The following is a 130000-nucleotide window of genomic DNA, read 5'->3' as shown; positions in this document are numbered from 1 at the left end:
ACTCAGTCACAGGCTTCTGCAGTCTCTCACACGAATCAGCCACCAGCGTTGTATCATCATCGAACAACTACTGACTCACTTCCTAAGCTCTTTCATCCAAAACAGACTGCATACTTGCCCCTCTTTCCAAAACTCTTGCATTCACCTCCTTAACAACCCCATCCATAAACAAATTAAACAGCAATGGACACATCACACACCCCTGCTGCAAACCTACATTCACTGAAAACCAATCACTTTCCCCTCTTCCTACATGTACACATGCCTTACATCCTCGATAAGAGCTTTTCGCTGATTCCTCCAACTTCCCTCTCACACCATATATTCTTAATCCCTTCAACAGTGCATCTCTATTAACTCTATAATATGCCTTCTCCAGATCCATAAATGCTACATACAAATCCATTTGCTTTTCTAAGTATTACTCACACACATTCTTCAAAGCAAACACCTGATCCACACATCCTCTTCCACTTCTGAAACCACACTGCTCTTCCCCAATCTAATGCTCTGTATATGCCTTCACCCTCTCAATCAATAACCTCACATATATTTTACCAGGAATACTCAACAAACTTATACCTCTGTAATTTGAGCACTCACTTTTTTCCCTTTGACATTGTACAATGGCACCATGCAAGCATTCCACCAATCCTCAGGCACCTCACCATGAGTCATACATATATTGAATAACCTTACCAACCATTCAACAATACTGTCACCCCCTTTTTTAATAAATTCCACTGCAATACCATCCAAACCCGCTGCCTTGCCGATTTTCATCTTACGCAAAACTTTTACTACCTCTTCTCTGTTCACCAAATCATTTTCCCTAACCCTCTCTCTCTACACACCACCTCGACCAAAACACCCTATATCTGCCAATCTAGCATCAAACAGATTCAAGAAATCTTCAAAATACTCCTTCCAGCTCCTTCTCACATCACCACTACTTGTTATCACCTCCCCATTAGCCCCATTCACTGAAGTTGCCATTTGTTCCCCTGTCGTACGAACTTTATTTACCTCCTTCAAAAACAACTTTTTATTCTTCCTAAAATTTAATGATACTCTCTCACCCCAACTCTCATTTGCCCTCTTTTTCACCTCTTCCACCTTTCTCTTGACCTCCTATCTCTTTCGTTTATACATCTCCCACTCATTTGCATTATTTTCCTGCAGAAATCGTCTAAATGCCTCTCTCTACTCTTTCACAAATACTCTTACTTTTTCATCCCACCACTCACTACCCTTTCTAATCTGCCCACCTCCCAAACTTCTCATGCCACAAGCATCTTTTGCTCAAGCCATCACTACTTCCCTAAAGAAATTCCATTCCTCCTCCACTCCCCTTACGTCCTTTGTTCTCACCTTTTTCTTATCTTTACTTAGTCTCTCCTGGTACTTTCTTACACAAGTCTCTTTTCCAAACTCACTTACTCTCACCACTCTCTTTCCCCAACATTCTTTCTTTTTTCTGAAAACCACGACAAATCTTCACCTTTGCCTCCAGAAGATAATGATCAGACATCCCTACAGTTGCACCTCTCAGACACATTAACATCCAAAATCTCTCATTCACTCGCCTATCAATCAACATGTAATCCAATAACGCTCTCTCGGCATTTCTCCTGATTACATATGTATACTGATATGCATCTCTATTTCTAAACCAGGCATTCCCAACCACCAGTCCTTTTTCAGTACATATATCTACACACTCTTCGCCATTTCCATTTACAACACGGAACACCCCATGTTCACCAATTATTCCGACAACTGCCACATTACTCACCTTTGCATTCAAGTCAACCATCACGATAACTCGGTCTCGTGCCAAGGTGTGAAAAAAGGAGAGATAGGTAGTATGTTTGAGGAAAGGAACCTGGATGTTTTGGCTCTGAGTGAAACGAAGCTCAAGAATAAAGGGGAAGAGTGGTTTGGGAATGTCTTGGGAGTAAAGTCAGGGGTTAGTGAGAGGACAAGAGCAAGAGAAGGAGTAGCAGTACTAATGAAACAGGAGTTGTGGGAGTATGTGATAGAATGTAAGAAAGTAAATTCTCGATTAATATGGGTAAAACTGAAAGTTGATGGAGAGAGATGGGTGATTATTGGTGCATATGCACCTGGGCATGAGAAGAAAGATCATGAGAGGCAAGTGTTTTGGGAGCAGCTGAATGAGTGTGTTAGTGGTTTTGATGCACGAGACCGGGTTATAGTGATGGGTGATTTGAATGCAAAGGTGAGTAATGTGGCAGTTGAAGGAATAATTGGTATACATGGGGTGTTCAGTGTTGTAAATGGAAATGGTGAAGCGATTGTAGATTTATGTGCTGAAAAAGGACTGGTGATTGGGAATAGCTGGTTTAAAAAGCGAGATATACATAAGTATACGTATGTAAGTAGGAGAGATGGCCAAAGAGCGTTATTGGATTACGTGTTAATTGAGAGGCGCGCGAAAGAGAGACTTTTGGATGTTAATGTGCTGAGAGGTGCAACTGGAGGGATGTCTGATCATTATTTTGTGGAGGCTAAGGTGAAGATTTGTATGGGTTTTCAGAAAAGAAGAGTGAATGTTGTGGTGAAGAGGGTGGTGAGAGTAAGTGAGCTTGGGAAGGAGACATGTGTGAGGAAGTGCCAGGAGAGACTGAGTACAGAATGGAAAAAGGTGAGAACAATGGAAGTAAGGGGAGTGGGGGAGGAATGGGATGTATTTAGGGAATCAGTGATGGATTGCGCAAAAGATGCTTGTGGCATGAGAAGAGTGGGAGGTGGGTTGATTAGAAAGGGTAGTGAGTGGTGGGATGAAGAAGTAAGATTATTAGGGAAAGAGAAGAGAGAGGCATTTGGACGAGTTTTGCAGGGAAAAAATGCAATTGAGTGTGAGATGTATAAAAGTATGAGACAGGAGATCAAAAGAAAGGTGCAAGAGGTGAAAAAGAGCGCAAATGAGAGTTGGGGTGAGAGAGTATCATTAAATTTTAGGGAGAATAAAAGGATGTTCTGGAAGCAGGTAAATAAAGTGCGTAAGACAAGGGAGCAAATGGGGACTTCAGTGAAGGGCGCAAATGGTGAGGTGATAACAAGTAGTGGTGATGTGAGAAGGAGATGGAGTGAGTATATTGAAGGTTAGTTGAATGTGTTTGATGATAGAGTGGCAGATATAAGGTGTTTTGGTCGAGGTGGTGTGCAAAGTGAGAGGGTTAGGGAAAATGATTTGGTAAACAGAGAAGAGTTAGTAAAAGCTTTGCGGAAGATGAAAGCCGGCAAGCAGCAGGTTTGTATGGTATTGCAGTGGAATTTATTAAAAAGGGGGTGACTGTATTGTTGACTGGTTGGTAAGGTTATTTAATGTATGTATGACTCATGGTGAGGCGCCTGAGGATTGGCGGAATGCGTGCATAGTGCTATTGTACAAAGGCAAAGGGGAGAAGAGTGAGTGCTCAAATTACAGAGGGATAAGTTTGTTGAGTATTCCTGGCAAATTATATGGGAGGGTATTGATTGAGAGGGTGAAGGCATGTACAGAGCACCAGATTGGGGAAGAGCAGTGTGGTTTCAGAAGTGGTAGAGGATGTGTGGATCAGGTGTTTGCTTTGAAGAATGTATGTGAGAAATACTTAGAAAAGCAAATGGATTTGTATGTAGCATTTATGGATCTGGAGAAGGCATATGATAGAGTTGATAGAGATGCTCTGTGGAAGGTATTAAGAATATATGGTGTGGGAGGCAAGTTGTTAGAAGCAGTGAAAAGTTTTTATCGAGGATGTAAGGCATGTGTACGTGTAGGAAGAGAGGAAAGTGATTGGTTCTCAGTGAATGTAGGTTTGCGGCAGGGGTGTGTGATGTCTCCGTGGTTGTCTAATTTGTTTATGGATGGGGTTGTTAGGGAGGTGAATGCAAGAGTTTTGGAAAGAGGGGCAAGTATGAAGTATGTTCTGGATGAGAGAGCTTGGGAAGTGAGTCAGTTGTTGTTCGCTGATGATACAGCGCTGGTGGCTGATTCATGTGAGAAACTGCAGAAGCTGGTGACTGAGTTTGGTAAAGTGTCTGAAAGAAGAGAGTTAAGGGTAAATGTGAATAAGAGCAAGGTTATTAGGTACGGTAGGGTTGAGGGTCAAGTCAATTGGGAGGTCAGTTTGAATGGAGAAAAACTGGAGGAAGTAAAGTGTTTTAGATATCTGGGAGTGGATCTGGAAGCGGATAGAACCATGGAAGCGGAAGTGGATCATAGGGTGGAGGAGGGGGCGAAAATCCTGGGAGGCTTGAAGAATGTGTGGAAGTCGAGAACATTATCTCGGAAAGCAAAAATGGGTATGTTTGAAGGAATAGTGGTTCCAAACATGTTGTATGGTTGCGAGGCGTGGGCTATAGATAGAGTTGGTCGCAGGAGGGTGGATGTGCTGGAAATGAGATGTTTGAGTACAATGTGTGGTGTGAGGTGGTTTGATCGATTAAGTAATGTAAGGGTAAGAGAGATTTGTGGAAATAAAAAGAGCGTGGTTGAGAGAGCAGAAGAGGGAGTTTTCAAATTGTTTGGGCACATGGAGAGAATGAGTGAGGGAAGATTGACCAAGAGGATATATGTGTCGGAGGTGGAGGGAACGAGAAGTGGGAGACCAAATTGGAGGTGGAAAGATGGAGTGAAAAAGAGATTTTGTGATCGGGGCCTGAACATGCAGGAGGGTGACAGGCGGGCAAGGAATAGAGTGAATTGGATCGATGTGGTATACCGGGGTTGACGTGCTGTCAGTGGATTGAATCAGCGCATGTGAAGCGTCTGGGGTAAAGCATTGAAAGTTGTGTGGGTCCTTGATGTGGAAAGGGAGCTGTGGTTTCGGGCATTATTGCGTGACAGCTGGAGACTGAGTGTGAACGAATGGGGCCTTTGTTGTCTTTTCCTAGTGCTACCTCGCACACATGAGGGGGGAGGGGGATGGTATTCCATGTGTGGCGAGGTGGCGATGGGAATGAATAGGGGCAGACAGTGTGAATTGTGTGCATGGGTATATATGTATGTGTCTGTGTGTGTATATATATGTGTACATTGAGATGTATAGGTATGTATATTTGCGTGTGTGGGTGTGTGTGTGTGTACATTGTGTATGGGGGTGGGTTGGGCCATTTCTTTCGTCTGTTTCCTTGCGCTACCTCGGAAACGCGGGAGACAGCGACAAAGCAAAATGAATGAATATAAATAAATAGATAAATATATATATAAATGTGTGTGGATGTAACCAAGAAGTGAAAAAAGGAGGGATAGGTAGTATGTTTGAGGAAAGGAAACTGGATGAAGGAGTAGCGCTACTCCTGAAACAGGAGTTGTGAGAGTATATGATAGAGTGTAGGAAAGTCAATTATAGATTGATATGGGTAAAACTGAAAGTTGATGGAGAGAGATGGTTGATTATTGGTGCATATGCACCTGGGTATGGGAGGGAAGGTTATGAGAGGCAAGTGTTTTGGGAGCTGCTGAATGAGTGTGTTAGTGGTTTTGATGCACAAGACCAGGTTATAGTGATGGGTGATTTGAATGCAAAGGTGCAAAAGAGAGACTTTTTGATGTTAATGTGCTGAGAAGTGCAACTGGAGCGATGTCTGATCATTACCTTGTGGAGGCGAAGGTGGAGATTTGTAGGGGTTTTCATAAAAGAAGAGAGAATGTTGGGTGAAGAGAGTGGTGAGAGTAAGTGAGTTTGGGAAGGAGATTTGTGTGAGGAAGTACCAGGAGACACTGAGTACAGAATGGAAAAAGGTGAGAACAAAGGAAGTAAGCGGAGTGGGGGAGGAATGGGATGTATTTAGGGAAACAGTGATGGCTTGCGCAAAAGATGCTTGTGGCATGAGAAGCGGAGGAGTGTTGTTGATTAGAACGAGTAGTGAGTGTTGGGATGAAGACGTAAGATTACTAGTGAAAGAGAAGAGAGAGGCATTTGGACGATTTTTGCAAGGAAAAAATGCAAATGAGTGGGAGATGTATAAAAGAAAGAGGCAGGAGGTCAAGATAAAGGTGTAAGAGGTGAAATAGAGGGCAAATGGTAGGTTGGGGTGAGAGAGTATCGTTAAATTTTAGGGAGAATAAAAAGATGTTTTGGAAGGAGGTAAATAAAAATCGTAAGACAAGGGAGCAAATGGGAACTTCAGTGAAGGGGGATAATGGGAACTTCAGTGAAGGGGGATAATGGGGAGGTGATAACAAGTATTGGTGATGTGAGAAGGAGATGGAGTGAGTATTTTGAATATTTGTTGAATGTGTTTGATGATAGAGTGGCAGATATATGGTGTTTTGGTGGAGTTGGTGTGCAAAGTTAGAGGGTAAGGGAAAATGATTTGGTAAACAGAGAAGAGGTAGTAAAATCTTTGAGGAAGATGAAAGCCGGCAAGGCAGCAGGTTTGGATGGTGTTGCAGTGGAATCTATTAAAAAAGGAGGTGACTGTATTGTTGATTGGTTGGTAAGGTTATTTAATGTATGTGTGATTCAATGTGAGGTGCCTGAGGATTGGCGGAATGCTTGCATAGTACCATTGTACAAAGGCAAAGGGGATAAGAGTGAGTGATCAAATTACAGAGGTGTAAGTTTGTTGAGTATTCCTGGTAAATTATATGGGAGGGTATTGTTTGAGAGGGTGAAGGCATGTATAGAGCATCAGATTGGGGAAGAACAGTGTGGTTTCAGAAGTGGTAGAGGATGTATGTATCAGGTGTTTGCTTTGAAGAATGTATGTGAGAAATACTTAGTAAAGCAAATGGATTTGTATGTAGCTTTTATGGATCTGGAGAAGGCTTATGATAGAGTTGATAGAGATGCTCTGTGGAAGGTATTAAGAATATATGGTGTGGGAGGCAAGTTGTTAGAAGCAGTGAAAAGTTTTTATTGACGATGTAAGGTATGTGTACGTGTAGGAAGAGAGGAAAGTGATTGGTTCTCAGTGAATGTAGGTTTTACGGCAGGGGTGTGTGATGTCGCCATGGTTGTTTAATTTGTTTATGGATGGGGCTGTTAGGGAGGTGAATGCAAGAGTTTTGGAAAGAGGGGCAAGTATGAAGTATGTTCTGGATGAGAGAGCTTGGGAAGTGAGTCAGTTGTTGTTCGCTGGTGATAGAGCGCTGGTGGCTGATTCATGTGAGAAACTGCAGAAGCTGGTGACTGAGTTTGGTAAAGTGTGAGAAAGAAGAAAGTTAAGAGTAAATGTAAATAAGAGCACGGTTATTAGGTACAGTAGGGTTGAGGATCAAGTCAATTGGGAGATAAGTTTGAATGGAGAAAAACTGGAGGAAGTAAAGTGTTTTAGATATCTGGGAGTGGATCTGGCAGCGGATGGAACCATGGAAGCGGAAGTGAATCATAGGGTGGGGGAGGGGGCGAAAATTTTGGGAGCCTTGAAGAATGTTTGGAAGTCGAGAACAGTATCTCGGAAAGCAAAAATGAGTATATTTGAAGGAATAGTGATTTAAGAATGTTGTATGGCTGCGAGGTGTGGGCAATGGATAAAGCTGTTCGCAGGAGGGTGGATGTGCTGGAAATGAGATGTTTGAGGACAATATGTGGTGTGAGGTGGTTTGATCGAGTAAGTAATGTAAGGGTAATAGAGATGTGTGGAAATAAGAAGAGTGTGGTTGAGAGAGCAAAAGAGGGTGTTTTAAATGGTTTGGTCACACAGAGAGAGTGACTGAGGAAAGATTGACCAAGAGGATATATGTGTCAGAGGCTGAGGGAACGAGGAGAAGTGGGAGACCAAATTGGAGGTGGAAAGATTGAGTGAAAAAGAATTTGAGTGATCGGGGCCTGAACATGCAGGAGGGTGAAAGGCGTGTAAGGAATAGAGTGAATTGGAACGAAGTGGAATACTGGGTTCAATCTATTGACGTGCTGTCAATGGATTGAACCAGTGCATGTGAAGCGTCGGGCGTAAACCATGGAACGTTGTGTGGGGCCTGGATGTGGAAAGGGTGTTGTGGTTTCAATGCATTATTACATCACAGCTGGAGACTGAGTGTGAACGAATGGGGCGTTTGTTGTCTTTTCCTAGCGCTACCTCGTACCCGTGAGGGGGGAGGGGGTTATTATTTTATGTGTGGCGAGGTGGCGATGGGAATAAATAAAGGCAGACAGTATGAAGTATGTACATGTGTATATAGGTTTGTATGTTATATGTTTGTGTGTGTATATATATGTGTACATTGAGATGTATAGGTATGTATATGTGTGGACGTGTATGTATATAATTGTGTATGTGGGTGGGTTGGGCAATTCCTTCGTCTGTTTACTTGCGCTACCTCGCTAACGCGGGAGACAGCGACAAAGCAAGATAAAATAAAAAAAAAGAATATGTATATATATATATATATATATATATATATATATATATATATATATATATATATATATATATATATATATATATATATATATATATATATATATATATATGTGTGTGTGTGTGTGTGTGTGTGTGTGTGGTTGTGTGTGCGTGTATGGAAAGAATCAAAATTTTGCGCGTGATTAAGATATTCGTATGAGTCCACGGGGAAAATGATAAACGATAAGTTCCCAACTGCTCTTTTGTGTAATAATCACATCATCAGGGGAGACACAAGAGAGGAATAGAAGTCAGTTCATATTCATCGAAGAGAAGAAGCTAGGACGCCATTTGGTAAACATGTGATTGTCCAAGACATATAACGAACTTTCATAAACTTAGCATTCTACAATTTTCATCAACAATAATGTTATCTAATTTGTACAGACCATCACTAATATTCAGATTATAATTCTTTGTCTATTCAGTAATAGAAGATTCAATGATATTTCTTGTGGTAATAGAGTTAGAGGTAATAACTGAGATAGCATACTCCACTCAATACAATGATCATGGTTTTTAACGTGATTAAATAAGGCCTTTGATTCTTGTCCCGTTCTTATACTATATTTATGTTGCTTAAGGCTAACAGAGACGTCCTATTTAGTCTGCCCAACATAATATTTATCACAATTTCCACATGGCATTTTATAGATGCATCCAAGAGAATTTTCTGGTGAATTCCTGATTAAGATATTCCTTATAGTATCATTATTGCTGAAAGCAACATTTACATTAAATGGTTTAAGCAACATGGGAAGTAAAGTAAAATGATTATTAAAAGGGAGAACTAAAAGGTTCTTGGTATCATTGGGAGGTTTGGGCTGAGCTCTATGTAATGATTGCTAATCTAAAGCATTTATCAATGAGAGATTTAGGGTACTTTATCTTAGATCCAATAGAATATATCTTCTCAAACTCGTCATTAATAACCTCTGGACTGCAAATACGATATGCCCTAAGGAACATAGATTGAAATGATAATAATTTAACTCTGTCATATTGAGATGAGTAATAATGGATAAATGAGCATTTTTTGGTAGGTTTTTCTGTATATACTAAACTTAAATTTGTTACCTTGCTTATTGATCATGCAGTCTAAAAATGGCAGTATACTATTATTTTCACTTTCTACAGTAAACTCGATGGAAGGTACTAAATTGTTAAATAAGGGGAGAAATATTTGTAGATTTTCATTTGTTGGCCAAAGTGAGGAAACATCGAAGCTAACTAGATTGAAATCAAACTTAACATTGATGTTTTTAAGCTTGTTGAAGAAATCTATATTGTTCATGATATCAGAATTTGATACCTTACCCACTGAATCGCTTAATAAAGAAACTAACCATTTAGGTATGTAGATGATGTTCTTTGTCTTTAACCAACAAATGAAAATTTACAAATATTTCTCCGCTTACTTCGTCTCACCAACGTGAGACGAGGGGTATTCGAGAACATAGTATTCGAATAGTCATTTCCTTTAGCCAGGCCTAGGGCCTAGCAGTAACATTCCCACCTGTTACACAGGGGTCCCGGGTTTGATCGTGGCTATTGAAGATTTGTATGTTCTATGAAGGTGCGCGTTCCTATGAACTTTGTTCATATTCATATACAGTCAGGATCGGTAAAATGCTATCTACTGGCTATGTGAGCCTGTTGGGATATGACTGGTGTAGACCCCGTTGCTCAGCAAAGTGAGACGAAGGGTATTCGAGTACATAGTATTCGAATAGTTATATCCTATTAGCTAGGCCCATAGCCTAGTGGTAGCGTTCCTGCGTGTTACACAAGGGTCCCGGGTTCGATCCTGGCAGTTGGAGGTTTGTATATTCTATAAAGGTGCGCGTTGATATGCACTTTCTTCGTATATTTATATATATATATATATATATATATATATATATATATATATATATATATATATATATATATATATATATATATATATATATATATATATATATATTGAAAGAGAAGAAAGAAGTTTTTGGATGATTTTTGCACAGGAATACTGGAAATGCCTGGGAGATTTATGAAAGAAAGAGGCAGGAGGTCAAGAGAAAAGTGCAAGAGGTGAAAAAAGTTCATATGAGAGTTGGGGTGAGAGAGTATCGTTAGAATCTAGGGAGAATAAAAAGATGTTTAAAAAGGAGGTATATAGAGTGCGTACATATATAAGTTTCAGAACATTTTGTTACACATTTTGTCTCTTAATACACATATTTCTTTGACTTGAAATAAGTGGTGATAAGCAATGATATACATTGAACATAAACTATATATTATGCATGTTACTTTGACCAGTTCTTATGACACTGTATATTGAAAAACTGTTAATAATGAAATAAGTTAAAGTAAAAAAAATCATATTTACTTCAATTAGGATTGGAATGCATTTAATGTACTGAGAAGCATAAAAGGTTTCATCAACTTGTCTTTTACATTTTGTGTTACAAGGTTTTGAAAAATAAATATCATGTATTATTATCAAATTCTATCCCTGGGGATATGGGAGAAAGACTATGGGAGAAATACTTCCCACGTATTCCATGCGATTCACATCACATGTTTACCAAATGGCGTCCTAGCACACTGCAGGTTCATCAATCACTCTAAAGCACTAGGATTCCCTCCCTCAACATTCTGTCCTTGAACAGATCAAATTTGTCATTGTGACGTCACAGATTTTTTGATGCATGCCCACTAACATCAGGAATAATTTCATCCTCCTCATTTTCTACTCTTCCAGTGGAAACTCTTTCCTCCATTTCAGAGATCTCTATCTGCACCGAAATATTTGCATGCTCCTTCACAAAGACTGCCAACATTACCGTGCGTTTTATCCATATTCATAAAAATCACTTAGATATCACTCTCTTTCGCACACTAATTCCTGAAATTGATACCTTGATAACACACCCTCTATCTCTCCTAACGCAACGTTAATCATTCCATGTCAGATACTGTGTGCTGGTAATCATCCTCCACTTACCATTCACCCGTACACTTTGCCTCACGTGACATTTCAGAAATAATAACATTTTACAAACCCATTTGTCAAAGGATGATAAAACTCTTGTACTCCCTTAAGCAGCTGTCATATGATAGCAAAGAAATTTCAATGCAGCAAATTATCTTTCATTATATTCACCTTCTTGGTTGTTACAAATATCAAATGCATTTCTACATAACATTGTACACAGAGTTAAGTGTATGGAATCTTGTCATTTTTCTCTTTTATCGTTGAATTTTTTCACATTTCTCTCTTTGTGCATTGTACCATCTGCTCATCTTGTTTTGTGCTATACGTCTCTTACCTCCCTGTACGAAATATCCACCATACTAGAACGTATCATCATGTTAAGTGATCAACAACTCTAACCTCCCTGCTCACCATGCACACCATATCATCATGTTCAATGATCCACTACACTTACCTCCCTGCTCACCATACCCACTACATCATCATGTTTAGTGATCCACTACACTTACCTCCCTGCTCACCATGCTCACCATATCATCATGATTAGTGATCCATAACTCTTACCTTCCACCTCACCATACCCACCATATCATCATGTTAAGTGATCCACTACACTTACCTCCCTGCTCACCATACCCATCATGCCGGACCATGATCCGTCGTCATTCTTGGTTCCCCAAGTTCCATCAGAAGGCCGTACGTACGTGTACCTGATAAGTAAATCGATCGTCGTAAAATCACTTTTCACTCAAGTACTTCTTCCTTTCTTATTACTTCTCTAATCACCTTAGCCTTATATATGCTTCTCTAACTTGATCACGAAAATGATAATAATCATAAATGCAAATGGGTTTCCCATGAATATTTCCCCAATGTAAAGTAAAACCGGAAATTTTTGCAGTAAGCATCACTTCAATCACCATAGTCACTGAGCATACACCGTAGGTTTTGAAAGCAAACAGTACGAATGACAATACCATAGAAACAAAATAAAGTAACCTTGTTTGGACTTTTGTGTAATGCTCATGAACAGGTGCCTAAACAATGGCGATATCAGTCCTTTAAACATGATTACTAATCAGACAGTTTACAGAAGTGTGAATCATTTTTCAATTTATACGAACGGTTGTAAGACGATAAATAAGGGGGGAAATGCACGTAGATACTGAAGATGTTATGTGAGTAGGACCAGGGGACGAATTAAATGTATATGTGACGTGACATTGATCTGCTGGGTGTTCCCAAAAATATACTCATATATGTACTCATATATATATATATATATATATATATATATATATATATATATATATATATATATATATATATATATATATATATATATATATATATATATATATATATATATATATATATATATATATATATATATATATATATATTATCCCTGGGGATAGGGGAGAAAGAATACTGACCCACGTATTCCCTGTGTGTCGTAGAAGGCGACTAAAAGGGGAGGGAACTGGGGGCTGGAAATCCTCCCCTCTCTTTTTTTTTTTAATTTTCCAAAAGAAGGAACAGAGAAGGGGGCCAGGTGAGGATATTCCCTCAAAGGCCCAGTCCTCGTTTCTTAATGCTACCTTGCAAACGCGGGAAATGTCGAATAGTTTGAAAGAAAAAGAAAATAAGTTGTTAGAAGAAAGTTGTTAGAAGCAATGAAAAGTTTTTATCGAGGATGTAAGGCATGTGTACGTGCAGGAAGAGAGGGAAGTGATTGGTTCTCAGTGAATGTAGGTTTGCGGCAGGGGTGTGTGATGTCTCCATGGTTGTTTAATTTGTTTATGGATGGGGTTGTTAGGGAGGTGAATGCAAGAGTTTTGGAAAGAGGGGCAAGTATGAAGTCTATTGGGGATGAGAGAGCTTGGGAAGTGAGTCAGTTGTTGTTTGCTGATGATACAGCGCTGGTGGTTGATTCATGTGAGAAACTGCAGAAGCAGGTGACTGAGTTTGGTAAAGTGTGTGAAAGAAAAAAGTTAAGAGTAAATGTAAATAAGAGCAACGTTATTAGGTACAGTAGGGTTGAGGGTCAAGTCAATTTGGAGGTAGGTTTGAATGGAGGAAAACTGGAGGAAATAAAGTGCTTTTGATACCTGGGAGTGGATCTGGCAACGGATGGAACCATGGAAGCGGAAGTGAGTCATAGGGTGGGGGAGGGGGCGAAAATCCGGTGAGCCTTGAAGAATGTGTGGAAGTCGAGAACATTATCTCGGAAAGCAAAAATAGGTATGTTTGAAGGAATAGTGGTTCCAACAATGTTTTATGGTTGCGAGGCGTGGGCTATGGATAGTGTTGTGCGCAGGAGGGTGGATGTGCTGGAAATGAGATGTTTGAGGACAATATGTGGTGTGCGGTGGTTTGATCGAGTAAGTAATGTAAGGGTAAGAGAGATGTGTGGGAATAGAAAAAGCGTGGTTGAGAGAGCAGAAGAGGGTGTTTTGAAATGGTTTGGGCATATGGAGAGAATGAGTGAGGAAAGATTGACCAAGAGGATATATGTGTCGGAGGTGGAGGGAATGAGGAGAAGTGGGAGACCAAATTGGAGGTGGAAATATGGTGTGAAAAAGATTTTGAGTGATCGGGGCCTGAATATTCAGGAGGGTGAAAGGAGGGCAAGGAATAGAGTGAATTGGATCGATGTGGTATACCGGGGTTGACGCGCTGTCAGTGGTATGAATCAGGGCATGTGAAGCGTCTGGGGTAAACGATGGAAAGTTCTGTGGGGTCTGGATGTGGAAAGGGAGTTGTGGTTTCGGGCATTATTGCATGACAGCTAGAGACTGAGTGTGAACGAATGGGGCCTTTGTTGTCTTTTCCTAGCGCTACCTTGCACACATGAGGGGGGAGGGGGATGTTATTCCATGTGTGGCGAGGTGGCGATGGAAATGAATAGAGGCTGACAGTGGGAACTGTGTGCATGTGTATAATGTGTATATATGTATGTGTCTGTGTGTGTATATATATGTGTACATTGAGATGTATGGGTATGTATATTTCCGTGTGTGGACGTATATATATATACATGGGTATAGGGGTGGTTTGGGCCATTTCTTTCGTCTGTTTCCTTGCGTTACCTCGCAAACGCGGGAGACAGCGACAAAGGAAAATAAATAAACAAATATAAATAATACATATATCTCTCTTTTTCTTTCAAAAAGAAAGATTGGGGCCTGAACATGCAGGAGGGTGAAAGGCGTGCAAGGAATAGAGTGAAAAGGAACAATATGGTATACCGGGGTCGACGTGCTGTCAATGAATTCAACCAGGGCATGTGAAGCGTCTGGGGTAGACCATGGAAAGTTCTCTGGGGCCTGGATGTGGAAAGGGAGCTGTTGTTTCGGTGCATTATTACATGACAGCTAGAGACTTAGTGTGAACGAATGTGGCCTTCATTGTCTTTTCCTAGCGCTACCTCGCACACATTAGGGGGGAGGGGGTTGTTATTTCATGTGAGGCGGGGTGGCAATGGGAATCAATATGGGCAGACAGTATGAATTATGTACATATGTATATATGAATATGTCTGTGTATGCATATATATATGTATACGTTGAGATTATAGTTATGTATATTTGCGTGTGTGGACGTGTATGCTAAAGCTCTAAACATTCGGTAATCTAACACTAAAAGAAAAAACACAAACGTAAAAGAACTCACATAATGGCAATAAGTTGTCCAGCAGGTAAGCTATTTCATGAGACTTCAGGTTAGTGTTGTACCAAGTCAAACTCTTCTACGTGACCCGTGATGCCTAGTCTGTTCCAAGTACTCACAGCGACTGGTAGGTGACTTCAGAACACCCTCTTTGCCTAGAACTTAAATTACCCACTGTCTGAAGCTACTGGCGATATCTACTCATGTTCTTCTCTGCACTTCTCATCATTACCTCAGATTTGGTTCTTCAACTAATCACACCCCTACCCAAATTCCTAAACAGTCATTCAGCTCTCTGCCCTTGAAATATTGCTCCACACATGAGTACATGCACAAATTCATTCTCTCGATATCGAAAAAACTGCTTAATCGATGGTTCAACTAACGTCGTTTTCTGTTTACATGCCTTGCAGCAAACACTGACATTCCATGTAATATACTACGTCACATTTCGAACAAGATTACATTCCTAAGTGTCAGTGTTACTACCAAGGCGCTCCTGTGCTAGGGTATAAAAAGTAGATGTAATAGTTATATTTGTTCATACGTATTATACATTGTCGCTGTTTCCCGCGTTTGCGGAGGAGCGCAAAGAAACAGACGAAAGAATGGGCCAACCCAATCACATAAACATGTATAGACATAAACGCCCAAACACGCACATATACATACCTATACATTGCAGCGTATACATACATATACATACACAGACATACACATATATACACATGCACATATTCATACATGCTGCCTTCATCCATACCCGCCGGCACCCCGCCACACATGAAATAACACCCTCCCTCCCCCCGCGTGCACGCGAGGTAGCGCAAGGAAAAGAACAACAAAGGCCACATTCGTCCACACTCAGACTCTAGCTATCAAGTGTAATGCACCGAAACCACAGCTCTCTTTCCACATCCAGGCCCCACTAAACTTTCCATGGTTTACCCCAGACGCTTCACATGCCCTGGTTCAATCCATTGACAGCACTTCGACCCCGGTATAATACATCGTTCCAAATTACTCTATTGCTTGCACGCCTTTTACCCTCCTGTATGTTCAGGCCGCAATCGTTCAAAATCTTTTTCACTCCATCCTTCCATCTCCAATCTGGTCTCCCACTTCTCCTCGTTCCCTCCACCTCTGACACATATATCCTCTTGGTCAATCTTTCCTCACTCACTCTCCCCATGTGACCCAACCATTTCAATATACCCTCTTCTGCTCTCTCAACCACACTCTTTTTATTACCACATATCTCTCTCACCTTTTCATTACTTACTCGATCAATCCACTTCACTCCACATATTGTCCTCAAGCATCTCATTTTTAACACATCCATCCTCCCCCGCACAGCCCCATCTATCGCCCATGCCCCACAACCATAAAACTTTGTTGAAACCACTATTCCTTCAATCATACCCATTTTTGATTTCCGAGATAACGTTCTAGCCTTCCACACATTCTTCAACGCTCCCAGAACCTTCGCCCCCTAACCTACCCACCCACCAACCCACCCTGTAACTCACTTCCGCTTCCATGGTTCCATCCGCTGTCAAATCCACTCACAGATATCTAAAACACTTCACTTTCTGCAGGTCTTCTCCATTCAGACTTACCTCCCAGTTTACTTGTCCCGCAAACCTACTGAACCATACAGCCTTGCCCTTATTGACATTCACTCTCAGCTTTCTTCTTTCACACACTTTATCAAACTCAGCCTCCAACTTCTGCAGTTTCTTACCCGAATCAGCCAACATCTTTGTATCATCAGCGAACAACAACTGACTCACTTCCCAAGCCCTCTCAACCCCAACAGAGTGCGTACTTGCCCTTCTCTCTAAAATTCTTGCATTCACCTCCCTAACAACTCCATTCATAGACAATTTAAACGACACTGGAGACATCACGCACCCCTGCCGCAAACCGACATTCACTGGAAACCAATCACTTTCTTCTCTTCCTACTCGCACACATGCCTTACATCCTCGATAAAAGCTTTTCACTGCTTCTAACAACTTACCTCACATACCATTAACTCTTAATACCTTCCAGAGATCATCTCTATCAACCTTATCATATGCCTTCTCCAGATCCATAAATTCTACATACAAATCCATTTCAAGCTAAAAGTTTGTTTCTAAATTGTTTCTTACATTTTTCATATGTATATATATGTATGTGTGTGTGTGTGTGGGTATGTGCGTATGTGTGTGTATGTGTGTGTGTGTGTATATGTATATATATATGTATATTATCCCTGGGGATAGGGGTGAAAGAATACTTCCCACGTATTCCTCGCGTGTCGTAGAAAGCGACTAGAGGGGACGGGAGCGGGGGGCCGGAAATCCTCCCCTCCTTGTATTAACTTTCTAAAATGGGAAACAGAAGAAGGAGTCACGCGGGGAGTGATCATCCTCCTCGAAGGCTCAGAGTGGGGTGCCTAAATGTGTGTGGATGTAACCAAGATGTGAAAAAAGGAGAGATAGGTAGTATGTTTGAGGAAAGGAACCTGGATGTTTTGGCTCTGAGTGAAACGAAGCTCAAGGGTAAAGGGGAAGAGTGGTTTGGAAATGTCTGGGGAGTGAAGTCAGGGGTTAGTGAGAGGACAAGAGCAAGGGAAGGAGTAGCAATACTCCTTAAACAGGAGTTGTGGGAGTATGTGATAGAATGTAAGAAAGTAAATTCTCGATTAATATGGGTAAAATTGAAAGTTGATGGAGAGAGGTGGGTGATTATTGGTGCATATGCACCTGGGCATGAGAAGAAAGATCATGAGAGGCAAGTGTTTTGGGAGCAGCTGAATGAGTGTGTTAGCGGTTTTGATGCACGAGACCGGGTTATAGTGATGGGTGATTTGAATGCAAAGGTGAGTAATGTGGCAGTTGAGGGAATAATTGGTATGCATGGGGTGTTCAGTGTTGTAAATGGAAATGGTGAAGAGCTTGTAGATTTATGTGCTGAAAAAGGACTGATGATTGGGAATACCTGGTTTAAAAAGCGAGATATACATAAGTATACTTATGTAAGTAGGAGAGATGGCCAGAGAGCGTTATTGGATTACGTGTTAATTGACAGGCGTGCGAAAGAGAGACTTTTGGATGTTAATGTGCTGAGAGGTGCAACTGGAGGGTTGTCTGATCATTATCTTGTGGAGGCTAAGGTGAAGATTAGTATGGGTTTTCAGAAAAGAGGAGTGAATGTTGGGGTGAAGAAGGTGGTGAGAATAAGTGAGCTTGGGAAGGAGACCTGTGTGGGGAAGTACCAGGAGAGACTGTGTACAGAATGGAAAAAGGTGAGAACAATGGAAGTAAGGGGAGTGGGGGAGGAATGGGATGTATTTAGGGAATCAGTGATGGATTGCGCAAAAGATGCTTGTGGCATGAGAAGAGTGGGAGGTGGGCTGTTTAGAAAGGGTAGTGAGTGGTGGGATGAAGAAGTAAGAGTATTAGTGAAAGAGAAGAGAGAGGCATTTGGACGATTTTTGCAAGGAAAAAATGCAATTGAGTGGGAGAAGTATAAAAGAAAGAGACAGGAGGTCAAGAGAAAGGTGCAAGAGGTGAAAAAAAGGGCAAATGAGAGTTGGGGTGAGAGACTATCAGTAAATTTTAGGGAGAATAAAAAGATGTTCTGGAAGGAGGTAAATAGGGTGCGTAAGACAAGGGAGCAAATGGGAACTTCAGTGAAGGGCGTAAATGGGGAGGTGATAACAAGTAGTGGTGATGTGAGAAGGAGATGGAATGAGTATTTTGAAGGTTTGTTGAATGTGTCTGATGACAGAGTGGCAGATATAGGGTGTTTTGGTCGAGGTGGTGTGCAAAGTGAGAGGGTTAGGGAAAATGATTTGGTAAACAGAGAAGAGGTAGTAAAAGCTTTGCGGAAGATGAAAGCCGGCAAGGCAGCAGGTTTGGATGGTATTGCAGTGGAATTTATTAAAAAAGGGGGTGACTGTATTGTTGACTGGTTGGTAAGGTTATTTAATGTATGTATGACTCATGGTGAGGTGCCTGAGGATTGGCGGAATGCGTGCATAGTGCCATTGTACAAAGGCAAAGGGGATAAGAGTGAGTGCTCAAATTACAGAGGTATAAGTTTGTTGAGTATTCCTGGTAAATTATATGGGAGGGTATTGATTGAGAGGGTGAAGGCATGTACAGAGCATCAGATTGGGGAAGAGCAGTGCGGTTTCAGAAGTGGTAGAGGATGTGTGGATCAGGTGTTTGCTTTGAAGAATGTATGTGAGAAATACTTAGAAAAGCAAATGGATTTGTATGTAGCATTTATGGATCTGGAGAAGGCATATGATAGAGTTGATAGAGATGCTCTGTGGAACGTATTAAGAATATATGGTGTGGGAGGCAAGTTGTTAGAAGCAGTGAAAAGTTTTTATCGAGGATGTAAGGCATGTGTACGTGTAGGAAGAGAGGAAAGTGATTGGTTCTCAGTGAATGTAGGTCTGCGGCAGGGGTGTGTGATGTCTCCATGGTTGTTTAATTTGTTTATGGATGGGGTTGTTAGGGAGGTGAATGCAAGAGTCCTGGAAAGAGGGGCAAGTATGAAGTCTGTTGGGGATGAGAGAGCCTGGGAAGTGAGTCAGTTGTTGTTCGCTGATGATACAGCGCTGGTGGCTGATTCATGTGAGAAACTGCAGAAGCTGGTGACTGAGTTTGGTAAAGTGTGTGGAAGAAGAAAGTTAAGAGTAAATGTGAATAAGAGCAAGGTTATTAGGTACAGTAGGGTTGAGGGTCAAGTCAATTGGGAGGTAAGTTTGAATGGAGAAAAACTGGAGGAAGTGAAGTGTTTTAGATATCTGGGAGTGGATCTGTCAGCGGATGGAACCATGGAAGCGGAAGTGGATCATAGGGTGGGGGAGGGGGCGAAAATTTTGGGAGCCTTGAAGAATGTGTGGAAGTCGAGAACATTATCTCGGAAAGCAAAAATGGGTATGTTTGAAGGAATAGTGGTTCCAACAATGTTGTATGGTTGCGAGGCGTGGGCTATGGATAGAGTTGTGCGCAGGAGGATGGATGTGCTGGAAATGAGATGTTTGAGGACAATGTGTGGTGTGAGGTGGTTTGATCGAGTAAGTAACGTAAGGGTAAGAGAGATGTGTGGAAATAAAAAGAGCGTGGTTGAGAGAGCAGAAGAGGGTGTTTTGAAATGGTTTGGGCACATGGAGAGAATGAGTGAGGAAAGATTGACCAAGAGGATATATGTGTCGGAGGTGGAGGGAACGAGGAGAAGAGGGAGACCAAATTGGAGGTGGAAAGATGGAGTGAAAAAGATTTTGTGTGATCGGGGCCTGAACATGCAGGAGGGTGTAAGGAGGGCAAGGAATAGAGTGAATTGGAGCGATGTGGTATACAGGGGTTGACGTGCTGTCAGTGGAGTGAATCAAGGCATGTGAGGCGTCTGGGGTGGACCATGGAAAGCTGTGTAGGTATGTATACACGTGTGTGGACATGTGTATGTACATGTGTATGGGGGGGGGGGGGTTGGGCCATTTCTTTCGTCTGTTTCCTTGCGCTACCTCGCAGACGCGGGAGACAGCGACAAAGTATAAAAAAAAAAAAAAAAAAAAAAAAAAAATCCATTTGCTTTTCTAAGTATTTCTCACCTGATCCACACATCCTCTACCACATCAGAAACCACACTGCTCCTCAACAGTCTGATGCTCTGTACATGCCTTGACCCTCACAATCAATACTCTGCCATATAATTTCCCAGGAATTCTCAACAAACATATACCTCTGTAATTTGAACTCTCACCTCTATCCCCTTTGCCTTTGCACAATGGCAGGACAGATGCATTCCGCCAACATTGTTATATTGCTACAAACCAGTTTCATTATGTTATTCTGTTATTATGTTTCATTATGTTATTCTATATATACTCAATACTGTTCCTTTCATTGCACATTGTGTCAGCTAAGTTGCTTGTCTCAAGTGCATAGGAAAACAAGCCAATCTATCATTCCCGTTTAGAGAATGATTGTATATCATGGATGAGTGAAGAACACCCAGAAAAGCGATACACTCGCCTTTATATTTCCGTGGGAGGGTGGTAAGTCTGTGTTATCCTGGGTAGTGCCACAAATCCTCCTTATCTATGAAGTTATCTTCGTGGGTGGAGTAGGGTCGGGTGAGGTTGGGTGGGGGCTGGGGGTTGAGGCTGACTGCGACGCCCAGGGTTCGGACCCATGTGGAACCCGGGCAATCCCATACATGGTCAGTAAGGCTGAGCACTTCACCATGGAGGCCCGTGCACGCGCTTGCGTGTGTGTGTGTGTGTGTGTGTGTGTGTGTGTGTGTGTGTGTGTGTGTGTGTGTGTGTGTGTAGGTGTATTCGTGTGTTTGTAAACTTAGTAGATTAGTAAGAATTGGTTTATTGACTTTACGCAGCCATTCGGATGATAATACACAGATGAAGTATCACAGATATCACAGAACTGTAGGTAATTATGATAACCAGTTAGCTAATCATAGAAAGCTTAAAATCGAGGTAAGCCGATATTTCCATGCTTTGGGTACGCATGGGAGTGAGTTACGTCAGGATAATCAGGGTTGCAGATGTACAGGAATGTTCACAGAATAAAGAGTATTGTTTATACATGAAGAATTCAGCTGAACATTGAATGATGAATAGTTGCAGTAACACATTAGCTGACGTGCCTCATAACCTGACAGAAACTGAACTGTTTACGTCTCCATGGATTGTCTATAAAGTTCACAAGGTAGAGATGCGTGTGTCTTTCTGTGTGTGTGTGTGTGTGTGTGTGTGTGTGTGTGTTTGTTTCTGTGCGTGTGTGTGTGTGTGTGTGTTTCTGTGTGTGTGTGTGTGTGTGTGTGTGTGTGTGTGTGTGTGCGCGTGTAAAAGGAAATTTAAGTGTATTCACTTTTTCCATATCCTTCTGGAAAGGTGCCATTTGTAACGATTGCACTACCTTTGTACTTATTTAAACTGTCCGTTAAAACAATACTTTCAAGCAGATTTCTAAAGGATTTGGAATTAATCTACTGAAAAAGATAGACTCATTGATTTGATCTGAAAAGAACACATGTTTCTGCTTTAATGATTGAATTTTGCTCTATGCTGTAATTAATTCCTGAGATACGATTATCGTTTACTTGTTGCATTCACTCCGATATAGTCATTTCTAAACACCCACTCATAGCTTTTTATCCAAATATGATAACTAAATCTCTAGATGTATCCTAAGCTCAGAGCAGGATTACGAAACAGCTGGATTATTGAAAAAGTTGTTACACCTAAGAATGACGAACGATGACCTTATACTTACGTAAAATTGACTCCCTTGGAGAGATAGTTGATGAATTTCTCCATCAGTCCCACGAAGGTGAGGCGCATCCCACCAGGAGCCTTGGGATCCTTTGTCATGACTGCTCTGTGGGAGACAAACCCCACAGACGCCACCACCAAATTTGGACTTTGAAGGAATCTGCCAAAACATTTGAACAACAGAGGTCAAGAACTCTGTATATCTCTTAAGCAGTGATGAATTTTTTATTGAATAACATCCTTTTTAGAATATTCTTCATACATACCTACATATTAACAACTAAACACAATAAATCTTCATTATGATACCCCATGACACATTTCGTAGTACTCTTTTAAATTCGATTTTACGCTTCTTTCAGAAGCAGTGAAAATATGGGTCCTTCATAAGCCTATATTCCGTTCTCTCAACAAACAATGATACAACAATACCCAGTGTAACTTCTTATTCCATGTGAAAACAATACAAGGCAGAGTCAGGTAAATCTCTCTCTCTCTCTCTCTCTCTTTATATATACATACATAAATATATATATATATATATATATATATATATATATATATATATATATATATATATATATATATATATATATATATATATATATATATATATATATATATATCTATCTATCTATATATATATATATATATATATATATATATATATATATATATATATATATATATATATATATATATATATATATATATATATATATATATATATATATATATATATATATATATATATATATATGTATATATATATATATATATATATATATATATATATATATATATATAACAAGAAGTGGTGATGTGAGAAGGAGATGGAATGAATATTTTGAAGGTCTGTTGAATGTGTTTGATGATAGAGTGGCAGATATAGGGTGTTTTGGTCGAGGTGGTGTACAAAGTGAGAGGGTTAGGGAAAATAATTTGGTAAACAGAGAAGAGGTAGTAAAAGCTTTGCGGAAGATGAAAGCCGGCAAGGCAGCAGGTTTGGATGGTATTGCAGTGGAATCTATTAAAAAAGGGGGAATGCGTGCATAGTGCCATTGTACAAAGGCAGAGGGGATAAGAGTGAGTGCTCAAATTACAGAGGTATAAGTTTGTTGAGTATTCCTAGTAAATTATATGGGAGGGTATTGATTGAGAGGGTGAATGCATGTACAGAGCATCAGATTGGGGAAGAGCAGTGTGGTTTCAGAAGTGGTAGAGGATGTGTGGATCAGGTGTTTGCTTTGAAGAATGTATGTGAGAAATACTTAGAAAAGCAAATGGATTTGTATGTAGCATTCATGGATCTGGAGAAGGCATATGATAGAGTTGATAGAGATGCTCTGTGGAAGGTATTAAGAATATATGGTGTGGGAGGCAAGTTGTTAGAAGCAGTGAAAAGTTTTTACCGAGGATGTAAGGCATGTGTACGTGTAGGAAGAGAGGAAAGTGATTGGTTCTCAGTGAATGTAGGTTTGCGGCAGAGGTGTGTGATGTCCCCATGGTTGTTTAATTTGTTTATGGATGGGGTTGTTAGGGAGGTGAATGCAAGAGTTTTGGAAAGTGGGGCAAGTATGAAGTCTGTTGGGGATGAGAGAGCTTGGGAAGTGAGTTAGTTGTTGTTCGCTGATGATACAGCGCTGGTGGCTGATTCATGTGAGAAACTGCAGAAGCTGGTGACTGAGTTTGGTAAAGTGTGTGAAAGAAGAAAGTTAAGAGTAAATGTAAATAAGAGCAAGGTTATTAGGTACAGTAGGGTTGAGGGTCAAGTCAATTGGGAGGTAAGTTTGAATGGAGAAAAACTGGAGGAAGTAAAGTGTTTTAGATATCTGGGAGTGGATCTGGCAGCGGATGAAACCATGGAAGCGGAAGTGGATCATAGGGTGGGGGAGGGGGCGAAAATCCTGGGAGCCTTGAAGAATGTGTGGAAGTCGAGAACATTATCTCGGAAAGCAAAAATGGTTATGTTTGAAGGAATAGTGGTTCCAACAATGTTGTATGGTTACGAGGCGTGGGCTATGGATAGCGTTGTGCGCAGGAGGGTGGATGTGCTGGAAATGAGATGTTTGAGGACAATGTGTGGTGTGAGGTGGTTTGATCGAGTAAGTAATGTAAGGGTAAGAGAGATGTGTGGAAATAAAAAGAGCGTGGTTGAGAGAGCAGAAGAGGGTGTTTTGAAATGGTTTGGGCACATGGAGAGAATGAGTGAGGAAAGATTGACCAAGAGGATATATGTGTCGGAGGTGGAGGGAACGAGGAGAAGTGGGAGACCAAATTGGAGGTGGAAAGATGGAGTGAAAAACATTTTGTGCGATCGGGGCCTGAACATGCAGGAGGGTGAAAGGAGGGCAAGGATTAGAGTGAAGTGGATCGATGTGGTATACCGGGGTTGACGTGCTGTCAGTGGATTGAATCAGGGCATGTGAAGCGTCTGGGGTTAACCATGGAAAGCTAAGTAGGTATGTCTATTTGCGTGTGTGGACGTGTATGTATATACATGTGTATGGGGGTGGGTTGGGCCATTTCTTTCTTCTGTCTCCTTGCGCTACCTCGCAAACGCGGGAGACAGAAAAAAAAAAAAAAAAATATATATATATATATATATATATATATATATATATTTTTTTTTTTTTCTTTTTTGCTTTGTCGCTGTCTCCCGCGTTTGCGAGGTAGCGCAAGGAAACAGACGAAAGAAATGGCCCAACCCACCCCCATACACATGTATATACATACGTCCACACACGCAAATACACATACCTACACAGCTTTCCATGGTTTACCCCAGACGCTTCACACGCCCTGATTCAATCCACTGACAGCACGTCAACCCCGGTACACCACATCGCTCCAGTTCACTCCATTCCTTGCCCTCCTTTCACCCTCCTGCATGTTCAGGCCCCGATCACACAAAATCTTCTTCACTCCATCTTTCCACCTCCAATTTGGTCTCCCTCTTCTCCTCGTTCCCTCCATCTCCGACACATATATCCTCTTGGTCAATCTTTCCTCACTCATTCTCTTCATGTGCCCAAACCATTTCAAAACACCCTCTTCTGCTCTCTCAACCACGCTCTTTTTATATATATATATATGTTTATATATATATATATATATATATATATATATATATATATATATATATATATATATATATATATATATATATATATATGTATATATATATATAAATATATATATATATATATATATATATATATATATATATATATATATATATATATATATATATATATATATATATATATATATATATATATATATGTGTGTGTGTGTGTGTGTGTGTGTGTGTGTGTTTATGTGTGTGTGTGTGTGTGTGTGTGTGTGTGTGTGTGTGTGTTTGTGCGAAGTTAGAGGGTCAGGGAGGATAGACTGGTAAAATGAGAAGAGGTAGTGAAAGCTTTGCAGCGGATGAAAGCCGGCAAGGCGGTGGCTTTGGATGGTATTGAAGTGGAATTATCTAAAAAGCGGGTGACTGTATTGTTGACTGGTTTCTGAGAATATTTAATGTATGTATGGCTCACAGTGAAGATTCTGATGATTTGCGTAATTCTTGCATAATAAAGGTAAAGGGGATAATGGTGAGTGCTCAAATATCAGAAATATAAGTTTGTTGAGTATTCTTGGGAATTGGGAAGGGTATTGAATGAGAGGGTGAAGGCATGTACAGAGCATTAGATTGGGATATAGCAGTGTAGTTTCAGAAGTGGTGGAAGATGTGTGGATCATGGTGTTTGCATTGAGGAATGTATGTGACAAATACTTAGAAACTAGTGTGCGTGTGTGTTTGTGTGTGTGTGTGTTTGTGCGAAATTAGAGAATGGATTTTTAAAAAGAGAAGAGGTAGTGAAAGCTTTGTAGCGGATGAAAGCCGGCAAGGCGGTGGCTTTGGATGGTATTGCAGTAGAATTTGCTTTGAGGAATTTATGTGATAAATACTTAGAAACTAGAATTGGATTTGTATGTAGCATTTATAGATCTGGAGGAGGCATATGATAGAGTTGATAGAGATGCTCTGTGAAGGGTCTTAAGAGTATTTGGATTGTGAGGCAACTTGCTAGAAGCACTGAAAAGTTTTTATCGAGGATGTCTGGCATATGTATAAGTGGGAAGTGAAGAAAGTGATTGGTTCCCAGTGAATGTCGGTTTGTGGCACTGGTGCACGTTGTCTCCATGGTTGTTTTATTTGATTATGCAGGGGGTTGTTAGGTAGGTGAATGCAAGAGTTTTGGAAGGAGGGGCAAGTATGTAGTTTGTTGTAGATGAGAGGGCTTGGGAAACGAGTTAGTTTGGCGGCTTATTCGGGTGAGAAACTGCAGAAGCTGGTGACTTTGTTTGGTATAGTGTGTGAAAGAAGAAAGCTGAGAGTAAATATGAATAAGAGCAAGGTTATTAGGTGCAGTAGCGTTTAATGACAAATGAACTGGAAGGTAGGTTTGAATGGAGAAATACTGTGGGAAGTGAGGTGTTTTGGATAACTGGAAGTGGAATTGACAGCGGATGGAACTACGGAAGCGGAAGTGAGTAACGGGGTGGGGAAGGGGGCGAAGGTTCTGGGAGCGTTGAAGAATGTTAGGAAGGCTAGAACATTATCTCGGATAGCAAAAATTGGTATGTTTGAAGGAATAGTGGTTCCAACAATGTTATATGGTAGCAAGGCGTGGGCTATAGATAGAGTTATGCGGAAGAGGGTGGATATGCTGGAAATAAGATTTTTGAGGAAAATGTATGGATGGTGTTGGTGGTTTGATCGGTTAAGTAATAAAAGGGTAAGAGGGATTTGTGGTAATAAAAAGAGTGTGATTGAGAGAGCAGAAGGGAGTATATTGAAATGGTTTGGTCATATAGAGAGAATTAGTGAAGAAAGATTGACAAAGAGGATATATGTGTCAGCGGTGGAGGGAACGAGAAGCACTAAAGAATAATTCCGGAATACCAATGCCTTTTTCCTCACCTTTGTTTTATCTTTTAGGTTCATGAGTAAGGACAGAATGAAATATACTCTGATGTGATTTTACTTAACCTTTAAACGTTTTTGCAGGTTAATACTGAAATTCCTTTTGTTGCTGCTTCTAATGTAGGTTTTTCCCTCTCTGGAGTGAGACATGAACAGAATTCACGATAAACTTCGTCCAGACGGCAAAACTATAAAGTTTATTTCATATTTGTAGATAATTTAAGGATAAAATGGAATATCATGTTTCAAAACACAAAGAACAGTATTATTAGAAATCCATATGATGTTATCTCCTTACCAGAAAAGAAAGAAAAAAATGGAATACGTGCTGTATGCTGCATGATTGTTCAAAGTTCTAACGTGTTGAACCTCTTAATGATTTTCTATCATGAAAATAGTTGAGTTCTTTTCTCACCATTCTCAAATTGTATGATTATAATGAACTTGGTATTTCTTTACAGAAAGATACATGAATACCAAATATCTATATTTCAAGCCATGTGACCTCCTATGATATGTTTGTGCTTAGCAGTACAATTTCTATGCGATTCACTTATAAAATATTGTTTCACTGACTTGTGTCCATCGTACATAATCATTCCTCACTTGGAAAACTTGTCTGGGAAGAGCGGGAGGTGAGTGGTGAGAGCGAGGCCCCGGTGGGGTGTCCAGGAAGCAACTAGCAGCGGCTGAGACCCCGGAAGGTTGTACGGTAGGTGTAGGTACATACTGCATCTGTTGATGTTTGAACTTTGTATCACATTTTTCCCTACAGTTTTTAGTAATAAAGTGCATGAAAAATATATTCATATATACTTTGCCTCATGGACACATTCCAGGTACGTTGAAGAACCACATGAATGACCTATGACTGGCCGGGGTGTCATCTACGATGATTAGTAGTGCATTCCTCTGAGCAAAGGTTCTGTGGAGGTCATGCAAGGCCAGGATGGGTAAACGAGTGACAATCAAGAGCCTCGCAGGCCACGACAGGAGTTGGCTATTGAAGGACCGTCTGGCTACAGCAGCGAGGAAGGCTGGATCTTCGCTTACCATCACCACCGTCACACACCATGACAGCCACCGAACCTATTGGAAATACTCTAATGTTTTACTAAGAGTACATGGAATTGAAAAATTAACTGGGTGCTGGGTCTATTGGAGCCTATTTACGTTAGTGGAGGAGAGCAGAAACTCATAGATTAGTGAGGTAAAAATGAAAAGGTATACAAATATTTCAAAAAGCGAAACCTACAAAACATTCATTTGACTGAATAGCAAATAATCACAGTCGTGGAACTGAAGCAAAATATTTTTTTCAAGTTTGTTCTTAAGCGTATTACATTGATGCTTTCACACACTAACCTTTTCTTTTCGAATGTAAATGTAAATTTCTCACTCCAAGAATCATTTGGCAGCTCGAAACTGTGCTCTTTCTATGCATTTATCTTTATCAAATTGTCTGAAAAGACTAAAGACTACGTGTATTCAAGATGGGAAGAACTAATAAATTCTAAGAATGAAGTTTGAATTCCTTACACTTAAATTCGAAAGCCCTGTTTATGAAGCCAAGAATTTTGTTTACTCTTTTTACTGCATGTGTGAATTGTTCACTTGGCTTTAGATTACCAGAAATGTTTGCACCCGTCTTATTCCTATTCAACATTTGTAGCTCAACGTATTCACATTGTAGCTTGCTCTCTAGTTTATGCTACCGTTATGTGAAACTGCTCTTGTCGATGTTAAGATACATCTACCATTTGTTAGATCAGTCTAACACCTTGTCTTTACTAGCTTAAAGCTGCAGACGTTTAGTTTTAGGAGTAAATTTAATTTTCAGCCTAGATTCATCTGCGAATTTCAGTATCTTACAATGCAGCCCATTATCAGTATCATTAATATATATATATATATATATATATATATATATATATATATATATATATATATATATATATATATATATATATATATATATATATATATATATATATATATATATATATATATGTGAAAGAGAAATGGTCCCAGTACTGATCCCTGTGGCACACCACTTGTTCCTTAAAACTATTCAGAGGCTTGACCATTATGACCTGCTTTTTACGCCAGTCAACTACTTTCCTAACCAATGAAGTACGCATCCTTCTATACTTTGTTACTTAACTTTCACAAGTAATCGTTGATACAGCATTTTATAGAATTCTGGTCTTAAATCTGAATACAGATCAACTGTTTCATAAGCAAACTTGTCAGACGTGAGAGAGAGAGAGAGAGAGAGAGAGAGAGAGAGAGAGAGAGAGAGAGAGAGAGAGAGAGAGAGAGAGAGAGAGAGAGAGAGAGAGAGAGAGAGAGAGAGAGAGAGAGAGAGAGAGAGAGAGAGAGAGAGAGAGAGAGAGAGAGAGAGAGAGAGAGAGAGAGAGAGAGAGAGAGAGAGAGAGAGAGAGAGAATTTTTTTCACTTCATCAATAACAGAGAAAGTGACTCATCTTTACAGTAATAGGAGAGGAACTAACCTTCTGAGCCGTGTCGACCATGTAGGATATCTTCGCCTGAGTCATGTTATCATCCAGGACACCAGTTTCAACATCGAATATCCCAAACTCACAAGGCGTCTGCAGCCCTCGTAACACCTATGGCGCAGAAGGCAGAAGCTGTAGTATTAGGCTTTATCAAGAAGACTACAGCAATATCCCTCTACAGTAGCTAAAGCTGTATTAACTCACCTCATAAATACTTATAGCTGATGCACGTCTATCAGTAAGGAGGAGGACGGAACATCGGAAGGGACACGCTGCTGACAGTACATCGTCCACTGCCACCGACGCTAATACTAGGGTATTGCTATCATCTGTTGACGCAAACGAAAACTATGTATCAGATGTCAATTTTTTAGGCAACTTTCATATCACAGATATTGCCAACACAGACTCACCATTAAACAATATGACACTGAACACATAATCATTGGTTGCGCCTGGTGGACGAGGCCGGTTTTATGAGCGCTGCTAAAACTCCAAAGAAGAAAATCTTGAGGAAAGGAGAAGCTGAGGTGTATTTGCACATAATTGTTTTATTGATTTTTTCTCATATCATTTCTTCTCCATTTCCCTCAATAGAAAGACACTGCCAGCAACAGACAACAACGGTCTCATTTCTTCACATCCAGTCTTCAGTTGTCTAGTCACGTTGGACCAATAGTCACTCTCACTGAACAAAGCGCCAACTATTTCAGGGATAAAACACGAAACAAATATGGCAATCACTTCACTCGCTAACAATATAAGCTCAAAAGAAACACACATCTCAATGCCCTCAAAACAGTAAGTGTAATAGAAAAAAAAATATCATCTTAAACAAATAATCCATCTGTTCGTCTCCAAACTACACCTCGCCTGCCTGGTCTTCCAACCTCTTAAACGCAAATGTGAGAAATCATTAACCAAATTAAGTAGTGCAATCAGAATAATAATTGTCTACCTAGCAACCACAAGTATTCAACAATAAAACATAGATCTTTCCAGGACATTCACTTCTCAAAATGCTTAACATTCACTTCCATACAACAGAACCAGACCCATCCTAGCTCTCCCACGTAGTCTTAGATTCCAACCCACTAGACATATACCCATCAGAAACCACACTATTCAGACAAACGCGAACCATTCTCTCCCTCCTACGCTCTGGACGTCATCACTTCATACACCACTACAAACACAGTGTTATTATATCACAACAGAAACTTTCAAAAATCAGCCAATAAAAACAAGACACCGAACACTTACTATAAGATATCTTCACACTCTTCACATAAACACACACACATCACCGCACTTTACGACCTGTGGTCATGACTGGTGGACGTAGCTAGCTTTCTGAGAATAACCGGAGGCTCATAATTATACAAGGGACTTCCTAGGGAGAATATGGACGTAGCTAGCTTTCTGAGAATAACCGGAGGCTCATAATTATACAAGGGACTTCCTAGGGAGAATATGGACGTAGCTAGCTTTCTGAGAATAACCGGAGGCTCATAATTATACAAGGGACTTCCTAGGGAGAATAATACGGTATTTCTTTTTCTATTGTTTTCCAATTTCCCGGATTAGCAGATTAGCACCAGGAACACACAAAGTGAAGGTCATTCCCTCACATCCATTCAGTAGCTGTCATATATAATCAATAGACAACGCAATACCCAAATGACTTTAAAACATGGCTTAATAGATTCTTCCGTGGCTTTTCCGGCAGCTTCATAAGCTCGTGTTCAGTCCAGTGAAATCAAGTTGCTATATTTTCATCACATTTTCCATTTAATTCTACCCCGTGCAGGATTTTCGCCCTGCTGGACACCTATGACCCAAACACTCAAAATCTTATCCACTTCATTGTTTTATCAGCAATTTGGGATCGTTAACGAAGTAGCGCAAGAAAGCAGACGAAAAAATGGCCCAAACCACCCAAATACACATGTATATATATAAACGCCCACAACCAGACACACACACACACACACACACACACACACACACACACACACACACACACATATAGACACCTATACATTTCAACGTTTTTTTTTTTTTTTTTTTTTTTTTTTTTTTTTTTTATACTTTGTCGCTGTCTCCCGCGTTTGCGAGGTAGCGCAAGGAAACAGACGAAAGAAATGGCCCAACCCCCCCCCCCCCCCATACACATGTACATACACACGTCCACACACGCAAATATACATACCTACACAGCTTTCCATGGTTTACCCCAGACGCTTCACATGCCTTGATTCAATCCACTGACAGCACGTCAACCCCTGTATACCACATGGCTCCAATTCACTCTATTCCTTGCCCTCCTTTCACCCTCCTGCATGTTCAGGCCCCGATCACACAAAATCTTTTTCACTCCATCTTTCCACCTCCAATTTGGTCTCCCTCTTCTCCTCGTTCCCTCCACCTCCGACACATATATCCTCTTGGTCAATCTTTCCTCACTCATTCTCTCCATGTGCCCAAACCATTTCAAAACACCCTCTTCTGCTCTCTCAACCACGCTCTTTTTATTTCCACACATCTCTCTTACCCTTACGTTACTTACTCGATCAAACCACCTCACACCACACATTGTCCTCAAACATCTCATTTCCAGCACATCCATCCTCCTGCGCACATCTCTATCCATAGCCCACGCCTCGCAACCATACAACATTGTTGGAACCACTATTCCTTCAAACATACCCATTTTTGCTTTCCGAGATAATGTTCTCGACTTCCACACATTTTTCAAGGCTCCCAAAATTTTCGCCCCCTCCCCCACCCTATGATCCACTTCCGCTTCCATGGTTCCATCCGCTGCCAGATCCACTCCCAGATATCTAAAACACTTCACTTCCTCCAGTTTTTCTCCATTCAAACTCACCTCCCAATTGACTTGACCCTCACCCCTACTGTACCTAATAACCTTGCTCTTATTCCCATTTACTCTTAACTTTCTTCTTCCACACACTTTACCAAACTCAGTCACCAGCTTCTGCAGTTTCTCACATGAATCAGCCACCAGTGCTGTATCATCAGCGAACAACAACTGACTCACTTCCCAAGCTCTCTCATCCCCAACAGACTTCATACTTGCCCCTCTTTCCAGGACTCTTGCATTTACCTCCCTAACAACCCCATCCATAAACAAATTAAACAACCATGGAGACATCACACACCCCTGCCGCAAACCTACATTCACTGAGAACCAATCACTTTCCTCTCTTCCTACACGTACACATGCCTTACATCCTCGATAAAAACTTTTCACTGCTTCTAACAACTTGCCTCCCACACCATATATTCTTAATACCTTCCACAGAGCATCTCTATCAACTCTATCATATGCCTTCTCCAGATCCATAAATGCTACATACAAATCCATTTGCTTTTCTAAGTATTTCTCACATACATTCTTCAAAGCAAACACCTGATCCACACATCCTCTACCACTTCTGAAACCGCACTGCTCTTCCCCAATCTGATGCTCTGTACATGCCTTCACCCTCTCAATCAATACCCTCCCATATAATTTACCAGGAATACTCAACAAACTTATACCTCTGTAATTTGAGCACTCACTCTTATCCCCTTTGCCTTTGTACAATGGCACTATGCACGCATTCCGCCAATCCTCAGGCACCTCACCATGAGTCATACATACATTAAATAAATCTTCTGTTTCCCATTTTAGAAAGTTAATACAAGGAGGGGAGGATTTCCGGCCCCCCGCTCCCGTCCCCTCTAGTCGCTTTCTACGACACGCGAGGAATACGTGGGAAGTATTCTTTCACCCCTGTCCCCAGGGATAATATACATATATATATACACACACACACACACACACACACACACACATACGCACATACACACACACACACATACATATATATACATATGAAAAATGTATATATATATATATATATATATATAATTTTCTTTGTTGGCAATTTGACTATATAATTTTCTTTGTTGGCAATTTGACATTTCAACGTATACATAAATATACATTACTTATTTTCATTTATTTTGTTTTGTCGCTGTCTCCCGCGTTATTGAGGTGCCGCAAGGAAACGGACGAAAGAATGGCCCAACCAACCCACATACACATCTATATACATACACGTCCACACAAGCAAATATACATACCTATACATCTCAACGTATACATATATATACACACAGACATATATACATATATACATATGTACATAATTCATACTGGCTACCTTCATTCATTCTCATCCCCACCCCGAAACACACGAAATAACAATCCCCCCCCTCATGTGTGCGAGGTAGCGCTAGGAAAAGACAACAAAGGCCACATTCGTTCACACTCAGTCTCTAGCTGTCATGAAATAATGCACGGAAAACACAGCTCCCTTTCCACATCCAGGTCCCACAGAACTTTCCATGGTTTACCCCAGACGCTTCACATGCCCTAGTTCAATCCGCTGACAGCACGTCGACTCAGGTATACCACGACATTCCAATTCAATCTACTCCTTGCACGCCTTTCACCCTCCTGCATGTTCAAGCTCCGAACACTCAAAATCTTTTTCACTCCATCTTTCCACCTCCAATTTGGTCTCCCACTTCTCCTCGTCCCCTCCACCTCTGACACATATATCCTCTTGGTCAATCTTTCCTCACTCATTCTCTCCATGTGACCAAACCATTTCAAAACACCCTCTTCTACTCTCTCAACCACACTCTTTATTACCACACATCTCTCTTACCTTACTATTACTTACTCGATCAAACCACCTTACACCACATATTGTCCTCAAACATCTCATTTCCAGCACATCCATCCTCCGCACAACTCTATCTATAGCCCACGCCTCGCAACCATATAACATTGCTGGAACCACTATTCCTTCAAACATACTCATTTTTGCTTTCCGAGATAATGTCCTCGACTTCCACACATTCTTCAACGCTCCTAGAACTTTTGCCCCCTCCCCCATCCTATGATTCACTTCCGTTTCCATGGTTCCATCCGCTGCCAAATCAACTCCCAGGTATCTGAAACACTTCACTTCCTCTAGTTTTTCTCCATTCAAACTTACCTCCCTCATTGACTTGACTCTCAACCATCCTGTACCTAATAACCTTGCTCTTATTCACATTTACTCTCAACTTTCTTCTTTCACACACTTTACCAAACTCAGTTACCAGCTTCTGCAGTTTTTCACACGAATTAGCCACCAGCGCTGTATCATCAGCGAACAACAACTGGCTCACTTCCCAAGCTCTCTCATCCAGAACAGACTGCATACTTGCCCCTCTTTCCAAAACTCTTGCATGCACCTCCCTGACAACCCCATTCATAAACAAATTAAACAGCCATGGAGACATTACATACCCCTGCCGCAAACCTACATTCACTGAGAACCAATCACTTCCCTCTCTTCCTACACGTACAAATGCCTTACATCCTCGATGGCATATTCATACATGCGGCCTTCATCCATTCCCACCGCCACCCCGCCACACATGAAATGGTAACCCTTCCGCCTCCGTGCGCGGAAGGTAGCGCTAGAAAAACACAAAGTCTCTAGCTGTCATGTATAATGCAACGAAACCACAGCTCCTTTTCCACATCGAGACCCCAAAAAACTTTCCATGGTAAACCCAAGACACTTCACATGACCTACTTCAATCCATTGACAGCATGTCGACTGAGTATACAACAACGTTACAATTCATTCTATTCCGTGCAAGTCTTTCAACCTCCTACATGTTCAGACCCCCGATCGTTTCAATTTTTTTCACTCCATCCTTCCACCTCCAATTTGGTCTCCCACTTCTCCTCGCTCCCTCCACCTCTGACAAGTATATCTCTTTGCCAATCTTTCCTCACTCATTCTCTCCATGTCACCAAACCATTTAATAACACCATCTTCTGTACTCTCAACTACAATCTCTTTATTACCACACATCTCTCTTACCATTTCATTACACACCCGGTTAAAGCACCTCACATCACATATTGTCCTCAAAAAACTCATTTCCAACACATCCACCCTCCTCCGCACAGCCCTATCTATGGACCAGGTCACGAAACATACCAGTTTTTCCTTTACAAGATAATGTTCTCGCCTTCCACAAATTCGCCCCGTCACCCCATCCTGTAACTCACTTCCGCTTCCATGGTTCCATCCGCTGCCAAATCCATTCCCAGATGTGTAAAACACTTCACTTCCTGCAGGTTTTCTCCGTTCAAACTTACCTCCCAATTGACTTGTCCTCAACCCTACCGTACCTAATAACCTTGCTCTTATTCACATTTACTCTCAGCTTTTTTTTTTCACACACTTTACCAGACTCAGTCACCAGCTTTTGCAGTTTCTCATCCAACTCACCCACCAGCGCTGTATCATCACCAAACAATAACTGACTCACTTCCCAAGCTCTATCATCAACAACAGACGGCATACTTGCCCCTCTCTGCAAAACTCTTGAATTTACAGCCCTATCAACCCCATCCATAAATAAATTAAACAACCATGGAGACATCACCCACCCCTGCCAGAAACCGATATTCACTGAAAACCAATGACTTTCCTCTTATCCCACTCGCACACATGCCTTATATCCTCGATAAAAACTTTTCACTGCCTCTAACAACTTGCCTCCCACACCATATATTCTTAATACCTTCCGCAGAGCATCTCTATCAACTCAATCATAAGACTTCTCCAGATCCATAGATACTACATACAAATCCATTTGCTTTTCTAAGGATACACCTCATCCACACATCCTACACCACTTCTGAAACCACACTGCTCTTCCCCAATCTGATGCTCTGTACATGCCTTCACCCTTCAATCAATACCCCCCCATATAATTTCCCAGGAATGCTCAACAAACTTATACCTCTGTAATTTGAGCACTCACCTTTATCCCCTTTGCCTTTCTACAATGGCACTATGCGTGCATGTCGCCAATCCACAGGCACCTCTCCATGAGTCATGCATACATTAGATATCCTTACCAACCAGTCAACAACACAATCAACCTCTTTTTAATAAATTCCACTGGAATACCAATCAAACTCACTACCTTGGCGGCTATCATCTTCCACAAAGCTTTTACTACTCTTCTCTGTTTACCAAATAATTCTTCATAAGCCTCTCACCTCCCCCACCACCTCGTCCAAAACACCCTTTATCCGCCACTCTATCATCAAACACATTCAATAAACATTCAAAATACTCAATCCATCTACATCTCACATCACCACTACCTGCTATCACCTCACCGATGTTCCAATTTCTTCTCTTGTCTTACTCACATAGATTACCTCCTTCCAAAACATCTTTTAATTCTCCCTAATATTTAATGATACTCTCTCACCACAAATCTCATTTGCCCTCTTTTTCACCTCTTGCACGTTTCTCTTGACCTCCTGCCACTTTCTTTTATACATCTCCCATTCATTTACACTATTTCCATGCAAAACTTGACCAAATGCCTCTCTCTCTCTCTCTCTCTCTCTCTCTCTCTCTCTCTCTCTCTCTCTCTCTCTCTCTCTCTCTCTCTCTCTCTTTTATATATATATATATGAATATATATATATATATATATATATATATATATATATATATATATATATATATATATATATATATATATTATTATAATTTTGTTTTGTCGCTGTCTCCTGCGTTTGCGAGGTAGTGCAAGGAAACAGATGAAAGAAATGGCCCAACCCCCCCCACACACATGTATATACATACACGTCCCCACACGCAAATATACATACCCATGCATCTCAATGTACACATACATATACACAAACAGACATATACATATATACATATGCAAACAATTCACACTGTCTGCCTTTATTCATTCCCATCGCCACATCGCCACACATGGAATAACATGCCCTCCCCATACATGTGTGCGAGGTACGCTAGGAAAAGACAGAAAAAGGCTCCATTCGTTCACACTCAGTCTCTAGATGTGATGCAATAATGCCCCAAACAACAGCTCCCTTTCCACATCCAGGCCCTACAGAACTTTCCATGGTTTACCCCAGACACTTCACATGCCCCTGATCCATTGACAGCATGTCGATCCCCGGTATACCACATCAATCTAATTCACTCTATTCCTTGCACGCCTTTCACCCTCCTGCATGTTCAGGCCCCGATCACTCAAAATCTTTTTCACTCCATCTTTCCACCTCCAATTTGGTCTCCCACTTCACCTCGTTCCCTCCGCCTCCGACACATATATCCTCTTGGTCAATCTTTCTTCATTCATTCTCTCCATATGCCCAAACCATTTCAAAACACCCTCTTCTGCTCTCTCAACCACGCTCTTTTTATTTCCACACATCTTTCTTACCCTTACGTTACTTACTCGATCAAACCACCTCAAACCACATATTGTCCTCAAACATCTCATTTCCAGCACATCCACCCTCCTGCGCACAACTCTATCCATAGCCCACGCCTCGCAACCATACAACATTGTTGGAACCACTATTCCTTCAAACATAGCCATTTTTGCTTTCGGAGAAAATGTTCTCGACTTCCACACATTCTTAAAGGCAACCAGGATTTTCGCCCCCTCCCCCACCATATGATTCACTTCCGCTTTCATGGTTCCATCCGCTGCCAGATCCACTCTCAGATATCTAAAACACTTTACTTCCTCCAGTTTTTCTCCTCTCAAACTTACCTCCCAGTTGACTTGACCCTACAACCTACTGTACCTAATAACCTTGCTATTATTCATATTTACTCTTAACTTTCTTCTTTCACACACTTTCCCAAACTCAGTCACCAGCTTCTGCAGTTTCTCACATGAATCAGCCACCAGCGCTGTATCATCAGCGAACAACAACTGACTCACTTCCCAAGCTCTCTCATCCCCAACAGACTTCATACTTGCCCCTCTTTCCATAAACAAATTAAAGAAGCATGGAAACATCACACACCCCTGCCACAAACCTATATTTACTGAGATTCAATGACTTTCCTCTCTTCCTACACGTACACATGCCTTACATCCTCGATAAAAACTTTTCACTGCTTCTAACAACTTCCCTCCCACACAATATATTCTTAGTACCTTCCAGAGAGCATCTCTGTCAACTCTATCATATGCCTTCTCCAGATCCATAAATGCTACATATAAATCCATTTCCTTTCTAAGTATTTCTCACATACATTCTTCAAAGAAAACACCTGATCCAAACATCCTGTACCACTTCTGAAACCACACTGCTCTTCCCCAATCTGATGCTCTGTTCATGCCTTCACCCTCTCAATCAATACCCTCCCATATAATTTACCAGGAATACTCAACAAACTTATACCTCTGTAATTTGAGCACTCACTCTTATCCCCTTTGCCTTTATACAATGGCACTATGCACGCATTCCGCCAATCCTCAGGCACTTCACCATGAATCATACATACATTAAATAACCTTACCAACCAGTCAACAATACAGTCACCCCCTTTTTTAATAAATTCCACTGCAATACCATCCAAACCTGCTGCCTTGCCAGCTTTCATCTTCCGCAAAGCTTTTACTACATTTTCTCTGTTTACCAAATCATTTTCCCTAACCCTCTCACTTTGCACATCACGTCTATCATCAAACAGATTCAACAAACCTTCCAAATACTCTCCTTCCCACATCACCACTACTTGTTATGACCTCCCCATTAGCCCCCTTCACTGAAGTTTCCATTTGCTCCCTTGTCTTACACATTTTATTTACCTCCTTCCAGAACATCTTTTTATTCTCCCTAAAATTTAATGATACTCTCTTACCCCAACTCTCATTTGCCCTCTTTTTCACCTCTTGCACCCTTCTCTTGACCTCCGGTCTCTTTCTTTTATATATCTCCCACTCTTTTGCATTTTTTCCCTGCAAAAATCGTCCAAATGCCTCCCTATTCTCTTTCACTAATAATCTTACTTCTTCATCATACCACTCACTACCCTTTCTAATCAACCCACCTCCCATGCTTCTCATGCCACAAGCATCTTTTGCGCAGGCCATCACTGCTTCCCTGAATACATCCCATTCCTCCCAAACTCCCCTTACCTCCTTTGTTCTCACCTTTTTCCATTCGGTGCTCAGTCTCTACTGGTACTTCCTCACACAAGTCTCCTTCCCAAGCTCACTTACTCTCACCACCCTCTTCCCCCCAACATATATATATATATATATATATATATATATATATATATATATATATATATATATATATATATATATATATATATATATATATATATATATATATATATATATATATATATATATATATATATATATATATATATATATATATATATATATATAAATATATATATATGTACGTATACGTTGAGGTGTATAAGTATGTATATTTCTGTGTGTGGATGTGTAGGTATATACATGTGAATGTGAATGGGTTCGGCCATTCTTTCGTCTGTTTCCCTGCGCTATCTCGCTAAAGCGGGAGACAGGAACAAAGCCAAATAGATAAATAGATAATATATATATATATATATATATATATATATATATATATATATATATATATATATATATATATTTTTTTTTTTTTTTTTTCGTACGATTCGCCATTTCCCGCATTTGCGAGGTAGCGTTAAGAACAGAGGACTGGGCCTTAGAGGGAAAATCCTCACTTGGCCCCCTTCTCTGTTCCTTCTTTTGGAAGTATATATATATATAAGAAGGATATATATATATATATATATATATATATATATATATATATATATATATATATATATATATATATATATATATATATATATATATATATATATATATATATATTTATTGCTTTGTCGCTGTCTCCCGCGTTAGCGAGGTATCGCGAGGAAACAGACAAAAGAATGGCCCAACCCACCCTCATACACATGTATATACATATACTTCCACACACGCAAATATGAATACCTATTCATATCAATGTACAAATATATATACACACACAGACATATACATATATACACATGTACAAAATTCATAGTGTCTGCCTTTATCTATTTCCATCGCCACCTCGCCACACATGGAATAACAACCCCCTCCCCCCTCATGTGTGCGAGGAAGCGCTAGGAAAAGACAGCAAAGGCCCCATTCGTTCACACTCGGTCTCTAGCTGTCATGTAATAATGCACCGAAACCACAGCTCCCTTTCCACATCCAGGCCCCACACAACTTTCCATGGTCTACCCCAGACGCTTCACGTGCCCTGGTTCGATCCACTGACAGCACGTCCTCCCCGGTATACCACATCGTTCCAATTCACTCTATTCCTTGCGCGCCTTTCATCATCCTGCATGTTCAGGCCCTGATCACTCAAAATCTTTTTTACTCCATCATTCCACCTCCAATTTGGTCTCCCACTTCTCCTCGTTCCCTCCACCTCTGACATATATATCCTCCTGGTCAATCTTTCCTCACTCATTCTCTATATGTGACCAAACCATTTCAAAACACCCTCTTCTGCTCTCTCAACCACCCTTTTTTTATTTCCACACATCTCTCTTACCCTATTATTACTTACTCGATCAAAACACCTCACACCACATATTGTCATCAAACATCTCATATCCAGCACATCCATCCTCCTGCGCACAACTCTATTTATAGCCCACGCCTCGCAACCGTACAACATTGTTCGGACCACTATTCCTTCAAACATACCCATTTTTGCTTTCCGAGATAATGTTCTCGACTTCCAAACATTCTTCAAGGCTCCCAGAATGCTCGCCCCTTCGCACACTGTATGATTCACTTCCGCTTCTATGGTTCCATCCGCTGCCAGACCCACTCCCAGATATCTAAAACACTTTACTTCCTCCAGTTTTTCTGCATTCAAACTTACATCCCAATTGACTTTACCCTCAACCCTACTGTACCTAATACCCTTGCTCTTATTCACATTTACTCTTAACTTTCTTCTTTCACACACTTTACCAAGCTCAGTCACCAGCTTCTGCAGTTTCTCACATGAATCAGTCACCAGCTTCTGAAGTTTCTCACATGAATCATCCACCAGCGCTGTATCATCAGCGAACAACAACTGACTCACTTCATAAGCTCTCTCATCCACAACAGACTGCATATTTGCCCTTCTTTCCAAAACTCCTGCTTCACCTCCCTAACAGCCCTATCCATAAACAAATTAAACAACTATGGAGACATCACACACCCCTGCCGCAAACCTACATTTACTGAGAACCAATAACTTTCCTCTCTTCCTACACGTACTCATGCCTTACATCCTCGATAAAAACTTTTAACTGCTTCTAACAACTTGCCTCGCACACCATATATTCTTAATACCTTCCACAGAGCATCTCTATCAACTTTATCATACGCCTTCTCCAGATCCATAAATGCTACATACAAATCCATTTGCTTTTCTAAGTATTTCTCACATATATTCTTCAGAGCAAACACCTGATCCACACATCTTCTACCACTTCTGAATGCTCTTCCCCAATCTGATGCTCTGTACATGCCTATAACCTCTCAATCAATAACCTACCATATAATTTACCAGGAATACTCAACAAACTTATACCTCGGTAATTTGCGTACTCACTCTTATTCCCTTTGCCATTGTACAATGGCACTATGCAAGCATTCCTCCAGTCCTCAGGCACCTCACCATGAACCATACATACATTAAATAACCTTACTATCCAGTCAACAATACAGTTACCCCCTTTTTTAATAAATTCCACTGCAATACCATCCAAACCTGCTGCTTTCTGGCTTTCAAATTCCCGAAAGCTTTTACTACCTCTTCTCTATTTACCAAATCATTTTCCCTAACCCTATCACTTTGCACACCACCTCGACCAAAACACCCTATATCTGCCACTCTATCATCAAACACATTCAACAAACCTTCAAAATACTCACTCCATCTCCTTCTCACATCGCGACTATTTGTTTTCACCTCTCCATTAGCCCCCTTCACTGAAGTTCCCATTTGTTCCCTTGTCTTACGCACTTTATTTACCTCCTTCCAAAACATCTTTTTATTCTCCCTAAAATTTAATGATACTCTCTCACCCAAACTCTAATTTGCCCTCTTTCTCACCTCTTGCACCTTTCTCTTAACCTCCTGCCTCTTTCTTTTATACATCTCCCACTCATTTGCATTTTTTGTCTGCAAAATCATCCAAATGCCTCTCTCTTCTCTTTCACTTTTAATCTTACCTCTTGATCCAACCACTCACTACCCTTTCTAATCAACCCACCTCGCACGCTTCTCATGCCACAAGCATCATTTGCGCAAGCCATCACTGCTTCCTTAAATACATCCCATTCCTCCCCCACTCCCGTTATCTCCTTTGTTCTCACCTTTTTCCATTCTGTACTCAATCTCTCCTGGTACTTCCTCACACAAGTCTCCTTCCCAAGCTCACTTACTCTCACCACTCTCTTCACCCCAACATTCTCTCTTCTTTTCTGAAAACCCCTACAAATCTTCACCTTCGCCTCCACAAGATAATGATCAGACATCCCTCCAGTTGTACCTCTCAGCACATTAACATCCAAAAGTCTCTCTTTCGCGCGCCTGTCAATTAATACGTAATCCAATAACGTTCTCTGGCTATCTATCCTACTTACATACGTATACTTATGTATATCTGCTTTTTAAACCAGTTATTCCCAACCACCAGTCCTTTTTCAGCACATAAATCTACAAGCTCTTCACCATTTCCATTTGCAACACTGAACACCCCATGTATACCAATTATTCCCTCAACTGCCACATTACTCACCTTTGCATTCAAATCACCCATCACTCTAACCCGGTCTTGTGCCTCAAAACCACTAACACACTCATTCAGCTGCTCCCAAAACACTTGCCTCTCAGGTGCATATACACCAATAATCACCCCTCTCTCTCCATCAACTTTCAGTTTTACCCATATCAATCTAGAATTTACTTTCTTACACTCTATCACATACTCCCACAACTCCTGTTTCAGGAGTGGTGCTACTCCTTCCCTTGCTCTTGTCCTCTCACTAACCCCTGACTTTACTCTCAAGACATTCCCAAACCACTCTTCCTCTTTATCCTTGAGCTTCGTATCACTCAGAGCCAAAACATCCAGGTTCCTTTCCTCAAACATACTACCTATCTTTACTTTTTCTCATCTTGGTTACATCCACACACATTTAGACACCCCAATCTGAGCCTTCGAGGAGGATGAGCACTGTCCGCGTGACTCCTTCTTCTGTTTCCCCTCTTAGAAAGTTAAAATACAAGGAGGGGAGGGTTTGTGGCCCCCCGCTCCCGTCCCTTTTAGTCGCCTTCCACGACATATGAGGAATGCATGGGAAGTATTCTTTCTCCCCTATCCCCAAGGATATATATATATATATATATATATATATATATATATATATATATATATATATATATATATATATATATATATATATATATATATATATATATATATATATATATATATATATATATTCATACTTTCCGCTATTTCCCGCTTTAGCGAGGTAGCGTTAAGAACAGAGGAGTGCGCCTTTGAGGGAATATCCTCGCCTGGCCCCCTTCTCTGTTCCTTCTTTTGGAAAATTGAAAAAAAAAGTGTGGGGAGGATATCCAGCCACCCGCTCCCTCCCGTTTTACTTGCCATCTACCACACGCAGGGAATACGTGGGAAAAATTCTCTTTCCCCTATCCCCAGGCATAAATATTGCTCTAAATATTTTCTAATCCATCCTTCCACCTCTAATTTAGTCTCCCCTTCTCCTTTTTACCCACACTTCTGACTCTTATATCTATTATTTCAACACTTTTCACTCATTCTCTCCATATGTCCAAACTATTTCAACACACCCTATTCTGGTCTCTCAACCACACCCTTTTTATTACCACGCATATCTCTTACTCTTTCATTATTTACTCGATCAGACCACTTCACACCATATATTATCCTGATAAACTCATACCGAACACATCCATCCTCTTCCGTACAACCGTATCTTGGCAACCATATCATATTGTTAGAACTACTATTTCTTGAAACATGCCCACTTGCTTTCCGGGATAACTAACTTCCCTTTCCACACATTCTTCATCGATCCCAGAACCTTTGCCTCCTCCCCACCCTATGACACACTTCCGCATCCATGGTTCCATATGCGGCCGAGTCAATTCCCAGACGTTTAAAACACTTCACTTATTTCTCTTATCTACATTTTTTCTTAACTTACTCCTTTCACTCACTTTTCCAAATTCGTTCATGAACCTGTGCAGTTTCTCATTTCAATCAGCAGCCCGTTTTGTATCATCGTTAAACAGTAATTGCCTTACTTCCCAGTCCTTCTCATCCACAGCAGAATGCGTGCTTGCCCCCATTCGAAAACTCTTGCATTTTCTCCCTAACCTCCTCATCCATATACAAAATAACAACTATGGTGATTCACACACGAACTTTTGCATGGTAGACGGGAAAGCCGGAGGCTAGGTAATAATCGCCCCTAATAGAAGAAAAGCTATTCGAGTACAAGTAATCTAATACCCTACGTCTCATATCCATGAGCGCCGGGGTCTGCACCGGTCAAATCCCATGAGGCTCACATTATTATTAGCTAGTATTTTACGGAACCTTCCCGTACAAACGCTGAGGTATATGAACACAAAATTAGTTCATATGAATGCGAATTTTGATATAACACATAATGCCCTGCAAGAGCCTGGATTCGAACCCAGGACCTTTTACGCGGTAAGCGGGAACGCTCGTGGTTAGTGTGTGAGCACCCCTGATAGTGAAATGACTATTCGATTAAAGATAATCGAATATCCTTCGTCTCACATCCATGAGCAACGGGGTCTACATCGGTCAAATACCATCAGGCTCATGAACGTGAACTTTGATAGAATATATGATATCCTCAAACAGATAGGATTCTAACACAGGATCTTTCGTGTAGTATTTAGAAACACTGATAGCGAGGCCATGACCGCCATTGATAGGAAAATGAGAGTTCAGTTACAAACAATCGAATACCCGGACAAAACCCATCCGGCTCACATATCTTTATCTTACCGATATGAGTAACAGCAAACAAGCTTTCCCTCACTTACCATAAGGGCGAGGCAGATGTATAGCAGCGGTGATTATCTCAGCGAAGAAAAAGATTAACGTCTCGACCACTACCATCTTTTTCTTTTAACCTAGAGTAAAAAGTTATCATATTCTTAACATATCTATAATATCGTGGTTTATGGATTGAACTAATTATCATTCTGAAAATTTTGTGTTTTTAAAAGTCTATTCAGATTACCGAAAGAGACAACTTTGATTTTACTATCAAGCGTAATATATTCAGTTTTATTTGTTTCATCATCGCTCAGTACCTTTCTCATATTCATGTGAAGAATGTCTTAACTTCAGTCGTCAAATGAAACAGTATCAAAGGTTTCTCCATCAGCATATTCATTTCTTGATATCCATTTATCTATTACCATATTGTTATCATTACAATCATCGTCAGATGTTATTATCATTATCATTATCATTATTAAGATTGTCACTATCATTATCATTTCTATATAATATTATTATTACTATTACTATTAAATTCTTAAATTTTGCCGATGTCTCCCGCGTTAGCGAGGCGGCGCAAGGAAACACACAAAAGAATGGCCCAACCGACCCATATATACATCCAGGCCTTAAAGAACTTTCCATGATTTACCCAAGACGTTTCACATGCTCTGGTGCATCCATTCCTTGCACGCCTTTCACCCTCCTGCATGTTCAGGCCCCGATCACTCAAAATCTTTTTCACTCCATCTTTCCACCTCCAATTTGGTCTCCCATTTCTCGTTCCCTCCAACTCTGAAACATGTATCCCCTTGGTGAATCTTTCCTTACTCATTCTCTCCATGTGACCAAACCATTTCAGAACACCCTCCTCTGCTCTCTCAACCACACTCTCTTTATTACCACAAATCTTTCTTACCCAATTATTACTTACTCGATCTAACCACCTCACACCACATAATGTCCTCAAGCATTTCTTTTCCAGCACATCCACCCTCCTTCGCATAACTCTATCTATAGCCCACAACTCGCAACTATATAACATTGTTGGAACCACGATTCCTTCAAACATTCCCATTTTTGCTTTCCGATATAATGTTCTCGACTTCCTAACATTCTTCAACGCCCCCAGAATTTTCGCCCCCTCCCCCACCCTATGATTCACTTCCGCTTCCATAGTTCCATCCGCTGCCAAATCCAATCCCAGATATCTAAAACACTTTACTTCCTCCAGTTTTTCTCCATTCAAACCTACCTCCAAATTGACTTGCCCTCAACCCTACTGTACCTAATAACCTTGCTCTTATTCACATTTACTCTCAGTTTTCTTCTTTCACAAACTTTACTAAACTCAGTCACCAGTTTCTGCAGTTTCTCACACGAATCAGCGAAGAACGCTGTATCACCAGCGGACAACAACTGACTCACTTCCCAATCTGTCTCATCCACAACAGAATGCATACTTGCCCCACTTTCCAAAACTCTTGCATTCACCTCCCTAATAACCCTATCCATAAACAAATTAAACAACCATGAGGACATCAAACACCCCTGCCGAAAACCTACATTCACTGAGAACCAATAACTTTCCTCTCTTCCTACACGTACACATGCCTAGCATCCTCGATAAAAACTTTTCACTGCTTCTAACAACTTCCATCCCACTTTCTAAGAGGGGAAAGAGAAGGAGTCACGCGGGGAGGGCTCATCCTCCTGGAAGGCTCAGATTGGGGTGTCTAAATGTGTGTGGATGCAACCAAGATGAGAAAAAAGGAGAGATATGTACTATGTTTGAGGAAAGGAGCCTGGATGTTTTGGCTCGGAGTGAAAATAAGCTTAGAAGTAAAGGGGAAGAGTGGTTTGGGAATGGTTCGGGAGTAAAGTTAGGAGTTACTGAGACGACAAGAGCAAGGGAAGGAGGAAAACTACTTCTGAACCAGGAGGGGTGGGAGTATGCGATAGAGTGTAAGCAAGTAAACTCTAGATTGATATGGGTAAAATCGAAAGTTAATGGAGAGAGATGGGTGATTATTGGTGTATATGCACCTGGGCATGAGAAGAAAGATCATGAGAGGCAAGTGTTTTGGGAGCAACTGAGTGAGTGTGTAAGTAGTTTTGATGCACGAGACCGGGTTATAGTGATGAGTGATTTAAATGCAAAGGTGAGTAATGTGGCAGTTGAGGCAATAATTGGTGTACATGGGGTGTTCAGTGTTGTAAATGGAAATGGTGAAGAGCTTGTAGTTTTGTGTGCTGAAAAAGGACTGGTGATTGGGAATACCTGGTTTAAAATGATATATATATATATATATATATATATATATATATATATATATATATATATATATATATATATATATATATATATATATATATATATATATATATATATATATATATGTATATATGTATATATATAAACATACGTTTGTAAATAGGAGAGATGGCCAAAGGGCGTTGTTGGATTATGTGTTAATTGATAGGGGCGCAAAAGAGAGACTTTTGGATGTTAATGTGCTGAGAGGTGCAACTGGAGGGATGTCTGATCATTATCTTCTGGAGGCGAAGGTAAAGATTTGTAGAGGCTTTCAGAAAAGAAGAGAGAATTTTGGGGTGAAAAGAGTGGTAAGAGTAAGTGAGCTTCGGAAGGAGACTTGTTTAAGGAAGTACCAGGAGAGATAGAGTACAAAATGGAAAAAGGTGAGAACAAAGAACGTAAGGGGAGTGGGGGAGGAATGGGATGTATTTAGGAAAGCAGTATGGCTTGTGAAAAAGATGATTGTGACATGAGAAGCGTGGGAGATAACGCAGATTAGAAAGGGTAGTGAGTGGTGGGATGAAGAAGAAAGTTAATGAGTGAAAGAAAAGATACAGACATTTTGACGATTTTTGCAGGAAATAATGGAAAAGACTGGGAGATGTATAAAAGAAAGAGGCAGGAGGTCAAGAGAAAGGTGCAAGAGGTGAAAAAGAGGGCAAATGAGAGTTGGCGTGAGAGTATCATAAAATTTTAGGAAGAATAAAACGATGTTTTGGAAGGAGGCAGGCACAATCAGGTGCATATGACAAACGAACAAATGGTAACTTCAGCGAAGGGGGCTAATGGGGAGGTGATAAGAAGTACTGGAGATGTGAGAAGGAGATGGAGTGAGTATTTTGAAGGTTTGTGGAATGTGTTTGATGATAGAGTGGCAGATATAGGGTGTTTTGGTCGAGGTGGTGTGCAAAATGAGAGAGTTAGGGAGAATGATTTGGTAAACAGAGAAGAGGTAGTAAAAGCTTTGCGGAAGATGAAAGCCGGCAAGGCAGCGGATTTGAATGATATTGCAGTGGAATTTATTGACAATGGGAGTGACTGTATTGTTGACTGGTTGGCAAGGTTATCTGATGTATGTGTGACTCTTGGTGAGGTGCCTGAGGATTAACGGAATGCTTACATAGTGCCATTGAACCACGGCAAACGAGATAAAATTGAGTGCTCAAATTACAGAGGTATAAGTTTGTTGAGTATTCCTGGTAAATTACATGGGAGAGTATTGACTGAGAGGGTGATGGCATATACAGAGAATCAGATTGGGGAAGAGCAATGTGGTTTCAGAAGTGGTAGAGGATGTTTGGATCAAGTGTTTGCTTTGAAGAATGTATGTGAGAAATACTTAGAAAAGCAAATGGATTTGTATGTAGCATTTATGGATCTGGAGCAGGCATGTAATAGATTTGATGGATATGCTCTTTGGAAGGTATTAAGAATATATATATATATATATATATATATATATATATATATATATATATATATATATATATATATATATATATATATATATATATATATATATATATATACATATATATATGTAAATCCTCCCCTCTTGTTTTTTTTTCAATTTTCCAAAAGAGGGAACAGAGAAAGGGGCCAGGTGAGGATATTCCCTCAGAGGCCAGTCATCTGTTCTTAACGCTACCTTGCTAACGCGGGAAATGGCGAATATTTTGAAAGAAAGATATATATATATATTATATATATATTATATATATATATTATATAATATTATATATATTATATATATATATATATTATATATATATATATACATAAATATGTTATATATATATATATATATATATATATATATATATATATATATTATATATATATATATATATATACAAACCTCCAACAGCCAGGATCGAACCCGGGACCCCTGTGCAAGAGGCAGGCATGCTAACCGCTAGGCTATGGGATGTATATAGGAAACAAACTATTCGAAATAGTAAGTACTCGAATACCCTTCGTCTCATAATGGTGAGCAACGGTGGTCTATACGGTTGTTTCCGAACAGAACACATAGCCAGCTGATAGCGTTTTACGGAACTAAACTGTACAACGCGGGAGGTATATGAATACGAATAAAGTGCATATGAACGCACACCTTCATAGAACATACAAACCTTCCTATAAGTGTTTTCCTTATAAGAATGTAGAAAAGCAAATGAATTTGTAAGTAGCATTTATGGATCTGGAGAAGGCATATGATAGAGTTGATAGAGATGCTCTGTGGAAGGTATTACGAATATATGGTGTGGGAGGAAAGCTGTTAGAAGCAGTGAAAAGTGTTTATCGAGGATGTAAAGCAGGTTGTACGTGTAGGAAGAGAGGAAAGTGATTGGTTCTCAGTGAATGTAGGTTTGCGGCAGGGGTGTGTGATGTCTCCATGGTTGTGTAATTTGTTTATGGACGGGGTTGTTAGGGAAGTGAATGCAAGAGTTTTGGAAAGAGGGGCGAGTATGCAGTTGCTGTGGATGAGATAGCTTGGTTAGTGAGTCAGTTGTTGTTCGCTGATGATACAGCGCTGGTGGCTGATTCATGTGAGAAACTGCAGAAGCTGATGACTGAGTTTGGAAAAGTGTGTGAAAAAAGAAAGGTAAGAGTAAATGTGAATAAGAGAAGGTTATTAGTACAGTGGGGTTCAGGGTAAGTCAATTGGTGGGGTAAGTTTAAATGGAGAAAAATGGGGGAAAAAGTAAAGTTTTTTAGATATCGGGAATGGATCTGGCGCGGAGGAACCTGGAAGCGGAAGTGAATTACCGGTGGGGAAAGGGGGACGAGAATTCGGGGACCCTTTGAAAAATGTTTGGAAGTCGAAAATTATATTGAAAGCAAAATCGGATTTTTGAAGGAATAGTAGTTCCAGAAATGTTGTATGGTTGCGAGGCGTGGGTTGGATAGGTTGGCGCAAAAGGGGGGATGTGCGGGAAAGGGGAATGTTTGGGACAATTGTGGGTGAGGTGGTTTGATCGAGTAAGAAATGTAATTTTAAAGAGATGTGTGGAAATAAAACGAGTGTGGTTAAGAGAGCAAAAGGGGTGTTTTGAAAGGGTTTGTTCAGAGGGAGAGAATATGTGGGGGAAAATTGACTAGGGATATATGTGTCAAAGGGGAGGGAAAAGAGAAGTGGGGACCAAATTGGGTGGAAAGATGGAGTGAAAAAGATTTTGGTCCCCGTGGCCTAAACATGCAGGGGGTAAAAGGCGTGTAAGGGAATAGATGAATTGGACGTGTGGTTCCCCGGGGTGAGTGCTGTCATGATTGAACAGGCATGTGAAGCGTTGGGGTAAACCATGGAAAGTTTTTTGGGGGGATTGATTGGAAAGGAGCTGGGGGTTTGGGGCATTAACTGACAGCTAGAGACAGTTTAAAACGAATTTGGGGCCTTTGTTGTTTTTTCCCTAGCGCTACCTCGCAACATGAGGGGGGGGGGGTTTGTTATTCCATGGGGCGAGGTGCGATGGGAAAAAATAAGGCAGACAGTTGAATTATGTACATGTGTTTTAATGCATATGTTGTGTGTAATATATATGTGTGCTTGAGATGTACAGGTATGTATATTTGCTGTGTGGAGTGTATGTATATACATGTGTTGTGGTTGGTTTGGGCCTTTTTGTCTGTTTCCTTGGCTACCCCGCTAACCGGGGGACGCGACAAAACAACATAAATAAATAAAAATAAATAATATTATATATTATAATTATTTATATATATATATATTTATATTTTTTATATATATATTATTTATTATATATATATTATTTTTATTTATTTACCCTTTTCCCATGTCTCCCGCATTTGCGCGGTAGGCAAGGAAACAGACGAAAAAAATGGGCCCCAACCCCCCCCCCCATCCATTATAACATAGTCCCCCAAAGCAAATATACATACCACACAGTTTTCCCTGGTTTACCCCCGACGCTTCAATGCCTTTTTCAATCCCCTGACAGCCGTCAACCCGATACCACATCGGTCCCAAATTTACTCTTTCTGCCCCCCTTTCACCCTCCCGCATGTTCAGGCCCCGTCACTCAAAATCTTTTTCACTCCATCTTTCCACCTCCAATTTGGTCTCCCATTTCTCGTTCCCTCCAACTCTGAAACATGTATCCCCTTGGTGAATCTTTCCTTACTCATTCTCTCCATGTGACCAAACCATTTCAGAACACCCTCCTCTGCTCTCTCAACCACACTCTCTTTATTACCACAAATCTTTCTTACCCAATTATTACTTACTCGATCTAACCACCTCACACCACATAATGTCCTCAAGCATTTCTTTTCCAGCACATCCACCCTCCTTCGCATAACTCTATCTATAGCCCACAACTCGCAACTATATAACATTGTTGGAACCACGATTCCTTCAAACATTCCCATTTTTGCTTTCCGATATAATGTTCTCGACTTCCTAACATTCTTCAACGCCCCCAGAATTTTCGCCCCCTCCCCAACCCTATGATTCACTTCCGCTTCCATAGTTCCATCCGCTGCCAAATCCAATCCCAGATATCTAAAACACTTTACTTCCTCCAGTTTTTCTCCATTCAAACCTACCTCCAAATTGACTTGCCCTCAACCCTACTGTACCTAATAACCTTGCTCTTATTCACATTTACTCTCAGTTTTCTTCTTTCACAAACTTTACTAAACTCAGTCACCAGTTTCTGCAGTTTCTCACACGAATCAGCGAAGAACGCTGTATCACCAGCGGACAACAACTGACTCACTTCCCAATCTGTCTCATCCACAACAGAATGCATACTTGCCCCACTTTCCAAAACTCTTGCATTCACCTCCCTAATAACCCTATCCATAAACAAATTAAACAACCATGAGGACATCAAACACCCCTGCCGAAAACCTACATTCACTGAGAACCAATAACTTTCCTCTCTTCCTACACGTACACATGCCTAGCATCCTCGATAAAAACTTTTCACTGCTTCTAACAACTTCCATCCCACTTTCTAAGAGGGGAAAGAGAAGGAGTCACGCGGGGAGGGCTCATCCTCCTGGAAGGCTCAGATTGGGGTGTCTAAATGTGTGTGGATGCAACCAAGATGAGAAAAAAGGAGAGATATGTACTATGTTTGAGGAAAGGAGCCTGGATGTTTTGGCTCGGAGTGAAAATAAGCTTAGAAGTAAAGGGGAAGAGTGGTTTGGGAATGGTTCGGGAGTAAAGTTAGGAGTTACTGAGACGACAAGAGCAAGGGAAGGAGGAAAACTACTTCTGAACCAGGAGGGGTGGGAGTATGCGATAGAGTGTAAGCAAGTAAACTCTAGATTGATATGGGTAAAATCGAAAGTTAATGGAGAGAGATGGGTGATTATTGGTGTATATGCACCTGGGCATGAGAAGAAAGATCATGAGAGGCAAGTGTTTTGGGAGCAACTGAGTGAGTGTGTAAGTAGTTTTGATGCACGAGACCGGGTTATAGTGATGAGTGATTTAAATGCAAAGGTGAGTAATGTGGCAGTTGAGGCAATAATTGGTGTACATGGGGTGTTCAGTGTTGTAAATGGAAATGGTGAAGAGCTTGTAGTTTTGTGTGCTGAAAAAGGACTGGTGATTGGGAATACCTGGTTTAAAATGATATATATATATATATATATATATATATATATATATATATATATATATATATATATATATATATATATATATATATATATATATATATATATATATATATATATATATATATATATATATATATATATATATATATATATATATATATATATATATATATAAACATACGTTTGTAAATAGGAGAGATGGCCAAAGGGCGTTGTTGGATTATGTGTTAATTGATAGGGGCGCAAAAGAGAGACTTTTGGATGTTAATGTGCTGAGAGGTGCAACTGGAGGGATGTCTGATCATTATCTTCTGGAGGCGAAGGTAAAGATTTGTAGAGGCTTTCAGAAAAGAAGAGAGAATTTTGGGGTGAAAAGAGTGGTAAGAGTAAGTGAGCTTCGGAAGGAGACTTGTTTTAGGAAGTACCAGGAGAGATAGAGTACAAAATGGAAAAAGGGGAGAACAAAGAACGTAAGGGGAGTGGGGGAGGAATGGGATGTATTTAGGAAAGCAGTATGGCTTGTGAAAAAGATGATTGTGGCATGAGAAGCGTGGGAGATAACGCAGATTAGAAAGGGTAGTGAGTGGTGGGATGAAGAAGAAAGTTAATGAGTGAAAGAAAAGATACAGACATTTTGACGATTTTTGCAGGAAATAATGGAAAAGACTGGGAGATGTATAAAAGAAAGAGGCAGGAGGTCAAGAGAAAGGTGCAAGAGGTGAAAAAGAGGGCAAATGAGAGTTGGCGTGAGAGTATCATAAAATTTTAAAAAGAATAAAACGATGTTTTGGAAGGAGGCAGGCACAATCAGGTGCATATGACAAACGAACAAATGGAACTTCAGCGAAGGGGGCTAATGGGGAGGTGATAAGAAGTACTGGAGATGTGAGAAGGAGATGGAGTGAGTATTTTGAAGGTTTGTGGAATGTGTTTGATGATAGAGTGGCAGATATAGGGTGTTTTGGTCGAGGTGGTGTGCAAAATGAGAGAGTTAGGGAGAATGATTTGGTAAACAGAGAAGAGGTAGTAAAAGCTTTGCGGAAGATGAAAGCCGGCAAGGCAGCGGATTTGAATGATATTGCAGTGGAATTTATTGACAATGGGAGTGACTGTATTGTTGACTGGTTGGCAAGGTTATCTGATGTATGTGTGACTCTTGGTGAGGTGCCTGAGGATTAACGGAATGCTTACATAGTGCCATTGAACCACGGCAAACGAGATAAAATTGAGTGCTCAAATTACAGAGGTATAAGTTTGTTGAGTATTCCTGGTAAATTACATGGGAGAGTATTGACTGAGAGGGTGATGGCATATACAGAGAATCAGATTGGGGAAGAGCAATGTGGTTTCAGAAGTGGTAGAGGATGTTTGGATCAAGTGTTTGCTTTGAAGAATGTATGTGAGAAATACTTAGAAAAGCAAATGGATTTGTATGTAGCATTTATGGATCTGGAGCAGGCATGTAATAGATTTGATGGATATGCTCTTTGGAAGTTATTAAGAATATATATATATATATATATATATATATATATATATATATATATATATATATATATATATATATATATATATATATATATATATATATATACATATATATATATATATATATATATATACATATATATATGTAAATCCTCCCCTCTTGTTTTTTTTTCAATTTTCCAAAAGAAGGAACAGAGAAAGGGGCCAGGTGAGGATATTCCCTCAGAGGCCCAGTCATCTGTTCTTAACGCTACCTTGCTAACGCGGGAAATGGCGAATATTTTGAAAGAAAGATATATATATATATATATATATATATATATATATATATATATATATATATATATATATATATATATATATATATATATATATATATATACATAAATATGTCTATATATATATATATATATAATATATATATATATATATATATATATATATATATATATATCATACAAACCTCCAACAGCCAGGATCGAACCCGGGACCCCTGTGCAAGAGGCAGGCATGCTAACCGCTAGGCTATGGGACTGTATAATAGGAAACAACTATTCGAAATAGTAAGTACTCGAATACCCTTCGTCTCATAATGGTGAGCAACGGGGTCTATACCGGTTGTTTCCGAACAGAACACATAGCCAGCTGATAGCGTTTTACGGAACCTAACTGTACAACGCGGAGGTATATGAATACGAATAAAGTGCATATGAACGCGCACCTTCATAGAACATACAAACCTTCCTATAAGTGTTTTCCTTATAAAAATGTGTGTGAAAAATACTTAGAAAAGCAAATGAATTTGTAAGTAGCATTTATGGATCTGGAGAAGGCATATGATAGAGTTGATAGAGATGCTCTGTGGAAGGTATTACGAATATATGGTGTGGGAGGAAAGTTGTTAGAAGCAGTGAAAAGTGTTTATCGAGGATGTAAAGCAGGTGTACGTGTAGGAAGAGAGGAAAGTGATTGGTTCTCAGTGAATGTAGGTTTGCGGCAGGGGTGTGTGATGTCTCCATGGTTGTGTAATTTGTTTATGGACGGGGTTGTTAGGGAAGTGAATGCAAGAGTTTTGGAAAGAGGGGCGAGTATGCAGTCTGCTGTGGATGAGATAGCTTGGTTAGTGAGTCAGTTGTTGTTCGCTGATGATACAGCGCTGGTGGCTGATTCATGTGAGAAACTGCAGAAGCTGATGACTGAGTTTGGTAAAGTGTGTGAAAGAAGAAAGGTAAGAGTAAATGTGAATAAGAGCAAGGTTATTAGGTACAGTAGGGTTCAGGGTCAAGTCAATTGGTAGGTAAGTTTAAATGGAGAGAAACTGGAGGAAGTAAAGTGTTTTAGATATCTGGGAATGGATCTGGCAGCGGATGGAACCATGGAAGCGGAAGTGAATTACACGGTGGGGAAGGGGACGAGAATTCTGGGAGCCTTGAAGAATGTTTGGAAGTCGACAACATTATATCTGAAAGCAAAAATCGGTATGTTTGAAGGAATAGTAGTTCCAGCAATGTTGTATGGTTGCGAGGCGTGGGCTATGGATAGAGTTGTGCGCAGGAAGGTGGATGTGCTGGAAATGACATGTTTGAGGACAATATGTGGTGTGGGGTGGTTTGATCGAGTAAGTAATGTAAGTTTAAGAGAGATGTGTGGAAATAAAACGAGTGTGGTTAAGAGAGCAGAAGAGGGTGTTTTGAAATGGTTTGTTCAGAGGGAGAGAATATGTGAGGAAAGATTGACCTAGAGGATATATGTGTCAGAAGTGGAGGGAACGAGAAGTGGGAGACCAAATTAGAGGTGGAAAGATGGAGTGAAAAAGATTTTGAGTCACCGGGGCCTGAATATGCAGGAGGGTAAAAGGCGTGTAAGGAATAGAGTGAATTGGAACGATGTGGTATACCGGGGTCGATGTGCTGTCAATGAATTGAACTAGGGCATGCGAAGCGTCTGGGGTAAACCATGGAAAGTTCTTTGGGGGATTGATGTGGAAAGGGAGCTGTGGTTTCGGTGCATTATTACATGACAGCTAGAGACTGAGTTTGAACGAATGGGGCCTTTGTTGTCTTTTCCTAGCGCTACCTCGCACACATGAGGTGGGAGGGGGTTGTTATTCCACATGTGGCGAGGTGGCGATAGGAATAAATAAAGGCAGACAGTATGAATTATGTACATGTGTATATATGCATATGTCTGTGTGTATATATATATGTGTGCATTGAGATGTACAGGTATGTATATTTGCGTGTGTGGACGTGTATGTATATACATGTGTATGTGGTTGGTTTGGGCCATTCTTTCGTCTGTTTCCTTGCGCTACCTCGCTAACGCGGGAGACAGCGACAAAGCAACATAAATAAATAAATATATATACATACATATATATATATATATATATATATATATATATATATATATATATATATATATATATATATATATATATATATATATTATTTTTATTTATTATACTTTGTCGATGTCTCCCGCGTTTGCGAGGTAGCGCAAGGAAACAGACGAAAGAAATAGCCCAACCCCCCCCATACTCATGTATATACATACGTCCACACACGCAAATATACATACCCACACAGCTTTCCATGGTTTACCCCAGACGCTTCACATGCCTTGATTCAATCCACTGACAGCACGTCAACCCCAGTATACCACATCGCTCCAATTCACTCTATTCCTTGCCCTCCTTTCACCCTCCTGCATGTTCAGGCCCCGATCACACAAAATCTTTTTCACTCCATCTTTCCACCTCCAATTTGGTCTCCCTCTTCTCCTCGTTCCCTCCACCTCCGACACATATATCCTCTTGGTCAATCTTTCCTCACTCATTCTCTTCATGTGCCCAAACCATTTCAAAACACCCTCTTCTGCTCTCTCAACCACGCTCTTTTTATTTCCACACATCTCTCTTACCCTTACGTTACTTACTCGATCAAACCACCTCACACCACACATTGTCCTCAAACATCTCATTTCCAGCACATCCATCCTCCTGCGCACAACTCTATCCATAGCCCACGCCTCGCAACCATACAACATTGTTGGAACCACTATTCCTTCAAACATACCCATTTTTTCTTTCCGAGATAATGTTCTCGACTTCCACACATTCTTCAAGGCTCCCAGAATTTTCGCTCCCTCCCCCACCCTATGATCCACTTCCGCTTCCATGGTTCCATCCGCTGCCAGATCAACTCCCAGATATCTAAAACACTTCACTTCCTCCAGTTTTTCTCCATTCAAACTCACCTCCCAATTGACTTGACCCTCAACCCTACTGTACCTAATGACCTTGCTCTTATTCACATTTACTCTTAACTTTCTTCTTCCACACACTTTACCAAACTCAGTCACCAGCTTCTGCAGTTTCTGACATGAATCAGCCACCAGCGCTGTATCATCAGCGAACAACAACTGACTCACTTCCCAAGCTCTCTCATCCCCAACAGACTTCATACTTGCCCCTCTTTACAAAACTCTTGCATTTACCTCCATAACAACCCCATCCATAAACAAATTAAACAACCATGGAGACATCAAACACCCCTGCCGCAAACCTACATTCACTGAGAACCAATCACTTTCCTCTCTTCCTACACGTACACATGCCTTACATCCTCGATATATATATATATATATATATATATATATATATATATATATTGTTTTTGTTCTATATTTTTCTTTTTTTTTGCCGCTATGAAAAGACAGCAAAGGCCCCATTCGTTCACACTCAGTCTCTGGCTGTCATGTAATAATGAACCGAAACCACAGCTCCCTTTCCACATCCAGGCCCCACAGAACTTTCCATGGTTTTCCCCAGACGCTTCACATGCCCTGGTTCAATCCAATGACAGCACGTCGACCCCGGTATACCACATCGTTCCAATTCACTCTATTCCCTTGCACGCATTTCACTCTCTTGCATATTCAGACCCCGATCACTCAAAATCTTTTTCACTCCATCTTTCCACCTCCAATTTGGTCTCCCACTTCTCCTCGTTCCCTCCACCTCTGACACATATATCCTCTTGGTCAATCTTTTCTCACTCATTCTCTCCATGTGACCAAACCATTTCAAAACACCCTCTTCTGCTCTCTCAACTACACTCTTTTTATTTCCGCACATCTCTCTTACCCTTACATTACTTACTCGTTCAAACCACCCCACACCACATATGGTCCTCAAACATCTTATTTCCAACACATCTACCCTCCTGCCCACAACTCTGTCCATAGCCCATCGCCTCGCAACCATACACATTGTTGGAACTACAATTCCTTCAAACGTACCCATTTTGGCTTTCCGAGATAATGTTCTCGACTTCCAAATATTCTTCAAGGCTCGCAGATTTTTCGCCCCCTCCCCCACCCTGTGATTCACTTCCGCTTCCATGATTCCATCCGCTGCCAGATCCACTCCCAGATATCGAAAACACTTTACTTCCTCCAGTTCTTCTCCATTCAACCTTACCTCCCAATTGACTTGACATTCAACCCCACTATACCTAATAACCTTGCTCTTATTCACATGTAATTTCAACCTTCTTCTTTCACACACTTTACCAAACTCAGTCACGAGCTTCTGCAGTTTCTCACATGAATCAGCCACCAGCGCTGTATCATCAGTGAATAACAACTGACTCCCTTTCCAAGCTCTCATCCACAACAGACTGCATACTTGCCCCTCTTTCCAAAACTCTTGCATTCACCTACCTAACAACCTCATCCATAAAGAAATTAAATAACTATAGAGATATCACACATCCCTGCCGCAAACTTACATTCACTGAGAACGAATCACTTTCCTCTCTTCCTACATGGGCACATGCCTTACATCCTCGATAAAAACTTTTCACTGCTTCTAACAACTTGCCTCCCACACCATATATTCTTAGTACCTTCCACAGAGCATCTCTATCAACTCCGTCATATGCCTTCTCCAGATCCATAAATGCTACATACAAATCGATTTCCTTTTCTAAGTATTTCTCATATGCATTCTTCAAAGCAAACACTTGATCCATACATCCTGTACCACTTCTGAAACCACACTGCTCCTCCCCAGTCTGATGCTCTGTACCTTCACCCTTTCAGTCAATATCCTCCCATATACATTTCCTTTTTCCATAGCCAGAGGTTTAACCATTATGTGATTTTCATTTTTTCATTTCATTTCAATCTAGAAGTTTCAGTTTTCTAAATTGTTTCTTACATTTTTCATATGTATATATATGTATGTGTGTGTGTGTGTATATGTGCGTATGTATGTGTATGTGTGTGTATGTGAATATGTATATATATATATGTATATTATCCCTGGGGATAGGGGTGAAAGAATACTTCCCACGTATTCCTCGCGTGTCGTAGAAAGCGACTAGAGGGGACGGGAGCGGTGGGCCAGATATCCTCCCCTCCTTGTATTTTTTAACTTTCTAAAATGGGAAACAGAAGAAGGAGTCACGCGGGGAGTGCTCATCCTCCTCGAAGGCTCAGATTGGGGTGCCTAAATGTGTGTGGATGTAACCAAGATGTGAAAAAAGGAGAGATAGGTAGTATGTTTGAGGAATGGAACCTGGATGTTTTGGCTCTGAGTGAAACGAAGCTCAAGGGTAAAGGTGAAGAATGGTTTGGGAATGTCTGGGGAGTAAAGTCAGGGGTTAGTGAGAGGACAAGAGCAAGGGAAGGAGTAGCAGTACTCCTGAAACAGGAGTTGTGGGAGTATGTGATAGAATGTAAGAAAGTAAATTCTCGATTAATATGGGTAAAACTGAAAGTTGATGGAGAGAGATGGGTGATTATTGGTGCATATGCACCTGGGCATGAGAAGAAAGATCATGAGAGGCAAGTGTTTTGGGAGCAGCTGAATGAGTGTGTTAGTGGTTTTGATGCACGAGACCGGGTTATAGTGATGGGTGATTTGAATGCAAAGGTGAGTAATGTGGCAGTGGAGGGAATAATTGGCATACATGGGGTGTTCAGTGTTGTAAATGGAAATGGTGAAGAGCTTGTAGATTTATGTGCTGAAAAAGGACTGATGATTGGGAATACCTGGTTTAAAAAGCGAGATGTACATAAGTATACTTATGTAAGTAGGAGAGATGGCCAGAGAGCGTTATTGGATTACGTGTTAATTGACAGGCGTGCGAAAGAGAGACTTTTGGATGTTAATGTGCTGAGAGGTGCAACTGGAGGGATGTCTGATCATTATCTTGTGGAGGCTAAGGTGAAGATTTGTATGGGTTTTCAGAAAAGAAGAGTGAATGTTGGGGTGAAGAGGGTGGTGAGAGTAAGTGAGCTTGGGAAGGAGACTTGTGTGAGGAAGTACCAGGAGAGACTGAGTACAGAATGGAAAAAGGTGAGAACAATGGAAGTAAGGGGAGTGGGGGAGGAATGGGATGTATTTAGGGAATCAGTGATGGATTGCGCAAAAGATGCTTGTGGCATGAGAAGAGTGGGAGGTGGGTTGATTAGAAAGGGTAGTGAGTGGTGGGATGAAGAAGTAAGAGTATTAGTGAAAGAGAAGAGAGAGGCATTTGGACGATTTTTGCAGGGAAAAAATGCAATTCAGTGGGAGATGTATAAAAGAAAGAGACAGGAGGTCAAGAGAAAGGTGCAAGAGGTGAAAAAAGGGCAAATGAGAGTTGGGGTGAGAGAGTATCATTAAATTTTAGGGAGAATAAAAAGATGTTCTGGAAGGAGGTAAATAAAGAGCGTAAGACAAGGGAGCAAATGGGAACTTCAGTGAAGGGCGCAAATGGGGAGGTGATAACAAGTAGTGGTGATGTGAGAAGGAGATGGAGTGAGTATTTTGAAGGTTTGTTGAATGTGTTTGATGATAGAGTGGCAGATATAGGGTGTTTTGGTCGAGGTGGTGTGCAAAGTGAGAGGGTGAGGGAAAATGATTTGTAAACAGAGAAGAGGTAGTAAAAGCTTTGCGGAAGATGAAAGCCGGCAAGGCAGCAGGTTTGGATGGTATTGCAGTGGAATTTATTAAAAAAGGGGGTGACTGTATTGTTGACTGGTTGGTAAGGTTATTTAATGGATATATGACTCATGGTGGGGTGCCTGAGGATTGGCGGAATGCGTGCATAGTGCCATTGTACAAAGGCAAAGGGGATAAGAGTGAGTGCTCAAATTACAGAGGTATAAGTTTGTTGAGTATTCCTGGTAAATTACATGGGAGGGTATTGATTGAGAGGGTGAAGGCATGTACAGAGCATCAGATTGGGGAAGAGCAGTGTGGTTTCAGAAGTGGTAGAGGATGTGTGGATCAGGTGTTTGCTTTGAAGAATGTTTGTGAGAAATACTTAGAAAAGCAAAGGGATTTGTATGTAGCATTTATGGATCTGGAGAAGGCATATGATAGAGTTGATAGAGATGCTCTGTGGAAGGTATTAAGAATATATGGTGTGGGAGGCAAGTTGTTAGAAGCAGTGAAAAGTTTTTATCGAGGATGTAAGGCATGTGTACGTGTAGGAAGAGAGGAAAGTGATTGGTTCTCAGTGAATGTAGGTTTGCGGCAGGGGTGTGTGATGTCTCCATGGTTGTTTAATTTGTTTATGGATGGGGTTGTTAGGGAGGTCAATGCAAGAGTTTTGGAAAGAGGGGCAAGTATGAAGTCTGTTGGGGATGAGAGAGCTTGGGAAGTGAGTCAGTTGTTGTTCGCTGATGATACAGCGCTGGTGGCTGATTCATGTGAGAAACTGCAGAAGCTGGTGACTGAGTTTGGTAAAGTGTGTGAAAGAAGAAAGTTAAGAGGAAATGTGAATAAGAGCAAGGTTATTAGGTATAGTAGGGTTGAGGGTCAAGTCAATTGGGAGGTGAGTTTGAATGGAGAAAAACTGGAGGAAGTGAAGTGTTTTAGATATCTGGGAGTGGATCTGGCAGCGGATGGAACCATGGAAGCGGAAGTGGATCATAGGGTGGGGGAGGGAGCGAAAATTCTGGGAGCCTTGAAGAATGTGTGGAAGTCGAGAACAGTATCTCAGAGAGCAAAAATGGGTATGTTTGAAGGAATAGTGGTTCCAACAATGTTGTATAGTTGCGAGGCGTGGGCTATGGATAGAGTTGTGCGCAGGAGGATGGATGTGCTGGAAATGAGATGTTTGAGGACAATGTGTGGTGTGAGGTGGTTTGATCGAGTAAGTAACGTAAGGGTAAGAGAGGTGTGTGGAAATAAAAAGAGCGTGGTTGAGAGAGCAGAAGAGGGTGTTTTGAAATGGTTTGGGCACATGGAGAGAATGAGTGAGGAAAGATTGACCAAGAGGATATATGTGTCGGAGGTGGTTGGAACGAGGAGAAGAGGGAGACCAAATTGGAGGTGGAAAGATGGAGTGAAAAAGATTTTGCGTGATCGGGGCCTGAACATGCAGGAGGGTGAAAGGAGGGCAAGGAATAGAGTGAATTGGAGCGATGTGGTATACTGGGGTTGACGTGCTGTCAGTGGATTGAATCAAGGCATGTGAAGCGTCTGGGGTAAACCATGGAAAGCTGTGTAGTTATGTATATTTGCGTGTGTGGACATATGTATATACATGTGTATGGGGGGGGTTGGATCATTTCTTTCGTCTGTTTCCTTGCGCTACCTCGCAAACGTGGGAGACAGCGGAAAAAAAAAAAGAAAAATATATATATATATATATATATATATATATATATATATATATATATATATATATATATATATATATATACACACATATGAATATATATATATATATATATATATATATATATATATATATATATATATATATATATATATATATATATATATATATATATATATATATATATATATATATATATATATTTATATATATATATATATTTTTTTTTTCTTTTTTTTCTTTTTACTTTGTCGCTGTCTCTCGCGTTTGCGAGGCAGCGCAAGGAAACAGACGAAAGAAATGGCCCAACCCACCCCCATACACATGTATATACATACGTCCACACACGCAAATATACATACCTACACAGCTTTCCATGGTTTACCCCAGACGCTTCACATGCCTCATTCAATCCACTGACAGTACGTCAACCCCGGTATACCACATCGATCCAATTCACTCTATTCCTTGCCCTCCTTTCACCCTCCTGCATGTTCAGGCCCCGATCACACAAAATCTTTTTCACTCCATCTTTCCACCTCCAATTTGGTCTCCCTCTTCTCCTCGTTCCCTCCACCTCCGACACATATATCCTCTTGGTCAATCTTTCCTCATTCATTCTCTCCATGTGCCCAAACCATTTCAAAACATCCTCTTCTGCTCTGTCAACCACGCTCTTTTTATTTCCACACATCTCTCTTATCCTTACGTTACTTACTCGATCAAACCACCTCACACCACACAATGTCCTCAAACATCTCATTTACAGCTCATCCATCCTCCTGCGCACAACTCTATCCATAGCCCACGCCTCGCAACCATTCAACATTGTTGGAACCACTATTCCTTCAAACATACCCATTTTTGCTTTCGGAGATAATGTTCTCGACTTCCACACATTCTTCAAGGCTCCCAGGATTTTCGCCCCCTCCCCCACCCTATGATCCACTTCCGCATCCATGGTTCCATCCGCTGCCAGATCCACTCCCAGATATCTAAAACACTTTACTTCCTCCAGTTTTTCTTCATTCAAACTTACCTCCCAATTGACTTGACCCTCAACCCTACTGTACCTAATAACCTTGCTCTTATTCACATTTACTCTTAACTCTATTCTTTCACACACTTTACCAAACTCAGTCACCAGATTCTGCCGTTTCTCACATGAATCAGCCAACAGCGCTGTATCATCAGCGAACAACAACTGACTCATTTCCCAAGCTCTCTCATCTCCAACTGACTTCATACTTGCCCCTCTTTCCAAAACTCTTGCATTCACCTCCCTAACAACCCCATCCATAAACAAATTAAACAACAATGTAGACATCACAACCCCCTGCCGTAAACCTACATTCACTGAGAACCAATCACTTTCCTCTCTTCCTACACGTACACATGTGGGAGGCAAGTTGAGTGGTGTAATGAAGAAGGAAGATTATTAGTGAAAGAAAAGAGAGAGGCATTTCGACGATTTTTGCAGGAAAAAAATGCAAATGAGTAGAAGATGTATAAAGGAAAGAGGCAGGAGGTCAAGTGAAAGGTGCAAGAGGTGAAAAAGAGGGCAAATGAGAGTTGGGGTGAGAGAGTATCATTAAATTTCAGGGAGAATAAAAAGATGGTCTGGAAGGAGGTAAATAAAGTGCGTAAGACAAGGGAGCAAATGGGAACTTCACTGAAGGGGGCTAACGGGGAGGTAATAACAAGTAGTGGTGATGTGAGAAGGAGATGGAGTGAGTATTTTCAAGGTTTGTTGAATGTGTTTGATGATAGAGTGGCAGATATAGAGTGTTTTGGTCGAGGTGGTGTGCAAAGTGAGAGGGTTAGGAAAAATGATTTGGTAAACAGATAAGACGTAGTAAAAGCTTTGCGGAAGATGAAAGCCGGCAAGGCAATACGTTTGGATGGTATTACAGTGGATTTTATTAAAAAGGGGGGTGACTGTATTGTTGACTGGTTGGTAAGGTTATTTAATGTATGTATGATTCATGGTGAGGTGCCTGAGGATTGGCGGTGTATGTATGATTCATGGTGAGGTGCCTGAGGATTGGCGGAATACTTGCATAGTGCCATTGTACATAGGTAAAGGGGACAAAGGTGGGTGCTCAAAAAACAGAGGTATAAGTTTGTTGACTATTCCTGTTAAAATATATGGGAGGGTATCGATTGAGAGGGTGAAGGCATGTACAGAGCATCAGATTGGGGAAGAGCAGTGTGGTTTCAGAAGTGGTGGAGGATGTGTGGATCAGGTGTTTGCTTTGAAGAATGTATGTGAGAAATACTTAGAAAAGCAAATGGATTTTTATGTAGCATTTATGGATCTGGAGAAGGCATATGGTAGAATTGATGGAGATGCTCTGTGGAAGGTATTAAGAATATATGGTGTGGAAGGGAAGTTGTTAGAAGCAGTGAAAAGTTTTTATCGAGGATGTAAGGCATTTGTACGTGTAGGAAGAGTGGAAAGTGATTGGTTCTCAGTGAATGTAGGTTTGCGGCAGGGGTGTGTGATGTCTTCATGGTTGCTTAATTTGTTTATAGATGGGTTTGTTAGGGAGGTGAATGCAAGAGTTTTGGAAATAGGGGCAAGTGAATGTAGGTTTGCGGCAGGGGTGTGTGATGTCTTCATGGTTGTTTAATTTGTTTATAGATGGGTTTGTTAGGGAGGTGAATGCAAGAGTTTTGGAAATAGGGGCAAGTCTGTTTTGGATGAGAGAGCTTGGGAAGTAAGTCAGTTGTTGTTTGCTGATGATACAGCGCTGGTGGCTGATTCATGTGAGAAACTGCAGAAGCTGGTGACTTGAGTTTGGTAAAGTGTGTGAAAGAAGAAATTAAGAATAAATGTGAATAAGAGGAAAGTTGTTAGGTACAGTAGGATTTAGGGTCAAGTCATTAGGAGGTAAGTTTGAATGGAGAAAAACTGGAGGAAGTAAAGTGTTTTAGATATCTGGGAGTGGATATGGCAGCGGATGGAACCATGGAAGTGGAAGTTAATCATAGGGTTGGGGAGGGGGCGAGAATGTTGGGAGCCTTGAAGAATGTTCGGAAGTCGAGAACATTATCTCGGAAAGCAAAAATGGGTATGTTTGAAGGAATAGTGGTTCCAACAATGTTGTATGGTTGCGAGGCGTGGGCTATGGATAGAGTTGTGCGCAGGAGGGTGGATGTGCTGGAAATGAGATGTTTGAGGACAATATGTGGTGTGAGGTGGTTTGATCGAGTAAGTAATGTAAGGGTAAGAGAGATGTGTGGACATAAAAAGAGCGTTGTTGAGAGAGCAGAAGAGGGTGTTTTTAAATGGTTTGGGCACATGGAGAGGATGAGTGAGGAAAGGTTGACCAAGAGGATATATGTGTCGGAGGTGGAGGGAACGAGAGGTGGGAGACCAAATTGGAGGTGGAAAGATGGAGTGAAAAAGATTTTGAGTGATCGGGGCCTGAACATGCAGGAGGGTGAAAGGCAGGCAGGTAATAGAGTGAACTGGATCGATGTGGTATCCCGGGGTCGACGTGTTGTCAATGGATTGAATCAGGGCATGTGAAGCGTCTGAGGTAAACCATGGAAAGTTCTGTGGGGCCTGAATGTGGAAAGGGAGCTGTGGTTTCGGGCATTAACACATGACAGCTAGAGACAGTGTGAACGAATTGGGCCTTTGTTGTCTTTTCCTAGCGCTACCTCGCACACATGAGGAGGGAGGGGGATGTTATTCCATGTGTGGCGAGGTGGCGATGGTAATAAATAGAGGCAGACAGTATGAATTATGTATATGTGTATATGTCTTTGTTTGTATAGATATGTGTACATTGAGATGTATAGGTATGTATATTTGCGTGTGTGAACGTGTATGTATATACATGTGTATGGGCGTGGGTTGGGCCATTTCTTTCGTCTGTTTCCTTGCGCTACCTCGCAAACGCGGGAGACAGCGACAAAGGAAAAATAGATAAATAAATTAATAAAAAAAAATATATATATATATATATATATATATATATATATATATATATATATATATATATATATATATATATATATATATATATATATATATATAAATACGAATACAGAAATTCCATGAATGGTTCCCTCAGACAACTGCTAAACATCATTTTCTCCCCTTAATTGTTAAAGGATTAACAAACAACGAGACATTTCACAAAATCTATATCTACAAAACACAGAATATGATATATGGAATCAGATACAGAGTTTTGTTTCCTTATAGTGTAGGTTTTTTTATTGACTTGATGAAACTAAAAAGAAATGAAAATCAAATTCGTCATATGTTGGATAGATAAAGGATCTCCAGACAATATCATAAGACTTTATCATTTCTCTTATCATTCATTGCCATGCTTTCCTTGCTGCAGAAGACTGTGAAATGGGCTGGACCTTTGGTAAGACTACACCAAAATTGACCGGGTATCGAATCAAACTACTGTAAAGTGGTCCTTGCCCTGGGTCAGATTACTGTAAACTAGACTTTATCCAGGTTCACCCACCTATAACATGAGCTTTGCACTCTGTCAGACTACTATAGGATAGATTTTACCTTTGTCAGTCTACTATAAAATGGAATCTACCTTGGGTCAGACAAATGAAAACTGGAAACTGGGCTTAATTTTGCACCAGACACCTTTAAATTGGCTTCTATCTTTGGTCAGACCACTATAAACTAGACTATGAATTGATTCATACTATTAAAAATGTGACTCTACTTACGTAATACGTTTTTACGCACTCTCCAGACTGTTCATGAGTCATGCTGATATAAAGTTTCATTTGATTTTAAGTTGATAATATGACTACTTCAACTCACTTCTGATCTTGGTTTAATGACATGAAGATCGGGTTGAAAAACGGAGGTAAGTGAGGAGAACGTTATCCATAATGCTAAAAGTTATGATTTTTTGTATAGATAACGGATGAACGACAGGTACCTCAACAACTGATGGACATAGGTTCGCTGCTGTTATTAATGTCAAGTATCGAAGTCGAGTAAATAGATATCCAAAATATAATAATACTTCTAGCTAAGACCAATACCGCAGGTAACGATACAAACTCAATCGATTCCAGCTAAACTGAGGCACCGTACAACGCTCACACACACATCTTATTTTAAGCCATTTTCTTCTGTTACGTCCAAGTTTTGTCTTCACGCTTCCTTCGTTCAACCAGCGTTTTACCCACCTCCACACAGTTGTCGGGTTTCTGCCATACTCTCTGGCAATGGCACGGTAAGACATCCCGGTCATCCACACATGCACGATATTCATGCGCTCAGACACATGTGTTCTCTTGTAATTATTACGCTTGTCCATGTTCTTTTATATATCTGTAAGATTAAAACATTATTTCACTCTATACAACAAGTGTGGGAGGCAAGTTGTTAGAAGCAGTGAAAAGTTTTTATTGAGGATGTAAGGCATGTGTACTAGTAGGAAGAGAGGAAAGTGATTGGTTCTCAGTGAATGTTGGTTTGCGGCAGAGGTGCGTGATGTCTCCATGGTTGTTAAATCTATCTATAAATAGTGTTGTTAGGGAGGTGAATGCAAGAGTTTTGGTAAGAATGGCAAGTATGCAGTCTGTTGTGGATGAGAGAGCTTGGGAAGTGAGTCAGTTGTTGTTCGCTGATGATACAGCGCTGGTGGCCGATTCGGGTGAGAAACTGCAGAAGCCGGTGACTGAGTTTAGTAAAGTTTGTGAAAGAAGAAAGTTGAGAGCAAATGTGGATGAGAACAAGGTTATTAAGTACTGTAGGGTTGAGGGACAAGTCAATTGGGAGGTAAGTATGAATGGAGAGAAAGTGGAGGAAGTGAAGTGTTTTAAATATCTGGGAGTGGATTTGGCAGAGGATAGAACCGCGGAAGCAGAAATGAATCATAGGGTGGGGGAGGGGGCAAAAGTTGTGGGAGCGTTGAAAATGTGCGGAAGTCGAGAACGTTATCTCGGAAAGCAAAAATAAATATGTTTGAAGAAATAGTGGTTTCAAAAATGTTATATGTTTGGGAGGCGTGGGCTATAGATACAGTTGTGTGGAGGAGGATGGATGTGCTGGAAAAGAGATGTTTGAGGACTATGTGTGGTGTGAGGTGGTTTGATCGAGTAAGTAATGTAAGTTTAAGAGAGATGTGTGGAAATAAAAAGAGCGTGGTTGAGAGAACAGAAGAGGGTGTTTTGAAATGGTTTGGTCACAAGGAGAGAATGAGTGAGGAAAGATTGACCAAGAGGATATATGTGTCGGAGGTGGAGGGAACGAGGAGAAGTGGGAGACCTAATTGGAGGTGGAAAGAGGGACTGAAAAAGATTTTGAGTGATCGGGGCCTGAACATGCAGGAGGGTGAAAGGCGGGCAAGGAACAGAGTGAATTGGATCGATGTGGTATACTGGGGTCGACGTGCTGTCAATGGATTGAATCAGGGCATGTGAAGCGTCTGGGGTAAACCATGGAAAGTTGTGTGGGGCCTGGATGTGGAAAGGGAGGTGTGGTTTCGGGCATTATTGCATGACAGCTAGAGACTGAGTGTGAACGAATGTGGCGTTTGCTTTCTTTTCCTAGCGCTACCTCGCACACATGAGGGGGGAGGGGGATGGTATTCCATGTGTGGCGAGGTGGCGATGGGAATGAATAAAGGCAGACAGTGTATGATGTCTCCATGGTTGTTGATTTTTTATGGATAGTGTTGTTAGGGAGGTGAATGCAAGAGTTTTGATAAGAGGGTCATGTATGCAGTTTGTTGTGGAATAGAGAGCTTTGGAGGTAAGTCAGTTGTTGTTCACTGATGATACAGCGCTGGTAGCTGATTCGGGTGAGAAATTGGAGAAGATCTTGACTGAGTTATGTATAGTGTGTGAAAGGAGAAAGCTGAGAGTAAATGTGAATAAGACCAAGATTATTAGGTACTGTAGGGTTGAGGGACAAGTCAACTGGGAGGTAAGTATGAATGGAGAGAAAGAGGAGGAAGTGAAGTGTTTTAGATATCTGGGAGTTGATTTGGCAGCGGATGGAACCATGGAAGTGGAAGTGAATCATAGGGTGGGGAAGGGGAAAAGTTCTGGGAGCGTTGAAAAATGCGTGGAAGGCGAGAACGTTATCTTGGAAAGCGAAAATGAGTATGTATGAAGGAATAGTGGTTCCAACAATGTTATATGGTTGAGAGGTGTTGGCTATAGATAGAGTTGTGTGAATGAGGGTGGATGTGCTGGAAGTGAGATATTTGAGGACAAGATATGGTGTGAGGTGGTTTGATCGAGTAAGTAACGAAAGGGTAAGAGAGATGTGTGGTAATAAAAGGTGTCTGGTTCAGAGAGCAGAAGAGTGTGTTTTGAAATGTTTTTGTCACATCGAAAGAATGAGTGAGGAGAGATTGGGATAGAGGATATATATGTCAGAGGTGGAGGTAACGAGGAGATTTGGGAGACCAAATTTGAGGTGGAAAGATGGAGTGAGAAAGATTTTGAGTGATTGGGGCCTGAACACATTAAAGGATTTAAGCAACTTGGCGAGTAAGTGAAATTATTATTAGAATGGACAACTAAAAGATTCTTTGTGTCAAGGGGAGGTTTGGGCTCAACTCTATAAAATGATTTCTTTTCTAACTTAAGGGATTTATCAGTGAAAGATTTAGGGTACTTGAACTTAGATCCAATAGAATATATCTTCTCAAATTCATCATCAATATACTCTGGACTGCAAATACGTAATGCCCTAAGGACCATAGATTGAAACGATGATAATTTAACTCTGTCATGTTGAGATGAGTAATAATTGATATATGAGCATACATTGGTAGGTTTTCTGTATATGTTAAACTTAAATATGTTTGTCTATGGATCATGCAATCTATAGAAGGTAAAATACCATTATTTTCATTTTCTATAGTAAATTGTTAAGTAAATTGTAAATTGTTAAGTAAGGGTAGAAATATTTGTAAATCTTCATTTGTTGGCCAAACACAAAGGCTATCATCTATATACCTAAATCAGATTGCATTAGAAGGCAAAATATCCTTTAGTAATTTTGTTTAAGAAGACTCCATATAAAGATTACTTAGTACAGGTTACGGAGGGTTACTCGTAGCTATACCAAGTTTTTGAGCATAATAACGTCCATTGAATTGAAATGCACAGTGTTTTATACACAATTTTATCAGTTCAGTGAAAACAGACTTCGAAATAGGTAAATGAATATCATCCAATACATCAGACGAATATTCTAAAAGGTTATCAACTGGAACTTTTGTGAAAAGTAAGGAAATATCAGAACTAACCAGTTTAAAATCAAAATCAACATCGATATTGTTAAGATTGTTGAACAAATCTACTTTGTTCATGATATTAGAATTTGATATTTTACCCACCAAATAGCTTGATAGAGAAATTAACCATTTTGAGATTTTTTATGTAATGCAGCCTACTAAACTCACTATAGGTCTTGTTGAAAATTTTTATTTATGTGTTTTGATAAGTCCATACATATATGGCAATAAAAAGGAAAAACATGACAAGCTTTTGAAAAGAAAACCATTACCTTTCAACAACAACGTCATTTCTTCATTGAAATGGGAATTAACTGCTTCTAGGTGATTCTTACTAAGTATAGATTACGCCAGAAAATTCTCCTGGGTGCATCTATAAAGTACCATGTAGAAATTGTAATAAGTTTTCTGTTTGGCAGACTGATAAAGATCTTTCTGTTAGACTTAAGCAACATATATGTAGTATAAGAACGGGCCAAGAATCAAATACCTTGCTTAATCAAGTTAAAAACTATGATCATTTCATTGACAGGACTAATGCCATCTCAGTTATTAACTCTAACTCTGCTACCACGAGAAATATCATTGAATCTTCTATTATTGAATACACATAGAATAATAATCTTAATAATAGTAAGGGTTTATACAAATTAGATAACTTTATTGTTGATAAAATTTGTAAAATGATAATTTTATGATACTCTCGTTGTCTGTCTTGGACAATCGCATGTTTACCATAGGCGTCCTAGCTACGTCTCTACGTTGTACATCTATTGATTGTACATATATATACATATATATATATATATATATATATATATATATATATATATATATATATATATATATATATATATATATATATATATATATATATATATATATATATATTATCCCTGGGGATAGGGGAGAAAGAATACTTCTCACGTATTCCCTGCGTGTCGTAGAAGGCGACTAAAAGGGGAGGGAGCGGGTGGCTGGAAATCCTCCCTTCTCTTGTACAAAGGCAAAGGGGATAAGAGTGAGTGCTCAGATTACAGAGGTATAAGTTTGTTGAGTATTCCTGGTAAATTATATGGGAGGGTATTGATTGAGAGGGTGAAGGCATGTACAGAGCATCAGATTTGCGAAGAGCAGTGTGGTTTCAGAAGTGGTAGAGGATGTGTGGATCAGGTGTTTGCTCTGAAGAATGTATGTGAGAAATACTTAGAAAAGCAAATGGATTTGTATGTAGCATTTATGGATCTGGAGAAAGCATATGACAGAGTTGATAGAGATGCTCTGTGGAAGGTATTAAGAATATATGGTGTGGGAGGCAAGTTGTTAGAAGCAGTGAAAAGTTTTTATCGAGGATGTAAGGCATGTGTGCGTGTAGGAAGAGAAGAAAGTGATTGGTTCTCAGTGAATGTAGGTTTGCGGCAGGGGTTTGTGATGTCTCCATGGTTGTTTAATTTGTTTATGGACGGGGTTGTTAGAGAGGTGAATGCAAGAGGTTTGGAAAGAGGGGCAAGTATGAAGTCTGTTGTGGATGAGAGAGCTTGGGAAGTGAGTCAGTTGTTGTTCGCTGATGATACAGCGCTGGTGGCTGATTCAGGTGGGAAACAGCAGAAGCTGGTGACTGAGTTTGGTAAGGTGTGTGAAAGAAGAAAGTTAAGTGTAAATGTGAATAAGAGCAAGGTTATTAGTTACAGTAGGGTTGAGGGTCAAGTCAATTGGGAGGTAAGTTGGAATGGAGAAAAACTGAAGGAAGTAAAGTGTTTTGGATATCTGGGAGTGGATATGGCAGCGGATGGAACCATGGAAGCGGAAGTGAATCATAGGATGGGGGAAAGGGCGAAAATCCTGGGAGCCTTGAAGAATGTGTGGAAGTCGCGAACATTATCTCGGAAAGCAAAAATGGGTATGTTTGAAGGAATAGTGGTTCCAACAATGTTGTATGGTTGCGAGGCGTGGGCTCTAGATAGAGTTGTTCGAAGGAGGGTGGATGTGCTGGAAATGAGATGTTTGAGTACAATGTGTGGTGTGAAGTGGTTTGATCGAGTAAGTAATGTAAGGGTAAGAGAGATGTGTGGAAATAAAAAGAGCGTGGCTGAGAGAGCAGAAGAGGGTGTTTTGAAATGGTTTGGGCACATGGAGAGAATGAGTGAGGAAAGATTGACCAAGAGGATATATGTGTCGGAGGTGGAGGGAACGAGGAGAAGTGGGAGATCTAATTGGAGGTGGAAAGATGGAGTGAAAAAGATTTTGAGTGATCGGGGCCTGAACATGCAGGAGGGTGAAAGGCGTGCAAGAAATAGAGTGAATTGGATCGATGTGGTATACCGGGGTTGACGTGCTGTCAGTGAATTGAATCAGGGCATGTGAAGCGTCTGGGGTAAACCATGGAAAGTTGTGTGGGGCCTGGATGTGGAAAGGGAGCTGTGGTTTCAGGTATTATTGCATGACAGCTAGAGACTGAGTGTGAACGAATGGGGCCTTTGTTGTCTTTTCCTAGCGCTACCTCGCACACATGAGGGGGGAGGGGGATGGTATTCCATATGTGGCGAGGTGGCGATGGGAATGAATAAAGGCAGACAGTGTGAATTGTGTGCATGGGTATATATGTATGTGTCTCTGTGTGTATATATATGTGTATATTGAGATGTATAGGTATGTATATTTGCGTGTGTGGACGTGTATGTATATACATGTGTATGGGGGTGGGTTGGGCCTTTTCTTTCGTCTGTTTCCTTGCGCTACCTCGCAAACGCGGGAGACAGCGACAAAGCAAAATAAATAAATATAATATATATATATATATATATATATATATATTTTATTTTTTTTTTCATACTATTCGCCATTTCCCGCGATAGCGAGGTAGCGTTAAGAACAGAGGACTGGGCCTTTTTTGGAATATCCTCACCTGGCCCCCTCTGTTCCTTCTTTTGGAAAATTAAAAAAAAAAAAAAAAAAAAAAATATATATATATAAAATAGTGAAAAGTTTTTATCGAGGATGTAAGGCATGTGTACGTGTAGGAAGAGAGGAAAGTGATTGGTTCTCAGTGAATGTAGGTTTGCGGCAGGGGTGTGTGATGTCTCCATGGTTGTTTAATTTGTTTATGGATGGGGTTGTTAGGGAGGTAAATGCAAGAGTCTTGGAAAGAGGGGCAAGTATGAAGTCTGTTGGGGATGAGAGAGCTTGGGAAGTGAGTCAGTTGTTGTTCGCTGATGATACAGCGCTGGTGGCGGATTCATGTGAGAAACTGCAGAAGCTGGTGACGGAGTTTGGTAAAGTGTGTGAAGAAGAAAGTTAAGAGTAAATGTGAATAAGAGCAAGGTTATTAGGTACAGTAGGGTTGAGGGTCAAGTCAATTGGGAGGTGAGTTTGAATGGTGAAAAACTGGAGGAAGTGAAGTGTTTTAGATATCTGGGAGTGGATCTGTCAGCGGATGGAACCATGGAAGCGGAAGTGGATCATAGGGTGGGGGAGGGGGCGAAAATTTTGGGAGCCTTGAAAAATGTGTGGAAGTCGAGAACATTATCCCGGAAAGCAAAAATGGGTATGTTTGAAGGAATAGTAGTTCCAACAATGTTGTATGGTTGCGAGGCGTGGGCTATGGATAGAGTTGTGCGCAGGAGGATGGATGTGCTGGAAATGAGATGTTTGAGGACAATGTGTGGTGTGAGGTGGTTTGATCGAGTAAGTAACGTAAGGGTAAGAGAGATGTGTGGAAATAAAAAGAGCGTGGTTGAGAGAGCAGAAGAGGGTGTTTTAAAATGGTTTGGGCACATGGAGAGAATGAGTGAGGAAAGATTGACCAAGAGGATATATGTGTCGGAGGTGGAGGGAACGAGGAGAAGAGGGAGACCAAATTGGAGGTGGAAAGATGGAGTGAAAAAGATTTTGTGTGATCGGGGCCTGAACATGCAGGAGGGTGAAAGGAGGGCAAGGAATAGAGTGAATTGGAGCGATGTGGTATACAGGGGTTGACGTGCTGTCAGTGATTGAATCAAGGCATGTGAAGCGTCTGGGGTAAACCATGGAAAGTTGTGTGGGGCCTGGATGTGGAAAGGGAGCTGTGGTTTCAGGTATTATTGCATGACAGCTAGAGACTGAGTGTGAACGAATGGGGCCTTTGTTGTCTTTTCCTAGCGCTACCTCGCACACATGAGGGGGGAGGGGGATGGTATTCCATATGTGGCGAGGTGGCGATGGGAATGAATAAAGGCAGGACAGTGTGAATTGTGTGCATGGGTATATATGTATGTGTCTCTGTGTGTATATATATGTGTATATTGAGATGTATAGGTATGTATATTTGCGTGTGTGGACGTGTATGTATATACATGTGTATGGGGGTGGGTTGGGCCTTTTCTTTCGTCTGTTTCCTTGCGCTACCTCGCAAACGCGGGAGACAGCGACAAAGCAAAATAAATAAATATAATATATATATATATATATATATATATATATTTTATTTTTTTTTTTCATACTATTCGCCATTTCCCGCGATAGCGAGGTAGCGTTAAGAACAGAGGACTGGGCCTTTTTTGGAATATCCTCACCTGGCCCCCTCTGTTCCTTCTTTTGGAAAATTAAAAAAAAAAAAAAAAAAAAAAATATATATATATATAAAATAGTGAAAAGTTTTTATCGAGGATGTAAGGCATGTGTACGTGTAGGAAGAGAGGAAAGTGATTGGTTCTCAGTGAATGTAGGTTTGCGGCAGGGGTGTGTGATGTCTCCATGGTTGTTTAATTTGTTTATGGATGGGGTTGTTAGGGAGGTAAATGCAAGAGTCTTGGAAAGAGGGGCAAGTATGAAGTCTGTTGGGGATGAGAGAGCTTGGGAAGTGAGTCAGTTGTTGTTCGCTGATGATACAGCGCTGGTGGCGGATTCATGTGAGAAACTGCAGAAGCTGGTGACGGAGTTTGGTAAAGTGTGTGGAAGAAGAAAGTTAAGAGTAAATGTGAATAAGAGCAAGGTTATTAGGTACAGTAGGGTTGAGGGTCAAGTCAATTGGGAGGTGAGTTTGAATGGTGAAAAACTGGAGGAAGTGAAGTGTTTTAGATATCTGGGAGTGGATCTGTCAGCGGATGGAACCATGGAAGCGGAAGTGGATCATAGGGTGGGGGAGGGGGCGAAAATTTTGGGAGCCTTGAAAAATGTGTGGAAGTCGAGAACATTATCCCGGAAAGCAAAAATGGGTATGTTTGAAGGAATAGTAGTTCCAACAATGTTGTATGGTTGCGAGGCGTGGGCTATGGATAGAGTTGTGCGCAGGAGGATGGATGTGCTGGAAATGAGATGTTTGAGGACAATGTGTGGTGTGAGGTGGTTTGATCGAGTAAGTAACGTAAGGGTAAGAGAGATGTGTGGAAATAAAAAGAGCGTGGTTGAGAGAGCAGAAGAGGGTGTTTTAAAATGGTTTGGGCACATGGAGAGAATGAGTGAGGAAAGATTGACCAAGAGGATATATGTGTCGGAGGTGGAGGGAACGAGGAGAAGAGGGAGACCAAATTGGAGGTGGAAAGATGGAGTGAAAAAGATTTTGTGTGATCGGGGCCTGAACATGCAGGAGGGTGAAAGGAGGGCAAGGAATAGAGTGAATTGGAGCGATGTGGTATACAGGGGTTGACGTGCTGTCAGTGGATTGAATCAAGGCATGTGAAGCGTCCGGGGTAAACCATGGAAAGCTGTGTAGGTATGTATATTTGTGTGTGTGGACGTGTGTATGTACATGTGTATGGGGGGGGTTGGGCCATTTCTTTCGTCTGTTTCCTTGCGCTACCTCGCAAACGCGGGAGACAGCGACAAAGTATAAAAAAAAAAAAAAAAAAAAATATATATATATATATATATATATATATATATATATATATATATATATATATATATATATATATATATATATATATATATATATATATATATATATATATATATATATATATATATATATATATATATATATATATATATATATATATATATATATATATATATATATATATATATATATATATATATATATATATATATATATATATATATATATATATACAGGGAAAGAATGCAGATGATTGGGATTTGTACACTATCAGCAAGTTCAAGGAAAGTCTTAGGAAGCTTATGATATCGAGATTGCTGCCAAGGTATGACGTCGATTCCTGTACCCTCAGTAGAATGTTGGAGATAAACAGAAGACTCGATGCTCTCTGTAGAGAGGAGGATAGTGTGTTTAGTATAGACCTGCGACATCATTTTGATCATGATAGATCTCTGTACGATAAAGATGGTCTTCACTTAAATGGAATAGAGAAAGCCACCTTGGCAAAGTACTGGTTGAGATTATTTGGCTTTTCTCGATAGATATGAATTACCCTGGAGAGAAAATCACGGCCTAGCTAACGAAGTTACAAGTAGAGTGTGGGAGGGTGAGGGAGTAGCCGTGGGGAGTAGATCGGTGCAGGGGGAATCTGAGTGTATTCGGGATCTGAGGAACAAGGTAGAGGATGGGTGAGACCTTGGCGGTAGGGATCCTCTGCTAGTAGTTGTAACCTCACAGGCAAAGGATTAGCAAAGAGAGGTCAAGTAGGCTCAGTTGGAGACAACTCTGGCAGTATAAATAGCGGGTCAGCACAGGTACAGTTCAACTCTCAGGTAACTTTTAGGAACAGTTCTGGTAAGGCCCAGTGTGGGGATGTCATCACACCCTCTTCTGCTCTCTCAACCACACTTCTTTTATTACCACACATCTCCCTTACCCTTTCATTACTTACTCGATCAAACCACCTCACAACACACATTGCCCATAAACTTTTCATTTCCAACACATCCATCCTCCTCCGTACAACACTATCTATAGCCCATGCCTCACAACCATATAACAGTATTGGAAACACCATTCCTTCAAACATACCCGATTTTACTTTCAGCGATAAGGTTCTCTCCTTCCATTCATTCTTCATCGCCCCCAGAACCTTCGCCCTCTCCTCCACCCTGTGACTCGCTTCCACTTCCATGATTCCATTCGCTGCTAAGTCCTCTGCCAGATATCTGAAACAATTTACGTTCTCCAGTTTTTCGCCATTGAAACTTACAACTCAATTAACTTGTCCCTCAGCCCTATTGAACCTAATAAGTTTGCTCTTATTAACATTTAATCTCAGCTTTCTCCTTTCATAATACATTCTTTTCACACACAAAACAAGGCTTCCAAATACATATAACTGTATATTTCCCTCCCAATTGAAGTTACTATCGTCAATTAATGGTTGGGAAGCCTTCTCTCGTATCCATCGTACTCCACCAATTTTCAAGCTAGAAACACTTCTGTTTCACGAACAACATGCCAGGACTATTTCTGTTTCACCATTAAGAAGCTAGAAGAAATTTCGTCTCACCATTAACAAATTAAGTTCATTAATCTTTCATCAGTAAGAAGCTGGAACCATTGATATACCACCAGTAGGGAGCTAGAGCCACTCCTGTTCCACCAGTAAAAAGTTAAAACCACTTTGGTTTTACAAGAAACAGGGTACAGCCCCTTTTGTCACTCCAGTAAAATGCAAAACCACTTATGTTTCACCAGTAGGAGGCTAGAACCATTACTGTATCACCAACCAGTAACACTACAGACAATTTTGTTTAACCACAATCATGCTAGAACCCCTATAATTTAGCCTGTCAGAAGCAAGAGCCATTTTGTTTCACCTGTAACAAACTAGAGCCATTAATGTTTCACCAGTTAGAGGCTAGTACCACTTCTGTTCCACCAATAACAAGCTAGAGCCATTACTGCTTCACCATGTAACAAGCTAGAACCAGCTTCTATTGTACCAATAACAAGCTGAAATCATTATTGTTTGATCAGTAATAAGTTCGAACCACTACAGTCTCACTAATAACAAGCTAAAAGCCACTTATGCTTCACTAATAAAAAGTTAGAGAAACTTATGTTTCACCAGTAAGGTGTCATCACCTGTACATTACCTCCATTAAATACCGATAACCATTTCCATTCCCATAAGACTGCTTATAAGACATATTCTATGACAACTTTAACTGAGACAAATTACGTTAAATCGTTAAATGTCTTGTTTGTATAATGTTATTGTCGTTAATCCCACCGAGGTAGTATCTTCCAAATGGAGCTAATAAGAATGACACATATCTTGAGATTTCCAGAACCTATCATTCTTTGACAGGACGAGAGATACAAGGATCATCAATTATAGCTCTGGCTGTCATATTGACTAAGTATTCTGAACGCCATGTTAAAAGCATTTCTCAGATATATTTTTTCTATTGTATCTCAGATATCCAAAATTACGCAAAATTCACGATGGATATGAAGCTAACACTCCCGGTTGAAATAAAATGTATGTAAAAGATTACATACAAACCTACTGTTATAACCAGAGTTGTCTGCAGATACCAACAGACGATTCCTGTTCGCTATTAAGCGCACAATACGACTGAACACACACCATTCCTACCAGAGCTTATATAAACATGACCCACCCACTAAATGTCAATGGTCAGCACCTTCTGTTAACCTTCTATATTTTCATTGCCTGACGAAACAGATTGAATACTATGATCCAATACTCTGGCTTACCGTATTATCAATATTTCATGTAAAAACTGTAATATAGAGTGAATATATTTTCTTTTTTAGTCTAATACATACATACACACACACACACACACACACACACACACACACACACACACACACACACACACACGCACATTCACATATACAGAGAGAGAGAGAGAGAGAGAGAGAGAGAGAGAGAGAGAGAGAGAGAGAGAGAGAGAGAGAGAGTAGAAGCTGAGCTAAGACGCCGTTGGTTTTTCGTCCGGGTGTAACAGAATGCCGGTCATGAAATCTTATCATGTGAACAAAACAAGACACCGTTTAGAAATTTCGCATACGAGAAAGCTATTCGTCTTATATCGAAATGATTTAATGATATTTCTCCTGGTCTAGGAATTACAGGTTATGGATGAATTAGCGCTAAACCAATGAATACAAAAGTCATAGTTTTTAACATAATTAAAACAAAAATTTGCATTTCGTCCTGTTCTTATACTATATTTCTGTAGTTCAAGTCTGAAAGTGTGTACAGCTTTTGAAAGGTATTCTGTAAATATAACCCAGAAAATTTTCTTGATACTAATGTTATTTCTGAAGGATGTACTTAATGTGAATTAATTGGGTGGCCACAAATCCTGTCTTTATTAATCAATTTCCAAAAGAAGGAACAATGAAATTAACTAGGTGAGGAATCTTCCCTCTAAAGAATTGTCATTTCCTCTTGACAGACTCGCACACACGAAAAGTGGAAAGCGCGAAATGAAAAAAAAAGGAAAGAAAGAATATATATATATATATATATATATATATATATATATATATATATATATATATATATATATATATATATATATATATATATATATATATATATATATATATATATATATATATATATATATATATATATATATATATATATATATATGTATATGTATGATGTCTCCATGGTTGTTTAATTATTTTATAGATGGTGTTGTTAGGGAGGTGAATGCAAGAGTTTTGGAAAGAGGGGCAAGTATGAAGTCTGTTGTGGATGAGAGAGCTTGGGAAGTGAGTCAGTTGTTGTTCGCTGATGATACAGCGCTAGTGGCTGATTCATGTGAGAAACTGCAGAAGCTGGTGACTGAGTTTGGTAAAGTGTTTGAAAGAAGAAAGTTAAGAGTAAATGTGAATAAGAGCAAAGTTATTAGGTACAGTAGGTTTGAGGGTCAAGTCAATTGGGAGGTAAGTTTGAATGGAGAAAAACTGGAGGAAGTAAAGTGTTTTAGATATCTGGGAGTGGATATGGCAGCGGATGGAACAATGGGAAAGGAAGTGAATCATAGGGTCCACACACGCAAATATACATACCTATACATTTCAATGTACACATATACATACACACACAGACACATACATATATATCCATGCACACAATTCACACGGTCTGCCTTTATTCATTCCCATCGCCTCCTCGCCACACATGGAATACCATCCCCCTCCCCCCTCATGTGTGCGAGGTAGCGCTAGGAAAAGACAACAAAGGCCTCATTCGTTCACACTCAGTCTCTAGCTGTCATGCAATAATGCCCGAAACCACAGCTCCCTTTCCACATCCAGGCCCCACACAGCTTTCCATGGTTTACCCCAGACGCTTCACATGCCTTGATTCAATCCACTGACAGCACGTCGACCCCGGTATACCACATCGATCCAATTCACTCTATTCCTTGCCCGCCTTTCACCCTCCTGCATGTTCAGGCCCCGATCACACAAAATCTTTTTCACTCCATCTTTCCACCTCCAATTTGGTCTCCCACTTCTCCTCGTTCCCTCCACCTCCGACACATATATCCTCTTGGTCAATCTTTCCTCACTCATTCTCTCCATGTGCCCAAACCATTTCAAAACACCCTTTTCTGCTCTCTCAACCACGCTCTTTTTATTTCCACACATCTCTCTTACCCTTACATTACTTACTCGATCAAACCACCTCACACCACACATTGTCCCCAAACATCTCATTTCCAGCACATCCACCCTCCTGCGCACAACTCTATTCATAGCCCACGCCTCGCAACCATACAACATTGTTGGAACCACTATTCCTTCAAACATACCCATTTTTGCTTTCCGAGATAATGTTCTCGAATTCCACGCCATATCATTGAATCTTCTATTATCAAATACACAAATAATTACAATGTTAATATTAGTGATGGTCTATACAAATTACATAACTTTATTGTTGATAAGATTTGTGAAATGATAAGTTTCTGAACGCTAGTTTTATGTTTTGGACAATCAAATGTTTACCAAATGGCGTCCTAGCTTCCTCTCTTCGATGTATATCAACTGACTGTTATATTTCTCTCTTGTGTCTCCCCTGATGACGTGATTATTACACGAAAGTGGACTTGGGAACTTTTCGTTTTTCATTTTCCCCGTGGACTCATAGGAATATCTTGATCACGCGCAAAATTGTGATCCTTTCCAACATGGATTCCATACCGCTCTTCTATTACTTCTCTACAAGCTGTCCTGGACTTTCTCCTTTCGTTACTACTTTCTCCAAATAGCTAATCAAGGCTCATCAACTGAAGATACGATTTGAATTCCTTCGGAAATGCCTTGATGAACAAGTGATGCCAAGATCTGTCCTACCTCAAAGTTTGTTGCAGGTGTATGGTCGACCATTTGACCATTTTCAAAATATCATTTTAAAGAAAAACATTGAATTAAAGAAACTTGAAATGGAGGAGGCTTTTCGCATTTCAAGAGAGAAGAAACGTGCCTTTCAAATGGCAATACCGACACACTGGAAGAACCGGATGTTGGACTATTGCTATGATGAATTAAGAAAGAACGCAATAGGCTACAAGTGTCACTAAATCGTAAGTTGGACCATCTTATTGAAAACAGCGACTGGACCAAGAACACAAACCAATCTTTTGTGGTAAACCTGTCTAATAAACAACTAGATAAAGATTCCTTGTGTGCATTAGGCTATGGTTTAAGTTTTGTGTGCTCTAACAGAGAAGCCAGGTGTGTTGATGACACAAAGTCTTTTTGTAATTTAGAAAAATGCAGTGATTTAAGTAATGATGATATTAATATCTCTAAGGGTTTAGTGTATGCCAGTTTGTCAAAACCAGTGGAAGTTAATTGCCCTAAAAGATTCATAAGAGCTATTAACATCTTAAAATAAGACAAGGATATACATATTGATAAAGCAGATAAGGCTAACACTGTTGTGATTTTAGAGAAAAGTAACTATTTATCTAAAATGAATGATCTTCTAAATCATAACACAACATATTCTAAACTTTGTAAAAATCCCTTAGAAGCAGTTAATTCTCACTGCAATAAAGAAATGAAGCTGTTGTTGAAAGGTAACATTTCTCTTATCAAAAGTTTGTCATCTTTGTCCCCTTCATTGCCATATATGTATGGACTTATCAAAACACATAAACAAAATTTTCCAGCAAGGCCTATAGTGAGTTCAGTAGGCTCCATCACATAGAAATTGTCAAAATGGTTAGTTTTTTGTTAAGCCCTTTAGTGGGTAAGGTTTCAAATTCTAATATCATGAACAATGTAGATTTAGTCAACAAGCTAAACAGTATCAATGTTAATTTTGATTTCAAACTATTTAGCATTGATGTTTCCTCACTTTTCACTAAAGTTCCAGTTGATGACCTTTTAGAATATTTTTTTGATATCTTGGATGATATTCATTTACCTGTGTTAAAGTCTAATTTCATCGAACTGATAAAATTGTGTATAAAAGACTGTGTATTTCAATTTAATGGAGATTATTATGCTCAAAAATTTGGTATGGCAATGGGTAACCCTCTTTCACCTGTACTAAGTAATATTTATATGGAATTTTTTGAAATAAAATTACTAAAGGATATCTTACCTTCTAATGCAATTTAGTTTAGGTATGTAGATGATGTTCTTTGTGTTTGGCCATCAAATGAAAATTTACTAATGTTTCTCCCCTTACTTAACAATTTAGTACCTTCCATCAAATTTACTGTAGAAAATGAAAATAATGTCATGTTACCATTTTTAGATTGCATGATCCATAGACAAGGAAACAAGTTTAAGTTTAGCATATACAGAAAACCCACCAATGTATGCTCATATATCCATTATTACTCATCTCAACATGACAGAGTTAAATTATCATCATTTCAATCTCTGTTCCTTAGTGCATTACGTATTTGCAGTCCAGAGTTTATTGATGATGAGTTTGAGAAGATATATTCTATTGGATCTAAGTTAAAGTACCCTAGATCTTTCATTGATAGATCCCTTAAGTTAGCAAAGAAATCATTTTATAGAGTTGAGCCCAAACCCATTGACACCAAGAATCTTTTAGTTCTCCCATTTAATAATAATTTCACTGTGCTTCCCATGTTGCTTAAATCCTTTAATGTAAATGTTACCTTTAGCAACAACTATAAAGAATATCTTAATCAGGAATTCACCAGAAAATTCTCTTGGTTGCATTTATAAATTCCTTGTGAAAACTGCGATAAATTTTATGTTGGTCAGACTGCTTCGAATCTTTCTGATAGACTTAAGCAACATAAATATAGTATGAGAACGGGACAAGAATCAAATGCCTTGTTTAATTATGTTAAAAACTATGAACATTGTATTGACTGGAGTAACGCCATCTCAGTTATTAACTCTAACTCTATTACCAAGAGAAATATCAATGAATCTTCTATCATCAAATACACAAAGAATTATAATCTTAATATTAGTGATGGTCTATACAAATTAGATAGCTTTATTGTTGATAAGATTTGTAAAATGATAAGTTTATGAACGCTCGTTGTATGTTTTGGAAAACCACATGTTTACCAAATCGCGTCCAAGCTTCGTCTTTTCGATGTATATCAACTGACTGTTATATTTCTCTCTTGTGTCTCCCCTGATGATGTGATTACAACACGAAAGTGCACTTGGGAACTTTTCGTGTTTCATTTTCCCCGTGGACTCATAGGCATACGTACCTATATATCTCAATGTATACATATATATACACACACAGACATATGCATATATACATATATACATAATTCATACTATTTTTTTCATTTTTTCATTCTCGTCGCCACCCCGCCGCAAATGAAATGAAAAACCCCCTCCCCCTAATGTGTGTAAGGTAGAGCTAGGAAAAGACAACAAAGGCCACATTCGTTCATACTCAGTCTCCAGCTGTCATGTAATTATGCAACGAAACCACAGCTCTCTTTCCACATTAAGGCTCCACAAAACTTTGCCTCGGTTTACCCCAGACGCTCTATATGCCCTGGTTTAATTCATTGACAGCATATCGACCCGGATATACCACATCGTTCCAATTTACTCTATTCCTTGCACGCCTTTCACCCTCCTTCATGTTCAGGCCCCAACTACTCAAAATCTTTTTCACTCCATCTTTCCACCTGCAATTTGGTCTCCCACTTCTGATTCCCTCCACCTCTGACACATATATCTTCTTTGTCAATCTTTCCTCACTTATTCTCTCCATGTGACCAAATCTTTTTAAAACAGCCACTTCTACTTTCTCAACCACACTCTTCCTACTACTACACATCTCTCTTACCCTATTATTACTTACTCGATCAAACCACCTCACACCTCATATTGTCCTCAAACATCTCATATCCAGCACATCTACCCTCATCCGCACACCTCTATCTATAGCCCACGCTTCCCAACCATATAACATTGTTGGAACCACTATTCCTTCAAATATACCCATTCTTGCGTTCCAAGATAACGTTTTCGACTTCTACACATTTTTCAACGCTCCCAGAACCTTCGCCCCCTCCCCCACCTTATGATTCACTTCCGCATCCATGGTTCCACATATATATATATATATATATATATATATATATATATATATATATATATATATATATATATATATATATATATATATATATATATATATATATATATATATATATATATATATATATATATATATATATATGAAATATCTATATTTCACTACTTTCACATATATCAGGATTTTTCATTATTTCTATTTTTCATTTCATTTTTACAAAATCTGAGAAGCATTAATATAAACTAACACTACAGAGACTTGTATTTGCCTACTCATGCATTTGTCTCAATCATCCTGCAGTATATCTTTATTTGTCCTTTGTAAAACTTGATATTCAGTGATTTTTCATCCCCATATTTTTTCACGTTCTCTGATACATACAATGATGTTTCTTGGACATTTATTACAATAAGAATTTCTTGTACAGTTTTCTGACAGATACCCTGATATTAAAGCAAATCCGTTCTTTTGCGATGAAATGGTCTTCCCGTAGCATGCCACATGAAATTAGTCAGTTACTCCAGTAGAAAATGAGGTTTAATCATGAAAAGTTTTGTGTCAAGAATTGGTTACACAGAAGCTATGTGCTCAACCCTTCGTGCCACGGAATGCGTATGATTAGATTCCCGTCTCAGTAAGAAGGTATGTTTGATAAGATTTGTTGCTCTGCTTTAATCAATGAGTTTTTCATTTACTTTGTTAACTATACACCGATGGTATCTTATTTACTGTAAATCAGTTCACAGTATGTCAAGAGGTTTGCTTTATTCAAAAAAGTGCAGGTCACTAAGGAATCATATCCAAGATATCCCGAAAGATCGATTGAAGATGAGTGGTAAGGAGTTCGGTGCCGAATATGAGCAGACTAACAGCATACCCGCCAATGAGGACGACAAACATACCCTGAAATATATTGAGAAAGTTACATATTGTCAAAAGAAAACGAAATTTAAAAAAATAAATTAGATGTAGACAAACTTCCATCATATTTCTACAGTAGAGATCTTTACACTAGCGTAAGTCATATGTGTTTCATTAATGCTGATCATCCCACATCTTACCCATACGTTAGTCAAAGCCAGGGGCATGGAAACTGTGACCTTTGTTGGAAGGCGAGCACACATAGTGGAATTCGAAGAACTCTGTTTCAGCCAAAGATCATTAAATCCAAACTCCACGATTGTCATGATCCTATATCAAAGAAAACTACAAATATTACTGCAGTGGCATTAAGGTCATTAAGAAAATGGTACACTACCTTAGGTACAATTTACTTCACTAAGAAATCCTTTATATTAGCCCTCAACTTTTTGTGGGATGCTTGGAAAGTAAGTCAGTTGTTGGTCGCTGACGATAAATCGCTGGTGGCTGATTCGGGTAAGAAACTGCGGAAGGTGGAGGCAGAGTTTGGCAAATGTGTGAAAGAAGAAAGCTAAGAGTAAATGTGAATAAGAGCAAGGTTATTAGGTACAGTAGGACTGAGGGACAAAGTCAATTCGAAGGTAAGTTGGAATGGAGAAAAACTGAAGGAAATGAAGTGTTTTAGATATATGGGGGTGGTTTTAGCACTGGAGAAACAATGGAAGCGGAAGTAAGTCACAGGGTGGAGGAAGGGATGAAAGTACTGGGATCGTTAAAAATGTGAGAAAGGCGAGAACATTATCTCGGAAAGTAAAAATGGGTATGTCTAAAGGAATAGTGGTTATATGGTTGCGAGGCGTGGGCGATAGATAGGGTTGTGGAGATGAGGATGGATGTATAGAAAATGAGATGTTTAAGGAGAATATGTAGCGTGAGGTGGTTTGATCGGGTAAGTAATTAAAGGGTAAGAGAGATGTGTGGTTATAAAAAGAGTGTGGTTGAGAGAGCAGTAGAGGGTGTATTGAAATGGTTTAGTCACATGGAGAGAATGAGTGAGGAAAGATTGACGAAGATAGTATATGTGTCAGAAGTGGAGAGAACGACGAGAAGTGGGAGACCAAAGTGGAATTGGAAGGATGGAGTGAAAAAGATTTTGAGCGATCAGGGTCTGAACATGCAGGAGGGTGAAAGGCGTGCAAGGAATAGAGTGAATTGGAACGATGTGGTATACAGGTGTCGACGTGCTGTCAATGCATTAAACCAGGGCATGTGAAGCGTCTGGGGTAAATCATGGAAAGATTTGTGGGGCCTGGATGTAGAAAGGTAGCTGTGGTTTCGGTGCATTATACATGACAGCTGGAGAATGAATGTGAACGAATGTGACCTTTGTTGTCGTTTCCTAGCACTACCTCGCGCACATACAGAGGGATGGGGTTATCATTTTATGTACGGCGAAGTGGAGACGGGAAACAATAAAGGCAGCAAGAATGAATTATATATATATATATATATATATATATATATATATATATATATATATATATATATATATATATATATATATATATATATATATATATATATATATATATATATATATATATGTATATATATACATATATATATATATATATATATATATATATATATATATATATATATATATATATATATATATATATATATATATATTATATATATATATTTATATATATATATATATATATATATATATATATATATATATATATATATATATATATATATATATATATATATATATATATATATATATATATATATATATATATATATATATATATTATTATTTTTTTTTTTTATTATACTTTGTCACTGTCTCCCGCGTTTGCGAGGTAGCGCAAGGAAACAGACGAAAGATATGGCCCAACCCCCCCCATACACATGTATATACATACGTCCACACACGCAAATATACATACCTACACAGCTTTCCATGGTTTACCCCAGACGCTTCACATGCCTTGATTCAATCCACTGACAGCACGTCAACCCCGGTATACCACATCGCTCCAATTCACTCTATTCCTTGCCCTCCTTTCACCCTCCTGCATGTTCAGGCCCCGATCACACAAAATCTTTTTCACTCCATCTTTCCACCTCCAATTTGGTCTCCCTCTTCTCCTCGTTCCCTCCACCTCCGACACATATATCCTCTTGGTCAATCTTTCCTCACTCATTCTCTCCATGTGCCCAAACCACTTCAAAACACCCTCTTCTGCTCTCTCAGCCACGCTCTTTTTATTTCCACACATCTCTCTTACGGTTACATTACTTACTCGATCAAACCACCTCACACCACACATTGTCCTCAAACATCTCATTTCCAGCACATCCATCCTCCTGCGCACAACTCTATCCATAGCCCACGCCTCGCAACCATACAACATTGTTGGAACTACTATTCCTTCAAACATACCCATTTTTGCTTTCCGAGATAATGTTCTCGACTTCCACACATTCTTCAAGGCCCCCAGAATTTTCGCCCCCTCCCCCACCCTATATATATATATATATATATATATATATATATATATATATATATATATATATATATATATATATATATATATATATATATATATGTCTCTGTGTGTATATATATGTATACGTTGAGATTTATAGGTATGTATAGTTGCGTGTGTGGATGTGTATTTACATATATGTGTATGTGGGTGGGTTGGGTCATTCTCTCTCCTGTTTCCTTGCGCTACTTCGCTAACATGGGAGACAGTGAAAAAGCAAAATAGAATATGGTATAAACATCTATTTACTTATTTATTTTACTTTGTCGCTGTCTCCCGCGTTTGCGAGGTAGCGCAAGGAAACAGACGAAAGAAATGGCCCAACCCACCCCCATACACATGTATATACATACACGTCCACACACGCAAATATACATACCTATACTTCTCAATGTACACATATATATACACACACAGACATATACATATAAACACATGTACATAAGTCATACTGTCTGCCTTTATTTATTCCCATCGCCACCTCGCCACACATGGAATAACATCCCCTCTCCCCTCATGTGTGCGAAGTAGCGCTAGGAAAAGACAACAAAGGCCCCATTCGTTCACACTTAGTCTCTAGCTGTCATGTAATAATGCCCGAAACCACAGCCCCATTTCCACATCAAGGCCCCACAGAACTTTCCATGGTTTTCCCCAGACGCTTCACATGCCATGATTCAATCCATTGACAGCACGTCGACCCCGGTATACCACATCGATCCAATTCACTCTATTCCTTGCCCTCCTTTCACCCTCCTGCATGTTCAGGCCCCGATCACTCAAAATCTTTTTCACTCCCTCTTTCCACCTCCAATTTGGTCTCCCACTTCTCCTCGTTCCCTCCACCTCCGACACATATATCCTCTTGGTCAATCTTTCCTCAATCATTCTCTCCATGTGCCCAAACCATTTCAAAACACCCTCTTCTGCTCTCTCAGCCACGCTCTTTTTATTTCCACACATCTCTCTTACGGTTACATTACTTACTCGATCAAACCACCTCGCACCACATATTGTCCTCAAACATCTTACTTCCAGCACATCCACCCTCCTGTTCTCAACTCTATCCATAGCCCACGCCTCGATACCATACAACATTGTTGGAACCACTATTCCTTCAAACATACCTATTTTTGCTTTCCGAGATAATGTTCTCGACTTCCAAACATTCTTCAAGGCTCCAAGGATTTTCGCAACCTCCCCCACCCTATGATTCACTTCCGCTTCCATGGTTCCATCCGCTGCTAGATCCACTCTCAAATATCTAAAACACTTTACTTCCTCCAGTTTTTCTCCATTCAAACTTACCTCCCAATTGACTTGACCCTCAACCCTACTGTACTTAATAACCTTGCCCTTATTCACATTAACTCTTAACTTTCTTCTTACACACACTTCACCAAACTCAGTCACCAGCTTCTGCTTTTTCATCAGCCAACAATAACTGACACTTTCCAAGCTCTCTCATCCACAACAGACTGCATACTTGCCCCTCTTTCCAAAACTCATGCATTCACCTCCTTAAGAAACCTATCCATAAATAAATTAAACAACCATGGAGACATCACATACCCCTGCCGCAAACCTACATTCTCTGAGAACCAATCACTCTCCTCTCTTCCTACACGCACACATGCCTTACATCCTCGATAAAAACTTTTCACTGCTTCTAACAACTTGCCTCCCACACCATATATTCTTAGTACCTTCTACGGAGCATCTCTATTAACTCTATCATATGCCTTCTCCAGATCCATAAATGCTACATATAAATCCATTTGCTTTTCTAAGTATTTCTCACGTACATTCTTCAAAGCAGACACCTGATCCACACATCCTGTACCACTTCTGAAACCACACTGCTCTTCCCCAATCTGATTCTGTGTACATGCCTTCACCCTCTCAATCAATACCCTCCCATATAATTTTCCAGGAATACTCAACAGACTTATACCTCTGTAATTTGAGCACTCACTCTTATCCTCTTTACCTTTGTATAATGGCACTATGCAAGCATTCCGCCAATCCTCAGGCACCTCACCCTGAGTCATACATACATTAAGTAACCTTACCAACCAGTCAACAATACAGTCACCCCCTTTTTTGATAATTTCCACTGCAATACCATCCAAACCTTCTGCCTTGCCGGCTTTTATCTTCCGCAAAGCTTTTACTACCTCTTCTCTGTTTACCAAATCGTTTTCCCTAACCCTCTCACTTTGCACACCACCTCGACCAAAACACCCTAAATCTGCCACTCTATCATCAAACACATTAAACAAACCTTCAAAATACTCACTCCATCTCCTTCTCACATCACCACTACTTGTTATCACCTCCCCATTCGCCCCTTCACTGAAGTTCCCATTTGCTCCATTGTCTTACACACTTTATTAAACTCCTTCCAGAACATCTTTTTATTCTCCCTAAAATTTAACGAAACATATTTTATACGTATTGGAGATGATGAGAATTGAGCGCGTGATCAATTAAATCCCTTCTAATCCACGGTGAAATGAAACACTATAAGTTTCCAAAAGCACTTTCGTGTAATGCTCTCATCATCAGGGCAAATAAAAGAAAGAATTATAACGGTCAGTTGATATACGAGGAAGAGGAGTAGCCAGGATGTCGTTTTTTAAACAAGTGAGAACCCGGATTGAAGTTGGGTGCGTTCTAGTTAGGCAACAATCGTGTAATGAAATTTATTGTGTGGACAAGAAACGGAACTGTTTCATCTACAGTACAACTATCCAATCTGTATAGACCTACACTAATATTTATATTACATTTCTTTGTGCATTTGATAACAGAAGATTCAATGTTATTTCTCGTGGTACAGAGCTAATAACTAGGATGGCATTACTCCAGTCAATACAATGATCATAATCTATAACATGATGAAACTAGGCATTTGATTCTTGTCTTGTTGAAATTCTATATTTACCATTCTGCCCAACATAAAACATCACAATTTTTACATATACTCTATAAACAGTGCATGTAGAACTTTCTAAGGAATTCTTGATTAAGATATTCCTTATGGTATTTTGTTGCTGAAGGCAACATTTTTATCAAAGAAGAGAAAGTCCAGTATTAAAAGATATATCCTATTCTCAAAGTGCTCCCTAACTATTTTTTAAGTGTTTTATATGTAACAGAGGAATACTTAATCATAACCTTTTAGTGAACGCCGGGACTAAGGGACTGTACTTCTGACCAACCATGCACATTAGAATTGGGAAGAATCCTTCACTGGACGTGTAGAAATCGCAGCTTCCTGTCGATAATTTTAGTCATTAGATGCTTTAATGATTAGGTGTAATGAGGGAAAACATATATCAATGCAGTCAAAAGGAAATGAATACCAAAACATCGCTATACAATCTTAATCGTTAAAATATATATTATTGGAAAGACAACAGTCTTTACTCTCCTAACAATCTTTTTTTCTAGTTAGCACGGGTTTAGGTCTCTTCACAAATTTCTAGATAATTTTGTGCTTTCGAAGAGATGTATACTTTCCTGAAGCAAACACAACTAATAACGCTAACTATGAATTTGATTTTGTACCCGGCTCAATTTCAAGTGTCTGGACCAGTGATACCATTTATGAGTGCAGAGACATGTGACATAGGTTTCAGATAGCCGTTGAAAATCTCAAGGAAAATAAAGATTTACATATCACAAAATCAGAAAAGACTAATAAGTTCGTTATTTTGAATAAAGTCGACTATAGATATCAACTTCAGGATCTATTAGATGACTGTGAAATATAAGAATAATCAACATCCAATTCCCTATGTAATGAAATAAAGACCCTCAACTCTTGACTTAACCAATTATTAGATAAGCACCAGGATATTTTGAAGTCAGTAGGGATAGTTAATCCCTAAATCTCACAAAGATTAATATCCGGTCAAACCAATTATTTCTTCAGTTAATTCTTCTGTTTATAAATTCTCCAACTCCTTAACAATGTTAAAGGACAAATCTCTCCGTAGCTTAGATTTTGCAATTAATTCTCTGAACATTGATTTGCCTTAACATAAAGTCATTAGTTTTGATGTGATTTTCCTATTCATTAAAGTCCCCATTGATGAAACAATCACAAACCTGAGATTGAAATTTCCTGATATCAGACTTTCCTTGCTCCTGCCTACAAAAAACTTTCATTGCCTTAGTAGAGTCCAATAATGTTTTTCAAGATGATGAATGAAATTTTACAGACAGAAGTTTGGTTTTGCCATGGTAAATCAGTCAGTTCCATACTCAGTAACTTATTCATTGGGTGCTTAGAGACTGAAATTCTAACTTCAGTCAGTAATCATCCAAAATTCTGGTTTAGATACGTTGATAATAGGTAGTCCTTTTGGCCATCTTCTTAAGATTGTGATGTTTTCTTTAGTGAATCAAATATCATTCTAACCACCAACAAATTCAAGTTTGGGGTGGAGCAGTGCGGTTTCAGAAGTGGTAGAGGATATGTGGGTCAGATGTTTCCTTTGAAGAATGTCTGCGAATAATTCTTAGAAAAACAGATGGATTTGTATGTTGCATTCATGGATCTGGAAAAGGTATATGGTAGGGTTGATAGATACTTTGTAGAAGGTTTTAAGCATATATGGCGTGGGAGGAAAATTTCTAGAGGCAGTGAAATGTTTTTATCAAGGATGTAAGGCATGTGCGAGTAGGAGCGGAAAGTGATCGGTTCTCAGTGAATGTCAGTTCGCGGCAGGGGTTCGTGATGTCTCTTTGGTTGTTTAATTTGTTTATGGATAGGGTGGTTAGTGACGTGAATGCAAGAGTTTTTGAGAGAGGGGCAAGTATGAAGCTGTTGTGGATGAAAGGGCTTCGAATGCAAGTCAGCTTTTGTTCGCTGATGATACAACGCTGGTGGCTGATTTCGGTAAGAAACTTTAGAGGTTGGTGACTCAGTTTGATAAAGAGTGTGAAAGAATAATGCTAAGAAGATAATGTGAATAAGAGTAAGATTATTAGATACAGGAGTGTTGAGGGACAAGAGAAGCAAGTATGAATATATATATGTGTATATATGCACATGGCAATGTATGTAAATATATATATGTATATATCAATATGTATATGCATGTTCATGTGTGTGTATAGGAGTTTATATACAGGTAAGAGTAAATGAGTGGATATATATATATATATATATATATATATATATATATATATATATATATATATATATATATATATATATATATATATATATATATATTTATATATATATATATATATATATATATATATATATATATATATATATATATATATATATATATATATATATATATATATATATATATATATATATATATATATATATTAATTTTCTTCTTTCTTTCAAACTATTCGCCATTTCCCGTGTTAGCGAGGTAGCATTAAGAACAGAGGACTGGGCCTTTGAGGGAATATCCTCACCTGGCCCCCTAATATATATATATATATATATATATATATATATATATATATATATATATATATATATATCTTTTTTCTTTTTTCTTTCAAACTATTCGCCATTTCCCGCATTAGCGAGGTAGCGTTAAGAAAAGAGGACTGGGCCTTTGAGGGAATACCCTCACCTGGCCCAATTCTCTGTTCCTTCTTTTGGAAAATTAAAAAAAAACGAGATATATATATATCTCGGAAAGCAAAAATGGGTATGTTTGAAGGAATAGTGGTTCCAACAATGTTGTATGGTTGCGAGGCGTGGGCTATGGATAGAGTTGTGCGCAGGAGGACGGATGTGCTGGAAATGAGATGTTTGAGGACAATGTGTGGTGTGAGGTGGTTTGATCGAGTAAGTAACGTAAGGGTAAGAGAGATGGGTGGAAATAAAAAGAGCGTGGTTGAGAGAGCAGAAGAGGGTCTTTTGAAATGGTTCGGGCACATGGAGAGAATGAGTGAGGAAAGATTGACCAAGAGAATATATGTGTCGGAGGTGGAGGGAACGAGGAGAAGAGGGAGACCAAATTGGAGGTGGAAAGATGGAGTGAAAAAGATTTTGTGTGATCGGGGCCTGAACATGCAGGAGGGTGAAAGGAGGGCAAGGAATAGAGTGAATTGGAGCGATGTGGTATACCGGGGTTGACGTGCTGTCAGTGGATTGAATCAAGGCATGTGAAGCGTCTGGGGTAAACCATGGAAAGCTGTGTAGGTATGTATATTTGCGTGTGTGGACGTATGTATATACATGTGTATGGGGGTGAATTGGGCCATTTCTTTCGTCTATTTCCTTGCGCTACCTCGCAAACGCGGGAGACAGCGACAAAGCAAGAAAAAAAAAAGAAAAAAAATATATATATATATTCTTTTCTTTATTTTGATTTGTCGCTGTCTCCCGCATTTGCGAGGTAGCGCAAGGAAACAGACGAAAGAAATGGCCCATCCCAACCCCATGCACATATATATACATACACGTCCACACACGCAAATATACATACCTATACATCTCAATGTACACATATATATACACACACAGACACATACATATATACCCATGCACACAATGCACACTGTCTGCCTTTATTCATTCCCATCGCCACCTCGCTACACATGGAATACCATCCACCTACCCCCTCAAGTGTGCGAGGTAGCGCTAGGAAAAGACAACAAAGGCCCAATTCGTTCACACTCAGCCTCTACCTGTCATGCAATAATGCCGGAAACCACAGCTCCCTTTCCACATCCAGGCCACACACAACTTTCCATGGTTTACCCCAGATGCTTCACATGCCCTGATTCAATCCACTGACAGCACGTCAACCCCGGTATACCACATCGATCCAATTCACTCTATTCCATGCCCTCCTTTCACCCTCCTGCATGTTCAGGCCCCGATCACACAAAATCTTTTTCACTCCATCTTTCCACCTCCAATTTGGTCTCCCACTTCTCCTCGTTCCCTCCACCTCCGACACATATATCCTCTTGGTCAATCTTTCCTCACTCATTCTCTCCATGTGCCCAAACCATTTCAAAACACCCTCTTCTGCTCTCTCAACCACGTTACTTACTCGATCAGACCACCTCACACCACACATTGTCCTCAAACATCTCATTTCCAGCACATGCACCCTCCTGCGCAAAACTCTATCCATAGCCCACGCCTCGCAACCATACAACATTGTTGGAACCACTATTCCTTCAAGCATACCCATTTTTGCTTTCCGAGATAATGTTCTCGACCTCCAAACATTCTTCAAGGCTCCCAGAATTTTCGCCCCCCACCCCACCCTATTATTCACTTCCGCTTCCATGGTTCCATCCGCTGCCAGATCCACTCCCGGATATATATATAAGTATTCTTTCTCCCCTATCTCCAGAAACAGGAGTGGTGGGAGTATGTAATAGAGTGTAAGAAAGTAAACTCTAGATTAATATGGGTAAAACTGAAAGTTGATGGAGAGAGATGGGTGATTATTGGTGCATATGCACCTGGGCATGAGAAGAAAGATTATGAGAGGCAAGGGTTTGGGAGCAGCTGAATGAGTGTGTTAGTGGTTTTGATGCACGAGACCGGATTATAGTGATGGGTGATTTGAATGCAAAGGTGAATAATGTGGCAGTTGAGTGATAAATTGGTATACATGGTGTGTTCAGTGTTGTAAATGGAAATGGTGAGGAGCTTGTAGATTTATGTGCTGAAAAAGGATTGGTGATTGGGAATACCTGGCTAAAAAACAGAGATATACATAAGCATACGTATATAAGGAGGACAGATGGCCAGAGAGCTTTATTGGATTACATGTTAATTGATAATCGCCCAAAAGAGAGACTTTTGGATGTTAATGTGATGAGAGGTGCAACTGAAGGGATGCCTGATCATTATCTTGGGGAGGCGAAGGTGAAGATTTGTAGAGGTTTTCAGAAAAGAAGAGAGAATGTTGGGGTGAAGAGAGTGGTGAGAGTAAGTGAGCTTGGGAAGGAAACATGTGTGAGGAAGTACCAGTAGTGACTAAGTACAGAATGGAAAAAGGTGAGAACAAAGGGGGTAAGGGGAGTGGGGGAGGAATGGGATGCATTTATGGAAGCAGTGATGGCTTGCGCAAACATGCATGTGGCATGAGAAGAGTGGGAGGTGGGCAGATTAGAAAGGGTAGTGAGTGGTGGGATGAAGAAGTAAGATTATTAGTGAAAGAGAATAGATAGGCATTTAGACGATTGTTGCAGGTAAATAATTTAAATGAGTGGGAGATATATAAAAGAAAGAGGCAAGAGGTCAAGAGAAAGTTGCAAGAGGTGAAAAAGAGGGCAAATGAGAGTTGGGGTGATAGAGTATCATTAAATTGTAGGGAGAATAAAAAGAGGTTTTCGAAGGAGGTAAATAAAGTGCGTAAGACAAGGGAACAAATGGGAACTTCAGTGAAGGGTGAAATGGGGAGGAGATAACAAGTAGTGGTGATGTGAGAAGGAGGTGGAGTGAGTATTTTGAAGGTTTGTTGAATGTGTTTGATGATAGAGTGGCAGATATAGGGTGTTTTGGTCGAGGTGGCGTGCAAAGTGAGAGGTTAGGGAAAATGATTTGGTAAACAGAGAAGAGGTAGTTAAAGCTTTGCGGAAGATTAAAGCCGGCAAGGCAGCGGGTTTGGATGGTATTGCAGTGGAAGTTATGAAAAAAGGGGATGACTATGTTGTTGACTGGTTGGAAAGGTTATTTAATGTATGTATGATTCATGGTGAGGTGCCTGAGGATTGGCGGAATGCTTGCATAGTACCATTGTACAAAAGCAAAGGGAACAAAGGTAAGTGCTCAAATTACAGAGGTATAAGTTTGTTGAGTATTCCTGGTAAATTATATGGGAGGGTATTGATTGAGAGGGTGAAGGCATGTACAAAGTATCAGATTGAGGAAGAGCAGTGTGGTTACAGAAGTGGTAAAGGATGTGTGGATCGGATGTTTGCTTTGAGGAATATATGTGAGAAATACTTAGAAAAGGAAATGGATCTGTATGCAGCATGTTTGGATCTGGAGAAGGCATATGATAGAGTTGATAAAGATGCTCTGTGGAAGGCATTAAGAATATATGGTGTGGGAGGCAAGTTGTTAGAAGCAGTGAAAAGTTTCTATCGAGGATGTAAGGCATGTATACGTGTAGGAAGAGATGAAAGTGATTGGTTCTCAGTCAATGTAGGTTTGCGGCAGGGGTGTGTGATGTCTCCATGGTTGTTTAATTTTCTTATGGATGGGGTTGTTAGGGAGGTGAATGCAAGAGTTTTGGAAAGAGGTGCAAGTATGCAGTCTGTTGTGGATAAGAGAGCTTGGGAAGTGAGTCAGTTGTTGCTCACTGATGATACAGCGCTGGTGGCTGATTCATGTGAGAAACTGCATAAGTTGGTGACTGAGTTTGGTAAAGTGTGTGAAAGAAGAAATTTGAGAGTAAATGTGAATAAGAGCAAGGGTATTAGGTACAGTTGGTTTGAGGGTCAAGTCAATTGAGAGGTAAGTTTGAATGGAGAAAAACTGGAGGAAGTGAAGTGTCTTATATATCTGGGAGTGGATCTGACAGCGGATGGAACCATGGAAGCGGAAGTGAATCATAGGGTGGGGTAGGGGGCGAAAATTCTGGGAGCCTTGAAGAATGTTTGGAAGTCGAGGACATTATCTCGGAAAGCAAAAATGGGTATGTTTGAAGGAATAGTGGTTCCAACAATGTTGTATGGTTGCGAGGCGTGGGCTATGGATAGAGTTGTGCGCAGGAGGGTGGATGTGCTGGGAATGAGATGTTTGAGGACAATGTGTGGTGTGAGGTGGTTTGATCGAGTAAGTAACGTAAGGGTAAGAGAGATGTGTGGAAATAAAAAGAGCGTGGTTGAGAGAGCAGAAGAGGGTGTTTTGAAATGGTTTGGGCACATGGAGAGAATGAGTGAGGAAAGATTGACCAAGAGGATATATGTGTCGGAGGTGGAGGGAACGAGGAGAAGTGGGAGACCAAATTGGAGGTGGAAAGATGGAGTGAAAAAGATTTTTTGTGATCGGGGCCTGAACATGCAGGAGGGTGAAAAGAGGGCAAGGAATAGAGTGAATTGGATCGATGTGGTATACCGGGATTGACGTGCTGTCAGTGGACTGAATCAGGGCATGTGAAGCGTCTGGGGTAAACCATGGAAAGCTGTGTAGGTATGTATATTTGCGTGTGTGGACGTGTATGTATATACATGTGTATGGGGGTGGGTTGGGCCATTTCTTTCGTCTGTTTCCTTGCGCTCCCTCGCAAACGCGGGAGACAGCGACAAAGCAAAAAAAAAAAAAATATATATATGTATATATATATATATATATATATATATATATATATATATATATATATATATATATATATATATATATATATATATATATATATATATATATATATATATATATATATATATATATATATATCCTCTTTGTCAATCTTTCCTCACTCATTCTCTCCATGTGACCAAACCATTTCAAAACACCCTCTTCTGCTCTCTCATCCACACACTTTTTATTACCAGACATCTCTCTTACCCTTACATTACTGACTCGATGAAACCACCTCACACCTCATATTGTCCTCAGACATCTCATTTCCAGCACATCCAGCATCCTCCGCACAACTCTATCGCTCATACGAGTAGGGTTATTTGGTTATGTAGGGTTTAGGAAGAAGTTAACTTGGATGGAGTTTTGAATGGAAGAATATTGCAGGAAGTGAAGTCTCTTAGATATCGTGTTGTGGACTTGGAAGCGAATGGAATCATAGAAATGGATGTGAGTCACTGGGTGTAGGAGTTACCAATGGTTTGGAGAGGGATGAAGAATGTGTGGAAGGAGAGATCGTTATATCGGAGAGCTAGAATCTGTAGGTTTGAAGGAATAGTGGTTCCAACAATATTTTATGGTTGTGAGGCATTGGCCATAGATAGGGTTGTATGTAGGAGAGTGAATGTGTTGGAAGCGATATGTTTGAGGTCAATATGTGGTGTGAGGTGGTTTGATCTAGGAAGTAATGAAAGGGTAGCAGAGATGTGTGGAAATGAAATGAACGTGATTGATAAAGCAGAATAGGGTTGGTTGAAATGGTTTGGCCATATGGAATGAATGAGTTGAGGAAAGATTGACAATGAGGATATATGTGTCAGAACAAGAGGGAACAAGAAGCGGGAGACCTACCATCCACAGCCAAGGACAACAGACTATTCATTCCCTAGTTTACTCCGTTGATGGCACGTCGTCCTTATCATACCACATCGATCCAGTTCAGTCTGTCACATGCACGCCTTTAACCCAACTGGGTTTAATAAGGGCAACATAGCCCAAAGCCTCCCTCTCTCTATCCTTCCATCTGCCTACCCCTCAGATTTTTTGTCTCCTCTTTCAACATGTGGATCCTCCTATTCAGACTTTTTTGCGCATTCTCTAATATGTTCAAGCCATATCAGTACACCATGGTCAGCTAAGTCAATATGTTTACATCCACCTCTCTCTCTCTCTCTCTCTCTCTCTCTCTCTCTCTCTCTCTCTCTCTCTCTCTCTCTCTCTCTCTCTCTCTCTCTCTCTCTCTCTCTCTCTCTCTCTCTCTCTCTCTCTCTCTCTCTCTCTCTCTCTCTCTCTCTCTCTCTCTCTCTCTCTCTCTCTCTCTCCTACACTACCATGTTTCATACTCTGAACCTGCCTTACACCACACTTTTCCCTCGAATTCATCAGTTCCAACTCGTCCACCTTCATCCGTTCGATCATTGTTAAGCTTCCACTTACGTTAAACCTTCAACCGCACCCTTTTCGCCCTGAAAGGCTCTTATCTCTCCTTCCAGGTGCTTCCTAATGCAGCTAGGATCTGCACCACCCTTATGGGTCCATTCACTACCATGTCCACTCCTAGGTAACAACAGCATTGCACTTCATCTTATCCATTCAAACCGAAACCCAAAACCAAGCAGTCTAGCTCCTGCTACAATTCCTTGCCTTAGATCTGTTCACACTGATTCTCATTTTCTCCCTTTACTCACTATCCCAGACCCAGGTACTAATTTCGAAAGTTTCCCGATCCACTCATTCAGAAAGTAGTCCAAAAAAATGTAATGGAAATCTTGGATGAGAATCTTCAAGTATTCACTCTACAAATAAGGATGTTATCACATAACGTTCTAGGGGAGGTGCCTCATATATTCACACCCTAACTCGGTTTTCATGAGATAAAGAACCAACCAAACCTTAATATACAATTGAAATTAGATGCATGTGAACTAGTTTTATCAATGGTAGAAAATATCAATATTCATTTACATCAGCATTGATACTGCTGAAACTTGATCAAAAAATGTTGGATAATGACCTGTTTTGGAGAAGGCTTCACCAGTGATGATTTTCATAAAGGCCTCACTCTCCACAAGGGCGTAGCTGCCTTGCTTCACTAACGTGTATACGCTGGTTCGAAACTCAGTACTCCTCTGGAGTATGATGCGTCCTTCTCTTTCTGCCTCAGCAATTTCTTTCGCTATGCTCGACTCTGCTGACTGACATAGAAATACACATATGAGGTGGTTTAATCGAATAAGAAATGAAAGGGCAAGAAAGATGTGTGGTAATGAAATGAGTGCTGTTGAGATAGCAGAAGAGGGTGTATTTAGATGGTTTGGTCACATGAGGAGAAAGATAGAAGAAAGATAGACAAAGAGGATATATCTGTCACAGGTGGAGGGGAAGGGGAAAAGTGAGAAACCAAATTAGAGGTGGAAGCATTGAGTGAAAAAGATTTTGAGCGATCGGGGCCAGAACTTACAGCAAAGAGAAATGCGTGCAAGGAATAGAGTGAACTGGAACAATGTCCTATACCCCGGTCGACGAACTGTGAATGGATTGAACCAGGGCATGTGAAGCGTCTGGGGTAAGCCATGGAAAGTTTTGAGGGGCCTGGATGTGGAAAAGCAGCTGTGGTTTCGGTACATTACACATGAAAGCTAGGGACTGAGAGTGGACGACTGTGGCCTCAGTTGTCCTTTTCTACCGCTACCTCGCGCGCACGCTGGGGGAGAGTGGTGTCATTTCATGTGTGGCGGGGGAGCTGCGAAAATGGATGAAAGCAGTATTTAAGAATATGTATATGTGTATAATTCAGTATATGTATATGTATGTATACGTTGAAATGTATAGATATGTGTATATATATATATATATATATATATATATATATATATATATATATATATATATATATATATATATATATATATATATATATATATATATATATATATATATATATATATATATATATATATATATACATATATATATATATATATATATATATATATATATATATATATTTTTTTTTTTTTTTTTTTTTTTTTTATACTTTGTCGCTGTCTCCCGCGTTTGCGAGGTAGCGCAAGGAAACAGACGAAAGAAATGGCCCAACCCCCCCCCCCCCATACACATGTACATACACACGTCCAGACACGCAAATATACATACCTACACAGCTTTCCATGGTTTATATATATATATATATATATATATATATATATATATATATATATATATATATATATATATATATATATATATATATATATATATATATATATATACATAAATATATATATATATATATATATATATATATATATATATATATATATATATATATATATATATATATATATATATATATATATATATATATATATATACATAAATATATATATATATATATATATATATATATATATATATATATATATATATATATATATATATATATATATATATATATATATATACATATTTTTTAAAGGGGAAGTAAATGTTTATAGTTGTGTTACTGGAGTGATACTTTTCATACATGGTGTTTTGACAAGAAAATAGTGAAGTTGGAGAAAAATGTAGCTTAGACATTGAAGCTTATTGATACAGTGGTTAAATTGACGAGAGCTGCTATTGACGTTTGTGTAAATAAATTATACATTTCCTTTTTCCATAGCCAGAGGTTGAACCATTATGTGACATTCATTTTTTCATTCATTTCAAGCTAGAAGTTTCAGTTTTCTAAATTGTTTCTTACATTTTTCATATGTATATATATGTATGTGTGTGTGTGTATATGTGCGTATGTATGTGTATGTGTGTGTATGTGTATATGTATATATATATGCATATTATCCCTGGGGATAGGGGTGAAAGAATACTTCCCACGTATTCCTCGCGTGTCGTAGAAAGCGACTAGAGGGGACGGGAGCGGGGGGCCAGAAATCCTCCTCTCCTTGTATTAACTTTCTAAAATGGGAAACAGAAGAAGGAGACACGCGGGGAGTGCTCATCCTCCTCGAAGGCTCAGAGTGGGGTGCCTAAATGTGTGTGAATGTAACCAAGATGTGAAAAAAGGAGAGATAGGTAGTATGTTTGAGGAAAGGAACCTGGATGTTTTGGCTCTGAGTGAAACGAAGCTCAAGGGTGAAGGGGAAGAGTGGTTTGGGAATGTCTGGGGAGTAAAGTCAGGGGTTAGTGAGAGGACAAGAGCAAGGGAAGGAGTAGCAATACTCCTGAAACAGGAGTTGTGGGAGTATGTGATAGAATGTAAGGAAGTAAATTCTCGATTAATATGGGTAAAACTGAAAGTTGATGGAGAGAGGTGGGTGATTATTGGTGCATATGCACCTGGGCATGAGAAGAAAGATCATGAGAGGCAAGTGTTTTGGGAGCAGCTGAATGAGTGTGTTAGTGGTTTTGATGCACGAGACCGGGTTATAGTGATGGGTGATTTGAATGCAAAGGTGAGTAATGTGGCAGTTGAGGGAATAATTGGTATACATGGGGTGTTCAGTGTTGTAAATGGAAATGGTGAAGAGCTTGTAGATTTATGTGCTGAAAAAGGACTGATGATTGGGAATACCTGGTTTAAAAAGCGAGATATACATAAGTATACTTATGTAAGTAGGAGAGATGGCCAGAGAGCGTTATTGGATTACGTGTTAATTGACAGGCGTGCGAAAGAGAGACTTTTGGATGTTAATGTGCTGAGAGGTGCAACTGGAGGGATGTCTGATCATTATCTTGTGGAGGCTAAGGTGAAGATTTGTATGGGTTTTCAGAAAAGAAGAGTGAATGTTGGGGTGAAGAGGGTGGTGAGAGTAAGTGAGCTTGGGAAGGAGACCTGTGTGAGGAAGTACCAGGAGAGACTGAGTACAGAATGGAAAAAGGTGAGAACAATGGAAGTAAGGGGAGTGGGGGAGGAATGGGATGTATTTAGGGAATCAGTGATGGATTGCGCAAAAGATGCTTGTGGCATGAGAAGAGTGGGAGGTGGGTTGATTAGAAAGGGTAGTGAGTGGTGGGATGAAGAAGTAAGAGTATTAGTGAAAGAGAAGAGAGAGGCATTTGGACGATTTTTGCAGGGAAAAAATGCAATTGAGTGGGAGATGTATAAAAGAAAGAGACAGGAGGTCAAGAGAAAGGTGCAAGAGGTGAAAAAAAGGGCAAATGAGAGTTGGGGTGAGAGAGTATCATTAAATTTTAGGGAGAATAAAAAGATGTTCTGGAAGGAGGTAAATAAAGTGCGTAAGACAAGGGAGCAAATCGGAACTTCAGTGAAGGGCGCAAATGGGGAGGTGATAACAAGTAGTGGTGATGTGAGAAGGAGATGGAGTGAGTATTTTGAAGGTTTGTTGAATGTGTTTGATGATAGAGTGGCAGATATAGGGTGTATTGGTCGAGGTGGTGTGCAAAGTGAGAGGGTTAGGGAAAATGATTTGGTAAACAGAGAAGAGGTAGTGAAAGCTTTGCGGAAGATGAAAGCCGGCAAGGCAGCAGGTTTGGATGGTATTGCAGTGGAATTTATTAAAAAAGGGGGTGACTGTATTGTTGACTGGTTGGTAAGGTTATTTAATGTATGTATGACCCATGGTGAGGTGCCTGAGGATTGGCGGAATGCGTGCATAGTGCCATTGTACAAAGGCAAAGGGGATAAGAGTGGGTGCTCAAATTACAGAGGTATAAGTTTGTTGAGTATTCCTGGTAAATTATATGGGAGGGTATTGATTGAGAGGGTGAAGGCATGTACAGAACATCAGATTGGGGAAGAGCAGTGTGGTTTCAGAAGTGGTGGAGGATGTGTGGATCATGTGTTTGCTCTGAAGAATGTATGTGAGAAATACTTAGAAAAGCAAATGGATTTGTATGTAGCATTTATGGATCTGGAGAAGGCATATGATAGAGTTGATAGAGATGCTCTGTGGAAGGCATTAAGAATATATGGTGTGGGAGGAAAGTTGTTAGAAGCAGTGAAAAGTTTTTATCGAGGATGTAAGGCATGTGTACGTGTAGGAAGAGAGGAAAGTGATTGGTTCTCAGTGAATGTAGGTTTGCGGCAGGGGTGTGTGATGTCTCCATGGTTGTTTAATTTGTTTATGGATGGGGTTGTTAGGGAGGTAAATGCAAGAGTTTTGGAAAGAGGAGCAAGTATGAAGTCTGTTTGGGATGAGAGAGCTTGGGAAGTGAGTCAGTTGTTGTTCGCTGATGATACAGCGCTGGTGGCTGATTCATGTGAGAAACTGCAGAAGCTGGTGACTGAGTCTGGTAAAGTGTGTGGAAGAAGAAAGTTAAGAGTAAATGTGAATAAGAGCAAGGTTATTAGGTACAGTAGGGTTGAGGGTCAAGTCAATTGGGAGGTGAGTTTGAATGGAGAAAAACTGGAGGAAGTGAAGTGTTTTAGATATCTGGGAGTGGATCTGGCAGCGGATGGAACCATGGAAGCGGAAGTGGATCATAGGGTGGGGGAGGGGGCGAGAATTCTAGGAGCCTTGAAGAATGTGTGGAAGTCGAGAACATTATCTCGGAAAGCAAAAATGGGTATGTTTGAAGGAATAGTGGTTCCAACAATGTTGTATGGTTGCGAGGCGTGGGCTATGGATAGAGTTGTGCGCAGGAGGATGGATGTGCTGGAAATGAGATGTTTGAGGACAATATGTGGTGTGAGGTGGTTTGATCGAGCAAGTAATGTAACCGTAAGAGAGATGTGTGGAAATAAAAAGAGCGTGGTTGAGAGAGCAGAAGAGGGTGTTTTGAAGTGGTTTGGGCACATGGAAAGAATGAATGAGGAAAGATTGACCAAGAGGATATATGTGTCGGAGGTGGAGGAAACGAGGAGAAGAGGGAGACCAAATTGGAGGTGGAAAGATGGAGTGAAAAAGATTTTGTGTGATCGGGGCCTGAACATGCAGGAGGGTGAAAGGAGGGCAAGGAATAGAGTGAATTGGAGCGATATGGTATACCGGGGTTGACGTGCTGTCAGTGGATTGAATCAAGGCATGTGAAGCGTCTGGGGTAAACCATGGAAAGCTGTGTAGGTATGTATATTTACGTGTGTGGACGTATGTATATACATGTGTATGGGGGTGGGTTAGGCCATTTCTTTCGTCTGTTTCCTTGCGCTACCTCGCAAACGCGGGAGACAGCGACAAAGTATAATAATAATAATAATAAAATATATATATATGTGTGTATATGTGTATATATATGTGTATATGTATGTATATGTGTATATATATATATGTGTATATATATCTTATCTTATATATATATATTTTATCGAGGATGTAAGACATGTGTACGTGTAGGAAGAGAGGAAAGTGATTGGTTCTCAGTGAATGTAGGTTTGCGGCAGGGGTGTGTGATGTCTCCATGGTTGTTTAATTTGTTTATGGATGGGGTTGTTAGGGAGGTGAATGCAAGAGTTTTGGAAAGAGGGGCAAGTATGCAGTCTGTTGTGGATGAGAGAGCTTGGGAAGTGAGTCAGTTGTTGTTCGCTGATGATACAGCGCTGGTGGCTGATTCATGTAAGAAACTGCAGAATCTGGTGCCTGAGTTTGATAAAGTGTGTGAAAGAAGAAAGTTAAGAGTAAATGTGAATAAGAGCAAGATTATTAGGTACATTAGGGTTGAGGGTCAAGTCAATTGGGAGGTAAGTTTGAATTGAGAAAAACTGGAGGAAATAAAGTGTTTTAGATATCTGGGAGTGGAACTGGCAGCAGATGGAACCATGGAAGCGGAAGTGAATCATAGGGTACGTGAGGGGGAGAAAATTCTGGGAGCTTTGAAGAATGTGTGGAAGTCGAGAACATTATCTCGGAAAGCAAAAATGGGTATGTTTGAAGGAATAGTGGTTCCAACAATGTTGTATGGCTGCGAGTCGTGGGCTATGGATAGAGTTGTGCGCAGGAGGGTGGATGTGCTGGAAATGAGATGTTTGAGGACAATATGTGGTGTGAGGTGGTTTGATCGAGTAAGTAATGTAAGGGTGAGAGAGAAGTGTGGACATAAAAAGAGTGTGGTTGAGAGAGCAGAAGAGGGTGTTTTGAAGTTGTTTGGTCACATGGAGAGAATGAGTGGGGAAAGATTGACCAAGAGGATATATGTGTCAGAGGTGGAGGGAACGGGGAGAAGTGGAAAGAAGGAGTGAAAAAGATTTTGAGTGATCGTGGCCTGAACATGCAGGAGGGTGAAAGGCGTGCAAGGAATAGAGTGAATTGGAACGATGTGGCATACCGGGGTCGACGTGCTGTCACTGGATTGAACCAGGGTATATAATATATATATATATATATATATATATATATATATATATATATATATATATATATATATATATATATATATATATATATATATATATATATATATATTGGAAAGTATCACAATTTTGCGCGTGATCAAGATATTTCTATGAGTAAACGGGGAAAATGAAACATGGAAAGTTCCCAAGTGCACTTTCGTGTAATAATCACATCATCAGGGGAGACACAAGAGAGAGATATAACAGTCAGTTGATATACATCGAAGAGACGAAGCTTGGACGCCATTTGGTAAACATATGATTGTCCAAAACATACAACGAGCGTTCATAAACTTATCATTTTACAAATCTTATCAACAATGAAGTTATCTAATTTGTATAGACCATCACTAATAATCAGATTATAATTCTTTGTCTATCTAATAATAGAAGATTCAATGATATTTCTCTTTGTAATAGTGTTAGAGTTAATAACTGACATGGCGTTACTCCAGTCAATACAATGATCATAGTTTTTAACATGATTAAACAAGGCATTTGATTCCTGTCCCGTTCTTATACTATATTTATGTTGCTTAAGTCTATCAGAAAGATCCTTACCAGTCTGACCAACATAAACTTTATCACAGTTTCCACAAGGAACTTTATAGATGCAACCAAGAGTATTTTCTGTTGAATTCCTGATTAAGATATTCTTTATAGTATTATTGTTGCTAAAGGCAACATCTACATTAAAGGATTTAAGCAACATGGGAAGCAGAGTGAAATTATTATTAAAAGGAGAACTGAAAGATTCATGGTGTCAGTGGGAGGTTTGGGCTGAACTCTATAAAATGATTTCTTTGCTATCTTAAGGGATTTATCAATGAAAGATCTAGGGTACTTTAACTTAGATCCAATGGAATATATCTTCTCAAACTCATCATCAATAAACTCTCTACTGCAAATACGTAATACCCTAAGGAACATAGATTGAAATGATGATAATTTAACTTTGTCATGTTGAGATTAATAATAATGGATATATGAGCATACATTGGTGGGTTTTCTGTATATGCTAAACTTAAACTTGTTTCCTTGTCTATGGATTATGCAATCTAAAAATGGTAACATACCATTATTTTCATTTTCTACAGTAAATTTGATGGAAGGTACTAAATTGTTAAGGGGTAAGCGTAAATTTTCAATTGTTGGCCAAACACAAAGAACAACATCTACATACCTAAACCAAATTGCATTAGAAGGTAAGATATCCTTTAGTAATTTTGTTTCAAAACATTCCATGTTAAGATTACTTAGTACAGGTGAAAGAGGGTTACCCATTGCCATACCAAATTTTTGAGCATAATAATCTCCATTAAATTGAAATACACAGTCTTTTATACACAATTTTATCAGTTCAGTGAAATTAGACTTTGAAATAGGTAAATGAATATCATCCAAGACATCAAATAAATATTCTAAAAGGTCATCAACTGGAACTTCGATGTATATCAACTGACTGTTATATTTCTCTCTTGTTTCTCCCCTGATGATGTGATTATTACGTGCACTTGGCAACTTTTCGTGTTTCATTCTCCCCGTGGACTCATAGGAATATATATATATATATATATTCTTTCTTTCACACTATTCGCCATTTCCCGCATTAGCGCGGTAGCGTTGAGAACAGAGGACTGGGCCTTTGAGGGAATATCCTCACCTGGTCCCCCTTCTCTGTTCCTTCTTTTGGAAAAAAAAAAAGGGATTTGAATGCGATGAAATGGTAAGGTATCGTATATTTTACTTTCTTTTATTTACAGAACGCCCGAGGAAATGGCTCAGCTGAAAAAGACTAGGAAATACGCTGAGAAGTACCTGAAATATGACTTCACATCTAGGTAATAGAGATTTTGATGCATCTGAATATCTTGTAAGCCCCAAAACCTTTAGCAATGATGCCATGCGCCCAACAAGAATGAAACTTCACCTCGGTGGCACCTATCCAGACTTAGCTGACAAGCCAGATGCTTATTTTCGAGCTAAGAGAAAAAGCCTTAAAAGACTAAGACTGGACGTGTCAGAAACATTTCATCAGCAGTCAGCAATGTTTGTAGAGACGTCATATGAATTATCACTCACAATAGCTAAACCAGTAAAGCTGCATAGCATTGGTCAAACACATGAAACCATGCATTCTACGTGCTGCAAAACTACTACTTCCAGATGAGTTATCAGAAATTGGCTATCATTTAATTATCCGATTCCAAAATAAAACTTCGGATCGCTCAAATGGTAGAGGACATAAAAACCCAAGTGGTCATGAGGGTAAAATCTTGCTCAGCCTTTGCAATATAATTTGACTAGACCACGAATGGAGCCCAATGATCCCAGTTGCTGGTTTACACACGATTCCGGTGGAAAGAATCTGTGGAAGAGGAAAAGTTGTTTTGTTGCTCTTTAGAGACCAGAACAAGGGCTGATGATGTCTTCAATGATGTTTCAAAATTGTTTAAAGGGCATGACATATCCTGGGAAAATCTAAAATGCTTGTACACAGATGGAGCTCCATCCATTTTGGGATCGCGCTCTGGTTTCATTAGCAATTTGGAAGAGTAGAGTCCATCAGCAATTTCCACACATTGCTTCATACATCCCCAAGCTTTGGCAGCATAGACTCTGTCTTCACAACTCCAGGAACATTAAATCACTATGATTCAGATCATAAATTGCATAAAGAACAGTGCCTCCAGTACACGGCTGTTAGCACAGTTTTGTTACGATTTAGTGATAGAGCATGACATTGCTTTTTCACACTAACGTACGGCTGGCTTTCAAAGGGCAATATGTTAGAGCGCTTTTATTAACATCGAAAAGAAGTAAAGATGTTTCTGGAAACTGGGGGAAAACAGTGCCTCATCAACTTTAATTCTGATGAAGCAGATGTTTTCTAGTCTTAAATGACTTGAATCTGAGGCTACAAGGAAGAGACACAAATATGATCGGCCTCTGTAATGCAATTGAAGCATTAATTAGGAAGATGCAACTGTGGAGGTGTTGCATGGAGAAGAAGAGCACAGCACTCTTTCCTCGTCTGGATGATGTTGTGAAAGACAAGAAATTTCCCACTACTAAACTATAAACAGCAATTGAGGATCATCTTGAAAGACTGGATAGCGAATTTCATCACTAATTTTCTAATATCAGCGACAGCAGTTTTAACTTTACCCGGCCAGGAACACCGTTTACGTGGAAGTTGAGGATGTCCCTGAAGCTATGCAAGAAGAATTTCTTGAAGTCTAATTCTGTTGCAGAGGATGATTTTACTGGTCTTGGTCTAGGGAAGTTTGGGTAAAGTATTTCTCACTTTACCAGAAATTAAGCCTGTCAGTCCTAAAAGTCATTGCTAAGTTTCATATGCTTACCAATATGAAGTAGGTTTTTCAACGTTGGTTCAAATGAAAAAAAAAAAGAAACGAACTAGATGTGAAGGGTGATCTACGATGTGTCCTTAGCAACCAGACGATATCAAATATTACTAGACTAGTCAGTAAGAAGAGTCTGCACCACCCATCTCAATGATGAGTACCATCTAGCTACCAAAGTCTACATGTGTGATTTACCGTCTCGTTTGTGACAGGCTAATTTAAGCAGTATCTGTAGTAAAAGTGTGAGAAAGTTTGATTTTATCAAACTTACATTATTCTGCTTTCCAATGACTTTTCATTCAATTGCATTAGGATTATCAAATATATAAGCAGAATATGCATAAAAATCATTACTCCTTATAATGCACCTAGCAGCTGCCATAAGTGGAATTTCTTATCTTCTTTTTGTTTCAGTTTGAGTAATAATTTGTAATTCTCATTGATTACTGCTAATATTAATGTTACTATTATAAGTTTCATTGAAGCTAGGTGCATAGAGATAATCTAATAAAAGTGAAATATAGAAGCACGAAAACTTCTTTCATTCATCCAAAAGATAAATTTATTAGTATAAACATCCACCGCAGTAATTCCGTTTAATCAATTAAGTACTGCATACTGGTATAAAAATCACTGATAACTGTCGAATAAAACTTGAAAGGGTAGAGGGGGGCGCGGTACCCAGGATTATGCTGAGAGGAGGCCAAATTATCCCAAATTGGCAGTATTTATGCCATCAAATGTAAGGCATGCAAATATGTATACATTGGCCAAACCGGGAAAACTGTAACTGAGAGATGCTATTGGCACCGTCAGGCAATTCACAGGGATGAACATAGGAATGTAATCGCAAAATACTGTCATGAAAACGACCACACTGTAGAACTTAACAACCCAGTCATATTGCATATCACTGAATCTTCTTTTACTAAATACACAAACAGTTGTAAGACTTAGTAACGCTTAAAACAGGCTGGATCGCTCTTTCATAGGTAAGATTTGTAAACAGTTCGCTTTCTTGTCGATATAATGAAACAGTTTATGACAGGCATGATGAATGACCCAAACAACACCAACCCGAACACCACCACTTGTTTACCAATACCGTCTAAGCTACGGCTCTTCCTTGATTATCAACTGACTGTTCTAAATCTTTTATGTCATTCTTATATCTTTTCTGATGATGTGAACGTTAAGCGAAATGGGAGTACAAAAATAGAGTGGCAGCTAGGAAGGGCAGCTGGTGGGATGTCTGATTTATGATGTATGATGTGCGATCATTTCCTCACGGAGACACAACTGAAGATTTGCAGAGGTTTTCGGAAAAGAGAAAACCGTATGGGTGAGAAGAGAGTGGTGAAAGTAAATAAGCTTGGAAAGCGACATATGTAAAGAAGTACCGGGGGAAATCATATATAAAATGGCAAAAGGTGAGAGTAGACGAAGCTTGGGATGTGGATGAAGAATTGGAGGTATTTAAGAAGTAGTGCTGGCATGTATGACAGATGGATATGGTGGGAGGAGAGCAGTTTAGAAAGGAAAGTGAGTGGTGGGTTGACGACTTAAAGTAGGAAGTGAAAGAGATCTATAGATGGTACTTTGCGGGAGGGAGTGCAAATGAGTAGGTGATGTTCACGAGAAAGTGTCAGGAGGCCAAGAGGAAGATGCAAGGTTTGAAAAAGAGGACAAATGAGAGCTGAAAGGAGCGAGTATCACGGAACATCATGAAGAATAAAAAGATGTTTTTGAAGGAGGTTTATAGTGTGAAAAAAAAAGTGAACAAACTGGAACATTAACGAATGGGGCAAATAGGAATCAGTTAGAGATATAGTAAAGCTTGGAGGAAATGGAGTTAGTGTTTTGAAGGACTCTTAATGTGTTTTATAATAGGATTACAGATGTAGGGTATTTGGATCGGGGTGGTATGTGAAGTGAGTCATGGTCTGGTGAAGAGAGAGAAGAGGTGGTGAAAACCTTGCGTAAGATGAATTGTGGCAAGACGGTTGGAGTGGATGGTATTATAATTGATCTTTTTAAGAACAGGTGACGGTGTTATTAAATAATTATCTAGGATTTTCAATGAATGTATGCGTGATGGTGAAGTGCCTAGGGATTGGAGGAATGTATATAAACAGTCACTTTCTAAAGGCGAGGGGGATAAAGATGTGCCTAGTAAGCTGTATGGAAGAGTGGTGACTGAGAGGGCAAAGGTGCGTACAGAGCATCGTAATGGTTAAGAGCAGTGTGGATTCAGAAGTGGTAGAGGATGCATGGATCAGGAATTTGCTTTGAAGAATACGTGTAAAAGTAACATAGAGAAGGATTTGTATGTGGCCTTAGAGATCCAGGGAAAGCTTATGCTAGGGTTGAAAGAGATACTATCAAAAGTGTAAGCCTATCGTACGGTTAAGAGTAAAGGAGAACGATTGGTTCCAAGTGAAGGCTGGTCCGCGGCCGGGTGTATGATGTTCAATTTTCTTATAGATGGGCTGGTAATGGAGGTAAATGCAAAAGTCTTGGGGATAGGGGCAATTATGCAGTCTGTAGGGGATGACATTGGCTTAGGAAGTGAGTCAGTTGTTCTTTACTGATGATGGAGCACTGGTGTCAAACTCGAATGAATTACTGTAGCAGTTGGTGAACAAGTCTGGAAGAGTGTGTGAAAGGAAAAAACTGAGAATAAATGTGAACAGAATCAAGGTTTTTAAGTTTAGCATGTTAAATGAACAAGTTAGTTGGGGTGTCAGTTTAAATGAGGAAAATATGGGGAAGTAGTATTTCTGACACCAGGTAGTGGGCATGGTAGCAAATAGAACCATGAGTCAGGAAATAGATGAGGGGGCGAAGATTTTAGAAGCATTAAAGAATGTGCGGGAAGAGAGGTCGTTATCTGGGAGAGCGGAAAAAAAGAAAAAAAATTGTGTTTGAAAATATAGTGGACTCAATAATGTTGCTTGGATTTGAGACTCGGGCTATAGATAAGGATGTTTGGAGGAAGGGTCAATGTGCTAGACATGGAATTTTTAAGGATGATATGTGGTGAGTTGTGATTTCATCGATTAAGTAACTCCCCCACCACAAGCAAACCTTTGTATTTACGTTTCTCATCACCCCATTCATCCAGTGATTAAGCAGCCACGTTAACCTCATACACACCTGCCAGAGACTCACATCCACCATGAACCATCCACCGTTTTCTATAACTACTTGCACACATCCCATCAACCACTAATTTCTTTTGCTTCCCAATTTGTATTTCAGTTTGTCATTTACCTGCTGAGGCTGTAGTAGAAGTCATAGGTGCATCACCAAAACTAATGAGCGAAATGAATGACTGACCTTGCTTTTGGTCCGGTTGGCGAGTATGTCTTCCAAACGAAGCTGAAAATTCATTATCCTTTGTCTCACCCGTAGGATTCTGTCATTCATCAGGCCTCTTTTTATCTGTATTCTTTATGTGAATCAAAACGGAATGATAGTGGCATCAGATACATTGCCGCTGGCAACTCTCTTCTGCTGGTAGCCTGGACAACCAACAAAAGTGTCCTTGTTGAGGTAGCTAGCGTTTTGATACCTAAACAGCTTTGTGTCAGTAGGCTCGCGCAGCCCGAGATGCGACAGCCTACGTTTGTACCCTTGTCCACAGTGGACCAATGGTCAAATTAGAGCTCAAAAGCGCCCCCAGCCCTGTGAGATGAAGCGATGTCTTTGGAGAGGCTCAAAATGTATTGTCTTTCTCTCCTTGACTTTGTTCATATTGGCGAAAACGCATCATCGACTCAGAGATAGTAAACTGCATCTCCACTGATGTGATCATATGGTTCTTGTATGATGCCACCATAGCAGGTAATGCAGAGCTCCTGTCTGCTGATAACACTTGTGGGATCTCGGGGCCTCTCCTTAAACCGTCCAGTGTAAAAGAAAATCACCTCCACACATGAGTCTGAATGACTGAATATCTAATATCACTGGAAGCTTCAACTATCGAGCCTGAAAACAGCATTCTCAATACAATCATGGATGAAAGATGACCTATAAAGAATTGAATACATAACGCTCTTTCATTATCAAGTCTTTAAGTTTACCAAGATTAGCATACTTCTTTGGGCGGGGCGGAGGCATGAATTAGTTGGGACAGATTTGGTCATTATGAGGAAGCAATTTGGACCACAAATGAGAAAACCCTTGAAACCCTGTTAAGATGACGTTCAAGAACACCATGATCTTTAGAAAGACAACAAATTATAAAAAATGATCAACATACAAGATAATAGAAGGCAACGGTTGAGTTAGTCATCCATATTAGAGAGGCAGATGGATCATCCAATACGTCCTGGAGACTCTGGTAAGGTTGTAGGATGTGTCTCACGGCCAGAAGTGACATGAGGTTACCTGCGTAGCTCCGTGTTAACACCAGCGTCATCATCATCCACACACCCAGTACCAGCCGATACCACCACCACCTCCCGGCCTCACTGATATCTGTTGGAGGTTAGAAAAGGCTTCATTTACAATATGTAGTGTACTTATGTAGGTATATATCATCCAAAACTTTCATATTTCATACATATAAGTTTATGATTAAGATTGAGGAATGTTTTCAGTTCATATGTAAACGAAAAGATGAAACACAAGAATTATGTCAAATGATGTATGGTACTGAGAGAAGCTGTTTTCTCTTCTTTTAGGTGAAAGGATGAGACTTGATTTTCTTTGATATCTATATATAGTGGAATATCCTTAAGAAAAGGAAAAAAATATTTTCACTATTCACCGTACTAGAAATGAATTCCAGATACTCAGATTTTAACTGTTGATATGTATAGATACATAGGGTAGAATACTTTCCCACGCATTCCTCACATGTCGTAGAGGGCGACTAAAGAGGACGGGAGTGGGGGGCTAGAAACCCTCCCCTCCTCGTGTTATAACTTTCTAAAAGGGGAAACAGAAGAAAGAGTAACGCGGGAAGTGCTCATCCTCCTCGAAGGCTCACACACTGGGGTGTCTAAATGTGTGTGGATGTAACCATGATGAGGAAAAAAGAGAGATAGGTAGTACGTTTGAGGAAAGGAACCTGGATGTTTTGGCTCTGAGTGAAACGAAGCTCAAGGGTAAAGGGGAAGAGTGGTTTGGGAATGTCTTGGGAGTAAAGTCAGGGGTTAGTGAGAGGATAAGAGCACTACTCCTGAAACAGGAGTGGTGGGAGTGTGTGACAGAGTGTAAGAAAATAAACTCTAGAGTGATATGGGTAAAACTGAAAGTGGATGGAGAGAGATGGGTGATTATTGGTTCATGTGCACCTGGGCATGAGAAGAAAGATCATGAGAGGCAAGTGTTTTGGGAGCAGCTGAATGAGTATGTTAGTAGTAGTATTGATGCACGAGACCGGGTTATAGTGATGGGTGATTTGAATTCAAACGTGAGTAATGTGGTAGTTGAGGGAAATGGTGTAGGTGGGATGTTCAGTGTTGTAAATGGAAATGTTGAAGAGCTTGTAGATTTATGTGCTGAAAAGGGACTGGTGATTGGGAATACTTGGTTTAAAAAGAGAGATATACATAAGTGTACGTATGTAAGTAGGAAAGATGGCCAGAGAGCGTTATTTGATTACGTATTAATTGATAGGCGCGCGAAAAAGAGATTTTTGGATGTTAATGTGCTGAGAGGTGCAACTGGAGGGATGTCTGATCATTATCTTGTGGAGGCGAAGCTGAAGATTTGTAGAGGTTTTCAGAACAGAAGAGAGAATGTCGGGGTAAAGAGTGTTGTTAGAATAAGTGAGCTTGGGAAGGAGACTTGTTTGAGGAAGTACCCGGAGAGACTGAGTACAGAATGGAAAAATGTGAGAACAAAGGACGTAAGGGGAGTGGGGTAGGAAGGGGATGTATTTAGGAAAGCAGTGATGGCTTGCGCAAAAAAAAAAATGCTCCTGGCATGGGAATTGTGGGAGGTTGGCAGACTAGAAAGGGTGGTGAGTGGTGGGATGAAGAATAAGATTATTAGTGAAAGAAAAAAGAGAGGCATTTGGACGATTTTTGCAGGGAAATAATGCAAATGAGTGGGAGATGTATAAAAGAAAGAGGCAGAAGGTCAAGAGGAGGGTAAGGGGAATGAAAAAGAGGGCAAACAAGAGTTGAGGTGAGAGAGTACCATTAGATTTTACGGAGAATTAAAAAATGTTTTGTAAGGACGTAGTTAAAGTGCATAAGACAAGGGAACAAATGGGAATATCAGTGAAGGGGGCTAATGGGGAGTAGATGAAAATAAGTGTAATATGACACGGAGAAGGAATGAGTACTTTGAGGGGTTTGTTGAATGTGTTTGATAATAGAATTGCAGATATAGGGTATTTTAGACGAGGTGGTGTGGCAAAGTGAGAAGGTTGGTGAGAATTATTTGGTAAAAAGAGAAGATGTAGTAAAAGTTTTCCAGAAGATGAAAGGAAGCAAGGCAGCGGGTTTGGATGGTATTTCAGTGGAATTGATAAAAAAATTGGGTAACTGTATTGTTGAATGGTTGGTAAGGTCATTTAGTATATGCATGACTCTTGGTGAGGTGCCTGTGTATTGACGGAATGCTTGCATAGTGCCATTGTACAAGAGAAAAGGGATAAAAGTGAATGCTCAAATTACAGAGGTATAAGTCTGTTGAGTATTCCTGGGATATTATATGGGAGGGTATTGACTGAAAGGGTGAAGGCATATACAGAGCATCAGATTGGGGAAGAGCAGTGTGGTTTCAGAAGTGGTAGAGGATGTGTGGATCAGGTGCTCGCTTTGAAAAATGCATGTGAGAAATACTTAGAAAAACAAATGGATTTGTTTGTAGCATTTACGGATCTAGAGAACGCATATGAGAGATTTGATAGATATGCTCCGTGGAAGGTATTAAGAATATATGGCGTGGAAGGCAAGTTGTTAGAAGCTGTGAAAAGTTGTTATCGAGGATGTAAGGCAGGTGTACGTGTAGGAAGAGAGGAAAATGATTGGTTTTCTGTGAATGTTGGTTTGCGGTAGGGGTGTTTGATGTCTCCATGGTTGTTTAATTTGTTTATGGATGGGGTTGTTAGGGAGGTGAATGCAAGAATTTTGGAAAGAGGGGCACGTATGCAGTGTGTTGTGGATGAGAGAGCTTGGGAAGTGAGTCAGTTCTTGTTCGCTGATGATACATCGCTGATGGCTGATTCGGGTGAGAAACGGCAGAAGCTTATGACTGAGTCTGGTAAAGTGTGTGAAAGAAGAAAGCTGAGACTAAATGTGGAATAAGAGCAAGGTTATTAGGCACAGTAGGGTTTAGGGACAAGTTAATTGGGAAGTAATTTTGAATGGAGAAAAACTGGAGGAAGTGAAGTGTTTTAGATATCTGGGAGTGGATTTGGAAGCGGGTGGAACCATGGAAGCAGAAGTGAATCATAGGGTGGGGGAGGGGGCTAATATTCTGGGAGCGTTGAAAAATGTATGGAAGTCGAGAACGTTATCTTGGTAAGCAAAAATGGGTATGTTTGAAGGAATAGTGGTTCGAACAATGTTTTATAGTTGCGAGGCATGGGCTATAAATAGGGTTGTGTGGAGGGTGGATGTGTTGGAAATGTAATGTTGGAGTATGATATGTCGTGTGAGAGGTTTGATCGAGTAAGTAATGAAAATGTAAGAGAGATGTGTTGTGGTAAAGATATTGTGGCTGAGAGAGCAAAAGAAGGTGTGGTGAAATTGTTTGGATACATAGATAGAAAGAGTGAGAAAAGATTGACATAGATGATCTACATGTCAGAGTTGTAGGGAAGAAGGAAAAGCAGGAGACCAAATTGGAGGTGGAAGGATGGAGTGAAACAAAATTTGTGCGAACGTTACCTGAACATACAGGAAGGTGAGAGACGTGCAAGGAATAGAGTAAATCGGAATGGTATGGTATACCGGAGTCGATGTGCTGTCAGTGGACTAAACCAGGGAATATGCATCTTCTGGGGTAAACCTTGGAAAGATGTGTGGGGCCTAGATGTGGATCGGGAGCTGTGTTTTCGGTAAAGTACACATGCCAGCTAGTGACTGAGTGTGAATGAATAAGGCCTTTATATCTGTTATCCTGGCGCTGAAGCAGGGGGTAACGGTGCTGTTTCCTCTGGGGCGGGGTAGCGCCGGGAATAGATAAAGGCAAGGGGATATGAATATTTACATTCTTATACGTGTATATACCTGTGTTTGTGTATGCATATGTATGTATATGTGTATATGTTGATGTGTATGTGTATATGCATGTATATGTATGTGTATGACCGTTTATGTGCATACGAGTTTATGGGCCATTCTTCTTTTGTTTCCTGGCGTCACCTCGCTTACGCAGGAAACGACGACAAAGTATAATAGAAAAGGAAAAATTTCATATATATATATATATATATATATATATATATATATATATATATATATATATATATATATATATATATATATATATATATATATATATATATATATTCTTTTTCTTTCCTTTCAAACTACTCGCCATTTCCCGCATTAGCAAGGTAGCGTTAAGAACAGAGGACTGGGCCTTTGTGGAATATCCTCACCTGGCCCCCCTCTGTTCCTTCTTTTGGAGAATCAAAAAAAAAAAAAACGAGAGGGGAGGATTTCCAGCCTCCCGCTCCCTTCCCTTTCAGTCGCCTTCTACGACACGCAGGAAATACGTGGGAAGTATTCTTTCTCCCATATATATATATATATATATATATTATATATGATATATAATATGGTGTATGTGAGGTGATGGTGAACGATGAGTGTGAGTGTGTGTGTGGGAGATGGGTGGAGGATTTGGTTACGGACCCTGGTACGTGCGCTGGTGCCGTGATCGAATTACTGTGTTGCCGTCACGTGCTTTATATGAACGGGATTAGTTTGGTCAGAAGGTTCCCGAGGCTGCAAATTTTACGTACATATTGCCACTAATGCAGAGTGAAATGGCGACATAATTGCTCGAACATAGTTTTATCCCCTAATTTGTAGACAAATAATGACTGCTACTGTAGGAATTCGAACTGGGTACATATTGCTTGGTATATGTATGTTCTATAGATGTATATTGTATATTGGTTGTTATAGTATTATGTACATTTATTGTGTTTTCATATCTATTTATATTTGCTCTCATGGTACGCGAGGCAAATGATATAAATAGATAAATATTATATAGGGGATAAAGAATACTTCCCACGTATTCCCTGCTGTCGTAGAAGGCGACTAAAAGGGAAGGGAGCGGGGGGCTGGAAATCCTCCCCTCTCATTTTTTTTTTAAATTTTCCAAAAGAAGGAACAGAGAAAGGGGCCATATGAGGATATTCCCTCAAAGGCCCAGTCCTCTGTTCTTAACGCTACCTCGCTAATGCGGGAAATGGCGAATAGTATAAAAAAAAAAAAAAAAAAAATATATATATATATATATATATATATATATATATATATATATATATATATATATATGTGTGTGTGTGTGTGTGTGTGTGTATGTGTGTGCTTGGTAGGTTGGTATGCTGACCACTCGGCTATACTGCCCATGACCAGTGATCGAATACTCTTCGCCTCACGTCCTTAAGCAACTGAATCTAGATTGGTCAAATCCCACGAGGCTCAAATATTTACCGAACATATTGCCACAATGCAGAGGAATGCGAACAAAAATTTCGAACATATGATCCCTTAATTTGATAGAACACATAATGACCTCCTACTGTAAGGATTCGAATCTCGTACCATATGTTTGGTAATATATATATATATATATATATATATATATATATATATATATATTATATATATATATTATCCCTGGGGATAGGGGATCAAGAATACTTCACAGTATTCCTGCGTGTCGTAGAAGGCACTAAAAGGGAGGGAGCAGGGGGCTGGAAATCCTCCCTCTCTTTTTTTTTTTTTTTAATTTTCCAAAAGAAGGAACAAAGGGGGCCAGGTGAGGATATTCCAAAAAGGCCCAGTCATCTGTTCTTAACGCTACCTCGCTAACGCGGGAAATGGCAAATAGTTTAAAAAAAAAAAAATTATATATATATATATATATATATATTTATATATATAATTTTTTAAATATATATTTTTTTTTTTTTTAAAATTTCAAAAAGGAAAAAGAAAGCCAAATTGGAATTCCCTTTAAAGGGGGGGGGCCCGGGGGGGTTAACCTTCCCGGGTAAAGGGGAAAAAGGGGAATAGATAAAAAAAAAAAAAATTAAATAAAAATTTAAATTTTTTTTTGAAAAAAAAGGGAAAACCAACCCCCCCCGGGAAAGGTGAGGTATTTCCAAAAAGGCCCCGGGGCCCTGTTTTTAAGGGGCTCCTTAAAAAAGGGGAAAAAGGGGAAAATGTAAAAAAAAAAAAATTAAAAAAAAAAAAAATAAAAAAATAAGGAAAAAAAAAAAAAAAAAGAAAAAAAAAAAATTATTTTTTTGGGGGTTGGGGGGAAAGGGGAATTCGAGGTAGCCGGAAAAAGACGAAGATGGCCCCCCCACCCTACACATGAATTAATAACGTCCACACATGCATATATACATACCTCTACCTTTCAACCTACATACGTAAATACATACAGAGACATAATCACACATATACACATGTACATGATTAATACTTGCTGCCTTAATTCATTCCGCTGCCACCCCGCCACAATTGAAATGACACCTCCCTCCCCCCGCGAGGTAGCGTTAGGAAAAGAAAACAAAGGCAACATTCGTTCACACTCAGTCTCTAGCTGTCATGTATACTGCATCAAAACGACAACTCCTTTTCTACATCAAGGCCCCACAAAACTTTCCATAGTTTACCCCAGACGCTTCACATGCCCTGGTTCACTCCATTGACAAAACGTCGACCCCGGTATACCACATCGTTCCAATTCAATCTATTCCTTGCACGCCTTTCACCCTCCTGCATGTTCAGGCCGCGATCAATCAAAATCTTTTCCACTCATCTTTCCACCTCCAATATAGTCTTCCACTTCTCCTCGTTCCCTCCAACGCTGACACATATGCCCTCTTTGTTAACCTTTCCTCACTCATTCTCTCCATGTGACCAAACCATTTTAATGCACCCTCTTCTGCCATCTCAACCAAACCCTTTTAATAACCATACATCTCTCTTACCCTTTCATTGCTTACTCGATCAAACCAATTCACCACATACTGCCCTTAAATATCTCATTTCCAACACTCTACCCTCCTCCGAACAACCCTATCTATATCCCACGCCTCGCAATCATATATCATTTTTGGGACAACTATTCCTTTAAACATACCCATTTTTGCTTTCCAAGATAATGTTTTTGCCTTCCACATATTCTTCAACGCTCCCAGAACCGTCGCCCCTTCCCCCAACCTGTGACTTTCCTCCGCTTCCATGGTTCCATCCGCTGCCGAATCCACTCCCAGATATCTAAAACATTTCTCTTCCTTCAGTTTTTCTCCTTTTAAACTTACCTCCCAACTGATTTGTCCCTCAACCCTACTGTGCCTAATAACCTTCCTCTTATTCACATTTACTCTCAGCTTTCTTCTTTTACACACTTTACCAAACTCAGTCACCAGCTTCTGCAATTTCTCACCGAGTAAGCAACCAGCGCTACATCATCAGCGAACAATAGCAGACTCACTTCCCAAGCCCTACATACTTGCCCCTCTCTCCAAAACTCTTGCATTCACCTCCCTAACAATCCCATACATAAACAAATTAAGCAACCAATGAGACATCAGGCACCCCTGACGCAAACCGACATTCAGTGAGAACCAATCACTTTCCTCTCTTCCTATTCGTACACATGCCTTAATTCCTCGATAAAAACTTTTCATTGCTTCCAACAACTTACCTCCCACACTATATACTCTTAGTACCTTCCTCAGAGCACTCTATCAACTCTATCATAGATCCTTCTTCAGATCCATAAATGCTACATACAAATACAATTTTTTTTTAAGTATTTCTCACATACATTCTTCAAAGCAAACACCTGATCCACACATCCTCTATCACTTCTGAAACCAAACTGCTCTTCCCCAATCTGATGCTGTGTACATGCCTTCACCCTCTTAATTAATACCCTCCCATACAATTTTCCAGGAATACTAAACAAACTTATACATCTGTAACATGAACACTAACCTTTATCCCTTTTGCCTTTGTACAATGGTCCTATGCATGCGTTCCACCCAACCTCAGGCACTTCACTATGAGCCATGCATACATTGAATATCCCCACCAATCAGTCAAGAACACAGTCACCCCCTTCTTTAATAAATTCCACTGGAATACCATCCATACCCTCCGCCTTTCCGGCTTTCATCTTCCGCAAAGCTTTCACTGCCTCTTCTGTGTTTATCAAACCATTCTCCCTGACCCTCTCACTTCGCTCAACACCTCGACCAAAGCACCCTATATCTGTCACTTTATCATATAAGACATTCAACAAACATTGAAAATACTTACTCCATCTCTTTAACACATCCCCACTACTTGTTATTACCTCTCCATTAGCCCTTTTCATCGATGTTCCCATTTGTTTTCTTGTCTTACGCACGACATTTACCTCCTTCCAATGCATCTTTTTATTTTCACTAAAATTTATTTATACTCTTTCACCCCAACTTTCATTTGCCCTCTGTTTCACCTCTTGCACCTTTCTCTTGACCTCCTTTCTCTATTGTTTATACATCTCCCAGTCATTTGCTCTATTTCCCTAGATACATCCCATTCCTCCCTCACTTCCCTAACTTCTGTGTTCTTACCTTTTTCCATTCTGTACTCAGTCTCTCCTAGGACATCCTCACACAAGTCTCCTTCCTATGCTCACTTACTCTCACCACTCTCTTCACCCCAACATTATCTCTTCTTTTCGGAAAACCTCTACAAATCTTCACCTTCGCAAGATAATGCAGACATCCCTCCAGTTGTACCTCTCAGCACATTACCATTCAAAAGTCTCTCTTATACGCGACTATCAATTAACTCGTAATCCAATAACACTCTCTTGCCATCTCTCCTACTTACATAGGTATACTTATGTATAGCTCTCTATTTAAACCAGGTATTCCCAATCACCAGTCCTGTTTCAGCACAAAAATCTACAAGCTCTTCACCATTTCCATTTACAACACTGAATACCCCCTGTACACCAATTATTCCCTCAACTGCCACATTATCACCTTTGCACTTAAATCACCCATCACTGTAACCCGGTCTCATGCATCAAAACTACTAACACCCTCATTCAGCTGCTCCCAAAATACTTACCTCTGATGATCTTTCTTCTCATGTCCTGGTGAATAGGCTCCAATAGTCACCCATATCTCTCCATCCACTTTCAGTTTCACCCATATCAATATAACTAGAGTTCACTTTCTTACACTCTATCACATACTCCCACAACTCCTGTTTCAAGGATAGTGCTACCTGGTCCTTTGCACTTGTCCTCTCACCAATCCCTGAATTTACTCCCAAAACATTCCCAAATCACTCTTCCCCTTTATTCTTCATCTTCTTTTCACTCAGAGCTAGAACAGCCAGGTTCCTTTCCTCAAAATTACTACCTATCTCTTTTCTTTTGGTCATCTTGGATCCAAGAAATAAAGTGTCCTCGATCTTTCATTGATAAATCCATTAAGTTTTGCAAAGAAATCATTTTTTAGAGTTAAACCCGAGACGTCCAATTGACACCATAAACATTACAGTTCTCCCTTTTTATATTCATTTTACTTTACTTCCTATATTGCTTAAATCCTTTAATGTAAATGTTGCCTTTAGCAACATTAATACTATAAAGAATATCTTAATCAGGGACTTACAAAGAAAATTCTCCTGTATTCATCTATAAAGTGCCATGTACAAATTGCTATAAGTTTTATGTTGTGCAGACTGGAGATTATCTTTCTGTTAGACTTAAAAAACATAGATATAGTACAAGGATAGGACAAGAATGAGATGCCTTGTTTGCTTACGTTAAAAAGTATTAGCATTGTATTGTCTAGAATGATACTATTTCAATTATTATGGCTAGGACGCCATTAGGTATACCAAATGGCGTCCTAGCTTCGTCTCTTCGATGTATATCAACTGAATGTTATATTCCTCTCTTGTGTCTCCCCTGATGATGTTATTATTACACGAAAGTGCACTTAGGAACTTTTCGTGTTTCATTTTCCCCGTGGACTCATAGGAATATATAAATATATATATATATATATATATATATATATATATATATATATATATATATATATATATATATATATATATATATATATATATATATATATATATAATAAGAGTGAGTGCTCAAATTACAGAGGTATAAGTTTGTTGAGTATTCCTGGCAAATTATATGGGAGGGTATTGATTGAGAGGGTGAAGGCATGTACAGAGCATCAGATTAGGGAAGAGCAGTGTGGTTTCAGAAGTGGTAGAGGATGTGTGGATCAGGTGTTTCCTTTGAAGAATGTATGTGAGAAATACTTAGAAAAGCAAATGGATTTGTATGTAGCATTTATGGATCTGGAGAAGGCATATGATAGAGTTGATAGAGATGCTCTGTGGAAGGTATTAAGAATATATGGTGTGGGAGGAAAGTTGTTAGAAGCAGTGAAAAGTTTTTATCGAGGATGTAAGGCATGTGTACGTGTAGGAAGAGAGGAAAGTGATTGGTTCTCAGTGAATGTAGGTTTGCGGCAGGGGTGTGTGATGTCTCCATGGTTGTTTAATTTGTTTATGGATGGGGTTATTAGGGAGGTAAATGCAAGAGTTTTGGAAAGAGGGGCAAGTATGAAGTCTGTTGGGGATGAGAGAGCTTGGGAAGTGAGTCAGTTGTTGTTCGCTGATGACACAGCGCTGGTGGCTGATTCATGTGAGAAACTGCAGAAGCTGGTGACTGAGTTTGGTAAAGTGTGTGGAAGAAGAAAGTTAAGAGTAAATGTGAATAAGAGCAAGGTTATTAGGTACAGTAGGGTTGAGGGTCAAGTCAATTGGGAGGTGAGTTTGAATGGAGAAAAACTGAAGGAAGTGAAGTGTTTTAGATATCTGGGAGTGGATCTGGCAGCGGATGGAACCATGGAAGCGGAAGTGGATCATAGGGTGGGGGAGGGGGCGAAAATTCTGGGGGCCTTGAAGAATGTGTGGAAGTCGAGAACATTATCTCGGAAAGCAAAAATGGGTATGTTTGAAGGAATAGTGGTTCCAACAGTGTTGTATGGTTGCGAGGCGTGGGCTATGGATAGAGTTGTGCGCAGGAGGATGGATGTGCTGGAAATGAGATGTTTGAGGACAATGTGTGGTGTGAGGTGGTTTGATCGAGTGAGTAACGTAAGGGTAAGAGAGATGTGTGGAAATAAAAAGAGCGTGGTTGAGAGAGCAGAAGAGGGTGTTTTGAAGTGGTTTGGGCACATGGAGAGGATGAGTGAGGAAAGATTGACCAAGAGGATATATGTGTCGGAGGTGGAGGGAACAAGGAGAAGAAGGAGACCAAATTGGAGGTGGAAAGATGGAGTGAAAAAGATTTTGTGTGATCGGGGCCTGAACATGCAGGAGGGTGAAAGGAGGGCAAGGAATAGAGTGAATTGGAGCGATGTGGTATACCGGGGCTGACGTGCTGTCAGTGGATTGAATCAAGGCATGTGAAGCGTCTGGGGTAAACCATGGAAAGCTGTGTAGGTATGTATATTTGCGTGTGTGGACGTATGTATATACATGTGTATGGGGGTGGGTTGGGCCATTTCTTTCGTCTGTTTCCTTGCGCTACCTCGCAAACGCGGGAGACAGCGACAAAGTATAAAAAAAAAAAAAAAATATATATATATATATATATATATATATATATATATATATATATACATATATATATATATATATATATATATATATATATATATATATATATATATATATATATATATATATATATATATATATATATATATATATATATATATATATATATATATATATATATATATATATATTTATATAATATTATATTTTATATAATATTATATATATATATTATATATATATATATATATATATATTATTTTATATTATATGGAGAAAAAACAGAAGCTGGTGATGAGTTTGGTTTAAAGTGTGTGAAAGAAGAATTTGAGAGTAATGTGAATAAGAGCAAGGTTATAGGTAAAGTAGGGTTGAGGGTAATCAATTGGGAGGTAAGTTGAATGGAGAAAAATAGGGAAGTAAAGTGTTTTAGATATTGGGAGTGGTTTAGGCACCGGAGGGAAACCCATTGAAGTAGAAGTGAATCATAGGGTGGAGGAGGGGGCAAAAATTCTGGGGCCTTGAAGAAGTTTGGAAGTCGAAAAACATTTTCCAGAAAGAAAAAATTTGTTGTTTCAAGGAATATGTTTCCAACAATGTTTTATGGTTGTATGGTTGTGATGTTTGGGGAAGGAGGAAAATAAAGTGGTAAGACAAGGGGGCAAATGGGAACTTCGTGAAGGGGGCAATGGATAGGTGATAACAAGTAGGGGTGATGTGAAAAGGGAGATGGAGTGAGTTTTTGAATTTTTGTTGAATGTGTTCATGATGGAGGGGCAGATATAGGATGTTTTGGTCGAGGTGGTTTGCAAATGGAGGGTTGGGAAAAATGTTTGGTAAAAGAGAAGAGGTAGTAAAAGTTTGGGAAGATGAAAGGGGGGAAGGCAGCAGGTTTGGTGTATTGCGTGGAATTTATCTAAAAAGGGGGTGACTGTTTGTTGATGGTTGGTAAGGTTTTTTAAATGTATGTATGATTCATGGTGAGGTGCTGGGGATTGGGGGAATGCTTGCATAGTGCCTTGTACAAAGGCAAAGGGGATAAGAGTGAGTGCTCAATTAAGAGGTATAGGGGGTTGATTTTCCCTGGGAAATTATATGGGAGGGTATTGTTGAGAGGTGAAGGCATGTCAGAATCAGATTGGGGAAGAGCAGTGTGGTTTCAGAAGTGGCAGAGGATGTGTGGATCGGGGTGTTTGCTTTGAAGAATGTATGTGGGGAAATACTTAGAAAAGCGAATAGATTTGTTTTGTAGCATTTATGGATCTGGAGAAGGCATATGATAGAGTTGATAGAGATGCTCTGTGGAAGGTATTAAGAATATATGGTGTGGGAGGAAAGTTGTTAGAAGCAGTGAAAAGTTTTTATCGAGGATGTAAGGCATGTGTACGTGTAGGAAGAGAGGAAAGTTATTTGTTCTCAGTGAATGTAGTTTACGGCCAGGGGTGTGTGATGTCTCCATGGTTGTTTAATTTGTTTATGGAAAGTGGTTGTTAAGGGAGGTGAATGCAAGGTTTTGGGGGAAAGGGGAGGCAAGTAATGAAGTCTGTTGGGGATGAGAGAGCTTGGGAAGTGAGTCAGTTGTTGTTCCGCTATGAATAAGCGCTGGTGGGTGTGATTGGGAAGAAACTGCAAAACTGGTGACTGAGTTTGGTAAAGTGTGTGAAAGGAAAAAAGTTAGAATAAATGGGAATAAGAGCAAAGGTATTAGGTACAGTAGAGTTGAGGTACCCAAATCAATTGGGATGTACTTTTGAATGGAGAAAAACTGGAGGAAAATGAAGTGTTTTACATATCTGGGAGTGGATTTGGCAGCGGATGGAACCATGGAAGCGGAGTGGATCATGGTGGGGGGGGGGGCGAAAGTTCTGGGAGCGTTGAAAAAATTTGTGGAAGTCGAGAACTTATCTCAGAAAGAAAAAAGGTTTTGTTTGAAGGCAATAGTGGGTTCAAAAATGTTATGGTTGCGAGGCGTGGGCTATGGGTAGAGTTGTGGGAGGAGGGTGAAAGTGTTTGAAATGAGATGTTTGAGGACACTACGTAGTGTGAGGTGGTTTGATCGAGTAAGTATGAAAGGGTAAGAGAGATGTGTGGTAATAAAAAGTGTGTGTTGAGAGAGTAGAAGAGGGTTTTTGAAATGGTTTGGTCACA

General features: G+C 39.8%; 1 protein-coding gene across 1 annotated transcript; it reads right to left on the bottom strand.

Moving 5' to 3' along the window:
* Nucleotides 1-87031: 87031 nt before the first annotated feature.
* On the bottom strand, nucleotides 87032-116478 carry LOC139758417 (uncharacterized). The gene is made up of 5 exons (XM_071679798.1): nucleotides 116302-116478; nucleotides 102394-102574; nucleotides 93239-93338; nucleotides 87695-87824; nucleotides 87032-87536 (listed from the first exon to the last, which is right to left on the bottom strand). Exons 1-5 carry the CDS (start codon nucleotides 116464-116466, stop codon nucleotides 87420-87422), a joined length of 693 nt encoding a protein of 230 aa, XP_071535899.1. The 5' UTR covers nucleotides 116467-116478; the 3' UTR covers nucleotides 87032-87419.
* Nucleotides 116479-130000: the final 13522 nt, after the last annotated feature.

This window comes from Panulirus ornatus, chromosome 30, assembly GCF_036320965.1.
Source record: "Panulirus ornatus isolate Po-2019 chromosome 30, ASM3632096v1, whole genome shotgun sequence".
Lineage (NCBI taxonomy): Eukaryota > Metazoa > Arthropoda > Malacostraca > Decapoda > Palinuridae > Panulirus > Panulirus ornatus.
The sequence above is the reverse complement of the archived record's forward strand: the minus strand, read 5'-3'. Positions and strand labels throughout refer to the sequence as shown.

Excerpts from the sequence above, each read along its gene's own strand:
- LOC139758417 (XM_071679798.1), bottom strand. The coding sequence starts at position 116,466 with ATGATGATGACGCTGGTGTTAACACGGAGCTACGCAGGTAACCTCATG. Across the intron at positions 102,575-116,301 it reads CCGTTGCCTTCTATTATCTT|TCAGCAGAGTCGAGCATAGC; the intron begins GTATGTTGATCA and ends TTTCTATGTCAG. Across the intron at positions 93,339-102,393 it reads TGAAGCCTTCTCCAAAACAG|GAAGCTGCGATTTCTACACG; the intron begins GTCATTATCCAA and ends AATTATCGACAG.